At 45.1% G+C, this 119,260-nt stretch overlaps 4 protein-coding genes, 1 long non-coding RNA gene and 1 other non-coding gene across 21 annotated transcripts in view; 2 read left to right on the top strand and 4 right to left on the bottom strand.

Annotated features, from left to right (window-relative positions):
- Nucleotides 1-5,105: 5,105 nt before the first annotated feature.
- On the bottom strand, nucleotides 5,106-50,181 carry arhgap39 (Rho GTPase activating protein 39). Its single transcript, XM_040183987.2, has 11 exons — nucleotides 50,030-50,181; nucleotides 24,909-25,328; nucleotides 18,928-20,218; nucleotides 13,926-14,090; nucleotides 12,746-12,931; nucleotides 11,793-12,006; nucleotides 9,677-9,750; nucleotides 8,628-8,827; nucleotides 8,293-8,384; nucleotides 7,961-8,130; nucleotides 5,106-5,644 (listed from the first exon to the last, which is right to left on the bottom strand). The coding sequence occupies exons 1-11, from the start codon at nucleotides 50,038-50,040 to the stop codon at nucleotides 5,450-5,452; spliced, it is 3,018 nt and encodes a 1,005-aa protein (XP_040039921.1). The 5' UTR covers nucleotides 50,041-50,181; the 3' UTR covers nucleotides 5,106-5,449.
- Nucleotides 50,182-54,806: 4,625 nt separating this feature from the next.
- On the bottom strand, nucleotides 54,807-54,878 carry trnah-gug (transfer RNA histidin (anticodon GUG)). Its single transcript has one exon. It is a non-coding gene; the product is annotated as a tRNA-His (tRNA).
- A 601-nt stretch (nucleotides 54,879-55,479) lies between these two features.
- Nucleotides 55,480-72,025, top strand: LOC120823740 (uncharacterized). Its single transcript, XM_078108078.1, has 20 exons — nucleotides 55,480-55,759; nucleotides 56,442-56,543; nucleotides 57,410-57,613; nucleotides 57,750-57,844; nucleotides 57,949-58,158; nucleotides 58,697-58,810; nucleotides 58,953-59,096; nucleotides 59,198-59,290; nucleotides 59,841-60,055; nucleotides 61,563-61,638; nucleotides 61,739-61,807; nucleotides 64,621-64,702; nucleotides 65,330-65,409; nucleotides 66,499-67,076; nucleotides 67,415-67,461; nucleotides 67,991-68,118; nucleotides 68,233-68,350; nucleotides 68,639-68,823; nucleotides 69,436-69,585; nucleotides 69,924-72,025. The coding sequence occupies exons 1-20, from the start codon at nucleotides 55,666-55,668 to the stop codon at nucleotides 70,038-70,040; spliced, it is 2,901 nt and encodes a 966-aa protein (XP_077964204.1). The 5' UTR covers nucleotides 55,480-55,665; the 3' UTR covers nucleotides 70,041-72,025.
- Nucleotides 72,026-72,427: 402 nt separating this feature from the next.
- LOC120823689 (epidermal growth factor receptor substrate 15-like 1) lies at nucleotides 72,428-101,329 on the top strand. Of its 16 annotated transcripts, none has more exons than XM_040183895.2 (27): nucleotides 72,428-72,526; nucleotides 73,308-73,349; nucleotides 73,432-73,521; nucleotides 74,226-74,273; nucleotides 74,551-74,646; nucleotides 74,745-74,813; nucleotides 75,216-75,341; nucleotides 75,532-75,591; nucleotides 75,708-75,950; nucleotides 76,167-76,324; nucleotides 77,105-77,261; nucleotides 77,537-77,599; nucleotides 78,574-78,659; nucleotides 79,690-79,722; nucleotides 80,359-80,431; nucleotides 80,518-80,679; nucleotides 81,012-81,209; nucleotides 81,649-81,813; nucleotides 83,391-83,496; nucleotides 83,625-83,675; nucleotides 84,703-84,842; nucleotides 86,600-86,663; nucleotides 88,356-88,513; nucleotides 88,635-88,728; nucleotides 93,108-93,260; nucleotides 95,062-95,078; nucleotides 96,404-101,329. In XM_040183895.2, the coding sequence occupies exons 1-27, from the start codon at nucleotides 72,500-72,502 to the stop codon at nucleotides 96,548-96,550; spliced, it is 2,826 nt and encodes a 941-aa protein (XP_040039829.1). In that variant the 5' UTR covers nucleotides 72,428-72,499; the 3' UTR covers nucleotides 96,551-101,329. The 16 variants fall into 16 exon arrangements, with proteins under 16 accessions (XP_040039829.1, XP_077964116.1, XP_040039824.1 ...); XM_078107990.1 differs by having other exon boundaries at nucleotides 93,108-93,307; XM_040183890.2 differs by having other exon boundaries at nucleotides 86,597-86,663.
- Nucleotides 101,330-111,792: 10,463 nt separating this feature from the next.
- LOC120824094 (Krueppel-like factor 2) lies at nucleotides 111,793-114,765 on the bottom strand. The gene is made up of 3 exons (XM_040184676.2): nucleotides 114,293-114,765; nucleotides 112,974-113,982; nucleotides 111,793-112,821 (listed from the first exon to the last, which is right to left on the bottom strand). The coding sequence occupies exons 1-3, from the start codon at nucleotides 114,368-114,370 to the stop codon at nucleotides 112,646-112,648; spliced, it is 1,263 nt and encodes a 420-aa protein (XP_040040610.2). The 5' UTR covers nucleotides 114,371-114,765; the 3' UTR covers nucleotides 111,793-112,645.
- A 3,473-nt stretch (nucleotides 114,766-118,238) lies between these two features.
- Nucleotides 118,239-119,260, bottom strand: part of LOC144411411 (uncharacterized) — a 1,767-nt gene continuing 745 nt past the window's right edge. Inside the window, exon 2 of the long non-coding RNA XR_013468569.1 lies at nucleotides 118,239-119,260. This exon is cut by the window's right edge and continues 255 nt beyond it. This is a non-coding gene — a long non-coding RNA (uncharacterized LOC144411411).

Raw genomic sequence — 119,260 nt, 5'->3', positions numbered from 1 at the left:
TAGTGGCTCAGTTGGAAAATACAAACACAGCGTTAGTTTTGTAGACATTTGAATCATTTATTAAACCAACGGCCGTTACACTTCCAGAGTCTTCCCTCGCGCAGTGTGAGTGACAGGGGACATTAAGATACAACTGAAAAAACCTAGAAGGTCGACGTCGAGGTGAAGAGCGGTTTCACAGCAGCTCTCTCGCCCCTCTTCTTCATTGTCATTTTCTTTACATTAGACGAACAGCATCGACAGCGACTACCAAATCATCATTAGTAAGAACCAAGTAGAAAAAACAATCAGAAAAATGGATTAAAAGAGCTCAATCTTTTTTTCTTAGTGGATTTTTAAAGCTTAACACTGTAACACTTATTTTCTGTAAATTCAGTATGTTTTTTCTTGTATATTCTCATATTTTAGTAAATTCAAGTTGAAGAGAGTGAAGACCCTATGTCTGCATGCTAATCTGTTGATTTGCTGGGTCTATCTACAACCATCTCTTACATAAAACAAAGACAATCTCACAAACACACAACACTTGCACACGCATACATACTTAGGGCTTATCATTCACTGTGATTCAACAAAAAATCAATTAAAACATTTGGCCATATTCAAACCTCATTAAGAAGGCAGTTGTCAAATGAGGGATGGGTTTGTTCCCTTCGTTTTCCGAACAGATAAGTTCACCCTCATGTAAAAAACAGGCCGTACTTTAAATACTTTTAAAAATGTAATAGGATGGCACAGGATAGCCTGTTCCCTGTCTGTTAGAGGCAGGGAAGATAACCGGTAACCCACTTTACCTGTGTGGTTTCTTTTTAGTGAGTAAGCTAGTCACCAAGTCACATAAGGGTCATTTTGTGTAGAGCTAGGACAGTGTTTAAACCTGGCAACCCCACTATGAGGACAGGACAGCTAGTCAGTTTAATTAGAAGAAAATGGTGGTTGACCTCTACCCAAAGGGGCCAGGCCAAAAGTAATTCACTGACTGTTATAATCAGCCACAAAGGGGAGCTCACCGTCAAGCTTCTGGTGGCCGGCCATTGACACACATTGGGTTTGGACACAGTCTTTATGGAGCCGCCCCCACGTCGGCCCACCACTCACAGGGGTAGGCTTTGTGGTTGGGCGCATTGGGAACCGTGCAGCAGGCAAAAACGTGGGCCTAAGTGTGCTGACCCCTGGACCCTGGACCCTGGCATGTTAGCTCTCTGGCTGGGAAGGGACAACAGCTGGGAGAGAAGTACCAACTGAATCTAGTTGGTACTTGGACCCAAGCTCCTGGAGAAGGTTGTAGTCGTCCATAACAGACGGGTGATGCCGAGTGCGAAAAGTGGTCGGTGGAAGGTTCCTCTTTCAGAACGGCAGGTTCCGGTGGCATTTACAGCAAACCCATGGTCATGAAGATACTCATTTAAGGTTGCTGCCGTTCTGAAAAGGGAACCTTCCACAGACCACTTTTCACACTCGGCGCTACTGTAACAAATATCATGAGCACTGGCCGGTTCATGCATGTAACAGGAAACAGAAAGTCTTTGCCGAATGTAAGTGACTTCATGGTTCACCATAAGACCATTTGTGTCGTGCCGTTGAGTTGTCTCACATGGCGGCAGCCAGAAGCACTTGTTGAACCCAGTACAGTAATGAGGGTGAACTGGGAACGACTGGCTGAGGATCTATCCCTGCAAAAGAACTTCCCGTGAATTTCAGGGGAGGAGGGAGACATGGAATCGAAACATGTCCAAAGCGTCCATCGTCAGTCGATAATGGTTTTCACGGTGAAGAAGGAGGCTTTTCAGCTTGGCTGGCCCTGGGGTCTCTGCCCACAACAGACAGGTACCGGGTGGCCAGAAGGGTTGCAGCTGTCGCATAAGCCAAACCCCCGGTATGAGAGGAATTCAAGGAACTAGGTTGGGGGCAAAGGACGTCTGATGAATGTATCGGACAACCCGACGGGGAAAGGAGGGTATAAGATGTGCTGGGGACAATGTTGGGCAGTGAAAGAGCATTTTGAGGAACTCCGAGGAGGCAGAGTATAAAACTCAGGGAAAGACCTATCAATATTTATGGCAGAGCTTGCTAAGGTAGTCAAAAAGTTCCTCTCCTCTGGAGAAATGGCAGCGGGTGGGTGAAATTGGACTCACCTCGGGGTCACATGGAGGTCGGGGACAGTGCTTGTGATATTGGGGTGTCACACTGCTCAGGTTACCCAGTAAAGTTTATTCTAGGGGGCTGGAAATGACACGTCAAGGCATCTTCCTCTGCAATTTCCGGTGTGTCCTGACCTTGAAATAGTCCTGTAGATTCCTCAATACAAATCACTTCTTTTGGAGTATTAATCATTAATACAGTCGGAAATATGGGGGCATAAAACACTTTGTGGCAGTTGCATTGATTATGTGTGGAAACCTGTGTTTCCAGACAGACTGAAGATGGTTGTAAATTTCCACTTTTAAACTTCTTTAATTGTGATGAAAATGTATACTGACAAGACTTGGCAGTTGGGAGGGGAGGGGGTATGTTACAATAACTTCCATGTCAATTTCAACTGTTATATATGGTACTTTTTCTTCTCTTGCTTCTCTATATACCTATTTTACATAGTTTGTACAGTATCAATGTACATGTTATCTATTTGGAGTCGTGTATTTTAGAGTGAGTGAGATGCACATTCACACACACACACACACACACACACACACACACACACACACACACACACACACACACACACACACACACACACACACACACACACACACACACACACACGACACTCTTCACAAAGACAGAAAAAAAGCCTCTGTGCGCCTGAGTCAAATCTCTTGATCTTGACGTTGATCTTCAGATGACTGAGTCATCTGAAGATCAACGGTGGAAGTCAGTTCCAACAGTTCAAACAGTTCCTGTTTGTGTGTTTGTGTGTTTGTGTGTTTGTGTGCGTCTCCATGGTGCATTTCCCAACTGTCCAACGCAAATGAATCAAACTGCTAGATTCACACATCAAGACGCATGTGCCCTCCCAAATTGAAAATCACAGTTGGTCGCACATCCACGCAATCATGCAATCTTACGTGTACACACACTCGTACTTTGACAAAAACACACACAAACACACTAGAGCCTATGATACAATATCTTGAGAAGGCATTAAGGAAATCTCCTCAAATAAATACAAATAAATTAAATCATATAAAAAAGAAGAATGGGTTAAAAAAAACTGAATTTCTGTTAAATACAGCAAACATCTCAAATGAATACATTAAACAACAGTACCTGCTTGTAGACGGAGACTAAATGGCTGCAAAGAGACAGGTACGTTTTGCCGGCGATGACAGGCGGACAAGCGGGTAGACACATTCACAAACCATTAGTGAGTAGAAAGGCCTGTTAGGACTCGCTGGGGGTGCTGGACGCTGTGGGGTCAGGTGGGGTGGCAGGATGGCCCCTGGGTTTCTTTTCTGGCACTTCTCAAATCCCTCTCAGGAAGTATGAGCATGCTGTGTCGCGTGTGAACGTTAAGCTTGGGGCCTCAGTGATTTTTCTTTGCTTCATGGAGGCAGGACCAGATTTCCTTAAGATTACTCAATGCTGAAGATTACATGGCTGTAGATAACAAAAGCAGTTACTATTCAGCACAGTATTCAACACTGAAATAACTGATGTTCACTGAGGGGATAAATCAGGAGAGAAGTACAAATGTTTTCTCATAGACTTCTATAGGACCAGAGGAGTCGCCCCCTGGTGGTCAGTAGAGAGAAAGACGTTTGTAAGTTTTAATCTCAGCATTGGCTTCACTCTGCGGAAGTGTTGTGTAAGCGTTGTTTTATACGGAAATTAGAAGCTTTCACACATTTAAACAAGGCTGGCCAGATTCCTTGTAACGCTTTAATCTACAAGTAAGCAAGTATTAAATTAGCGATGCGTAGTCATTTCAATTTGAACTATCTGTACTCATTGAGGATATTTGGATGCCACAGACGGCTTTGATGATACTTTTCTTTTACCAGGGATGAGGTATCGACTCAAATCTAGTAGCAGTTTTAGTATTTTTAGACTATTTTCTCACTTGCTGCTCATAATCATTCTTTATATGATGAGAGGTAGTTTATAGTCTTATTCGCTAGTATTGTGGAGAATATGTCTATGAACTCCTCCTGTTGGGAGCCAATGAGCTTCGTGGCTTTACTGCAGCTGGGTGTTATTACAGGTGTGAAACAATCCCACTTAAAGTCTGTGGGTATAAAGAAAATCAATTTGGTTATTATTAATTGAACTCAAAACTCTCAGCATTAAAGTGTCCAACTAGTGTGGTTTTTCCTCTTTGTGGGGACTTTTGCTCACCTGATGGGCTTCAAAAAGTACCGCAGTACAGGTAAATCGTGTACTATTGACATTTCATAGTGTTAAGCTACTGAACGTTTGCACTCAGCAAAAACAAAGATCAGGGCCATAGAATATAAATTAGACTTTTATATTAGACTATGATGGACTTTTCTGAATTGAACACAACCTACTTAATATCTTGAATTAAACTTTCACCGCAGTTCATGCTAAAGTCTCTAACAACTCAACATGGAGGAAGAGTTGGAGCCTTGAAGTTGAAACCCAACTGCAGAGATTTGGATTCCCCCTTTCCGATGACTGAGTTGCCCACAGAGCTTTATCCCCTTAAACATGGAGGCGGCTTCCCCCTCGCGCCTGGTATCTGACACGCTCAGACCGCACGGTGCAACAAGGTTTTACATCTTGTGGAAATCTGGTGCCCAACCCTCTGAATGCATCGCTTGGCCCGTGTACAGTACGTGTACACCTGTGGTCGGAACATGTGTGTAATATATGTTTGAATGAACAGATCATACGTCTCGCTGACATCGTGATGGCGTGTTAGGTGGAATCCCGGAAAGGCAAGACCTCCAATGTACACGTGTGCATGAGCTGATGTTCTTTGTGCCAATGCGTGTGTGTTAAAGCCCGGGAAGACCAAAAGCACAAGCAGTACATAGAAAACAAAGAAGCGGGATTTCAAATGACCCTTCAGGTCCTGAGCTCTGAGTGTGCCGGTGACAACAAACACAGTGAAATGATGAGATCCCTGCTAAGTCCTTCATTCTGTACGTGTATACTGTATTGATGCATGTGAAGGCACACACAGTACTGGAAACCTTGGAACTCCAATACTGTGTGTATGTAAATGTCAATTAAAGGACTACATTGACAGCAATAGAAAAGGAAAACAGCTGGTTCGACTCTAAATGTCCTGTGGTGAAACTCCAAACAAGGCAGTTTTGTTCCTGAAAAGTAAACATGTTGGAGAGGCAAAGGTGTTCACCGAGCGGCAACCTGTGTGTACGTATTCCTGTGCTGGGGGAGTGTCATGGAGGGGGTTAAAGGGAGCGTAGGGGAGGCTAAAGTATGGACAGTGTGTGTGTGTGTGTGTGTGTGAGGGTGAGGGGGGCTATAGGATCCCGTCCATGAAGCTGGTGTCCAGCCGCTGGATGAGCACGCGGATGAAGGACATCTCCTTGCGGGTGTTCTCGAAAATCACCCTGGGGTCGTCGGACTGGCAGCGCAGACAGTTGGGGGCCATGACCATGGCCAGGTTGTTGACGTCCATCTTGGTGATGGTCACGTTGGCAGATTGGGCAAACACCTGAGCACGGCAAATGCAAAACAGGAGTCGGACATTTCATTTTTCAAGGTTTGCTGCTCCGGTATTTTCAACTTTAGCCATTTTGATCTCAAACATAAACTGAAACATGATTAAAGGTCTTTTTGTGGTCCACAGTAGCTGTTTGTGAGCATTTGTTCAGTGTTGATTAGCATGACTTTTGCGGATGCAAACGTGCCAACATTGATACAAACGTTGGTTTTGCATGAAATACGGAAATACTTGATATTTAATCTGTGATTCAAACATGTGCTGGTCATGTGCTGTCCCAACAGGAGTGTGCACCTCAGTGCCTGTACACGGCTGGTCCGCCGTTCCGCTGCAGCTGACTGCGAAACATTTTGCCTGAGTGTTAAAGAAAACCTTTTTATTGTTCAATATATATTTGCACGATGCGAACAGAAAAAACAGTGCACACACACTGCTGAGTACAGGGCCACTGCCATGCAGGCACACAGCTTGGTGAGTTGAATGGTTTTGGGGAGGATCGTATGAGTTGATTTTATGGGTACAATGCCGCTTGTTTTTGAGCGCTTCTGCGTCTTTACGCGTCGTTGTGTCGACGCACTCGCTTCAATTCATGGTTCTAAAAGTCTTGCGTGTGTTGCAGAGCAATTCACCGCCAGAACAACAGGTGGAGTAACGTGTTTTGTTGAAGACGACCTAGAGAGTCACGTCTTTGTGTGTGGAAGTCGTTGGTTGGTTTATTTATTTATCACAGACTTTATTGCCCCGTGCATCCACACTGCTGCTTTTCATCGCGGACACATTTGTCCCGTATTGTCCAACTTTGTTCCCCTCGACCGGCAAACCGACGTTTGTGGAGATCTCCCTCCATGAATCAGAGGCCATGCGCGCGTCCTCATAGTCCGCCAAAGACGGCTTGTAGAAGCGGTCATATTTACGCATTTATACAAAAGCTCTTCAATCTGATCCGTTCTCTCGTAAACATTCTTGGTTTTAATAATGGCCGTATCGGGCTATGAAAACGGAAATGTGAGACTTCGTAAAGGACATAGTTAGCAGACCAATCGCAGCCTTGAGGGCTGCAGGAGGCTTGCGTAGAAAAATGGGTCGACGCACGCAAGGAGGTGTGAAAAGGCACGCAAGGGACACGCAAGCGGGTATTGCGTCTGTGTGTCCTTGTGTCTCTCTGAAAACGCAGAAGCATAAACTAGCCTTTAGTTTAGGTACATTTCATTCAATACTTAACATCCACAGCTGACTGCTGTTAAGAGGGTCACAAAAGAACAAAAGGAACTGAATCTCTTTGTCACCATCTTCTGTATGCATAGATACAGACCATGGCTACTCTGTTTCTCCTGCATGGAAACAATGGTTCATCAGGACAATGATTGGAAATTAGCATGTGCTGCTCACAGAATTAAATGATTGCGTTCAAAGAAAATAGATGAGGAGGTTTCTTAGTAGATTTAGGTTTAATGTGCCTCTGGATGATACACAAGTAGTAAAATGTTCACTGGGAACTATGTCTACTTTGGTACAAAGTAGTTGCTGCTATTGACCAACCATTAAATTCACTTAATTTTGTATTTCAAAAAATGACAGAGACAAATAATAACTGTAGTGTCCATTTGTCCTTGGGGCCAATAAAATACTATGTCAAAGGGCCACTGACGCACCTACTGTTTTGTTTCTTTCACCCAGCAAGAGAGCGGATTGTCCGGGCGATATTTTCCTTTTGTTTCGCATTCATTCCACAGAAGGCCAACAAACACATACAATATAACTTGTGCTGCTCTGGCTAAAAACTATGTGTCACCCAGGTGCATGCTGGTCCTATACCTGGCTATGCCCTTAAATAACCTCCAGGTGTCGTCCAATTAACCAAACAATTAACCAAAACTATGCATACAAAAAATGATTAAACTAAATTAACTACAAAAACAGAAAAAGCTATCTTGATATTATATCAACATAAACAATTAAACAATAATAAATAACTAAATGATAACTACAAATGAATAGCTCCCACAATAACTGATATCAGTGAGAATATGTGTTTTTCTAGTCTCCAGTCTCAAGTCATTTAGGTTAATAACAGCAGTCCTGTTCTACTTCAGCTCCACAGTTCTCCCTTTTATCATTTCTAAAAGTGAGCATTGTCAAAAGTCATGACTTCATTTTTATATTAATTGGGTTTCAAGTCACAAACACGATATACACATAAGCAGCCTTATTACTGGAGGACTGTGTCTTTGCTTTGTGATTACATTCAGTGGGCTGTGGCTTCACACTGCGTGTGTGTGTGTGTGTGTGTGTGTGTGTGTGTGTTACCTGGAGGAAGCGGATGAGGTAGCAGAGCACCAGTTTGTTGATGTGCGGCAGGCCCAGCACCACGTTGACAGCGGCCTCCGGGTTGTCATAGTGACTGATGCACTCCTCGTAGAACTCATGAGGGATCAGCGGCTCCTCCAGCTCTCTGTACCAGAGCTTCAGCAGAGACGCTGGGGACACGGGGACACAGGGGACAGCGTGAGAGCATTCAACTTATCCACCGCATGTGCATGGCAGCAAGCAGTGTGGTGCCAGAACCAGCTCAGTGTACACAGTGTGCACATCTCAGGCTGTTCAGCAGTGAGTGTGTGTGTGTGTGTGTGTGTGTTAACCTGGGATGTGTGGGTCTTCTAGTCCTGTGGGGATTTTCCATTGATCCACTTGCAGCTTCAGGGCATTAACTTCATCAATGTCCCCTGGCACCCTGGAGGTCAAAGGTTACAAGCTGGTTACATTCCTCCTCTACTCTCTATATTTCTACAAGTCCTGCAGACAGTGGAGGGAGAGAACTGGGTCACACAGGAAAGTGGATCTAATATTTCTGGTGGATGGATCATTAATCAACCCTTCAACGGCATCTCAAGTGTAGATGCTGCCTGTGAGGAACTCCGATTGTGACCACCGACATCGGATTTCCATTTAAGGACTCCCAGTCTCCTCCACTGACCTGAAGATGCCTTCCGTCTGGTCTCCATTGAGGCCTAGGACCTCCTCGGAGAGGCGGGTCTGCACCCAGGGCAGCTGGTTGTCAGGGTAGCGCTCCTTCTGGAGCGCCATCACCTCATCCAGGGAGGAGCCAAACATGGAGGGACTGAAGATGGCATTCCTGGCGTGCTTGATCTCCTCCACGCAGGGCTTCTGCAGGCCCTGAAGAGAGACAGAGGTGTGCATGTTAGCACGGCCAGGCCGGTGAAGGGCAGCCTGGGTGCGTGACAGGTGTGGGTCAGAAAGCAGCGGGATGAAAGTCACACATTCAGATGTCAGTGAAGAACACGGACCCATCCAGAGAACCCGCTGTGCTGCTAGCAGAGAGCGAGATTACTGCAGGCAAACACCTCGGGGTCCTACAAGCAACAAACAATGTCCGTCAGCGACCTGCTGGCGCTCTGGCACTAACAGGTACACGGTGCGCGGGCTGGGAGCCAAGCTGCTACCGGCTGGAGGCGGCACTTGAGATTTGAGTGATTAATCAGGGAAAAAAGCTTTTAAAAGTCCTTGATGCAAAGTATTGAGCAAAGACCGAATACTTATGTGCATGTTTCAATTTCTTTCTTTACTGTATATTTAATACATCCGCAGAAAATGACAAAAGAGAATCTTGAGGAACTGAGGAATCCATATAGGAATCAGGCAGTAACATAATAAAATGTTTAACAAGTGAACTATACATGTATATACACGGTATATAGATGCTGGAGACTGAGGGCAGGCCACTTTCCTTCTACATTGAGTGTATTACCTCCCCGTGTCAGTATTAAACATTTATTTTGCATGTTGGGACACAGGGTCAAACCTGTGACCTTCCCCCATCCCCATAAACACACACACACACACACACACACACACACACACACACACACACACACACACACACACACACACACACACACACACACTGTAGTTTATTAGAAATCAAAAGCACATGTAAAAACTCACCAATAGCCCCAAACAAATAATGAAAGAATATATTTGTGAGCTGTTGATGAAAATGCTTACCTTCTTGGCACCAGTCAGAGCAGCTTTTGTCAGTTTCCTGTAGCAGTATTTAGCATAGCTGCTAATGGCCACTCCTGGAGGAAAACGTATTCAGGCCATTACAAGATATATTTTACATTTTGCATGCATGTTCAGAAGAAACAATTTCCTACAGTGCAGAAAATTTGAATTTGTTAATAAGCACGGGGTCAAAGGTGAAGCGGCACGCAGAAAAGAACCTGTGAGTCATGCACCAGTTTACCACTTAATTAATCAATTTGAACCTAGCCGAGCACAATAAATCGAGTTACCGCTCACAGTAACACTTCTGATTGTTGCTCACACCGACATCCAGTAATTATACCAATAAAAAATATTGCGCTAAGACTGTATCCATTTAAATAACACACGTTGGTGTCTTACATGAGTAAATGAAATATATCAAAGCCCATAAATCATATTTAGAGTTTAGCCTTATTGCTAAAGGCGAGTCAAGATGTTTTTTATGGAAATAAACAAAAGTATTTTTGCGATATTTAAAAGCAATCATCTAAAGAATGGCGCAGACGTGGTCAGCACTTCAATATTTACTTCATTCTTCATTTGAAAGAAACTCCTCACAGGACCAAGACAAGCTAAACAGCACGTGTTGGGTGGCTGCTGTTCTCTCGCTGCCCCTCTAGGGGGCAGCAGAGCACCAGGCACAGAGCAGAAACAGGCCCACCTTGGACCTGCACACAGAAACCCTGATGTCTCTCTTGGCGTCTCCTGCTCGTGGAGGCCGGCTGCAGCTTCCTGTCATTGCAGAGCTTTTTACAGGAACTGATATTCTACACGGGATTCGCCTGGTTGTGTGTCTATATCGGTTTCCTTCTTTTCTGATATTTCATCCTGGAGTTCCCGACAGACTGTACTCTGAGCAGCTAAAATCAATACCCCACCCCGTCGTTTAAATGAAAAAAAAACGACGTATCTGGATGCAGAATGCGTGTAACTGCATTGATGAGCTTGTGGCGGCGGTGGCAGAACGATACGTTGAAATCTGTATCTTTGGCTGGAAGAGACCCACTGGGATGGTGGGAGACTGACATTTGTTATTGAAAAAAATAGTAGTGGACACAGAGCAGCCTCCGTCTACTAAGGAGTGCTCGAGAAATTGTCCACATGTCCCCCGTCAGCTTTAAGGGACACAGTGTCCAAGACCCTGAAATCCTGTCCGGTGTGTTTGGTCTCCTCACAACGTATGTTTCAAAAACTAGAAACCAGTTATATTTCTCTTACCAGCGAAACGAGGGAAGGTTTTGTAATACATGGATCTGCAAAAAGTGTGACAATGCATGTCACGTGTCAAAAACATATCAGTTATTTCATTTGTATCCCTACATTCAAACTTCTGCACTATTGTCGTAGATTGCAATGAGTTTTTATTCCTTTTTATAATATTTAACAAGCACCTTTTCAGGGACTTTCACTACTTTGCTGTAACAGTTGTGTTCATGACATTAAGGAATTACAGTTGCCATCAAAATGATTAAACCCCCATTGCAAATTAGGTTTATGGGCAAAATATACATATGAAGGGGGTTGAATCATTTTCAGACTGCAGTAAATTCATTAAAGTCATTAAAAGTAGCATTTTGTGTTGAATTTGGATAAAACCTTTGTAAAATTAGTTACACTAAACTACTTAAACAATTCTTGTGTAATTTGTTTATTGCAAACAGCTGAGAAATTGTATATTTTGCCAATAAACCTAATGTGCAATGGGGGGTTGAATAATTTTGATTGCAACTGTAACTTGTTTGACTGTTTCGAGTCACTCTCATAGCTCTCATAGTGTTTTTTGGCTGCTGAGTGTTTCAGGAACAAAGCTCTGATAAAAGTGAGAAATCAAATTTTGGAGCAAAAAGGAGAGTAAACATTGCGACTAAAATAGTGATTGACAATGTGTTTCTATGACACTAAATAACCACTGTGGAATATAAACCCAAACCACCATTATTTATCTTCCTCAGCCAAGGTTAAGAAGATTAAATCAACTGGTTTCAACATAATCCTGCGACACAATGTCACTGAACACTTTGGTTGGATGGGAGGACAGTGGCTGCGTGGTGTGGGTGGGGCGCCGCCCGCTCACCCTTGGTGTCGTTCAGAGGGTCCATGTGTCGGCAGATGTAGCCCTCCAGGTAGGTGTGGAAGCGGGGCGTCGGGGGGAAGAAGGCCAGGCAGATGGCCATCAGCTCCCAGCCTCGCTCCAGGCTGTCGTAGCGGAAGTTCTCCGTGGTCTGGCGACACAGCTGGATGTACAACTCGTCCCGGAGACCCTGGTTGCTCCACCCGCGCACCACCACCTGATGGGGAAACATCAGGGCACAGTGGCTGCTGAGAATATTGGACTCGAGGCGTCCGGTGGACTGAGGATCTGCTAGATGTGTCAATGAAGTTGTTCTGCTGGCTCAAAGTGGGCCTCAGTAACAGCTGGATTGGCTACATCAGTACATTACATTACATCAGTACAGCTGCTGATGTTTTCTACCAGGTCAGCATGTATCTCAATATTCATTAGGCATTTTGTACTGAACATTTCTGGGAGAGTTAGGAAGAATATTAGACGTCTTCAACACCTCTGGGATTTAGAATAGGAAATTGGACGTTTACTGTCACGTTAACTAGTCCTGCCAATTCAAACAAAGCTTTGTTGTTTGCTTTCTTATAAGTAGTATTTGGTCTTTAGGGTGCACGTAAACCTCTAGATCCTACGCACAGTTTAACAAACAAGGCCCCCGCGGTTGTAAAAGCTTTCCCTCAAAGTCCCACCGTGAACGAGGACACACAGCTCGCTAAGTCTGGTGCACATTCTGCAGTAGCGCAGTGAAGGACAGTACAGGGATCCTTCAGGCACTGCAGAGCCCGTTGTTTATGAATCCCACACTAGTCCCAAATGAAGCATGAAGCTCACACCTAGACGTCTAATAAGGCTACGCCTGAAGAAGGGTCACACCGAGGACCACTGCTGAGGCCCACCGAGGTGGGACATTAGTGAGACAATGGGTGGGAGGACAGCGGAGTGTTTGGGGCGTTTCCACAGACCTCTAGAGCCACGGCGAGGGAGTCGACCTTGGCGCGGCGGTCGCCCATGAAGGTCTGAATGAGCTTAAAGATGTCCACCGCTTCCCTCTTCACGCTGCGGTCCGAGGTCACAATCATGGGCTTCTTGATGGGCTCACTGCTCCAGGCCAGCATGTTGGCGATGGACACCTTCCGTCTGAACAGACCCTGAGGAAACCGGGCGGGGGATGGAGGGAAACTAGAGGATTAGACCAGTGGCCATTTGATCAGCTTGGATTGTTCTCGTGCAAATAAATCTAGCACTTTATTAGCTTTATTAGCACTTAGGAAGGCAATTACTTCTAGCACGATGCAGTGCGAAGGAAGGCTTTGTTATGTGGATGCATTGAAATCTGTCCCTGACTCTTGTGAGGTGGTTTGAGACACATTCTTGCCAGATGTTAAAAAGGTATAAATTATGCACCGGCCTCTCAAAGACGCATACATAACCTTTACCCCCCCCCCCCCACGTCAGTAACTAAGCGCTCCACTCTCTGTCTCATTTCCTTTATAGACCCTTTTATACAGCAGACAGCTTGACTTGCCAATGGAGGACAGAGCCCAGGGGGAATTATTAACATTCATGACAACGGCATTCCATTTCGGTTAGCCAGCTCGCTGACATCATATACACCTGTGCTTTGGCCATTTCTACACACGCCAATTGGAAGGAATCAAACTGCTGTGGTGTTCATCACGTGGTACAGTGTCCTGAATCTCACCCAAACACCCCTTCCTCCCCCTAAAAAAAGAGGTTGTTTGGTGAAATTGAAATTTTGAATTCAAAACTTGGTTCTGGATGAATTTTGGTCTGGATGGGCAAAATGTTAATACAAACCCCAATCCAAAGGTCACATCAGCTCGCATACTTTGCTCAACACAGTCCCATTGTTTCGGAGGCTGGATCTTGAGGCCAGAAACCAGATGGACCCTGTGTTAAGAGGTTTCCACTCATGTATTATGTTTTGAGCAGCTAAACCTGATTAGTGGTCAGCTGATAACTGAAACCAAGCAGTGTAACCCGGGCAGACAGTAACAGTATTGCTTTCACCTGTACAGTATGAGACATCTGAGCCAAAAGGTTAAGCAGCACACTTATGACGATAGAGATACACATCAAAAGCCCTGTCCCAAAGTCAGAAACACACATGCTCTCAACTACCTGCGTGTGTTTGTTGAAGTGCTTGGACGCCCAGTTCTCGATGTCCGTCTCCGAGGAGGGCTTTCTCAGGGTGAACTCTGGGAAGATGCCACAGCTGGCGCTCGGCATCATGTTCCTGGCATTTCGGCTGGCCTCAAACTGGGCGCAGGCTCCGAGGTCCTCCGACTGACGGGTGGAGATACGGAGGAGAGAGGAGGCAACACAAAATGTCAGTCATCTCTGCTGCCGCGGACCTTTGAGAGCGGAGAGCTTCTGTCGCGCTCCGAGGGAGCCGGCTGGGATTAATACTGACGCGTTAATACGTAAATATGCAACAAACAAAGAGGCCCTTTATACCTTGCGTCGTGATGAAAATCTAAATCAAAAGGAACAGTTGAGGACCAACAAAAGAATTACGCACCTAAAGTCACTCGAATGCATCCAATAACATGATTGCTACAAGAGCCCATATATACTGTGTAGAAGGCAATAATCACAAAGGAAGTACCATACAAGTATAGGGTTGCCATGGAGACGTGGTTTTTGAGGATTCGTTGTGTTGTATTTTGGTAAAAGGTCTTTTGTGGTGGTAGGCGGTTGCGTTTATCGAACTCTTCATGACCAGTTTGGATATTAGATGCAAAGGTCCAGTGTGTAGGACGCCGAGTGCGAAACCAGGGGTTGCTGCTAGAAAAATATGTATGTAGATATGATGGGCTCATGGCAAGATACCCAAAACATAAGGACTCCTATTACAGGGTATTATATACTAATAAAAACATAAAAACAAATATTGTAGTATTATTGCTATTTCATTGATTGAATAATTTGTTCTTTATATGTATTAAGTTCTTGGCGTACTGGTCCCAGTACGCCAAGAACTGGTGATCTACTGGGATTCTCACGCACAACCATCTCCAGGATTTATAGAGAACGGTCCAAAAACAGAAAGTATCCAGTGAGCTGCAGTTGTGTGGACGAAAATGCCTTGTTGGTGTGAGAGGTCAGAGGAGAATGGACAGACTGGAGATGATAGAAAGGCAGCAGGAACTCAAAGAACCACTCGTTACAACCAAGGAATGAAGAACACCATCTCTGAACGCACAACACGAGGAACCTTGAAGAAGAGGCTACAGCAGCAGAAGACCCCACCGAGGACACTAATGTCTGCTAAGACCAGGAAACTGGGCCTACAACTCACACAGGCTCACCACAAAGGGACAGTAGAAGATTGTAAAAACGTCGCCTGGTCTGATGAGTCTCCATTTCAGCTGAACAGCTTCCCAGAGTAAACATGAAAGCATGGATCATCCTGCCTTGTACAACGCTTCAGGCTGCTGGTATAATGGGGGGGGGGTATTTTCTTGGCACACTTTGGGCCCCTTAGTACCATTTGAGCATTATTTAAATGCTGCAGCCTACCTGCGTGTTGTTACTGACCATGTCCACCCCTTTATGACCAGTGCACCGTCTTCTGATGGCCACTTCCAGCAGGATAATGCATCACGTCACAACGGTCATTTCATCTCAAACTGGTTTCCTCAACGTGACAATGAGTTCACCGAACTCCAATGGCCTCCACAGTCACCGCATCCCAATCCAATAGAGCACATTTGGGATGTGGTGAAACGGGAGATTTGCATCATAGATGTGCAGCCGACAAACCTGCAACAACTGCGTGATGCTATCGGGTCAACATGGACCAACACCTCTGAGGACAAATTATGGCAGTTGTAAATGTAAAAGGGGGTCCAACCTTTTACTAGCAAGGGGTTCCAATAACGTATTTGCATGGAGATATATATATAATTATATATTCGGTGTGTGTTTATGTACTGGTATTTTCTATACCAGTTTCTATTTCTACTTAATACATTTACCCACTATTTGTGGTTGACGACTGCCGACAGCAGCGGTACGTCCCATGTGCTTGCTTATGCATTGTGGGAATTGAAAGTGATGCTTTTCGGAGAGCATCAAAATCCTCCTAACGAGAGCTACTTTTTATTTTAAAATGATGCTTATTCATAACACATATTAGGATAATTTGCTCTGTGATTAGCAAATGAAATGATTAAACGGTTGACCTGTCCGTTGGTTCTGTCACACTCCTGTATAATGCTGGCGGCCATTTCAACTCGTCGGGAATTAGTCTTTCTCAGTTAGTGATTAAAATGATTGTTTGTTCGAGTCCGCTCAGCAGATTCCTCGCTTCACACCCCCATCGCTAACCCCAAGCGTTGCTGAATTTGAAAAAGAAACGCAAAGCTGGTGAAATAAAATGGTGGGAGCCGACAGACAGAAACGGGAGCGACAGCCTATTTTCCTCTCGGCTAAGTGCTTCTCAGCCTTCTTGGAGGACTGGCGTGAAGCAACATGTCATCAGAGCGACCGGTGCTTGTGTGTTCATTTCATGTCCCCTTTCTTTACATCACACCTAAACAGCTGTTTCTGCGGAAATACAGATTGGTTGCATCCCAGGCAAATCCACAGTACTCTCTACTGGAACTCATCGTCACCTCCCACGCAGTGACACTTTGACAGATCTAATCAACTGTGATGGAGACATCGTGGTGTTCCTTTGGTGCGCTGCCCGGAGCCTCGTGCCATTACCATGTGTGCACTGCTTGAATTGGCTTGACCAGTTTAAAAAAACACACAGCAGCATTTGGGTATGGAGGACAGAGACTTAATCACTGATAAATAATAAAATGCTAGAATGAATGTATGAATAGAGACAAGAATAAACAAATCCATTTTGAAATAATAAAAGAATAAATAAAAGAATAAACATGAATTAAAGTTGACACCTAAATAACCATTAAATAAATCTATTACTACATTTGCCTGTATGTTAATGGGCTATTGTGTCTCAGCATCTTGAGAACTGTACGTTTCTGTTTAAACGTTTAAAGCAGCATAACAGCAGTTGTTTAGCTAAATACTGTTGTTCAAAGTGCCAACATACTAACGTTAAATGAAACTGAACTAGGCAGCTACATGGAGTTCACTACTTTCTAATTTGTTTAAACTCCACGGCCGCACAGCGTCACACCCAGTGGATGGGGGGTCCGTACAATGAAGGCAGAAGGCAAACTGATGTTGCAAATATTTTCAGTGTCATTTGAGAAAAAAATATCAGTTGAAAAGTTCACTGAAGCCTGTTTATTAACAGTTTTGTCATTAGCATTATGTTTACTTTTGTGTTATTCCTGTTAGAAATGTGAAACAGAGTTTAGGAAATAAGAATCTTCGAAGCGGTTGACTTTCCCTTGCATCATACAGTCGCTGACACAGGCATTTCTCCTATTAAACTCACACATTTATTTATGGATTTAGTTCCATATTTATTTCAGCATTTATTCATTCTTTTAGTTATTCCAGCATGTATTTCAGCATTTCAGCAATATTTCTGTATTTATTTCAGCCTTTATTTATACATTTATTTATCTATACATCTATTTTAGCATTTACCTATTTATGCCGGTATTTCTTTCATACATTTATCCAGGCCTTTATATATACTTAAGTAATTTTCTGTCTTCCCTATTGGGGGGGCACATATTGTAAAATAGTTCTTGCCACTTCCGCTTTCGCCTTATAAACCAGCAGGGGGCTTTTATTGTGAAGCCGCTAGAGCAATCACAGTGGAACTATTTATTAGCAAAGAATTGCTCAGTGCAAGCACATATGGAAAGTGACAAAAACAATCTCACCTTAATGTCAATGAAGCAGCTTCTCGGCCCTCGAATAGGGGCACGTAGACTAATAACCTTGGAAGTGGAAAGTTTATGAAAGCTTCCTGCTTTGTAACGCGTTTGCTGGTTAGGGTTGTCAGATATCGGTTTGGTCTCAAAACGTAACATTGGTGAGCCGGAGGAGAACGAGCTATCTAGTCGATTAGACGGCCATCAGTCTCTCTTCACGGCGAGCTACGACACTTTACAACGTGCTAAAGTGACAACGAACATTTCTTTTAGAAAACAGTTCCACATTTGTTTTCCCACTACTCTCCCTCTCTCTCTCTGTCAGATGAGCTCCGGTCATTAGAGCGAGTTTGCCCTGTTGCCATGGGAATATTGATGTTCATATTTCCATTTTCGCAAAGCACTTTCAGTCTGAGCATCCACTTCTCCTTATGCTTAGGGAGTTCATGTTGTATAAAAGGATCGTGGAGCCATTTAAGTGCTGGATGTATTATGTATTATGTGTCTAGCTAGGGAGGACTTTTTCTTTGTTCACCGGATAGTGGTGTATCATTCAAACATTGTGAAAACAGGTACAAAAACCACATTTGAACATCCTTTGTTTTACTATTCTCTGTGTGAGTATGTGTGTGCAGTGAAAGGGTCTCACTGGACCAGGCGGCAGTGTGACTGTTACATAAGCCCAGCTGAGGCTGAGCAGCCTTAAATGAAACACCGATGACTTTATAACAGACTGGAGATGCACTGCTGGTGTGTGTTGGTGTTTCATTGACTAGCTTGGGGTAAGGCTTCAGCTTTACGGCTGATCAGCTGCTCTCATTTATAATTCAGATTATACAATGACCACAGCAGTTCTCCAGAAAGAAATCGTTCAAAGACATCTTACAATCTGGATCCATACCCACACGTTGTCAAAAACCACAGCAGTGTTGTAGGATTTACATATGACCTACACTATGTTAATCAATAACATACGGGACCTTAGAAATTCCTTTATTCATCTTTAGGAAAGTAACATTTCTAAGTAGCCAGAGAGCAGAGACTACTTCATAATAATCTGATGGGTATTGATATCCAAAAACAATAATTGTGGTTTATCAAAAGTTGGGTCTTATTTTGGTAGTTTTATCTATTCTATTAAAATGTGATCTAATGTAATTCTCCTCATCAAAGTAATAGCGTTGCACAAAATGACCACAATAACAAATTAGAGGAAAATCATGATCAGAGGTGTGGTATGTAAAAGAAATAAGACCTAAATTGTAATTTTGCTGTAGTCCTTAATGTGGACACAGACTCCCAGCATGCAGCTGTACCTGTGAGGGGTGGAGGTAAGGCTCAGGGGAGGCCAGGCTGGTCTGGACGGAGAGGCTTTTCTCCAGGAGCGCCTGGGGGAAGCCCAGCCGATCGAAGGTGCTGCGTTTCCAGTGGTGGCCGTCGCTCTGCGCCAGCGCCTCGTCCTCGCTGAACGCCCTCACCACCGGCCCCGGCAACGGCAGAGGCAGCGCCCCGTCACTCTCGTAACCGTCTTTGCAGCTGCCGCCGTGGGCCGCCACCCCGCCGCCCTGCCCCGAGTCCCAACTGCTCCTCTGTTTCATCACCTGCTGGGCCTCCCACGCCAGCCTCGCCTGGGCCAGCATCGCCTCGGACGCCGTGCCCGCCAGCTCCCCTTCAGGCCCCACGCAGCGCGCCAGCTCCTGGGGGAGGGACGGCTTGCGGCTCTTGCGTTTGCGGTTACCTCCGGGGGAGAAAGCCCCAGGACCGCCGGTCGAGGAAGAAGAGAGTGAGTGGGTCTGACTGGACGACCAGGAGATGGAGTCCTCGTAAAGCAACCTCTGGCCTCCCTCTCCACTCTCCCCACTGTAGTCCAGCAGTAGGCGGGGGTCCCTGATCAGAGACTGGCTGTGCTGCAGAGTATATGACCCCCCGTACGAGCCACCATAGCCCCCCGTGGTGCCGTAGCGCAGCAGGCGGTCAGCGGTCTTGAAGCGGGGGCTGGAAGATGATTGCTCAACGTACACTAGCTGCTTGACGTACTCCTTCCCCACAGGACTGTACTCCAGACTCTGGGTCTTTTCTGGACACTTCTGATGGGTCAAAACCAGCTGGCCGTAGGGCGACTGCGCCTGCTTGGGGGAGTGGTAGAGGGGGGCCGAAGACTTGCGGGCAGGTGACTTGCCGGTGCCGTAGAAGGCGTCGGAGAGGTGCATGTCAGTGGGCGGTTCCTCGTAGATGGGAGGGGGCTGGTACTCTGACGGCGGCTCCTCGTACAGCGGCGGTTCATAGCCGTAGCGCGGCGAGGGGGGCTGGGAGTCGGCTGAGGAGCGGCGGTGGGTGCCTGTGCCGCCCAGCTCGGCCCGCTTCAGGAAGGGGGACTGGCGGCGGTCGGTGTAGAGGACGGGCGAGCCATCGGGTTCCGGTGGCGGATTTCCTCCCGAGGAACGGCGGGTGCGTGAGGTGGTGCCCCCTCCAGAGGGAGGACCGGGTGTGGGCGGGTCGCAGGGGGAATAACCGTTCCCCTGGTGGGCCAAGAAGCTGGGCTCTCTGTCCGTCACCTTGATTAGCATTCGCTCCTTGGTACCTGTGTTCCACCTGAAGGGAGAAGTTCTGAGAGCAGAAGACAGACAGAAGAATAAGGGTCAGGTGGGGGGGGGGCGATGAAGAGACATTCACACCACAGGACATGGCAGTTTTAATATCGTATCCTTTGTGCCAACTGGAATAATCCTCTACACTGGTTGAACTTTTCAACCAGTTATGTTATCCACATACATTCAACTGTTTACACGGATTACAACTTCAGTTTTTTAATTATATTTAACCATTTGAAATCCAGGCTGAACTTGCTTTCAGGTGTTGATGGTCTTTGTGTAGTAAAACCCCAAACCGCGCAGTTCAAAACCATTTTCTTGTCATCTTTTTATCTTGTTTGTTTGTTCACATTCATGAAGTTACTCCTCTCGCAGGCGGCTTGTTTGTCAGAGAACAGCTCGCTGGAGAAGGGGGAGTGGGAGGATGTGGGCGGGGGGGGGGGATGCTGGAACAAGAAGCAAACTGGCCGCGAGGGACGGAAGTGTGACATCGATTGCAGTATTTGGCCGCCCCTCCGTTTCCAAAGACTGATCCCCGGGGCCGGCGCTCAATTGGTGGCAGTGGGAGTGTTTGCTTGTGAGGGGTGCGTGAGTAGGGGGGGGGATTAAGCATTACTGGGCTGTGCTGGCATCTATTGATCCACTACTCTGTCTTCCTCCGTTCATCAAGTGTCCATCCATCCCCACCTGTGTGCCCTGCTCAGCCTCTACTAATCCTTAATCAGCCTTCATTATTCACGATCAATGACCTTCCAATCGATTTACTCTTCCAGACCGTCTCGACATGCGGATGCTTCCTCCTAATCTTACTTCTCCTCACCAAGAAACTCATTCAGACTGCAGTCGGTGACGTTTCACCAAAGGTGCCGTCGCATCCCAAAGTGAGTCCGTGTCGATTACGTTGCCGGTTATAGAAGTCGGCACCTCTATGCCGTACACAAACACGCTCACCTACTGCCAGGACAAGTTATGATACCTTGCAAACAGAGTTTCACTTTTTGTAGACTCAACTACAAGCTGGTATGAGAACAGGCCGAATGGCTAAACCGATCTGTTCTATTTATCCTGTTCCAGGCCTGAAGAGAAGCTGTATTCTGATTATTCAGCAAACACCGAAAGGTTCCCAAAGGTTTGCCTTTGGTCAATGTTGGTCAAACCCCTCTGGAAAACCAGCCTTCAATAATCCATTACTATCAAATGAATTATGAATCAATAAGGACGTGAAATTCATGCTTCTAGAAAGTGGTTTAGGAAAAAGTTATGTATATATATGTATAAAAATGAAATGTCAACAAATTTTATCTACTGATAAAAATGTCTGTTCTTTTAATAAAAGGGAATCCAAATAAATAATGGTTTTGCTCACAGATAATAACGGCATAAGAACAAGCATTCAGTACATTCCCCAGCATTCTGCATGAAAACAGACTACGCCAAACAACATCCCTTCCCCTGTGCACATTTATTACAGTACCTTACATAAGTATTCACCCCCCTTGGACCTTTTCCCCATTTTGTACTGTTACAAACTGGAATTCAACGTAGACATTATACATGCAGACAGGTGGCCCCTAATCACTGATTATGTGATAGCAATTGGTAACACCAGATCTTTGTGGGGGGTTTATAGTAAAGGGCATTAACACATATGCGCTCAACACTTTTCAGATTTCTATTTGTAAATTATTTTGAAATCCATGTAAACTTTCCCAGACTTCCAGAAGATGGACTATTTTGTGTGAAATACATCTCAATCTGTGGCTATACCATGACAAAATGTGGAAAGGTCGAAAGGGGGTTGAATACTAATGGAACTTGCATGACTCATGAGCTCTGAATGTAGCCACATTATCAGAAAGGGGAACATAATACTGTCCCATACTGGGTGGGTCACCAGAGGTTGTCCCGATGTGGTCGCTCGGAGCCTTCTGAGCCTCATGGAATCACAGATCAGAAGAAGCATAATGTCTTCTCCCCACCTTTACACAAAGAACATGCTTATGTGCTCATACATAGAGTTTAATACACAGAGGTTGCGACCTGTCGGCTTCTGCATGCCAGAGCTCAGTTGAAGCTAACGCGGGGCTTCAGCAGTGTCTATTAGAGATTCATCCATCAGAAAATGATTATGTTTGCACAAATGGTATCCGTGTTTAAAATTGATGCATTTATCAATGGAAACTGTTTCTCAATGTGGATAAGAGTGATACAGAGATGCACAATACTCCAGCGAGACAGAATACAGAACATCATTTGCACTCGTTGCAACATGAAAAGGCTTCATGTGTATCAGGATTATACACGTCCAGACCACATGGTATCTGTGACTCTGCTGGCTGAATGCCCACTGCTGCTCCTGTCTGTGTGCATGTGTGTGTGTGTGTGAGACTGAAAGACTTGGTAGACACTTCACACACAACCAGATCCAATAAGGCATGCGTGAGAGCAGATCTCTAGAGCCATCTGGACTGACAGTCTGCAGCTGTGCCACCAGGCCTCTCCCCACAAACGCAAACACACACAAGTGCAGCATCAAAGAGTGTCTTGGACCTTCCATGAATAATTCCCTTTCCAGAGAATTAAGGTAAAGACTGGATGCAGGAAGCAGAGCTGAGAATGACAACTCGGAATCTTTTGTGCATTTTCACATCAAGCAAAAGTACTTTTCAGCCTCATTGTTAAAAGGTGGACTAACCAAGCCAACGAGGGAGTCACCTCACACACCTCTTTCATTCTTGTGTTGCTCAATATGCTTAGAAATCGGGGACCACCGTCAAGTGTATTACGCTCCACAAGCCAGAGGCCTGACGAGTCTGGGACTTGTTGACCCGAAACATTACAGCCCCTCGCCCGCCATGTTCCTGACCAAAAGAGACGTCTTCTGCCGTCGAGACAAACGTCCTGACAGGGCATCCACTCCTTCTTTTTCTGCTAGGAATTATGGCGGCAGCCATGAGGGCTGCATTGCTGCCATCTGCCCGGCCGCCCCTTTTGTCCCTTCTATTGCGGCATTGCAAAGGAGCGTGTGAAGAAGGAACTATTCCTGAACGTAGTGCATGTGTGAACAGTGCAAATCACTTGCAGTGAATTGCAGCTTTGTACCACAGAGCCATTTCTTTTCATGCCAAAAGGTCTTTGAGGGCTGTTGCCTTCGGCTAGCGGCACAGTGCCTATTCAAGATTCAGTTCTTTAGTCATGCCTGAGTTCATCTGATGAACTGCTTCATCTTAGTCAAACTCGACTTCCTGTATTGTGTCGCATTGTCTCACTCCACACATGGCAGCTTTAAGGGACGTTTTGAGGTTAAATTTGATTGTGCTTGCTAATTTAGGAGATTTAATTGATCTATTTTCTTTCATATTTAATTGTGAAACGTTTATTGTATGAATGAGTTTATTCCAAAGACCACATTGTCGGATCAAATCTTCCACATCAGCATGTATTCATCATACTGTGCATCTCGGTGCTGACGGATTCAGCCGCTGCATTTTAGAGGAGGACAAACACACTCTCTCTCTCTCTCTCTCTCTCTCTCTCTCTCTCTCTCTCTCTCTCTCTCTCTCTCTTTTAATGGGATCCTTGGTAGAGCTGTGTGGAGGTCAAATGCTCCCATCTGTCACAGAGGAGGGCAGTGTGCTCTATAACAGACTGCTCTCCTTAACACCCTTCACTCTCTCCAGAGACCGTCTTCAGCCTGACACTCCACTTCCACAGCAAACGGACGCTTGCTCGGCTCAGCGCTGGCTCTCGATGACACGAGAGAAGGTTGTGCACTGTGCACGTTCAGATGCGTGGCCGGTGTAATAGAGACATGAGTGATTGGACATCCTCATCGTTTTCATATCAGAACCTCCCATGAAAAAAGTAAATCAGGCTCCGCCTTCTACTACTGTGGGTGGAGAGTGAACAGCGTGCGCACTGCTTCACTACTGTTTCTTCTTCTTTATGAAAAGTGACCTGAGCAATTCATCTTTTTGGTTCTTATGGCTTCTTTCACAATTAAAGCCTCTGAAATATTGATCAACATGAAGCTTTTATTATGAAGCAGCAGAAGAAAATGCTTGATTACATTATTGGTCTAACAAGCTCCTTTGCCACTATCTGCTCATACTGTGAGACATCCATATTTCGGATTCCATCACAATGAATTCAGCGGCCCAGAAAGGCTTTAGTGTGTAATCGCTGCACCCAGTCTGTAGGTGGGAAGCCTTCATATATTTGTTTGTGATGAGTACACGAAAATCCTGTTGGAAAAAACTAATTTGGAGATGCTCGAACAGAAGGTGTGTGTAAGGCTAGAAAATGTCAATAATTGTCCCAAGTCACTAAGACAGAAGTACTAGCTAGTGAGTAAGTGCGTTAGTGTGTGTACGTGTGTGTCCTCTCACTGGACTAAAGAAGACATTTACAGGACACTGTGACCCGAGCCAATCACTGTAGAATGCAGCAGATTAAAACAGGGTTGTGGGAGGTGACAGGCTATGAAGGTGAGAGAGGACAGAAGTTAATGGACTGAGACTGTGAGGACAGAGGACTGATGAGAGAGAAATAAAGGAAAAAGAAGATTATAGATTGTGGTCGTTATATACAGTATATCTCCCATGAGGGATCGATATATAAATACATCCGTCGTCAGTGCGACAACACGAGGATGTGCAGACAAACAGAACCCCTCTCCTGCCTCGAGGCAGCGTATCAGAGCTCACCTGTCCGCCTCGTCCCTGCCTCCCTGTTTCTCAGAGAGCTCCTGGTCCAGGGAGGAGGAGGTGCTCCCCTCGCGGCTCACCCCGCTGTTGCGTCCCGGGCTGTTCTCCGCCGACGCCCTCCCGCCCCCTCCTCCGCCCGCGGGACGGGGGTCGGTGGTGTCCGTGTGCTGCTTCAGCGTCTGCAGCTTGGCCAGTGGGATGATGTCGCAGGCCTGGGGCCGGTGCCACACGGTGCGCTGGGTGGAGGCGTTGTAGTAGTAGAAGCGCGAGGTGTTGGGGTCAAACAGCTCCCACCACTGGTTGTCGCCGGTCCTCTTGATGCAGACGCCCTGCGGGGGGTCCCACACGCACTCGCCCGTCAGCAGGTTGGCGTACATGCGCTCCCGCGTGCGCGGCTCGATGATCTCCACCCACTCCAACCTGCAAGAAAAAGGCCATGGCTCTCAGTTCAGAAACATTCTGGGCATTATTGTTCTACACTAGTCAACAACACACATTGCTACGTTCGTATGACAGGTACTTAATCATATATACACTTTAACATCCTGTGGAATGGTCAGAATTTGCATATGAACACAGCACTAAACAAGTGCAGGTCCATTGAGCATCCATTCAGCCATAGATGCCTTAATCCGCCTGTTAGCAGACTGTAACACCACCAGGGGAGTCCATGCTAGCAGCTGCTCTTCTAATCGGCCTTGGAAAAATCAAACGCATCACTTCTTCCCTGGGAGAGACGCTCAGCTGCTCGCTCTACCTTCACCTGTCAGAGCCGAGTAGCTGAATGTCCCAGTGATCCGGGCTGTGCTCAGTCAAAGCAGCACCAGAGGATACAAGTGGTAGTAAATGAGCTGCATCACAAAACTGCCTGAGGATTCCACACATGCAGCATTATGAGTAAGGAAATAGAAGTGTAGCTGCATAGATCTGCACCCCGCGGCCTGCTCCTACACATGCACAAACAACACTGGAGGAATGGCCAAGAGGCAAACTGAGCTTCATCCTCAGCAAAGAGCCGAATGGTGAAATGATAATGGCAGAAACCAGAAGTTTCTTTCTTCTACTGAACTACGAATGTGATGCGTCTTCTTCAATGGGAACCAACGGTCTGAGAGCCACAGCAGGATGTTGTTTTGGTCTTTACTAATAGTTAGACATTTATTATTATCATTATTATTATTATTATTATTATCTCCTGCTGAACCCACTAATGAACACACCATTTAAAAAAAAAGAATCTCACAAAGTGGAGAACTGCAACTATGCAGAGGATTAATTTGAGTAAGGAATAGAAGATATTAGTTGCTTTTGGATGTGTAAAAAACGTCCAAATGTACTCTCTATGAGGAGTATCAATGCTCAGGGGGGCAGACGGCGAGGAGAGAGTGAGGTCAGTCAGGAGGGGCTCAGGTTTCCTCCTCTGGAGGTCTGTGCAGTTAAATGATCTCATGCACACAATCAATCCGTGTACTGTGGTCTTTGTGTTCAACAAAAAATGTACAGATAAACGGTTTGCAGGTGTAGCGGTTTCTGATGTGACCTCTAGACTTCACACTAGCAGCTGGGATTCCGAGATTGGCGTTCACTGGATATTTGTGAGAAGCTGAGTGAGCGTTTGCTTGCCACACGGGTCCGAGTAGACCTTTACAAATGGTTGGGTAACGTGTTTTCTAAAGTTAGCTTTGGCTTTCGCTCATCACATCCATGAAACAATAGCCACAGTAATATGGGCATAGTGGGAATAAATCCCATAGTACCACATATGAACCAATTGAGTGCACACACAATTTCAGCTAAAAAGCCAGAAGCAGACAGCTGCACAGTGCAACAACCGTAGCACCATCAAAACAGGGTGTGCGTCCGTTTGTGCTGGTACTCGGGGGAGATGGGGGGCACAAAAGAGCAAGACCACCTCATATTTAAAGAACCAATAAAAGTTGGCTAAACATGGCTAAGACTCATTTGATAAAACCGGTCCCTGGAGATGAGTACAGTCCCTGGAGCCCCTCAGAGCCCCTCAGAGCCCCCCTGGAGACCTTCCTGAAGCTGAGCTTGAGCCGGTTTGAACGTGGCCTCACTCCAGATATCTACAAAAGCTGGTGCCTAATCTGACAGACGCAGGCTTCATTGAGATCCACCGCCCATGACGAGACCTACTGAACACACACACACACACACACACACACACACACTACAGCTGCTGAGCGCATCTGAAGGGCGTCTGAACCATGTGATCCACTGGGGCCTGAGCCGCTCTGACAGCACAGCTTATCGGCTGCATCCTCTCCTGTTCTGACCGCAGTCCTGACAACTGATGGACCACAGGGGGAGACTTAAGTGCGACCGCTGCCGGACAAGTCGATACCCATGATGCACCTCATCCTGTAAGACTAAATGCTTTCAATTGTTGCCTGTTGATGGTGACGATAGGAGAGAAGTACCCAAAGGCCTGAGGATGAACTCACGACCCCAGAGTTTCTTGTTGTTTTCACCGGCGCCTTCTTGCTGATTCCGGACTTTTCCATCAACCCAAAGTGAGCCGCGTCAATGCTCTTAAAGCCTCGCCGAGCATCGGGGCAGCCACGGTTAGCGCTGGCTGCTGTGTGCGCTTGTGTGTGAGGAGGGGTGGAGAAAGACCAGAGAAAGAAATGGCACATCGGCTGTCGCTGAGAGTGCTCGTCAAGTGGAGCAGAACGGGCCGGTTTAAATAGAGAGATCCAGAGCGGAGATAGCAGGATTAATTGCCCATAATTGCTCAACGTGTTGCTGTTCCAAGTGACCCACTTTAGCTGGTGACCGTCCTCCCTCAGCCAGCGGAGACGGGGCTCTGTGCCCCGTTAGCATCGCCCTCGGAGACATTCGGATGGGGGTGGGAAATCTCTGAAGGAGGGGCTTACAAGCCCAAAGCAGGGCTTTTGGAAGACAAGAGTTGCCCTTATTACAGATATTTTAGCATGTTGAAAATGCGTTTGTGAAACTTTACAGGTTTGTTGTTCCCTTAAAAGTGAAGGACGAGTTGAAAGGGGGGAGGGGGGTAAATTTGTAAACATGAGTTTATGGTCTCAATCTCAAGTCTCCTTCAGTACAGCACGTTTTTTTGGAGTAAATGGTAGTCCGTTTGGTTAAATAGCATTTCTGCGTCACTACTCAGCAATCTCCTCCATATAACAAAATGGCGACGGCCAAATTGGCGAACCTCAGTGGATAAACCACCGGGGAGGTCAAGACGACTTTGTCCGTCGTTGTACACCTGCTGCTAATCACTGACAACAGCTTGTTGTTCTCCGCGGTCTGACGCCAACGCTCATTTCTACGTGTACGTAGCGAACGCAACTGTTGTCTCTTAACGTCCATGAGGTTACCAGCAATATGCGCCAGTGTGCCTTCCTGTGTTTTCACCCGTTTTTGCCCCCCCCCTCCCTGTGACTCTTTGCCTGCTGATTCGGATTCCTCTGCTTGAAGTGAAAACCTGACTACCTCACCTCAAGTCTGCTTTTGAGTCCGGGCGTCCAGCTAATATGTCAAACTGGCCCGGAACAGGTAGACACACACAGGGGAACGAGACACCCGTGGAACCAATGAGGGCGGGGCTTGCAATCAAACAGGAAGGGTGGTGTCTGAAACGAGAGGCAAGGTGGATGTTCATTCATCCCGCCTTCCATTTCAGAAGAACGTATCATGGCACCACTTTGCCCACACAGCTCTGTGTATCCTTTGGATTTTGGATTAGTGTAGAAAATCATCTCAGTGGCAAACAAACGGTAATGAATCTTTAGTGTTTTGTCCATCAAGATTATCTTCACAAATGAAGCAACAGGAAAAGGACCATATTAGGTTTTAAAGGAACCGCAGCACGGTCACATGACCTCATATCTCCATCATCCAGCTAAAGGAGGACCCAGTGAGGACACGCAGACTTTAAAGACATTGAGATGTCTTCAGTTTGTGGTTAACACAGACATCTGACCACACAACACATTGACACGGGGACGGACTTCCCTCTCCACAGGAAGTTGGCAGGAAGTGGAGACAACAAACGCTTTAGTTATTGGTTAAAGTGACTTATTGAAGCACAGGCCAAGGAGCCTTAATGCACGAGTAGTGTTGCTCGTCATAATAGGATGATGACAAGAACAGACGAGGAGAGGAAGTGGTGGGAATAGAGGTAGACGGAAAGGTCGGTGTAATTAACCTTCCATTAAAAAAAGTCCTTCATAATAAAAGCAGTAATGATGCTTTGAACAGTGATTCAAGTTCATTTATAGTGAGAATATATTTTTTTAATTTAAAACAGGGTCCTCACAGATGATAAGACACCTTCTGTAGTGTTTTTATATTCTGTTTTTCTGAGCTTTTACCGTGCAGTGAACGCAAACTTACTTCATGTGTACTTGATGTTGAGTATAGTTTAAATTTATCAGTGCACACTTATCTATAGCATCCTTCGACTGACATGTACATTGCTGCCATGGCAATATCCCTGTGACTCTTATATATCCCTGTGTTTCTGGGTGCGTGATGTCTCCATGATAAGGAAGGTTTTCTGTGGGCGACTCCTGATCCGGAGCCCTGTGACGTCATGGGACCACACAGCTGGACGCTGCCTCACCACTTCTACAGGAGCGCTTAGCTACTGAAAGGCGCCAGGCAACGCCGCGTCTGCCACGCTTCTGAGAAACGCGGGTCGACCAGTACTGCTGCCTGTCGCTGCATGTTACCATTTAAATATCCCCATGAGATACGTAGTCTCATATCACAAGATCGTGTGCAGTTAACTGAACTTGAATGAAGTCAAATAAAAAGCCCTTTGACAATCTCAGGAGTTGAATGTTTAATCCTCTGCCTCCATCATCAAAGCCTGGGGCACAGGCTAGCACACGCACACACACACACACACACACACACACACACACACACACACACACACACACACACACACACACACACACACACACACTTCAACTGCAGCTCAGCGGGTCTTTGATAGTGAGGATGTGAGCTCATTCAGCATGGATACATCTGCAGTGAAAACACACACACACACATACACACGTTAATTTATCTGCTTCTTCTGTCACCTTTCACTGAAGAGTGGTCATTGAGATGTATTTTTACCATCTGATTTCTGATTTGAGCGAGAGTCGACAGTGATGTCCTTTGGAGTTATGACACCATAGAAGCGTTGGGGGTTCTAGCTACAACCCTTCATGTTAGGTTGTGTGTAGAAGCCTCTGAAAGGGTTCTTTTAGAACCTTTAATAAATGGTCTAAGTTGTCACTTTTACTTTACGAGTGTGCGTCCCATGGTTGGAGCAGCAGGTCTGTTGCATGTAGAACACTGATGTACGGTAACCAGGCATCAAACATGGCTGAGCACTCGTACACACACTGGATATATATTGACCCGAAGCACATGGTGGCTATAATCAATCACTTCGTCCCCAATGCGCTGACCCGCTCCGGTGTTCATCCAACGAGATTGTGGCAGTGATGGGAGGCCCACGCGGTGACGGAGATACTTCCATCTTTGAATTACAGGAGGTACTGCTTAGAACCCTTCTACTTCGTCTTATTTGGTCCCAGGTAAATAATCTTGCCAGAAATGAAAGAATGTCATTTTGTACTTCACTGTCAGGAGAGTTTCATTTGCCGAATGTACGATTTGTGACACGGTGACGTTGAGTCCCTCAGCCTTTCGTTATTGTCACAGGAACAGTCAGCAGCTTTCACAACAACACACAATGAGATTCTTCTCGCTCCCTTTGCACACACGCTGTGGATTCTGTGCCGGCACCGCAGTCTACAGCGCTACGACGGGGAGCGTCTGCCTCGTCCGCCGTGTGCTTATTTGTTTTATGTCTCACTTTCAAACCCATCGGAGAACCTCCCGCATCCTGGACGAGCTGCGAGGGAAGGTGTCCTCTGTGGTTTTCACACATCAACCTGTCCCGAGTTGTAATGACATCACTACTGGTTTCTGATTAACTACAACCGTTTTCAACAACTACGTGGACTATTGCTCGGCCGACAGACTCTCGCAATGTCACATGATCAGGCCCGTATAATGGCAGGGAAACTCTGTAGTATATCAACCCCCCCTCACACCTCCCTTTGTGGCTAAGTGTATGTAGAGGAGTTATGCGCAAACTAAAACAATTAGATTTCTCTTCCAACCTTATTACTTTTATTCTGAGGGAATTTAAAGATGACAATGAACAAGATGCATCTGTTAAAATCATGAAAATATTGGATTACAACAGAAGGAAACTCCCTGTGTGTTTATACCCATCGCTCCACGCCAGTCCACCTGTCTCTTTAGATAGTGTCCTGCAGCCCCACATTACACAGACAACCCTCACCTTCTATTCAGATTCCAGGTCGAGACTGGCACCGCGAGAAATGAACAACAATATATTATGGAAATGAAAAGGAACAAGCGGCCTTCCTTTCTATGCAAACTAAGCCCTCTGGGGAAGTACAGCAAATGCACAAGGACTCACTACCCTATAATGTATGTGTGGTGTAGCACATTAACATTCCTCGCTGTGGCAGACTGCATTTGTAAGGTAGCTCCTTCCTGCCGGGGAGAGCGCGGGGTCCGTCACCATGTGCTGGGCCATGGCTCTCCATCGAAGCCGCCGTCTCTGACTCGACGGGAATTTATCGGTCACTAGTTTGTCTGCTCCAATTGGCGGTTCGGGTACAGAATGTTTAAACTGAAAACACGCCAAACACTGTGCAAGTGATACAATAAAAATCATCATACAGGAGTTATCAGAGAATATATCGCGATAGAATACAAAATCATCAGTCCTCATACAGGCTCCCAGACCACATAAGGGCAACAATGGACTTTTTAGACTGGTCTAAATACCTTTTTATTCAGGAAGGCCCTTTTGACTTTGTGTTAATCACTGTCAGAAAGTTCATCATTATTTTTGTTTAATTCTAGTTTGTTTTAACTATTTGTATTACAATATACTCAGGGCTGTAATGGTAAAATTAAAGGTGAGTGTGAATTTTGTGATCCGACACACCTTGACGCGACTCAACACACCATCACAACACCACATAACACAACACAAAACAACTCAAAGCATCCCGATTCTCTGAGGCTGTGCTGGCTGTCATCCGGAATGTTTTGTTCTTGTATCTTGTTATCTTGGCCATGGGAGTATTCATTTATCTACTGTGTTCCTGCAGTACTTCTCCTGTCAATGTACTCCTTCCCCCCTCTCTTTTCTGCTCTGCCCAGACTTGGATTCCAATCCAGATGTGTGATGTGTTTGTTGCTCTGTTCAGACGGATTTGTTCTCTGAGCAATCACTTTTATTTCACACTTAAAGCTGCGATTATTACTTATATTTGATAAATATATAGAAATAGTGCAGCATTTAGTGGCTGAATTTCCTCCTTATGGATTGATGGAGACCGAATCTGAGGTAAAGTGAGAGGATGTTTTAGACTGACAGCAATCACATGGACAGAAGCTTTGAAATCAAGGAGGAAGGAACAGTCACCTGCTGTATTCTGGCTACATCGGTTTCTTTTTAACTCCATGTAGTAAACTTTCCACAGTAGTAAGATGTTACATGTGTCCTCTCTGTAATGAGATTTCTCCATACCATGTGTCCAAATGGCTTCAAGACAAAGAGAGGCAAATATAAACTTAAATAGCCCATAATGCTTCTGACAAAGCCTCCACTGTAAAGGATGCCTCAGTGGACTCACTATAAAAAAAGCTATGTGCACATCTCTGGTGCGCATATTTCATTTTACATCTTACCACACGTTACGTTGTGTTTAAGCGGTCAAACCCCAGTTTTAGTTTTGCTTGTACTTGTTATGAGTCATAACTAGATTCACATTTCAATTGGAAAAGCAGTCCGATCACGTTTGGCTTAATGTCTCACTCGTCAGCTGTGAAGCAGTTGTTATCTTCTGTTAGACAACGTCAACGCTGATTAGATTAGATCTTATAGATCTTGGTTTACCTTCAGTTTTATGTGAGATAAATTGCTGCAGTGAACACGACTTTATTATTTATGGTTTATTCCGTAGGGACAGAGACAGCCCACTGCGCACAAACCAAAAGCAGCTATCAGAGTAGAGTATCAAAAGGGGTAACCATGGTAACTGTCGCGCACCTTCTCAAGGATCGTCTAAATTAGCATAGTGGAGAAAAAGCACAATGTCCTTATCAGCCTCGGTCCAAATCACAGTCAATGAATAACGAATAAATAAATAGTGTTCACCACTGATTGCCGTAAACATTCCGTATAAATGCTGCGGCCACACTGGTGGTGTGTACTGCAGTACAGTGAGAGATGACAGAATTACCCAGCAGCTCCTGTCCATGCCGTCAGGTGTCCCCTCTCTCCCCCTCTCTGCATCCACCAGGTTCTCAGTCAAGGGTGCTCTTCTCTGCTGCCTTGCCATTAATCTGCTCTTTTCTTCCAAACACACATCTGCAACCGGCTGCAGCAGCTGGCCTTTGACCCTGGTGGTAATGTCGGGAGGAGGGGGGAGGGCAGGCGGCAGAGAGTCTCATTCCTCCCGTGGAAAGTGGGCAGGACGGTGTCCATGATCTCTGACCCCAAAGAGGCTCCTCCCCCGCCGCCTCCTCCTCTGTCACAGTGCGATGTGTGTGCACGGTTCTTGAGTGAGAAGGAAGCATCGATCACTCCTAAAGCACTACGAGAAGGAACCGAAGGAATCGTCCAACATGTGAGAAAAGCCCTCATTCTGTTTCTTACAGTGAGATGCTCAGAGTCATGTTATCAACATCTATCTTTATATATAGAAGTACACAGTTTAAGTCGAGAAGCAGTTAGCCTTCCGACCACTCAGAGCTCTGTTAACAGTAGTGTTGTGATTCAGCCATTCACACACTGATAAAAGGACCTGGCCACCTGACACACGCGGACCGGTGGACCCGGAGATCAAACTGCCGATCCCCACGCTCCACTGAGCCACAGTGGATTGGTGTTAATTATCTGGTCAGATGATGGCCTAACACAACTAAAGGAGAACTTTTCCACATTTCCACCTTTGCTCTGACTTTTTGGGATAAAACATTTAAGGCACTTCTTCATTCCACTTGTCTCAGCGGCCCGTATTGTGAAGCAGCACAGACAAATGAACAGTGGTTATCTATCCCCATAGGTTAGACCCGCACTGACATACAAAATACACACTAAACTGATCTGGCTGCTGATTTTATCCAAAAAAGAACTGTCTGTACCAACAGAAAATTGACAAATTATTGAATAGATATAGGAAAATGGCCGATTTGTTTATTTGAATAAGGGCCAGGCCCTCAGCCCCGTTCTGCTCTCCTTCCCATTTACAGCGTTTCAGTCTTGGCAGAAAGGCAGAAGGCCTGATGGGGGTCCGCTGTCAGATCGGATCCCCCGACTGTCTCTGGGACGGACACAGCTCCGGCTTAACAAACACCGTTTAGACCCGTCAGCCGGAAGCAACTATTGCTATTGACCCACATGTGGCCAGAGCCCTCATCGGCTTACCGAGAGCAGCCTTCTGTTCAGAGAGGGAGACCGAGAGACAGAGAAGGAACGCAGTGGTCACAGTGGAGCTGTACAACAGGGCTGATGTGACGCAGATGTTCAATATAACCACAAGCAACAAGCATTTAGAATGCTATTGCTAACTTTGTCCTGTCCTTATTTTTTGTGTTTTCAATAATTAAATATATTTTAAAACCTCAGCAAAATGAGTTAGCAAACATCTTATTCTCATCATTAGCAGCAAAAGTGTTTACTTTTGCCACATGTTTGAAGAAGACATGTTTTTTCATTCCTGCCAGTAGGGTTTCTGAGCTCAAACATCCTCCACGTATGTGTTTTACACATTTGTCGTAAAAGCAATCCAATATAATGCTCTGATGAAGTCATTAAAATGGTTACTTTACTTCTTACAATCTTAACAAGCCATCTAGTAATTTGTTACCTACTTCTTCCCAAGTGGGCAGAAGGAAGCAGGATGCAGAGGCAGTGATGAGGAGGACGGCGGGGGAGAGTTATTGAAAGGTAGAGAGACAGTTGCTGGAGAAGAATGGGGGTGGAGGGGGAGGGAGCTGCTATTTGCAGATGAATGAGGCAGCCGGCAGGATAATGGACAGAAAGGCAGGAGTGAAATGAAAGACAATGGAGGACGGACATTCTCTGGCCTCACGCATCTGCAGCAGAGGGTCCAATTTACATTTATGTAGATGTGTGTGTGTGTGTGCGTTCAGAAGGCATACACCACCAATATGACCAGCAGTGGGTATTGTGACCACATCCATGGGGCTTTGCATAGGAGACTTCCCAGTGCGTCGATTGGCTAGAAAAACTGCAACTGCTACACAGAAGAATCTCCTCAAGGGATTCTTGGAATTCCTCCCTGAACGTCAGCTGTGATTCGGAGTCAGCTGGGAGCCTGCACAGAACTCATTTTGAGGAACAAATACTATCTAACAATATTAGCCTTATATATTTTATACCCACTGTAAGTGATCAAGCAGATAGAAAAGCAACATTTGGAAATGATAAATACATATATACATTGTTAAAGATAATCTTTTCATTCCAGGACTGCTTGAATCAAATACATTTAACAATATAAACATGCTATTTTTAATACTTTGCATTGGTTTGGTTTCCTTTCTTAAACAGACCGAAAAACTGCAGCGTTTTTTTTACAGCGAGAAGCTACGTAGAGCCATAGAGAGAGATGTTCATCATTCCGATAGTCCTCCAAGACATCATGTTTAAATTCGTGATATGTCATCAAAAACTGTACAGCAATTATTTAAAATCTGGCCCTAAATAAAGCAGATGAAGTAAACAGATTGTGTCAAAAGTTCGAGAAACCTTTGACCGAACTTCTGCTGAACACAGAGGAAAAGAGAGGATATTTAAATAGCATTAAAAGCCTTGATTTCTCCCCCACACTTAGTCATTTGGGAAAATGTTGTATGTATGGCTTCCAGTGTTTTCAACTTCAACAGAGTTTTTAACTTCTGCCATTTATTTTGTTTTTTTAAGATTTACGGCCTTGTAACTGCAACTTCTTCTAGCCATGATTGTTTCCAAAGAGGTGCAGATCTTTGATATTGCAGTGAGGCCACACAGTCCAATGTGATGGGTGTTCTGAGGGTTAAATATGGTACAGACAGTTACAAACGTCTGCCTCAAATGTGAAGGTCGGTCGCATTCAGCCTCCAGATGTGATGGTTGGGAACAGAGAGGGACTTAATTTACCTGATGGCTGAAATAAATGCTTCACTTTAGCCAGCAAACTAAAACTTTACTGTTCATTTAGTATTTGATTTTCTTCTCTGCTCCAATCCGCCCTCCACAGACCCAAACACTTTTTCTAGTCTCCAGGATTCAATCAAATGTTATATACTATAAATAGACTACTCTCAAAAGCTTTTTTCTCAAAGTGCTTTTCAAGGCCAGCCAGCAGTCAGCCATTCACATGCTGGTGGCAGAAGTTGCCATGGAAGGTGCCACCTGCTCACCAGGAGCGATAAACACGCCAAACAACTCAGGGCTCAGGACGCTTGACCGGAAGAGCGAGGGGGTCAAATCCACCAATAAGGGGCCCCCTTATTGGTGGACACCCGTTCTGCCTCCTTGCTCGACCAAAGCTAGGCGGTCAAAGAGGTCTGCCAGCAGAGAAAGCAGGCCTGCATGGATATACATCAGGCCTTCAAGGCATTCAAACATTCAGTCAAACTGTCAAAAGCATCAACAACGGTTGATCAGGCTGCCATTTACCAAAGTGATGGATGCCATTGTAATTGTACCATAATAACTTAACAAGTTGGCAAGTCCTTATTGACTCTTAAAACCAAACTGTAACAAGTGGTCCTCCTTTAGATGCGTATGTCTAAGGAGGTCTCATGAATAGGAGAGGCTTTATTTTGAAAGGGAGCTCAGCAGACGGAGCTTTGCTCCACGTGGATCAGGACCTCCTCCACACTCCACCAAGCATGAGTCCCACCTGAGGGCCTCTCCTTTCACTCACACCATTGTTTCACTTCATCCGCCCTCACTTGGCTTAATCGTGTCCCACTGAGGGCCCACCAGGCCTGATGCTGGAGGGCCGGGACCCGGCGTGAGCAGAGGAGGCGGAGACTGGAGGAATTGTTAGGTGCTACAGGACACCACGCAAATGGCCTCGGAATCCCCCAGAATGAGCTGGGAAATGTTGTGGGTAAGAGGTCGTAGTGCGACGGATCCGGACCGGAGTTTTTTTTTTTAATAGTGTAATCATATTACACTGAAATCCCCCTGAACCCCCCACCTGAGAAAGTCTAGAATTTAAAGAAAGAAAGAAAAACGAACACTGAATACAACATGAAAAAAAGCGTGACATTGTCCTTTGCTGTGAGGAGCCACCACCTCCTCAGCTGCCACCAACACATGAGTGTGCACATACCAAACCGCCTGTTGGCACTTCCTCCAGGGCTCTGAAGGTGTGACCCCCCCTAAGACCACCTGCTCCCCGACTCAACCAGAGCAGCTACACAGGGCCACTTACTTTCCCTCAGGACATTGATTCTGAAGAGAAGTCCTAGGTTCTACCGACACATGAATACTGTACTATTAATACAGCAATACAAAATGAAACGTTTTGCCAACAACAGCTTTTACCCTCGTTTCTGGTACAAACATGACTCAGTTACTGACAAGCTGCATCATTTACACTTACAGAAAAAATAATACATTATTGCAACGCTCTACTGATATACTAATGCTATTCCAAAATATTTAGAACACCAAACAGATTGGATGGAGACTGAAGAAAGGGTGGTTCCATGATTGATGCTTCGTGTCTTGGCTGATGTGAGAAGGATCATCCTTTTGGGGACGGCCTTTTCAAAATAAACGTCCAACTTCACAGGAAACTAAACTAACTTCAGACATCAACGATACTTCTTACGTACTAATGTGAAGGCAACCAAATCAGGAGAAGATTATTATTGATGTTAAAACCTCTACAGCAGGGGTGTCAAAATCGTGGCCCTCGGGCCAATTGCGGCCCTCGGGACGATATTTTGTGGCCCCCACCTTAATATGAAAGTTTAATGTTAGTGCGGCGCGCAAGTTTTATATTGTAGCAACCCCGCTGTTAGCAGCTACTTTCAACCTCCACCCCTCGTCGACCGTGCAGTTTTTGCTGGTCGGACCGTCAGCGCCACCCCCCCTGTCTGTTGTAATGGTCTGGCCCGCGTTCAGTCGAGGTGGGCTGCATCTGGCCCGTACCTGATTTGAGTTTGAGACCCCTGCTCTCCAGCATCTGCCTTTTACTGAAGTACGCAATTTTGTTGAATAAATCCACAAAGTCTTCTGGCTCATTGCTTGGATCAACAACAGTATGAGCAACTCCTTCCAATTATTTCTTATTTTGACGTTTTTGGTCTGAACGGCCAGTAAAAGCGTTCAGTCTGGTAGCGTGCGGTACCACAGCAGTGTGAAATCTGAAATGTCAAGGCTACTGCACAGCACTGCAGATTACAGCATCTGTGTTACGCACACATACACACACAGGCCCCAGTGGGATATCTGCTTGGCTGCAGGACTGAACCACCAAAAACGGCCCAGCGTGATTATCCACTGCTCTCTGCACATTGGGCAATGGGCACACGCAGACACGTCCGTGCACATACAGGTGAGCACGTGTCCACCAGCGGACAGAGTGCGTCGGTGTAGGAGAAACACTGATTATAATTCTACAGGAAGAAACATTTTTCACGGATCTGGGAACAAATGACTTCCTCTCTTACTTTAGTCTCAAATAAAAATAATAAAACTCCTCACAATTTTGATTTAATGACGTGTAATAAGTTCTTGGTGAATGTTATATTTTGCCAGTATTATTATAATAAAAATAATATGCTCGCAGGCTACACAAACTCCAGCCTGTACTGACGTGGTGGCAATTCATTTTCAGGAAAAGGACCGGCACTAACTTTGATGCGTGGTTGCGTTTGTGCAGGTGAAGGGATGGAAGATGTGTTCGGCCTGGATGTGATATTCAGCATTAGACAAATCGGAAATTTGATCCGGAGCCATTTGTGGGAACCTGGAGTCATAGCGGGACACGCTGTCATATCTGAGGTCTATGTGCGTCGGGTTGGAGAGACACGGCAGTATGCGGTGCAGTTCTGTAGTGTAGTTGGTGGGTTGTGCGAGTTGCCTTATACCTGTTGTTAATGGTTTGTAAAGCCTAGTTGAAACCTTGTATGTTGCATATTGAGTTCGCGTAAGACATCAACATAATACCGGGGTGCATTAAGGAAGGGCCGCAGAGAAAAAAAAAGCGTTTTTTTCCTGAAAAATCGGATTGTCTCCCAATTACATGCGCCTGTCTGTTAAGAACACAGACTGAGGGTTCCCGTACAGTGACTCACACAGGCAACAATATCCAAATCGGCAGGCAAAACTCACAGGTACACAGAAACTGGTCGAGATACGGCAAAAACCCATTAGTAATTGCTGGTAAGCTCACTGGAAAAAACAAACTACATAGAAGGACTGGGTGTGACATTGTCCCTCGATTCCCAAGAGCCACCCGAGTGTTTCTCTTGCCGTGTGCAGAGTCTACCTCCCCTTCCCGCCGCGCCTTCTAAATATTCTCTAACCTGAAACCGGCCTGTGGGGCAAAAATCGTTAGGGACCGCTGCACTATGGTATTCTGCACACTGGATGTGACCATAAAGCAAGTTATGCCAACACTAAAGTGCCTAATCCTTGAATTCTCTCTACTGGTCATCAGGGGGCGACTCCTCTGGTGGTATAAAAAAACCTCTCTCCCTCCCTCTCACCCTCTCCCCCTCAGACCCTCTGATCTGGACCTCTCAACCCACACACTAAAAATAACAGCTGACACTTTCATTTGTCCAACACGCACTCTCTGTCTCTGTCCCCTGTGCGCAGAGATTCGTCTTTCTTTGTGGGGGTGCTGGTTGGGGGGCGAGCACCCCCCTATTGAATGGTTGGGGAAACACGGAAATAAATCAGCACTTACAGACGTAACAAGGCCAGAAACATCCCTGTCCCGGTCTTCATTCACACACTGTGTGCGTGTGCGTGTGTGTGTGTGTGTGTGTGTGTGTGTGTGTGTGTGTGTGTGTGTGTGTGTGTGTAGGCGTAACGCTGTACTTTGTTCTGGAGGCTCTTGAACACAAAAGAACGTTGGGAAGTGGTCTCCTAGCAACATTCCCCCCAAAACTCACTGGTGGTTTGTCTGGAAACGGAGTACCTGCTACCAAACGTTCTGTAAAGACACCGTTGGTGACCGCGTCGCTTGCTAGCTCAGCAGCTTAGCATCACATGGTCTTGTGACAGCGTGGAAAAGCAGTCAGGTGACATCTCTGCTCGGTCACTGGTGTAGCGTTGAAGCGTGGTGGAATCAGCAAGCTCGTTGGCGAGCCGCCATGCTTCAACGCTACTAATGCTAATTGTGTGTTTGACACAACCTATGCTTACACGTATACGTCTATTTTTTTCTTTATTACTAGAAATGTTTATAATTAATTTAAGTTATTAACCATACAACAAGTGGGACTAAATTAGAACTGTTGGGGGACGGCCCAAAAGTAGAACATGGGTTTGTGGTTGTGGATCAAGTGGATGTAGGAAGTTCTTCCGGACTGCTGCTTTAATTGAACACAGCTGAACAAATAGAATACATCGCAGACGATCAATAGTCGGTATGGAGGTATAAGTTCTCTCTAACAGGCGAACAAGCCGCACAGCCACTGCAGGTATTAAACGTGAGCTACCTCGTCTTCACTCGATCGATCTGGAGTGGCTTTGTACTTCCTGAATCCTGAGCAGAACACTTGAGTGTGTGTGTGACCCCCGTGAACCCCCTCAGTCTGCACCGTGTGAACCATCAGCGGGAGGAAAGCGGGCCACGACCTGGACGGGCTCCATTGAGAGGCCCGGCAGGAGGACAGCTGGGTGGATAAGAGGACATTTCACTGGAGGCCTTCTTCATCGAGCCTTTAAAGTTTGGGCTTTGGAGGGGACAAAACCGTTAATGTCCCACACAGCCTCATTCAGACACACACAACCCGGCTGTGTGTAAGCACAGGGTCCCTTTGTAGCATTGACTAGAATTATGATGCATTCAAGGTGTGTTCAGTAAAAATGAGACATGACCACAGGTTCTTTATATAGCTATCGGGATATATGTGGAATTGCAGTGTTCTAAATTAGGATTGTCGAGAGAAAGTTGACTAAATCCAGCTGTTTGGGGGAAATGTTTTCACAGCAATTAAAATAGATATTAGAGATGAATTATAATATTTATAAAGACAACTTTTAACCAGATCATTCACAGCAAATTTCAGAGAGTTAAATTGACTCTGTGAGATTGAATTTTAACTCTAAGCTGGTTTAAAATTTGTCCCAAACTTGTCAGTGTTAAATCAACACTCAACAAAGTTAACTCTGAATAAGTGTCAAAAATCTATCTGTCCAGTGTTAAATACATTACATGTCATTTAGCTGACACCCAAAGCAACTTACATTGCATTTTTAACCCATGGTTTTTACATTTTAGCCTGGGGAGCAATTAGGGCTTAGGTGTCTTGCTCAGGGACACTTTGACATGGGACAGAGTAGAGTTCAACCGAACACCAAGAAGTGTGACACTGTACAGTTACATTTTAAACCTATTAAAAGAGTTAATTTAACTCTACTAAGTGTCGCAAATGAATCTGATCTTGACACTGGATAATGACTCCAGCTCTTTCGTACAATTGACTCTGTAGGAGTTGAATCAACTTTTTGCAGTGTGATTTCAATTCTGCACGTCAAAGCTTCTGCCGAACACCGGAGAATTTACTTAAGAATTTTGCTGTGTAATGACACATTAAAACTACTGATGCCAAGAGGGTTTTTTATAATCAATAAAATTACAATCCTTTGTATTCAATTATGTGTTGTCATGATAAAAAACCCGTAATCGGACAAGAAAAGATCCACAGGCATCTAAATGTATCTAATGTAAATGATTTTGCAGTCTGTATGTGCACACACACAGAGCCAGATTGTGTGTGTGTGTGTGTGTTTATCTTGCCCCCCACTCACACTCACACACTCACACTCACACACACACACACACACACACGCACACACAAACAAGGGCCCCTCCTAATGGGGATATTTCACTTGTGGTTCAGCAGCAGCTCGGCTAATTGATATTGCCTCCTGCATGTCAGAGTACAGGGCCGAGGCTTCGCTGAGCTGTGCTAATGCACGTTGTGTGTGTTACTCAGAGTAAAGGCTGGCGCATGCGTCTGCGTCTTTATGCAGCGTTGTGTCGACGCACTCGTTTCAATTCATGGATCAAAAAGGCTTGCGTGTGTTGCAGAGCAATTCACTGCCAGAACAACAGGTGGAGTAACGTTTTTTGTCGAGAACGACCTAGAGAGTCACGTCTTTGTGTGTGGAAGTCGTTGGTTTGTTTCTTTATTTATGATAGACTTTATTGCCCTGTGCATCGCCACTGTTGCTTTTCATCGCCTTCTTTTTACCCTCCTCCACAACTTTGTGCACCTCTCGACCGGCAAACCAACGTTTGCAGAGATCACCCTCCATTCGTCCTTATGGTCCGCCAATGACGGGTTGTATAAGTGGTCATATTTATGGATTTCTTGCCGACAAAAGCTCTTAAATCTGATCCGTTCTCTCGTAAAAAAATCTTCGTTTTAATAATGGCGGTATTATACTATGAAACCAGAAATGTGAGACTCCGGAAAGGATGTAGTTGTACGAGAGAGAGCGAGAGCCCTTTGTGTGCTTACAGCACAGCAGGGGCTCCGTATACATCATGGCTCAGATATTTTAGGGATTCAATTGAGATGATTCAGAAGAGACCAACCAGCTTGTTAGACTTCAAGAATGTCTTGGACACATCAAAACTTCGACGACCGGCAACTTCCTGATGCTAAACTCAGTAAAAACAGAAGTTATCCTGATAGGCCAGAGCGCCTTCGAAGACAGCCGTCACGTGGTACAGTTTCTATGGATGGAATTGCTCTGGTACCCAGCAGCACCGTCAGGAATCTGGGAGTTCTCTTCGACCAGGATATGACCTTCAACTCTCATATAAAGAAGACTTCAAGGACTGCCTATTTTCATCTACGTAACATATCAAAAATCAGGAACTTCCTGTCTCAAAGTGATGCAGAAAAATTAGTTCATGCGTTTGTTACTTCAAGACTGGATTACTGTAATTCTTTGTTATCAGGCTGCTTTTGTAAATCTCTTAAGCCTCTCCAGCTGATACAGAATGCTGCAGCACGTGTATTAACAAGAACTAAGAAAAGGGATCATATCACTCCTGTATTAACTTCTCTGCACCGGCTCCCTGTTAAATCAAGAACAGAATTTAAGGTACTTCTCCTCACCTACAAGGCACTTGTAAGTGACTCACTCACTTACCTCTTAAAGCCTTTGAGGGAAGTATAAATACTTTATTCTGAACCATTTCACATGTCAAGTGCGTACGTGCATCTACCCCCCCCCCCCCCCCCCTCATGTGTCAAACTCAATGGAGCTGTTAGCTGCAGCAGAGGTCACCATGCAGCCCCCACCCCCCTGCTACACATCATCGCATCACCAACACAACCAATCAATAACCATCCAATGACAGTACAGGATCCCTGTGGTGTTAATGAAGACACAGGAAGCCCCTGATCCCTGAACTGATGATATGTCTCAGCGCCCCCGTATACCCGTCCACTTTATATACATATTATTCTCCAGAAAAACCAACAGCCCAGTGCACTCTGACTCTTCTTATGCATTACCTCAAAAGAATCATTATTCATTGAGTGTCAACATGAATTGCGGTGATTTATTCTCAGAAGGACTGGTTGTTGTGTGTGAGTTAGAGCGGCGCTGTCCTCGGTGCTGAAACTCAGCGGAGGGACAGAACGTCTCAGCGGCGACAGGCTATTTATTTATTCATGTGTTTACAGGCCCACATATAGCAGCAAAGACCTTATATACATATATATACATACATATATATATACATACATATATATATATACAAACACATACATATATACCTGTAATGTGTGTGATGTGATTATGGTGCAAAGTGGAGCAGATTTTGGCATTAGACAGTACAATATGCATGAGCAGCAGTACAGGGAGCAGTACAGACAATTGTGTTTTTCCCTCCCTTGTGATTGTCTGCCTTGTCCCTAACTCTTGCCTCCTGTGTCCAATCACCTGCACCTCCTGTATTTAAACCGTGACTGTCCTTTGTCTAGTGTTGGTTTGTTTCTCATTCTTGACGGTGCTATTGTGATTTCCTCGATCTTGTGCCTCGGATATTGGTTGCAAATATCTATTAGCGATTACTAATGTCAGTCCTTTAAAAAAAGCCCATGGGTCGAACCTTAATTAGGGCCCATGTTGCTACCCAGGTCCCACACACTAACCAGTAGGGTGGGGGGGTACAGCAGTTTGCTCCACGGTAAGAACATTGACCACAGGGCACTGACAGACTCCAGCTCATCGCCATGATGTTTTCACAGTTACAGAATACAGATGTGAGAGAAGGAATTAGGGTATTTTTTACTTGCTTTTATCCCTATTAAACCAAGCGTTTACACAAAAACTGAACTTTATTTCAGCAACTGATCATAGATGACAACAATTTTGAATTTTTATACACGCAATGCTGCTTATTCTTCAATCTCACACACACACACACACACACACACACACACACAGACAGATATGGAAGCCTCTGGAGGGGCAGCCCTCCAGACACACACACACACACTATAATGCAATTAAGAAGAGACAACGCTGTCCTTCTCTCTCTTCGATGCTCCCTCTATGTCGATTACCCCCCTCCCAGTGTCACTGTCAATATGCTGCTATCTCCGCTCACTGTTTGCCGTTCTAATTCAAACGGGGCCTTGCTGATGAACTGGCCGGAGAGCTCGACGGCTTGACAGATGTGTGTGGGGGGGTCATCCTCTGGAATGGAAGAGATGCTCGCTGTACTGCCTGTCAATACCCCCTCACAGCTTGGTTTCCTCGCCATCCTCTCTCCACCCCCCCTCCCTTTCCCTCTTGGCGCTCCGCCAACACAAAGACGAGCCAACAGCGAGAAAGATTAGAGCTGCAACCACTTCAGCAAATGATTGTGCACTGTGACGGATGAAATGTGACGCGCCACTGGCATGTTTGAAGCATCTGCAGAGGCGTGCTGCAGTTTTACCGGGGAGTGAAACAGACTTTTCTTCTCTTACTGACGAGGATTGGACGGTAAAAATCAAACATCTCCAATATGATTTGATGACAAAAACCCAATTGAAAGGTTTAAATGTTAATGTTCTCTGTGATGTGTTTTATGATGCCCCCACTGGGAAGCTCCTGTGTTGCTCATCTTAAGGACAGAAGAGCTGTGGAAATGTCTCAATTCTCAGATGCTCCCCGAAGCAGACAGGGACCTCTTTGCATGGGGAACATATTTGGGGAGTTGGGTTTGAAATCTTTTTTGCGGCTGGTTTGCATGTGACGCACAGAGCTTTTCTTTAACAGGCTACGTATCGCAAAGTGCCATAAAATTCCCACATGTCTTAATGGAATGAAGCCCACATCAGAACATGCAAACAGTATAATTATATTCACATGAGCCATGTCAATGTTCCTATAATAGTAATACAGCGTGCTCACCTGCGTCTGCGTGTGCATGCAAATGTGGAAAAAACTGATTTTCTTGGTGGGGCGGGGGTGGAGTGGGGGTGGAGCGGCCCTGCTATAGAATGGTGGGGAAAGCCTCCTCCATGTCGGGCTGGAGGAAAGGTACCTGCCGGCTGGACCTGCAGCATGGAGTTGCTCTGTGTGGAGGTGCAGTTCATTTAACTCTAAGCTCTAAATGAGGGTTGATTAAAACAATGATGCAGTAACATTTAAAGGGCACATCCCTTAATCCAGCTGGAATACCTGTCATGGACATGTTTCATGCGTGTGAATGCAGAGGGTTCATGGGGGTCAGTAACTGACCCTTTCTGCATGAAACTGCATGTTTCTCTTTGCACACACATAAAATCGGACTTCTGCCTTTAACCTGTTCTCAGCATTGAGCATCAGCGTCTCGCTCGAGGACGCTTCAGCACGCCGAGCCAGAGGAACATACCGCCAACCAACTATTGGTGTGAGTAGGGACTTGAAGTCTCCAACATAGGCTCAGGTAGGCCTGACGCAATATGCGATAAGATGACATATCGCATACTCTCTGAAAAGACGTGCAACAATTTTTGGTGCTGTGATATTCATTTTATATCTAAATGAACGTCCTTCCGGGGGCGGGAGGAACGCCGTCCCCGGAATGCCGTCCTGCGTTCCTCCCGGCCGATTGTTAGCGGCACCGGGCCGCCCCGTCTCCCTGCAGCTGCGGAGCGTGTCGCCCTGCCGGCGGTCGAAGCCCTGCGTTAAACCTCGCCGGCTGCCGCGGCGCGCCTTTCCGCTGGACACATTTTCTCGATCCCGACTGAATCGCACCAAGCCCAATGCGTTTTTGTTTTATTTTTTCCCATTCCCATTCTGATGTCTAACTATTCTGACAAATAAAACATTCTTTGTACTTTTATTACTCTGCTATTATATGGTCATTATGTTATCAGTGGCATAAAATGGTCTGGAAATTGCAATAATATCCCAATAAATGCTGGTGCAATAATCGCACAACAAAAATGTGATATTGTGACAGCCTTAGTCGTAGGTTGTACTTCCTTGAGCTGGTCAAGTATTAGGTAACCCTGATGTAATGGTGGGGGAAGATGCTAACTGTATAAAGCTAAAATGGGTCAGCAGGGCATCGTATTACAGCAACTATTTCAAGTAAAAAACTACGGGGCTGAGGCAAGAACGACTGTGTGTAGCCCAAGTCCTGATGGAGGCTGCCCCCCCCCCCCCACCAGTTGTTTGACCTGGCCTCTTTAGGGCAACGTGAGTGTGTGTGATGGATGCGGCGGCGGCTTAGTGGCTTGAGAGGGCCAATGTGAATATTTCAGCCACACCACACATAAGCTGGGTGCCCCACCCTGCTGCTGGGATCAGATGTCAAGCCGGCTGCCAGACGCGCCGACACGTGCAGCACGCGGCCCTCATGCTTGGGTTGATGTACTGTTGTTCTTCTTTGTTATTTTCTTGAGGATAAAAGGTTCAAATATATCCCCACTGTAATGACAAAGAGCTTCTTTCAGAGCTGTTAATGAGGGGCTTTGTTCCAACCATCCTGCTGTGAGGAATCTCACAGAACAGGTTCACAACATTTCTCCAACAGACTGAACTCCACAACACAGCAGCTGCAGCAAGACATTCCGTATATTAACCTGCCAGGGGATTAACAGCATCTTTACAAGTATTATTGGCTTTTTTAATCTACCAATAAAATTAAATCGTTTTAAAATGGGCTACATTGGATTGGTGTGTGAATGTGTGTGTGAATGGTTGTATGTCTCTGTGTAGCCCTGTGATTGGCTGGCGACCAGGCCAGGGTGAACCCCGTCTATTGCCTGAAGTTGGTTGGGACGCCAGCCCCCCCGTGACCCCGTGTGCAGGATAAGCAGTTTGCAGCTGGATGGATGGATGGATGTGCTACATTGGCTCAACTACAGACGCCTGTCTCTGTGTGTAGTCTCACTTGCACTATGATTGGTTACACGTCCCGAGTAATAGCCAATCAACAGAGAGCAAACGTGAGGTGGCAGAAATTACTGAAGTTACACATCGCAGTTCTCTGTGGCAAATTGTTGAGTGTATCCAGGCTCCCTGGTAGACATTTTGAGCCCTTTCTGTAAATCACCATTGGATGCTGACTTGATGACTGCCCAATGGAATTACCCACAAGTCATTGCAATGTCAAAGACAGTATAACCAGTGAAAGCATGGACAAACAAAGAGGACGGCACACGTGCATTCAGACTGTCATGGTAAAATATATACATATAAAACATCTAGGATCAAAGATGGACACACACAAATCAAATCAGACAGTATTTATTCATCTATTCATGAAATATAAAATGTTGTCATTTTTGAGGGTTAGGGTTTGGGGGGGTGGGACGCAAGCTCTAAAGAAATGTGGAAGTACTTTGGCTCCATGATCCAGCCGTGTATAATCAATGCCATGATGGCACCACGTAGTTTTAATGTATATCCTGCTGTAGGCGAATACTAATATTAATGCCCCTTAAGTGTTCAAAATGCTGGGCAGGAACAAGGTGGTATAAAGGGAAACCGTACAGGTGTTTTATTTATTACTACTATAGATAAATATACCAGTACCATATCGTATTTGTGGTACTGCATCAAATTCTGGTATTTTATGCATCAGGTATTATGATATTTATGGAAGTCATAATTTTGATATCTTGACGACCCAAATACAGCAACATGTTCATTTAGTAAACTCGGGTCCATCGAGTGTCCAGCAGACCATGAAGCAGGCCGCGCTTTAGGGCGGGGCCACAGTGACTGGCAGGTTGCTGCCACTGGTGGAGCCTTATTTGCCGTTTCTACGTCACTCAAATACGGTGACTTCTGTTTATTGTTACCAAAAAAAGAAAAAACATGGCAATGGCCGTAATCCAAGATGGTGACACCAAAACGAGGTCCCCAAAGCAAACAGTGACATGACAACGACCACTTCTTGTATACACGCTTACATATGGTCATTTCTGCAATTGGAAAGATGCAAATCAGTTTGAAGTTGTGAGGTTTCGTACTAATTATTTAACTCTAGTAAAACATTGTGGCGGTCTCTCAAACAGTGTAATTTGTCGCTGCTCAATACAAAAATGTAAATACACATTATCACCTAACCTCCACCCCCATCTCTCCACCCTCCCGTGTACCATCTGCCTGCATGAGGTGGAGTCTGGTGCGGCCCACGTCCCGGAACGCATCCATGCTGGCGAGGCTTCCTCCAGAGTCATCAACCCCCCCACCCCACCCCCCCCTGCCCCCCCAGCTGAGTGGTCTACATGATGCCTGCTGACCCCCCCGCCGACATGGATTTAACAACCATCAATTATTAACTCGGGGCTCATGAGCTCTTTCGCTGCTGGGGGGGACCTGTCATTGTCTGTGTTGAAGATGCGGCCCACACCCTCACCCACTCTGGGGGAGGTTCGCGAGGGACGCTCCTCTCTGTAGCGCCGCACGCGATACAAACTCCGGAGGATTTCATTGTTTTCCCCGAGTTAAACACGCCAGGTCACGCGAGTCAACGTGGGGAAAAGGTTCGGCATCGTCGACGCGTGCGATCGGATCCAACGCACCGAGACACCGTAAACACAAGTGGAGCTGCCGGTCTTCACCTCTGGCCATCGGCGGGAGATTATGGCGACCGGCCGTTATTCCGGTAACATGTCATATCCTCCACCGATGCTGTGGTTCCCAAACATGGCTTTTCAGCTCAGGGCTGTAAAATACTTGCCAGTGCACCACTTCATACGGAATTGCCCCCCTTTAGGGCACAGCCGGGTGCTACATCTCTGCCCCCCCCCCCCGGGCTGCTGAACATGACGGTCACGAGACGGTGGCACGCTTCTTCCATGCCCGCCTCACATGGGAGGCGCCTCCATCCACCGTGGAGGAGCCCACGGATGCAGCCGTCTAGCCAAGCCGAGCCTCGCCGTAGGGACCGGGGGGGGGCTGTGCTGCTAGCTTCCAGCTGGAGGAGCAGGTCCGCTGCATTCCAGCAAAGGGGGGGGGGGGGCGATTTACACCGACAGGTGCAACAGCATCACCACCCAGCCGCGCTCAGCCTCCCTCCACCTTGACAAATACCCGCACGGGGTGTGTGTGTGTGGGGGGGGGGGGGGGGCAAACTGCCGACATGCCCGCCGGCGGCCGGAACCACAGCCGGACGCATTGACGCGCTCTCTCGTGATGGAGAATTGTTGAATCGATAGAGCGAGTAAGTCGCGAGCTAGCTAACGCTCGCCTCGGCGCGGCGACCAGAGGAGCCGCTGCTAGCGCCCTGCTCTCTGAGACGAGACGAGGTATCAAATAGAGCGGAGAAAGGGAGGATAGAAACACAGTGCGTACGTGGACTCACCTCTCTGCCATTTTCCCTTTCGGTTCTTTAAAATCCCTTTAGAATAAATCCAACAACGGCTCCCATGTTGCCGAAATTGCGGTCGCCGCAGTCAACGAGTCACTCCTCCCAGACGAGCTATCAAGCTAACGATAGTGAGGAATACCACTTCCGGTCACTGCCTTCACAACAAAGGCTGCTCGGCCGATAGTGGAACCTATTTTAGAAGTATGGAGTGGAAATATATAACTACTTGGGCTAAAACGTATCAAGAACTCAGCCTGTAGGCTGTATACAGGATACAAGGTAAAAAAGAAGACATTTACAAATACTTGTTTGCATAACCACACAAACCAGTACCTTGAAAATCTTCCGTTCCACACCAATATGGCACTTTTGTTTAATATGGTTATCCTTTTAATAGAAATAATGTCATTCTTAAAAGAGGGTATTTTTCTAATGCACAACTTCTACACCACGATGATGTCATCTCTGCTAGTGAAAACGTTTATACTAGTCTCACACATTTCCATTATAAGATGGCCGTACTAAGTTTCATCAAAACCACGCTACAAACCTGAGTATGCATGTAAATGGATGCAAAACAAATGAAACGCAAATAGAGACCTGTGTTTTCTTCTTGTAGCAGCTCAGTGGTTGTACTTACACTGTCATCTCAGAGAGAAAGGGTAGTTTGGCAGTAGTTAAATGTTAATACACTTAAAAAATGCGAAAACACAAAACGACACGTTTACATATATGTGACATTTGTCGTTTTGTTTCTTTTTTTCCAATATATATTATATTTATATATATATATATATATATATATATATATATATATATATATATATATATATATATATATATATATATATATATATATATATATATATATATACATTTTTAGATTGAAGTTAACATGCAATAACTTCCGGTTTTAGTCTTGCTGACTTTGGCAAGCTTTATACAAAGGTAAACGCGCACTGCTTGATTCAAGGGGCGACGCATTTATTTTTAAATGAAAAGGACTGTGTATGTGGCTCTCTTTTAATATATTGGTCGTCAAAGGCATCAGGCAGAGGGCTTCCTTTGTCCACCTTTATCACGGGTTCACGGGATGGCAGCCGGTCCCGGCATGCTCTGGGGATGTAGCTGGACATGTCTTCAAGTCATCGCAGGTCTACCACAGACACACAGACCCTCCCACTCAAACCACGCACGATAACCGCTTGGAGACGTCCTCCCACGTGACTGCGGGACGGCACCCATGGGACCACAGAGAAAGCATGAGCGAAACTACTTCAAAATTACAATTGCATACTACGGTGTTTTCAATCACGTGGAACTAAAGGTACTTAACTTAATCATCAATCTGTAGGGAAATCTAATTAAAATGACATAGAAAAAAATATAACATGAAACGCGTGGAGGAACAAATCGGGCTCCAATGTGTTTTCCTCCACCGTCAGCTGGTACCATCAAATAATGGATTGTGTTTGCGTTTACCATCACAGCCACTGCCTGCCAGTGTTCATCCAAATGGGATTTATTCAGAGTTACATTCCCTTAAATCACACTGGAGCCTTTAAGGGGTGCAGACTTGTCATCCCACTGCTATTCCGTTTTAAGGCCGATCTGCATTTGGTCTTAAACTGGTTTACGGTGATAAAATAACATGCCACCGTACGCCAGTTTACGTATTAAATATGGTAGTTTTTTTATGCAACCGATGTTACAGTCAGAAGCTAGCTGTCAATCACAGTAGATAAGCATACCCACTCTTTAAAGTCTATTTGACTGTAAATGGTCCATTATTTATTAAAAATAGCATTTACGCCCCCTGGTGTTCAGCAGAGATAATGCAGGTGCCACTGTTGCATGCTTTCCAATAAACGTTATTTTAATTAATCCGGCAATAGGGCCTGACCGGCTCGATCGTGCTCTGAGGACCCACAGTGGTTGAAATATCTCCACTAAAAAAAAAATGTTAAGTCATTTGCAAGTGCTGAAACATGAACATGTGACAAGCCTGATTTCATTCATCTCTGCCTCCCCATTAAATCCGGTTAGGTTGTTAAGCTCATCACACTTAGAGAAATATTGTAAAAGGAAAAATCATTCCAAATGATTGTTTATTTGCTTTTCCCCTTTGCGTAGAATTATTACGCACACCTCTGGAATCTTATTTTTCTCCATTTGTTCAGTAAGTTAGTTTGTTCTTGTTAGTCATTCATTTAGCGAGCATCAACTTATTCCTCGTAAAGCTCATGCGAATATCAAAGCTCTCTTTATTTTATATCAGCAAGCAACACTCAAACAACACACGCAACCATGTGTGCGCAGGTGTGTGTGTGTGTGTGTGTGTGTGTGTGTGTGTGTGTGTGTGTGTGTGTGTGTGTGTGTGTGTGTGTGTGTGTGTGTGCGCTCCCAAGTGGTCATTGAATAGAACTTCTGCTCAGCATTTGATTGGACATCAGACAAGAGATCGACAATGAAGCCTAAAAACCAAACATGCAAATGCATCTATGACATTATACTGCGCTTTATACTTGAAGTGGTATTTTATTTACTTCGCTTATTTTTTGTGCTCGTATTGTGCAATGCATGAGAGTTTGACGCAGTAATGATTTTTTTCTCTCCACAAAGATGTTATTACATAGAAAAAGGTTTTAGTTTCTTCCCTGCACTTTCACTTTCACAAATATATTATAGCACTAGATATTTGTGTAATTTGTCTTCTTTATGTGGGATATACTACACATATTGCGAATATTGCGTTGCTTCATGTTCATGTCGGTTTAACAACTATTCTTTTTCCCATTAATGTAGAAGAAAAGCCGGGGATAGTATCGTATTTTTTGATTTCTTAACCAAATCTTTCCACAGTGATACATTCCGTAACAACAACTACTGCTGTAATGTGTCATTAACTAAATCCAACAAAGGATTGGATGAACCCGGAGCTTCATATGACACACAGGATATATCAAGGCAAAAAAGTGAGGAAGCTGTTTTCCTCAACCTCCGAGATATAAAAGGTTCCAGCTGGTAGAACCTGTCAGGTTGCACGTGGTGACCTTCCGAATCACATAGAACTAACTGGATCTGCCTATGGTCCATAACTGAACCTCCGATGATGTGTTCCGTGGTGCATTGTTCCCTCAGAAGCCTTTCTGGCAGCTCTGTGCAGAACCTTTCTTCTTTCCAAGGCTGCTTACATCCAACTCACCTACTTTCTAAAATGTTCCAAGGGTTTCCTCTAGAACCTTTTCTGGGCATTCTATTGATAAAATCATACTCTAAGGGTTTGATGTTGAAGCATACATCTTGTTATTGCTCTCTAAGGGCCTGGAGTGATGGTGCAGCACCTCCCTCAACGATCCAGGTTCATAGAGCGGGGTTCTGCGGTGGACTGTGGACAAAGAAAACCTCTTTGCTCCAAAATTACTTCTTTGGATGAAAGTGGTTCTCAATTGAACCCCTGGTCCTGTCAAGAGAAACCTGTTCTTCAGAAGCAAGTGGTTCTGGGTCGAGCCTCCCCCCTTCAGGAGGAGCCCGTTTGGAACCCCTATCCATTCCACCCAGTCAGGTTCACTCTCTCCTCCACACGTTGTTTTTGTCTACTTCCTCCACACACCATCACACAGTATTTTCGGCGACACATTTTCTGTCCTTGAATTGAGGTGTTATGACAACGCACTGATATCCGCAGTTTCCAACCAGTCTCGTGTGACGTACATCGTTTTACTGATGTCGGTGCACATTAGCTAACGGTCCGCGTGGGAAGAGTTGGCAACTGTGCCTTTCAATTGGTGGTGTGGAAGACGTGTGTCACAGACGTCTCTTATGTCCCTAAAGCGCATTATTGTCAACATTGCTGGTAAAGTTGTGATCTGAAGGGCTTTACCTCTGGCAATATAAATAAATATAAATCTGGATGTTAAACAATAGAAGCTTTTAATCTGCAGTTTCTGACACTTTAACTGTCATAGCTCTGGCATATAAACATTACATTATATTTATATACAGATGGAGAGAATGCAACAGTACAGTAGGCTTTAAAGGATGGATTAGCAAACAGGCCTATCAGGCCTCACCTACGAAAACTAGGGACTCACAATTAACGCAAAAAAGTGCAAAGAGGAAGAAAAGACAACAAAATAACAAAATGGAGAAAACAAAAAAGTTTGCTTTTATAATGATCAAATAAAAGGTGTGCAGTAATCTGCGGTTTGGAAATGATTGCTATGAGTTGCTTTCAGAGCTTTGATTAAAGGATGGTGATCAGGAAACAATATGTCATGCTGACATCGCCAGCTGAGTCAAGTCACTTGTTTTATTAGGCACATTTTAAAACAACAGGAATAGACTTCCCCTTAGAGACATATGGGCTAGGATCTGCTTCAAACACATAAAGGCAACAATACACAAGAAAATATTTTAAAAAAGAAATTTACTGAAATAGGCAGCAAATTAACACCCAGTAAGAAGATAGAAATAAGTCAAGAGGGGGTCTTAAGACTTAATTTCAAACTGTCAATAATGACAGAGTGGGAGGAGAGGGCTTACTTAAATAAACAAATACCTTTTAAATAAACCAAGTAACGTGATTCCATTATACTATGTCAGTGGCAGGTAGATTCTACATCGGTTTTCCACGTTGTCAGAGATATTTTCTTCATGATCTGGTATTTTGCATATTGTCTCTTGGTTCTTTTAGGACTGCGTTACGTTTACAGCACAGATAAAATGCCTTGCTAGTAGTTTGGGTGTGTCTAACGACCCTCGTCAAAAGTGCCGTGACCCGGATTCGAACCGGGGTTGCTGCGGCCACAACGCAGAGTACTAACCACTATACGATCACGGCGAGTTATACCCGCGGGGTAAACACCTCGAGTTTCTCAAACTAAAGCGTAAAAGTGACAACTAAATACAAATGATTAATAAGGCAATCATAAATGATACACCTGAAAAACACAACTCAGGCGATGTTAAAGTAATTAGAAAATAATTGTTTTGGTGAAATTGGGCACCAGCAGGCTGACTCGCATTTACAGTCAACCGGTGGCCTTTAAAACACTCAGAAAACATTAACTAATGAATCCTGAATCACACTAAGCCTGGTATAATTAGATAGATAGATCAGTAAAGCACTTATCTATCTATCTATCTATCTATCTAATTATACCAGGCTTTTGAATAAAATAAATGAATAAAAAATGTCATACGATGGCAGTAAACGTCAAACACTTGTAGTATTTCGGGGCCCCATTATAAACGCGACATTATCTTTTAGGCTACCAGCGTACAGACAAGCGAGCAGCTTTTTACCGTTGTGGCCTATTCGCTGTAAAGTTGCTGCTATTTCCAGGTAGAAAGTAACCACTCTTTCCCCTCACGCTCTACTAGGCCGTCTGCTAGGTCGTCTCGTGGCTCCGCCCCTTTCCGATCCCGGCCCGACGCGAGCCGAGCCTCTCCGAAGAGTAACTCGTGGTCTCATTTTATTGGCGGAGCGCTCGTCCAATGAGCCGCGGCCATCTGTGCAGGACTTGTCACCGTTGAAATTGTCAGGTTGCACCTCGTCGAGCCTTTATTAGCTGATTTCCTCCTCCGACCCGCTCTCTTGGACCTGGGCGCCGGTGAGAAGCTCCGACATGAAGCTGCCAGTGGCCATTCTCGCCGTTATTGCATCGATATCTGCCACCGTTGATGCCACCGTGTACTTCAAGGAACAGTTTCTGGACGGAGGTGCGGTAAACTCAACTATTCGCGTCCTGTGTGTGTGTGGTCGTGTTGTAAAAGTAACGTTAGCTGGTCCGTAGTTTGTTATCAATGTCTGTACTTTCTAAACGAAAAGGTTCCTTTTGAAAAATAATTGTACTGCATTGAATTAACCCGTTACAAAAGGCCAAGCCACGTGATGTCTAATAATCAACCTAGAGGTAAAATAACTAAGGTTAACGTTCGCTAAAATAATGTAAGCCACTCCGTAACTTCTTCAAGTTAATACAGTGTGCATGCAATGGGAGTCCAACGTGAATGAAGTAGCTGACACCTTCCAATGCGAGTCCACATATTCTTTCACTTTTGATATTGCGCTTATTCGTCTCTTCTATTCGGTCGTGCTGCAGTATTTTCGCGTTTCCGTTCAAAAGGACGAAATGTACGTAATGAACGTCCTCAAAGTGTTAACCCGGGTAAAATAAAAGCAGAACTTCGATGTTTATAAAAAAAAAAAAAGGGGGGGGAAAAGAGGAGCCTGTGGCCCCTGGTACATACTGAGTTTTTGTAAACTATTCAAATCTTCACGAAAACTGTATTGGTTTTATTGTAAAGTCCCCTTCGTGCCGGGGACGAAGGGTACGATGGATGCACGCTGGAGGAAAAGTCCGTCAGTCAGTCAGTCAGTTGTTGGGTTGTTCTGTTTCAGATGGATGGACGAGCCGGTGGACCGAGTCCAAGCACAAGACCGACTACGGCCAGTGGAAACTGACTGCAGGGAAGTTCTACGGGGACGCAGAGGCTGATAAAGGTACGTCTTCTTTTTTTTTTTAATGGTGTCCAGACAAATTTCTGAACACCGTACTGACTGATGGGTGTTGTCATGCAAAACCAGGCAAACGAGGTTTGTGCATGTGACCTGTTTCAGGTACAGACGCTACAAGGTAGGAATTTGTTACGATTAAATCCAGAGCTCGTACCTGCAAACTTGTCGCTTTTAGGTGCACATCAGGATCTACCAATCCACATTGAAGTAAGACGAGGAGAAATGGTGACGTTGCAATAAAACCTCTCTGATGTGACGCGCCTTGGCCAATCCGCCTTGAGATATCTGCAGCGTCTTCATTTCCCCTCCAACTTTACATCCTTTCACTCCAGACCGGTTCAACCGGTAGCAGATTTCCTTACAGTAAATGAGTTTTTCACATGTTGCTCCTGTTGGCAGGCACCAGAAATCATTTTTACCCTAAACACAGAGCGCGCAGCGGTCCGAGTTGTGTTGCGTGTATTCAGATGTCATGGTTATAACATGTTATAACATTTTACAACAATTAATAACTCCACCCAACCCCTGTTATCACTTTTTTTTCACCTCTTATGAGTTTGCAGGTATGAGAACTAGAATAACCTGTGTGGACAGACAAGGCACCTAGCCCCAGTAACCCGCCCCCCCCAACCCTTAATGCATTGGTCCTGTTCTGTGCTGGAATGCTCCCTGTGGCCGTGTTTACTCATTCACATTTGCCGAAGTAATCCTTTAACTTACGACTACAATAAGACATTAAGTCATTAAATCCCAAACTTCTGGATTAATTTTATTCAGAAGCCAAACCTGGTCAAGGAACAACTTCCCAACCAGTGTCTCTAAGCGGCGGCCGTCCACTCCTCTTTTTCCAGGTCTGCAGACCAGCCAGGACGCCCGCTTCTACGCCCTGTCTGCTCGCTTCGAGCCCTTCAGTAACGAGGGGAAGCCCCTGGTCATCCAGTTCACCATCAAGCACGAGCAGAAGATCGACTGTGGAGGCGGCTACGTTAAGATCTTTCCCTCGGACCAGGACCAGAGCACCATGCACGGAGACTCTCAGTATTACATCATGTTCGGTCAGTAGAGCAGAAACGCAACTGTTTGAGGCGAGCGCGCGTTGAAGGAAATCTGACCCAATCGGCTGTTTTGAAATGCAGCTACGACTGTGCTAAGGTTGAAAATGAAATTAAATAAGTAACCTATTGGTTCCAGGTCCTGACATCTGTGGGTACAGCACAAAGAAGGTTCATGTCATCTTCAACTACAAGGGCCAGAACCACCTCATCAAGAAGGACATCAAGTGCAAGGTAGCTACTGCGTGAATCCTGCGTCAACATTTCTAGATTCTTGTGAAAATAAGTCAGATTCTTCCTCCGTCCTAAATTCCATCAACCCCCGTCTCTCTCTCCAGGATGACGAGATGACCCACCTGTACACCCTGATCCTGAATCCAGACCAGACCTACGAGGTGAAGATCAACAATGAGAAGGTGGAGTCCGGCACCCTGGAGGAGGACTGGGACATGCGCCCCCCGAAGAAGATCAAGGACCCAGAAGCCAAGAAACCCAGTGACTGGGACGACAGGGCCATGATCGACGACCCCAGCGACACCAAGCCCGAGGTAGTCCTCCAGATAACTTCCTAAACTGGATTCCTCGAGCAGGTCACTGGTTTTCAGACCCAGTTAACACCTCCCTGAGGCAGATGGAGTTCACGTAAACCCTGATCAGCAGGTGTTTCTGAGCTTCCACAGTATTTTTCCTTTTGCTTGCCACCTCGGCAGTTGCGTGGTACATGATTGGAGAGATGGCCCAGTGTTGTGCTCATTTGCTGTAACCATTGAATTAGACGGCAGCGATGAAGCATTAATGTAAAACTCCCCATATAGCGGTAGGCTAGTTGGCTTACAGCGAGAGAATCTGAGTAGAAATGATTGCAGAAGTGATACTTTCCTTTTGAATACAGTGCCTTTTTTGGAAGGAAAAGGAAACTTTACTAGAAGGACCATGTCTACCACCCAAATGAATGTCTGAGAGATGACAATAGTTGATCGGATCAAGCTAACTTGGCTCTTCATGAACAAGAGCCCATCCCGGATTCATGATGTGTACAGTTTATTAGGACTTCGGTGGGAACTCCTGTTTCTGCTTCCTTCCCAGGAATGGGACAAGCCAGAGACCATCCTCGACCCCGATGCCAAGAAGCCTGACGACTGGGACGTGGACATGGACGGAGAGTGGGAGCCTCCCATGATCACCAACCCAGAGTACAAGGTGAGGCGTTTATAGTAGTTTATAGCTGAACAAGGCAGGTGGCGGTGTTTTTTTCAAAACATTTTTTAGACTGGTTACATGGAGAAATCCTTGCATACCCTGCATCCTTCACTAGTCCTAACCTCTGGGGTCACCTCTGCAGGGCGAGTGGAAACCCAAGCAGATTGCCAACTCAAACTACAAAGGGGCGTGGGTCCACCCTGAGATCGACAACCCGGAGTACACCGAGGACGCCACCATATACAAGTTTGATAACATTGGAGTACTGGGCCTGGACCTGTGGCAGGTAATGATCATCCAACGAGTTGTAATAACAGCGTTACGCAACACGTGTGAAGTCTTGTCTCGTTGAGGAATTAACACTCGTGGTTGGTGCCTTTTGTTCAGGTTAAATCCGGCACCATCTTTGACAACTTTCTGATCACCGACGATGTCAAAGAGGCAGAAGAGTTCGGGAAGGAAACCTGGGGAGCTACTACGGTAGGACTGTTTATCAACGCCCTATTTAGAGCTTACTATGCTGTAAAACAAGCAATTCATCATGAATACTCAGAGCTAGTGAAGCCAGCAGCACCACTACAAGGACCCTGTGCTGCCACACTATTTAGTATGCCAGCAGAGGTTTAGTTTGTCCCATTACAGCATGTTTAATATCAGGAGGTCCAACTGCAGCCATCATGCTCTTGTTGCTATATTGCCCAAACAACCAGGCGGTTCAAGGTGCCATGCGATTATACAGTACAGATTGAACAGTGTAAAGCCTTTTTATTAAAGTGATGTACAGCAGCTACTGAAAGCATAAAGGGGCTATGATGCCATGCAGTGTGGGTTGGATTCACAGTAGCATTACTTCCTGCTTGGTTGCCCTCCCACTCCCAGTAGGGTAAGTTTATCTTTAAGTGATAGGAACACAATGGTGTCTGTGTGCGCGTGCAGAAGGATTGATGACATCAAAATGCCTCCCTGTCAGCATTGTCAACTCAAATACCGGTTTGAAACTTCGAGACCACTTTGTCGTCTTTGCCCCCAGGGACCAGAGAAGAAGATGAAGGAGGCGCAAGAGGACATGGAGAGGAAAATAAGGGAGGAGGAGGAGGAGAAGGCCAAGAGCACGAGCAAGGAAACTGAGGGTGACGAGGAGGCCGAAGGAGAGGAAGATGACGATGAGGCGGAGGAGGAGGGCGAGGAGACGGATGAGGACGCCGGGACAGAAGAGGAGGACCTCAAGAACCAGAAGACAGAGTTGTAGAAGAGAGAAGCCGGTTGACTGACTGCTGTGTGCTTCCAAACCAACGACGGGAAAATCAGAGGAAGCCCTGTGGACTCTGGCCTTTGATACAGCAGCCTTTTATTCAGGTGTAGGGGTGGGAGGGATGGAAGGTGGGGTCAGGTCATTTGTTTTTTGTTATTGATTCCCTTGGCTTTTTCTTTTTTAGCGTTCAAATGAGATGGGAGAGGGGTTCATGTGGTGTTTATTTCCCTTGGTCTGCTTTTGTTTGCTTTTGTTCTGATTTAATGCAGCCCACCGATCGGTCTTACATCCTGTGTGCATCCTGCAGTCACTAGCGCAGCCAATTCCTTGTTAATATTGTCTTTGTTGGGATATCCACTAAATCCAGGGTCTGATGTCTAGTTCATGCACTTTTATTCCTGTGATGTAGGATTTTTTTTTATTTTTAAATGACACGTTCATAATTTATTCAATCAATACATTGATTCCCTGAAAACGTCAGTTTCTAAAGCTCCTATTCAGGGCAAGCGTTCTGTGTGTGTGTGTGTGTTTCTGCATTAAACAAACTGATTCTTATAATTGGCCTTTGTCATTGTGAATGTATGTGTGCACACTGCTCACTTTCAGTGAATAAATTCCAAGCCTCTACATGCCGACACCTGTTTACGATGCTTTGAGTGTTGTTGTTTTTTTACAGGTATTTACATATTTACAGGTGCGTAGGACTTTCCTATCAAGCTCTAGTGGAGGGATGGCTACCTGAAAAGATGTCAAGTTTACTTTTATAAGATCACTTTAATATCTATTGAATGATTTTTTTTAAATGTATTTTTGATGTTTGTATGTGAGATCAAAGAATAAGCATACAAGCCTCCTAATCTGCTCAAACACTTGAGTACTGACCCAAAAAACGTATTGCAGTTACCATTTGAGGATAAAGCATCACGTTTGTTGCGGGAGAACCTAATTTAATGTGAAGCCAACAAACTGGGCACGCTGGCTGACGACACAACCTAAATGGATCCGTTAAACCTCAATGCGTGTCTACCATTTATGTCTACGTTCGTAGTCTAGTCCAAGGTGGGTAGCCTAGGTTTTATCCAAAGTATCTATTGCAAGAGAAAATGAAGTGGGAACAATACACCATCCATGTAAAAGTGAGAACTAGCTCTGTTGTGCTGGAACAACTAAATAGAAAAGTGAAGAAAAAAATACTTTATGATTAAAGCAAATAAATGCAGATCAGTTTGTCATTTTAAGAAATATACGTCTGATACAATTATGTGTAGAATCCTGTAGTTTGTTTTGGATGTCTTTTGAATTACTATGTCCACAAAATAAAAATCCATTGTCTTTAATTTCACCTACACAACGGACAAAAAGTAGGAACATTCTTGATTACTGGCAGCTCTACTTGAAAGTAGCCGAGAGATAAACACAAAACACGAGCAGATAAAAATGCAAAGAATCGATTGCCTCATTCATCCCGCTCCGTGGCGATATTTCCGGCTGCACTTGAAGGCGGCAGCGCGTCGCGCTCCACTTCCGGCAGCAGATGGCGCACGCGCCCCCACTCAGACAGCTGAGTCACACGCTCGTCTGATTCAGTCCAGTGCGAAATAAACGGCTGCAGGCGTAAAATTGCCCTCAGTCCTCTCATTCGCCTCCGCGGCCTCCTCTAAACCCTGCGTGGAAAGATGCTGACGATAACGCTGAAGACGCTCCAGCAGCAGACGTTCAGAATAGAGATAGAGCCAGACATGACGGTGAGTAACGGGAGAAGTTAACGGGGCTGAGGTAAACACGCTTACCATACTTCAGCATAATATTAGGATACAACACTGGCAGTGGCTGCTCGAAAGATGGGTGAGTTATTTGACGCTAGCTTATTTTAAACAAGTAACGTTACGTTTATGTCACTTAAATGTGTGGGGGTGACAGGAGTAAGTATCTGCAGAGTTCATGTAAGTTCAGCTAATTTAGGTTCCCTTCAAAATAAAAGCGTAAAACCTGTAATGCAACTTGATGACGGCCATCTGAAAGCACGCTACTCTGTAGAAGGGTATCGTAACCGTTATGTTTTCATCTGTCCTACAGCACAGTAAGATGTGTGGTCCTTATTCTCATTGGTGTTCCTCGGATGCTTTTACGACGCACCGCATTAGGGGTTTATTTTGAAACCACTGGCCGGAATTCTTTTCGCTTTCATTGAGGTTGTCTGTGTTTGACTTCTTTTAGTCTCAACATGAATGACGATGCAATATTTGAAACCTATTTGTAGTAAAGGTAATGCTGGTCAGTAAAGCGTTTTTTGCAGAAGAGAGCGGATACTTTGAAAGAATTGTTATATAATCTATATAATGTGTAAATATATATATATATATATATATATATATATATATATATATATATATATATATATATATATATATATATATATAACACACTCACTCACTCACCGGCCACTTTATTAGGAACCCCTTGCTAGTAAAAGGTTGGACCCCCTTTTACATTCAGAACCGCCATAATTCTTTGCGGCATACTTTCAACTAGGTGTTGGAAACATTCCTCAGAGATGTTGGTCCATGTTGACCCGATAGCATCACGCAGTTGTTGCAGGTTTGTCGGCTGCACATCTATGATGCAAATCTCCCGTTTCACCACATCCCAAATGTGCTCTATTGGATTGGGATGCGGTGACTGTGGAGGCCATTGGAGTTTGGTGAACTCATTGTCACGTTGAAGAAACCAGTTTGAGATGAAATGACCGTTGTGACATGATGCATTATCCTGCTGGAAGTGGCCATCAGAAGACGGTGCACTGGTCATAAAGGGGTGGACATGGTCAGTAACAACACGCAGGTAGGCTGCAGCATTTAAATAATGCTCAAATGGTACTAAGGGGCCCAAAGTGTGCCAAGAAAATACCCCCACCATTATATCAGCAGCCTGAAGCGTTGTACAAGGCAGGATGATCCATGCTTTCATGTTTACTCCAACTTCTGACCCGACTATCTGAATCATCAGCTGAAATGGAGACTCAACAGACCAGGCAACAGTTTTACAATCTTCTACTGTCCCATTTGAAAATAAAATAAAAATAGCTGGGCGTGTCCTGGAACGACGCTGCAGACGCTCCAGGCTCACTGTCCAAAGTCCAGTGGAGATATATCTCCTATCTCCTATCTCCTGAGGCCGCAACCATCCTTTTCAACTGAGGCTACAGAAGAGCAATGCAACCGGTTCATTGACTTTTTCAACAACATGCCCTCTCTGATGTCCAGCTCTCCACCTCTGCTTCCCTGTGACACCAACACCTTCTCTGCCAGTGTGCTGTCTCCTCTACATCTCGCTGAGGTTCAGGAGAGCCATGTTGAGGAAATCCTCAGAAAAATGACATCATGTACCTGCCCCCTCGACCCCTTTCCCACCGCTAGTCTGATCAAGTCACATCTACCCACTCTCAGTCCTTTCACCACCAGAGTTGTTAACCTTTCCCTTCATTCCGGCTGTGTCCCACCTGCTCTTAAGGTTGCTGTCATCTGTCCCATCCTCAAGAAGCCCACCCTGGACCTGGAGGTTCTAGCCAACTATAGACATATCTACAACCTTGCTTTCCTGTCCAAGGTGCTAGAGAAGGTAGTTGCTTATCAACTTCAGGACTACCTCAAGCACAACAACTTGTTTGAAAGCTTTGCTCAGGGTGACGAATGACCTGCTGATGACCGCTGATGCTGGATCACCCTCCCATCTCATCGTCCTGGACCTGACTGTTGAATTTGATACAATGGATCACAGTATCCTGCTTGAGTGTGCTGTCGGAATCTCCGATCCCCCCCAGAGTTGGTTGATGAGAAGGATCGCAACACGTTGATCAATTAAAGGAGTCTCCGAGCAGTAAAAGCGCTGAGTTTTTATACCCATGTGAAGGCCATCCTCAGTGCCAGTTACGAGAAGCTGCAAATTCGGTTGAGATAGGAACCAAGGTTAAGCTGAGGGTAACACACACTGTTTGTTTGTTCGAGCGTCTGTGTGAGAGCAAGTTAACTCTCTTCTTCAGACACAGCTGCATATGGAAACCTTAAATCTTTCTGCTTTTGCACATCAGGGTCAAATACAGACACTTGAGACACGGGTTTAGCACAAGACAAATGTTACAACATGTTTTACCATAACATGCATCTCACAGTCCCCACATCACCATTGAACTATCAGACTGCACTCAAGTGGTCCAAGAAAGATCCCACCTTTCTGGCAGAACTGAATACGTCTCACTGGGAAGATGCAAGTGCGGACTGCTCCCTGTCTCCTGTAGTGTTCTGCAAGGGTCGGTCCGTGGCCCCGTCCTCTTTATCACCTACATGCCCCCCCCCCCCCTAACCCCCCGGCCGTGTCATCAGCAAACATGGAATGTTACGGTCAGTACGGTCACTGGACTTTTTTAAAACTGGCCTGAAATCCTTTTTAGTTAAAGAAGGCGTTTTTTACGCTATCTTAAGTTTTTTTTTTTTCTTCCCCTTTGTTTTTACTGGCTTTTACTTTACTTACTTTGCATGTTAATACTAATGTTTCTTCACAGGTTGAAGCCCTGAAAGAGAAAATAGAGAAGGACCGAGGAAAAGATGCATTTCCTGCTGCAGGACAAAAACTGATCTATGCAGGTGAGCCGAAGAAATGCAACAAAAAACACGTATTCAATTATTATATTCTGTTCTATTGAGATCCAACTAAATGTATGAACTCAAAACATGATTTCTTTAAACATTTTACTCTTTAACCTTTGTAAGAATTGCTGAAGGTGTATATTTTACTGTTTCTATAACCGCAGCAGCTGAAACTAGTTTAACCGTGTGTCAAAATGACTTTAAACACAAAAATGTATGTTGCCGTGCTGAGAGCCTTAATGCATCCGAGGTGTCCACGGACTGAAATACTCACTGCAGTATTCGGTGGTTATTAATAGTACTAAGCGGTTATTAATAGTCCACCGTTTTGGGGGATGTTACACATGAGAGTGTGTGTCACATTTGTTGTTACGGTCTGTGCATTACTGCAAACACTGTTCAAGGCCTTGCACCAGTAAGCAGGGGGATTTATATTCCAAAATGGACTATGATATTCAATCAAGTATATTTTATTAGTGGAAAGTCACCTGAAACTAAAACATTTGGTGTCTTTGTTACCTTAGAGCCCTTCAGATTTACATTTTTTTTACATGTGAAGCTTCTTATTAAACAATCGTATTAGGATGATTCTTAATAACGATTTCTTTTCTTTTAATGTCACAGGCAAAATCCTAAACAATGAAACCACGCTGAAAGAGTACAAAATCGATGAGAAGAACTTTGTGGTGGTCATGGTTACCAAGGTTAGTGTCTCTGGACTGTTTCTTTCTTCTGTCACGTCGTACTCCACTCTGCTGTGATTCATGGTTTTAACAGACATACAGTCTCCATGTTCCTATTATTTCCAGTCTAATACCTTTCTGCTTATGGTTGCTATGAAGCTAACCTCAATGGTCTTCAACACTTCCTCTGTAGACTTTTCAGATTAAAAGCCACCCAGCTGCCCAAGGGGCATCCTGTTCTACTTTAAACACACGCAGCAGGTACAGGAGTTTCTACGCCGTAGTTTAACGATGGCTGCAAAAAATTAGAAGGGATTGAAAACACGTGAGCAAATTAACACATCGTGTTCAAAGAGGAAACCCAGTGGGAAGTATCGTCCCAGTACAGGTAGTATCGGTAGTACTTGTAAATTGTTTGCTAGGGGATTGGCTTACGCTTGTGCCCACACGTCATAAGTTATTGGCCAGAACTTAAACATTGTAAACTTGTCCCAGTTTATTTTATGGGACAGCTCCTCGTCAGCTGCTGTGTTAAGTACCAACAACAGGAATAAATGAGCAGTCCCTTTACAATATTTGGGTTGTATATCATACTTCTACCTTTTCGTGGCGCCGGGGTAGAGAGGGTGCATCGGGAACCTCAAGGTTGGCGGTTCAAGCCCCGACAGCCCCATGTCCCATGTCCAAGTGTCCCTGAGCAAGACACAACTCCTAATTGCTCCCCAGGCAATTACCCAAAACTGCGTGGCACTGACGCAAGGTCAACATGTAGACAGGAGCCACGTGGGTACCAAGGTGGGAAGCACCTGCACTACTTGTTTGAAATCACCCAAATGTAGCCTTACCTGGTAGCGTCATTTAACCCCCTCCCAACCAGCTCTCCCTAAGCCGTACGACGGCCGCGTCGGTACGAGAGGATGTACCACTAGTACCAGGTGATGCCAGTATCTTCACAAGCTTTGACAATGAGCCCTACGGCCTCTGACGGACACTGCTCATCACACATGGTCACAGCCTGTTAACACTGACGATGGTACGGACATGGAACTGTTTTAGGATTTTGGTCCTCACATCCACACTACAATGATCGATTCTTAACTGTCTTTACAGCCTAAACCTGCCCCTCCTCCTCAAGCAGCTTCTGCAACGGCGTCGGCCCCCCAACCGGCTGCTCCAGCACCACTACGTGCAGCTTCTGCAACGGCGTCGGCCCCCCAACCGGCTGCTCCAGCACCACTACGTGCAGCTTCTGCAACGGCGTCGGCCCCCCAACCGGCTGCTCCAGCACCACTACGTGCAGCTTCTGCAACGGCGTCGGCCCCCCAACCGGCTGCTCCAGCACCACTACGTGCAGCTTCTGCAACCGCGTCGGCCCCGCAGTCGGCCCCGCAGTCGGCCCCGCAGTCGGCCTCGCAGTCGGCCTCGCAGTCGGCCCCGCAGTCGGCCCCCTGCTCTGTGGCCCCGCGCCCAGCCACAGATGACCCCGCCCCGGCTGCTGTCAAAGTAACGGCAGGCCTCGACTCTGCAGCAACCAAACAGTCCGACTCGGCCGCAGACTCGGCCCAATCCTCTACCCAGACAGCACCGGCGTCAGACCCCTCGGCCCCTCCCACACCGCCTCCCCAACCAGACAAAAAGCCGGAGGACGAACCGTCTGCCCCCGCGGAAGTCTTTTCCACTGCTGCCAGGTGTGAGGAGAGCAGTGTTCACGCGTTTTGTCCGGTAGTCTGAGAAATGGTTGGTGAGAGAAGCTCTTATTGTGATCGCAGCATCCTGGTTTAGGTAGTTCCTTTCTTTTGAAACAAGTTCAAACGGCATGATGTGAGGATTAACAGATATTTGTATAATTATGTATTGAAAAAATTCCTATGAGCCAAAGCTCTTCTTTGTGTTTGATTCCAATATAGCCAATGTGGAACAGCTGCATGTGAAGAGTGTGTGTTAGCATTTCGTTGCCTCACTGAGCTAGCGAGGTCTGATGTTGTTTCTCTGCTCCCTGTAATTGTTTGTGTTATTTCTGTTAAAGCCTGGTTGATGATCTGGGTCTCCTAGAAGAAGCTGCGTCCATACTAGGTAATGCATCTGTGATTTCATGTCCTTCTCGTAACAGAATAAACACCATTGCACAGGTTATGTTTTAAGTGCCGGTGGATAGTGTGAATGAATGTGAATGCTTTTCAAATTGGCTTGTTTTAGATATTTTGTACACGCAAGCAGAGAGGGAAAGTATCGCTGTGACTGCAAAGCAGCGGGATGAAAGGAAAGATAATCACGCTCAGGTTTTTTGCATGCAAGCAGCACCAGCAGCTGATGCTGTCAACACAAGGCGTTGGCACAGTGCATGTAGTGTGTTTTCTAACCGCTTTTCTGTGAGCTGGTTACTTAAGTGTCTGTTTGCGCCTTTTGTATCAATTTAGATTCCTACTGCGTGTCACACTGCCGCTGGTATGGAACCTCGATCTGTTATTGAACGTCTAGCTGTTATTGAAGATCTTTGGGGATAAAAAAACAGGACCCAAGTGAACTTAGTTTGCATAACAATAGAAATGTAGGGACATATTACAGGACACCGTTACAACTAATTGGACCCCGGTTTCCACAGTGACGGATCCAGCCTATGAGAGCCTGGTGTCGGAGATCATGTCCATGGGTTACGAGCGGGAGCAGGTAGTCGCCGCACTCAGAGCCAGTTACAACAACCCGGACCGAGCAGTGGAGTACCTGCTCACGGTGAGGGTTTAACCACCCCGGGTGGGAGGGGGGGGGTCCATTCGTGCTGTATTCCAGTGTCTGTGTGTGTGTGTATGTGTGTGTGTGTCTGTAGTAAATGTTTATGAACCGCAGGGCATTCCTGCAGAGGCCAGTGATCCGCCACCTCAGGAGCCGGTTGGACCCAGTGCTCCACCCGACGCCCCCGCCCCCGCTACGCAAGAACCCCAACAGCCCCCAGTGGCATCAAACCGTAAGAACACAAGCGTGTCCTCTGTTCGTTAACTTTACTTAATATTTCATTAATATTTCTGTTGCTGCCTGAGAAACACAATTTTTTTAATATATAAAATTCTAATTAATTCAGTTTTTTTGTGTAGAAATAAAACCAATTAAGAGTTTTGGTAAGAGTGTTCGTATTGATCAAATTTGAACAATACCCATTCTCGGCCACATGGACACGGCCCGTCCTGCCACATGGCGGTCCAGGAACAGTTAGTCGGGTTTGTAGTTCTGTATAACCAGCTCGTCCTCTCTCCAGCAGAGCCAGGGTCCGTCAGCCAGCCTCCCTCCAGCGGGGGGGGCTCAGTCTCTACGGGGAACCCTTTGGAGTTCCTGAGGAACCAGCCTCCGTTCCAGCAAATGAGACAGATCATCCAGCAGAACCCGGCCCTCCTGCCGGCCCTCCTGCAGCAGCTAGGCAGAGACAACCCGCAGCTACTGCAGGTAGCACCCCCCCACTTTGACCCAGAATGACTTGAATGCAAAAATATCAAAGAATATTTTCTAACAATATATTGCACATAAGTGCACATACATTTGATGCACTTGTTTGAAAGGAAATCCTCCCATTTCTTAATCTAAAGAAAGTCTAAAAGGTTTCTCGTCCAAGCGTCTTTTTAGTGACCCGTGGTTCAGCTGAGCCAAAACATATGATGATCCTCCAGAATAAGATGCATAGCTGTAGATTAAACTAGCCAACCGGATATAAAAGGGTTAGAATGCAGATTAATGCAGAAGTAGTATGAATCAGGAAATATCACATATTAGTTATAAAACACTTACAGGTAGAATTTTACCTTGTAACACGTTTATGTACTTCCAGCTCTAGTTGAGTATTTTCTCTCTGATAATAGTACTTTTACTTCAAGCAAACTAAACAAAAAGGTAATTATCATTCTTCAGTCCTAGAAGAGTCTTAAAAAAACCCTTTACTGGAAGATAAAGGATCTTGTGAAGAAGAAGAGCAGCTGCGTTCTCTCAGCCGCTCAGGAGGAATGGTGTTTTGAACGTTTGGTACTGTGCAGTACTTACATCATCTAAATGTATGACTTACAGCAAATCACGCAGCACCAGGAGCGTTTTGTGCAGATGCTGAATGAGCCACGAGCCGGAGACCCGGCGGGGCACGAGTCCGAGGGCCAGGGGTCCCCCCCAGGGACAAACTACATCCAGGTCACCCCACAGGAGAAGGAAGCCATCGAGAGGGTCAGTTGCCTCCTTCTTTTCTGGTCAAAGTGTGAGCTGCACAGTCAGAGCGTCTTCACACACGGGTCTGCGAAGTGAACTGAGCAGAAGTGACCACCCTTGTATCCATAATTTACTAAATAAAAGTGACTTTATTACTCTTTTCAACCTTCGCAAAGGCAGTGCTGACCAGATCTACTCTTTCCTTTCGTACCTTTCCCAACTCATAATTCTCTGTTAATACATTTTGTAAAAAATGTACCGATTAGTTTAGATGTGTTTTTGATGCCTAATATTTGCAGAGCAGCATTTTGCAATTGTGTGTGTGACATTAAATGAACATATGTGTTGTTTTCCAGTTAAAAGCGCTTGGCTTCCCTGAGGGCTTAGTCATCCAGGCCTACTTTGCCTGCGAGAAGAACGAGAATCTAGCCGCCAACTTCCTGCTACAGCAGACATGGGACGACGACGAGTAGTCAAGCATCGGCCGACTGCTGCGTCGCCGTTCACCCGAAGGCCGCAAAGCAGGTGACTACACGAGGTGCACGCCGTGTGACCGTGTACAATGCTGGGTTTGAAGGACGGCGACGTGCCGCTCAAAGGCTTCCCGGCCGCCTCCCCTCCACACAGCCGGGTGTGAGCCGAGCCGCTGACATCATTACCGCCGCCGCTTGTGCCCAGAGATCCTGTCCTGAAGAGTCCAGGCAGGAATCACCTTTACATAAGAAGGCCCATTCCCGCCCGTAATTGAAAGTCAGACGGTCTACTTCTAAGAAACAACCATCAGAAGCGTCAGACAAAAGGTCACAATTATAAAAAGTCATAATTGAAGTCCAGTCCAATTTATTTTAAAAATGACATAATACAAGATGAAATAATCCAAATGTGGTTTTCCTCTGCTGGCAGAAATGGGCCTCCAGATTTACAGGCTTTAGTTTTCAAAGGGGTACACCCACACACACACACACACACACACGCACACACACACTGCCTGTAGAACGTTAAACTTAGACTGTACACAATGTGTGCGTTCTTGAATGTATCTGACGGGTATAAATACTCGATAAAAATATGCATGTTAGGTTCCCCTGAAAAAGTGATGCAAGCTGAAAGGATGTCATTTCAGTTATTCTGATTATTTTGCCATTGGTAAAAAAAAACGCTCCAAGGCTGGTGGTTGTTTTACGTCTCAGCAACCGTGCGGATGTGTATGTGTGTGCTTCCATCCGTGGTAAGGGACATCTGCAAGACCTCAATACATTGCAGAATATTTGAGTCTTTGTCGCCCACTCCTGCCATAACAAAAGGAAAAAGGAATGTTCGGAATGGAAAGATGTTGAGATAATGACCCCTAGTGTTTCTTTTGACTGACTGTCTCGTTTGTTTGGGCTTTGCTATTATTTAGATTTTAGGTGAGGGTCCCCCTGTCAAAAACATGGTCCACATTTGGACTATGGACGGAACATTTAACGTAGTTTACTACAATTTTTGAAGCAGAATTTAATCCTTTTCATTTAGTATAACAGAAAAAGTATTTTATTTTCTCACCTCAAGTATACTTTTTGGTGGTTGTTATCAACAGGTTAATTGTTGATCTTTAAAAAAAAGTAATGGCAGAAATGGGCTTTTAGACCCAAATACCTTCAGAGTTTGGTCAAAAAACCCTTTCACTCTATTTGGAACATCCAATGTCCTTGATGTGCATAAAGTGTCCTGTTGTCTACATAATGTGTGCTGTGATGTTTTGTAGGAGAAGAAGTCTCTGCATGTGAATTGTCATCTGTCTGTTTGGTTATTCTTCACATACAGGAAATTGAGGAGTGATTATAAGATGCCACATAGCGAGCTTTGTGAGGAACCTACACTTGAGAAAATAAAATGAAAGTTGTGATTTCTTAGTACATCATTAGCCCCAATGATGAACAACAGACAGTCTGTTTGTGTTCCATTCGTCTCATGTCATATCTGCACCGTGAAGTCGTCCCACTTTGAGGCATTGCTCATTTATGGCTTATGATTGTCACCAACTTGAACACTTCAAAAGGAGTTATAGTTTACAATGAAGCACAGACCGGATTGCTTATCACCATTACCGTTTTATTTATAATGGTGCTTTCAAGGTAATTTAAGTGCATATATATTTTCTAGTTTTTAGTGTGTACTTTGTCTCTTCCTTGACTTCTCTGTCTTGTGTTTGAACTGGAAGTTTTGTAAACACTTTGGGGTGAACAGGAGCACTTTGATGTTGTACGGGCTTTTCTTTAGCTGTGAGGGCGATTTGGTTGCATGCAATTGTTACACAGCTATTTATAGCATGACAGTGGGTTGTTGTGTTGCCTTATCTTACCCATTTCTTTTCTTTGGGATTTATTGAAAACCGTACATTAGGATTTTAAATACACTTTATGGTTTTGCAAAATTGTTGTGAAAAACTGAGCATTGTGTAAAAATAAATGGCTTTTACTAATTGGGTGAGAACATGTGTTTTATCATGATGAGCTGTGAAAGCGCCATATTTACTTGTGTATTAGTTTGTATCATATCCAGGATCTCTATTTTAAGGGAATTCTACATCTTCATTCGATAATTTTACAACTATTTGTATTTATTATGAATAATATTTATGGGATTTGATTCTACAGATTAAGATGATTAAATATAAAACAAATTTAGCTCTGACCGCTTGAATGTTTTCACGCAACCACGTCAGCCGAATTCAACAGCTTCCCTGAAGGAAACGCCGCACACAAATGTTTGATTGTAAAAAAAAATCCCAATTTTGCACAACAACGTAGGCGACGTAAAATGAGCAGTTATTTCGATGAGTTTGCGCATCCGTGCGTTCCCGGGGTGTGAGGCATGGGTCTGCCCGCTAAGGGGAGTGGTGCCCGGGAGAGCGCGCGAGGGAGGGTGCGTTCCCGCAGCAACCGGGAAGATGGCAGCTCTCACATCTCTTTCCCAGGTAAAGATGCAGCGATTTAAGATTGCGCACTTCTGCGAATCTGAACCACTTGTTAGCACGGTGTGGTGTGTCGCGTGCGTAAAATTGTATTTTAATATAAGTTGAAAGAAAAGCCGAGCTGGCTTTGACATGCAGCCGTCAATTTAGGCTGTCAGGCCTATTTGCAGGACCGTTAGGTAGCGGCTCGTTAGCCTCAGCTGGAGGAAAGCTAGCCGTGTAGCTGTGCAACGTTACATGCGGCGTAACACGCAATTATTAAGTATGCATTCAAACGTAACGAGCACCGTGTGCCCCGTACACACGCCGGGAGACACGCTGTCACGTGCGCGCATATTTATTTTTTTAAAAAGCACTAGAAGTTTGATCTGGCAACGGCTGAGCTAGCTTAGCCTAGCCTTGATGCCCAGCAGTGGGAGGATGGAGATAAACACGCTCATGAGCTCCTTACATGCAGGCTATGCAGAGGGCTAACCCGGGCTAACCCGGGCTTAGCCTGCATTAGTGCCTCGGTGCTCGCTAGTCTCCGTGTTAACGTCCAGGCTCAAGGCGTCGCTCGGTAGCGGTTCTTGTCGTCTGTGGTGTCGCCGCAGTCACCAGTTGGGTCGTGATGTCTTCTCGTGAGTTCTTCTTTCAGCACACCCGACATTAGCGTCAAATACATATTTGAATAAGAACTCCAACGTAAGGTTCAGCCATCTAGACGTTTGAATCAGTGCAATTCACACGGTTTATTCGAGAAGGTTTTGGTTTACAGCGCAATGACTTTCTCTCCTCTCCACAGCTGTCGAGTGGGAACCCCGTATATGAGAGCTATTACAGACAGGTTCGTTCTCTATTGTTATTGTTCGGTGCGACGTGGAAGCATGAAAACATTCTAATAAGCTCAAACATGTGCGTTTTTCCAGGTGGACCCGGGGAACACCGGCAGGGTGGGCCCGACGGAAGCCGCCTTGTTCCTAAAGAAGTCCGGACTCCCTGACGTCACGTTGGGGAAGGTCGGTAACTTAGTGGCTCAAGTCCCACGCTTTTATCTCTCTACTTAATGATTACGTCACAGACAGCGCGAGAGGTGCGCTTGTTTCGTACAGCAGTTTGTGGATCTCCACCTCGCCTGTGTGCCGGTCTGCTTTAAACTGCTCTGTATTGGATGATCAATGGGCCAATTTCTTCTCCTCCTGCTGACCCGTAAAGAGGGCCGCCTTCTGCGTCCCGTCTGTGTGGGCCCCTCCAGGTTCTCCGTCCTCCTCCCACAGTCCACAGACCTAAGCTCCTGTGGTTGTCAGTGTTGTTGGTGTAGAGGTCCTCCTCCAGCCTCTCCTCCTTGATGCCAGTTGACAAGTCTGTCCTGAATGCTCCTTTGTCCCCTGACCTAAATGCAGCGTTTTGTTAGTGTCCGGATCGCCTCCTCAACCTTCATTTATTCAAGCTTTCTGACTGCTGATGAATGTTCCCCAAGTCGAAATGGGGTTCTCTTGGGTGGCGTCGTAACCGATGGGTCCGAAGCAGCTGTAGCTTCATCACCTCCACACTTCATGAAACCTCCCCTGAGTTCACTAACTTAATGGGAAACGAAAGGGGGCAGTTTGATAGAAAAACACTCAATGATTTTTCAACCTACTTAGCAAGTAAGACTCAATAAACACAGGATCCCTTCGTTAGGTCTCATTCAGTCTTTAATGCTCTGTGTTTGTGTTTTCAGATTTGGGATTTGGCCGATCCTGATGGCAAAGGCTATCTGGACAAACAGGTAGGGACGTCTTAAATGTACTCTGTGTACTTCTATAAGAGAAGAGAAACCGACTGGATGCAATTATGCAGAAGGACTTGATGACAACATCATCTCATCAAGTTGATCTTATAAAATAACCCCAGTTGGAATTATGTTCAAATAGAAACAAGGGAACAGCAGACAGGAAACTCTTCAGATTATATATATATTTTCTTCAGTAGCTGTATTAATGTGTCATGCCTTTTAGCAGCGGCTCAGAGCGACTTGAAGGCCTGTGCTGTGTTTTCTCTCTCAGGGCTTTCACGTAGCTCTGCGGCTGGTGGCTTGTGCCCAGAGCGGTCAGGAAGTCAGTCTGTCCAGCCTCAACCTCACAATCCCTCCTCCCAAGTTTGTGAGTATGATGTTATCATGACGGCTAAAAGCCATTTAACGTTTTAGTTTCTATAGTTCTATATTCATGTTCCCTATTTATGGTTCCTCTGATTTCAGAAGGACAGCAGCAGTCCATCTCTAAGCAGCACAGCATCCGCCTCCGGCGATTTACACTGGGCTGTTAGGGTGTGTTGAGACACACACACACACACACACACACACACACACACACAGTCATTAGAGTCATTGACTCATAGAAGACAAAGGAGAACTAAATTGCATTTCCTAAGCTCTGTTTATTTTTGCGAGTCCGAAAGACCATTTTACAACAAATTATATTTATTATTAATTAAAGTACGAATACGTGTACCGTTTTCTGAAGTTTGTTGTTTACACTGTAAAATGTCCCGCTTGCCACATGAACTGTTTTTAATTGAACCATTATAGTACCTCGTATTCAATGTGGAGGAAACCAATCATTGTGTGCGTTCGCTTGAGCTCTTCCGTCAGGTCCAAAGAACGGCTCAGTCAGTCTAACGATGTTTGAATCCGTCTTTCTACACAACTCCCGCGTGTTCTCCTTTGCAGCACGAGGAGAAGAGTAAATTTGATGGGATCTTTGAGAGTTTGGCTCCAGTCAATGGCCTGCTGTCGGGGGAGAAGGTGAAACCAGTGCTCATCAACTCCAAGCTACCCCTGGATATCCTCGGGAAGGTGTGGACTAGCTTTTGTTTTAAGGTTTTGAATTAGGCTAGTTGGTTCCTCGACTAAAGATCAAACTATTCGAGCCAGAATGAGATGTGTCCTGCAGGTGAAGCGGTTTTGTGGTAACGACACCGACAATCTGTGATTGTCCCGCCTCTTCATTTCTCTGCCTGGCCTTGTGTGTGTTACTTGCTGCCAGGTTTGGGACCTGAGTGACATTGATAAAGATGGCCACCTGGACAGGGACGAGTTCGCAGTGGTGAGCTCCTTCTTCTTCCTAGTCCCCCCGTTATGATTCCCCATGGCCTGAGAATATACAACGTGTTCACACCTGGAGCAGTGAGTGTGCATTGACGGCAGCGTGCGCTTCCCCAGGCCATGCACCTGGTGTACCGGGCCCTGGAGAAGGAGCCCGTCCCCGCGCTCCTGCCCTCTGCCCTCATCCCTCTATCTAAGAGGAAGAAGAGTCTGGGCTCGGTGGCCGGCTCAATGCCTGGGCTCCCTGCAAGCCCCCCACCCCCGAAAGACTCGCTACGCTCCACACCCTCCCACGGCAGCATGAACTCCCTCAACAGCACCGGCAGCCTGTCGCCCAAACACTCCCTCAAGTCTGGACAGGTGATTACTGACACGCCCACATCAGTAAAAACACAAACTGCGCTCATGCACTCATGTGTTTTTGAACCTTTGATCTGACACATTGAAATACCACTGAGGTTTATGACTCTGAGCTGTGACAACGATCTCCGGTGAAGAACCATCTGACCGGTAACGGATCTCTGTAGAACTAACCTTTTATCAAGAGAGAAATGCATCCCTCCGTCTCTGTCTCAGCATTCGTTGAACTGGGTGGTCCCAGTGTCGGACCGCGGGCGCTATGACGATATCTTCCTGAAGACCGACGCTGATCTGGACGGTTTTGTCAGCGGGAATGAAGTGAAGGATATCTTCATGCATTCTGGACTGTCTCAGAATGCCCTGGCCCACATATGGTAAGCTCACCCATGTTCCATTCCTGACCGTTACGCAAGTGGCCATGTGTTCTCGCCGGTTAAGGGGGTTTTCACAACCTGGCAACCCGACAGTTTGCTCAAAATGGGTCATTAAACTCTATTAAATAAATAACCATTGATAGTTTGGAAAGTGGTACCATTAGAATCAAGGCTGTCAGAAATGCTTCACAAAGGAAAAGCCATTTACTGTTGGAAATCAATCCCCTGTGCTAAAATGTTCAATCCTCAACAGGTCCAAGTTCAAATCTAACACCCTCTCAGTTTATGAACCATGTCGCACTACGTGAGCACAGCTATCGGCTTTCCAAGTGCTTCGTGCAAATGTGTCTGCTGACCAGCTGCGCTGGTTCAGATGACCGAGGCCCGGCCGTCCTACGTGAAAATCTTCAAATCTTCAGTGCTTTCAGCTGTTTTCTTGCGTACAGCCTGTCTTTGTAGCTCCGGAGAACTGTGGATCTGGTGTTCTGATCATTAACAGATGTTTTTAGGAAACAGATTACTGGGAGCAAATTGAGGAAATACAGCAGGACGTCAGACCAATAAATGTGCCTTTGGTGACTATGAATAAGCAAGCAAGTGAATTGGGTTTGATTTGCTTCCAAATCATAATATATTTATTCAAAGTAAGCAAGAGTTTTGGTAAACTTGTTTGTTTTATTTGATTCCTTGCTAATGCTTTCTTGAGGTGACCTTTTTGTTGGTCCAGCTGTGCTTGTGTAATGGGTTGACCCATGTGTGTGCCCCCCCCCCCCCCTGCAGGGCTCTGGCAGACACCAGGCAGATCGGCAAGCTGACCCGGGAGCAGTTTGCCCTCGCCATGTATCTCATCCAGCAGAAAGTCAGCAAAGGCGTCGACCCCCCACAGGCCCTGACCGCCGACATGATCCCCCCCTCAGAGAGAGGCACTCCTGTACCTGTGGGTCCCGTGCACACACCCCGTGCATCGCCACTGCTGCTTTTTATCGCCTTTTTTATTATATTTGTCCCATATTTTGCTCCACAACTTGTGCACCCCTCGAACGTCAAACCACAAAATACAAAATTGGTCGACGCACACACGCAAGGGGCTCTTGCGTGTTCGTGTCCCTGCGTTTCTCTGAAAACGCATAACCACAAACTAGGCTTTAGCTACACGTCACATACAACATGCACATCATTGTTGTCTCTGAGGTCATTTCTCCATGTCTGCAGACTCTGTCAGGATACATGACCCCAGTGGGATCTGAGATGGCGGCTCTGTCTGAGATGAGAAGGGTGAGTCCATACGTCCCTTCTCCTCCTCACACTTCTGCTGCTCTTGGCATATTATCTTGAAATTATACCAATTTCCAGATATGCAAAAGACCTACCAGCGGGGTTTAAAATGTGAATGTAAAGCTGGAGGAGCGGTGAATCCATATACTGTGCGTTGTAAATGTGTTTGCCCGCTTGGTGTTTTTCTAGTTTCATTCTTAAATTCAAAGTAATCTACCGGTATATAGGATTTAAGTGCAGTTTTTATTAGTTTAATATGGGAAGAATTTCTTCAATATTTACTTTTGAGCAGTTGCCTCACATTAAATCCAAATAAATATCCATTTAGATTCTGCTTTGTAGTTGAACACAATGGGAATAACCCCAAAGGGGAGCCTGTATAGAAGATATGTAGGGTTAACTCCTGTTTGCTGCTGTCGATGTGTCTAACGGCCCTCTTCCTCCTCTCTCAGGCCATAATGTTGAAGTTGTGGGTAGGTAACATGGACCTGCAGGGTAGTAAACGGAATGCTGTCACAGTTACGGGAAAGCATTTGACTTTCCTCTCCATTCCAGTGCAGTGACATGGTCTCTCCCTGTCGACCGATCAAGGGAAGATTCGAGATCTCTTTCAGATCGCAGCGGTTTCTGTTTGATCAAGAGCACAACATATGCGCTCAAACAAAGTAGTGGAACATTGTTGGAAACCACCTTCATGAAAACCTTTGTGTTTTCTAATGAATTCTATACTTGGAACAGCAAAATCCGGAATCTTTCCTTTAGTCGGCAGTTTATCCTCCCCCCCCCCTCCCCCCTACATGTTGGTGACGACCCCGTCCCGCTCACTGACACGACCTCTGTGCTGCTCCTCTTCTCTTCCTCCTCTTTGCCTTCGGCCTGGTTCACACCATGGCTCCGTTTGTTTATCCCACTGCACTTCTCCCCCAAAATAGCCGTCACTTTGCCAACCTGTCTTTGTCTCCGTCCCTCTCCAGGACAGCTCGAGTTCGGTCGGGTCAGGGGAGTTCACTGGCATCAAAGAGCTGGATGACATCAGCCAGGAGATCGCGCAGCTGCAGAGGTAACGAACGAATGGCTGATACACAAGGAAACTACTTTTATTTTAAGTATCAGAGTAGCACTTATATATTGCCTCAATGCAGCTCACATGCACTAAAAGCAAACCAATCAAGGAGAGAAGCTCTGGTCAAACTGATTAAACACACACAGAGGAAAACCTTATATCTCGACTTGTATATTGTTTTGTATTAATGTTATAAATCTAATATTGTGCCGATATAATAATCCTACTAAGGTGGACCATAAAGGTTGCTGCACACAAAAGACCAGATGGTTAAATAGACGTTTTGCTTGCTTATTTAGTCCCCGTTCTTAAAATGTACTATCATTGTTAGGTTGTCAAATGAGAGCGTCTCATGTAATGTTACATCCCCAAAGACTAAAAGGTAAATGCCTTTTAACTACAGTGTGGTTTGTTTTACATGACGACAGGAAACAGAAGTGCTCATTTCAATCTCTCAGAATCTCTGATTTAAAATTTGGTCTTTTATAATCTCATTAATTTAAAACACAGACCCTCAGGGGTGTGAGACACGCTTGAAAATGACGGTGCCCCCCCCCCCCCCCCCCCCTCGGCTGGACCATCGCCTATGATTTTACTGGTCTGGCGGACCTGAGATCAAAGTGGCCCATTACCTAAAACGAGTTTGAATCCCCAGAGTTAAGTGATGCAGACCCGTCGTAATCCCGCCATGTGCATCCCATAATTCTCTACTTTGCTGACTTATTATTTGGTCCAAACTCGATGCAATCAAGGCAATAGCCCTCAAGTTGCCAGTAGAGTGCAAATTATTTAAAAATCACGTTTAGCAGTGTGGGAGAATCACTAATTCATTTTGTAATCCCTTCACTGCAAAGAAATCTAATACTAATTGGATGTATATTTGAAGTCCGATGAGCTTCATCGCTCATCTTTGGCTTTGTCTCATTTTATTGCTGTCTTCACCCATCCATCCAGCCAACCGACCACTTTGGATGTGTATTTTATCAACTTTTTGTTTGTCCACCACTTATTCTCCATGCTGCGTCAGCACTCTTGCCTTTACCCAGTGGAATACTCTCAGGTAAACTCCCTGGCTGCTGGGCTGCCCTTCCGTCTAACCTACTGACACACACACACACACACACACACACACAGGATCATCGTCATTTCTTGCGCTGAAAGTCTTTTACGGCCCAGGAACACCAATAATTACAGCCAGCAAATCCTCTATCGACATGTATTTAGATTCTTAACACATTTCCTTCCGAAAATTACAAAACTTTGTGTGTACTAAATAGTTGAAGGAGTCTTTGTCCTACCAAAAGAATATTGTGCTGCTCTACAGCATAAAAAAGCATTTAATAGAATGATGAATGTATCTTATTCCCATAGCATAAAATAAATCTGTGTTTTGGTACTGAGTGTGTTGGGCAGCTCATAGCCTAACAATGACAAGACACACATGCTTTCAACAGTTGAGGTTTTTTTTAAATTATTTTTTTAAGCGACCAACAGTCGATCGCAATTGAATCTCGAAGTGTGGAAATATTGTTAAAAGCCCCTTTTTGCAATTACAAATGATCAATTTCAAATACATTAAAAGGGGATTCTTATATCTATAGAATGTCTCACACAGAAACATTGTGACACTCGACATGTCCATGTGTTCACAGCAGTGGTCTGGTTCTTCGTGTGTGTGTGTGTGTGTGTGTGTCAGGGAGAAGTACACTCTGGAGCAAGACATCAGGGATACAGAGGAGGCCATCAGACACAAGAGTGCCGAGGTGCAGGTGCGTGCAGATTACTCGCTCCTTATTCTTAGCTCTGGTACGTGTTTGTCCTTCACAGGCTTCTTGTCCTTTTTTTGTCCCCTCAGGAGATGCAGAATGACCTAGACAGAGAGACGGCCAGCCTGCAGGAGCTGGAGGCTCAGAAACAAGATGCCCAGGACCGCCTGGAGGAGATGGACCAGCAGAAGCACAAGCTGGAGGACATGCTGAACGAAGTGCAGATAAAGTGCCAGGAGGAGTCTCAGATGGTGAGTGCAGAACCAAACGCACCGACTGCAATAATTCTTGGGCTCATCTTACCTTTTCTCCACTATTGTTCTTGCACATTTAAGTTTTCATTATTTATTTTATTTATGTATTAATCTTTCAGTAATGAGGTATTTATTTGACAAAGCGCCATCCTCCCCTGTAGTTCTCTTTAAACAGCCACTGCAGCTGCAGAAATGTCCGTTATGGTTCCCGGGTCCTCTTTTGAGGATTCATAATCAAAACGTAGCCCTGGGCGACACCGGCGTGCTGTACGTTCGGCCGTTCAAAAGCTTGCTTGTCACTCGTTGATTTTGCTCTCCTCCGCCTCCAGATATCGACCCTCCAGAGTCAGATACATTGTCAGGAGACGGACCTGCAGAGCCAGGAGGAGGAGCTGAGCCGGGCCAAGGCCGACCTGGGCCGGCTGCAACAGGAGGAGAACCAGCTAGAGCAGAGCCTGACCGCGGGCAAGATCCAACTGGAGACCATCATCAAGTCCCTAAAGGCAACGCAGGACGAGATCAACCAGGTAGCAAACCTGTGTGAGAAGTGTCAGCAGGGGGCATCGTTGCACTGTATAATCCAGTATTTGGGCCCCGTGTACCACAAGAGGAGTTTCATTTACCCTCAGTTTATCTGTAATGTGCTGTTGCTCCCTCCCTACAAAGGTCACAGAGAGGTGAGCAATCTTGACTTCTAGGCTGGTATCTATTGTAAGTTGTGCTTACATACATGACCAATAATTGATGGACTAAATTCACAGCACATTGTGTGTAAGTCATTGAGATTGTACTCAGACTGCACCTTTCAACAAGTATGTGCTGGTTGTCTTTTTTTTAACGTAACCTTAAAGTGTTTCAGCTAAAATGAGAAGTTTAACTCCAGCCGGCGGCCCACAACAAAGGTCCATGCAGCGTGGTATCCAAACGTTCTGCTGTCACTCACCTGTGTGTGTCCCTCCCCTTTAGGCTCGTAGCAAATTGTCCCAGATTCAGGACAGCCAACAGGAAGTGTCCAAAAGCATCGAGCAGTACAACAGCACTTTGAACGGAACCCACGGAGGCAGCATGACCAACCTGGCCGACATGAGCGAGGGCTTCAGCAGCAGAGAGAACGGGGGGTTCCCCGCCATGGTGAGAGTGGCACAGGTCAGGACCTCCAGCACAAAAGGGCCTCTCTGTCTTCTCCCTGATGAAGTGATGTGGACAGACATGGATGTAAACTGCAACTGATTCACTAACGGCTGCAGGTGCCAAACAGTAATTTGAGTCAAAATATTTATTTCAGCCAACCACGTTAGTTTACTTGTAATGCTGATAAGGGATAAATTCCCTTCTCAAAATTGCAAACAGGCTTTTGATTTCAGCTTTTTTGAGGGTTCCACTATTCCTCCCTCCTCCTCCTCGCGCAGGACCATCATCATCTAGACTGTAGCTCCGCAGCAGTCAGCATGTCCACTTCTCTTCTGCCATTTCAACCGTGTCTTCGCCCAACCTCGGCCATTATCATTTTCTCCCTCACAGTAAGGAAGCTCTCTGCATTGACGGTGCATCGGGCCCAGGGTCTCCTAATGAACCGTAACAAGGTAGAGCCCGGCACCTGAAGAAATGTACTAGAACGCACTCTGAGGAATGCTGCAGTCCAGACTTCCTCCTGGCCGCAAGAAAATCTCTGTTTTTAAAGGGAAAGTGTGTGTGTGTGCACAGGGGCTATAATCAGGGCTCTCGTTGGACATTCTTATAAAATAGCTCTTGAGGTTGATTCCAGCACTTCTTGCTCCAAGTGGGAAATAGTTTGGGGATAATTGTGTTTTATTACAACTTTTGGTGGACTTAGTGTGAACAGAAGGCCGAGGGCACGGCCTGGATCGGTAACCTGATGAGAGGTTACAGGAGAATACTGAGGTACATGCACCCAAAGCTTTACTGCCCAGACAGAAGAAAGACATTTGACTGTTAACCTCAATTCATTTCACAAATCACAACAACCCCCTTTTTACTGTAGGTCCGTGGCGAGCAGGTCCTCCAACCAGATGATTCGATTCCTGCTTCCTCTGGTTTATGCCAGTGTGCCGCTTAACCCAAATGTTTCACAGCTGTTGGTTGCTCATGGGCAGGTGGCACTGTGTCATCAGTGTATGAATGGGTGAATGATGCAAACACACTTTGACGGGTCAGAAGACTAGAAAAGACATTTCCTTAAACTCAATGGTGTGCAACACAACACGCCATTATGCAGGGCCGGGTTATGTACTGGGCCAGAGACCTGTACACGCCATAGGGCCTTCAGTATGCGTGATTCCCCCCCTGGTTCTCATCCCGTGAGCTCGTTGCTAAGGCCGGCCTGCAATGCAAAGACGCGAGTAGTATCACGTGGGATGGTTTAACTCGAATGCAATAGGTCTGTGCTTTAAGCCACTGCTGTAAAGACGACCAAAGCTGCGCCGGTCAAAAAGTCACGTCACATTTAAATCACAACAGTCTTTTTTTTTTTAGCTTTGGTCTGGATGGGACGTCTTCTGGGTCCACCAGTTAGTGACCTCTGCCTTTAGCGGGTTGAAGGTCACACACCTCGGTCTCAGACAGCCTGTGAGAAGAACTGCTCCTTGAAAGGCCAAAGCGCCTCTTAATGCTGCACACATGCGTAGTGACGGGCCGACTGGACGGGATCGTTAATGACCCATACCTTGTGTATTTCCTCCTCAACATAGGAGGATCCATTCAAAGTGAAGCCGCCCGTGTTCAACAGCCAGCCTCAGGAGCTCCACACTGACCCCTTCCACTCTGAGGACCCTTTCAAAACAGACCCCTTCAAAGGTGCTGCTCGCTTTAGTCCCTGTGATTACTCCGCCTAATCTTCAGTCTGCTTTCTGCTCCACGCGGCTTCTGTTGTTTTTTAGCTTGAGTTGCTCTCTAACTGTCCCGTGTGTTTTCCTCTCCTTCAGCGGACCCTTTCCAACATGACCCTTTTGCAAAGCAGCCACCAACTTCCACAGGTACTTTGAGTGGGAGGGGGACACGCAGCAGCATGTGTTGACTGCATTGTTCATTGTCTAATATATTTAATATTAGTATTTATCAAATCATTGTTTAGTGTCCATGGGTTTATACATAAAGTAGTTTGTCTGCTCTCAATCCACCTTTTCGTACATGGTTGCGCTGACTTTAACCTCATAATCCAATAGTGCTGCAAAACGCCAACTTATTAAAGCACCTGTGCGATATTCTCCCCTGACCTTTAAAAACACATGTAATCATGAAGTAAATGTAAGTTCTTTCTGTCGTGTTAGTAATTGTAACATGCACAAGGTAAATTCAAATGTAAAAATAGAAGTAAACTAGTGTATTCTGGTGCTCCGCTTCAGAATCTAACAAAGCAGTTATTTGATGCATTGTGTCCTAACCTTCAAAGAACCCCCCTTGACAGCCGGTGCCTTAACCAACGTCCCTCCACTTATGTGAAAAGGCAGCGTGTGCAACCATGCCTTCTGCCCCACTTCCCCCTTCAGCGATATTGTGGAGTTTCACTTCTCTTCTCAGTGGATCACACGAGATCAGCGATAGAAATCTCCCCTTTTCACACAGCAGTGAAACTACTCCAGCACACGTCCTTTTCCTAAAGGTTTTACTCTGCCCACTCAGTGTAAAAACAAAACACCTCATTTTATTGTCAAATTTCCAAACCAATCCATAACATCAGCAGATAAACAAGTCATGTTTGTGGGCAGAAGGGGAAATTGTGTGCTGGAACCTAATAACTTGAATACCCTTCAAGTTATTATGTGCTGCTGGTGGGTTTTCAATTGGCGACTTCTTAGTGGATCCACAGTGTTCGTTTAGTGCAGAGGCAAACTAACAGCTGGTACCTCATTGATTGCACTCAATGTGGAGTATTCCTCGTGCCTATCACAAGGCATTACCTGTAACCTGTCTGCAGGATGCCTTGTCTTGTTCTCTGGTTGATTGAAAGGTTTTAAGAAAGGCTTCAGTGGGAAGCTGATTCCCGCTTGTTTCCCGCTGCAGATCCTTTTGGAGGAGACCCGTTCAAAGAGACTGATCCCTTTAAGGCCACATCAGAAGACTTCTTCAAGAAGACTTCTTCAAAGATGGATCCCTTCTCCTCACCAGACCCCTTCAGTAAAAGTGCCACATTGCCTTCCAAGGTACTTTTCAGATTTTCAGTGTTCCAAAGGAGGCCGACAGTGTCAGCTGTTTAATAATACTAACAACAACAAGCACACAGTCCATCCACAAACTGTCACCAGCCAACACATCGTCTCACGCTGCCTAGAACACACCCGTAGTGTAGTGTGTAGGTAAGATACATTGTCTCAACACTTTACAAAGTTCTGAATCTGTTTGTATACAGTTTGTATCTGATGTATAGGACATTAGACCCAGGATGGCTGTATCAACAGAACTTTATCATGTAATTAACAAGGACAACAAGGTCCTGACCCTTTTCTGACGTGCTGGGTGCGGTTGGTGAGGAATGAGTGATGCCTCTTGGTAATGAGGGGGTTAACATTCATCCTCTGCAGTGTGTTCAGGGGAAGATGAGGCTGCAGGGTGTTAAAGGCTGAACTGAAATCTACAAACAATAGTCTGTCCTTTAGTCACTGTACTGACTGTTGCATCAACGGTGCCTCTCTGCTGTGTGTGTGCAAACCATTAGGGATGCCTACACCCGGGTGTAGGCATCCAGCTTGGGCCTACACCCGGATGTAGGCATCCAGCTTGGGCCTACACCAGGATGTAGGCCCAAGCTCATGGTTTTTAATTGGTGTCTTCTCATTGGCCCATTCAAACCGATCTCTCGCAATCCGTACGTAAACTCCAGACTTTGAAAAATGTACTTATGATCCTCAGTGTTAGTTGAGCTCATCACATGCTCGGGCCTAGAGCTTGGTGCAGAGGCAAAATGTTCCGTTAACATGACATAGAGAGCTATGAGCTTCTCTATACACTTCCTAACAACAGAGGTTCAAGCAATAGGTCTAAAGTCATTATTCTCCTGTGGGCAGGTTTTGGGGGGATGTGTGATGCCTTTTTCCATTGTGTTGGTACAGCGTGACAGTTTAGGGACCTCGTGAAAGGGGGGCAACGGGCTGCTGCCAATTTGTTTTTAATAAAGCAGCGATACCATTTGGACCTGTGTCCTTGTTAAAATTGATTGGATTTATGTTCAATCTCTAGCTTGTCAACATCCTTTAGCAATACCATCAAGCACCATGTGGCATTCAGCAGAGAAGCCATTGCTTGTAACATTTGCTTCAGCCAGTTCATCTACCACATGTAAGCGTTTTTCATATTTGTGGTCATAGTTATAAGAGTTCATGGACTAGAAGCTTTCCTCTGTGGCCTTCCCGAGCTTCTTTCAGCCTCCGGTTCAACTCCTTTTGTACAGTTTTACTCGTAGGTGGTCATTGTTCTTGAATGCCTGTTTTTTCCTGTTGATACAGTCCCTCACCTCCTTTGTGATGCAAGGTTGGTTGTCAGGGTCGACTTTCATTATCTTTTTTGGAATCCGTGTCAACACCAAATAGTGTGTAACTTGTAGTAACGTCTGTGGCTCTCCAGAGAAAGTATCCCAGTCTCTAAATGGGGATCAGGGTTAGACAGAGCTGGTTTGGATATGGGTGTGTGTGCACGTTTTACATTACCAAGTTCAAGTTTATATAATTTTAAATTCATGTCTACAGATTTTCAGATGACATTGGTAATGATTCAAACAAGCCAACAATGACAAACTGAGTTCAGGTTTTCTTTGTCCGAGAGTTTGGTTTTGCCTATTGTGGTCATCTGTGTATCGATGTGTGAATGAAGAGATGTAGTGTAGGAGCGCTTTGAGTGGTCTAAAGACTGTAAAATAATAATAATACAGTCCATGTTTCATTCAATCTTCTTATGCTTCCAGCAGCAAACCAGTCACTTCACAAGCAATGAACCATTCCCTTCAAGCAACCCAAAACCCAAAGGACCAGGTATGGTTTATTTCTGTATTCCCTCACATCTACAATGAATGTCGACATAGTGTTGAAATTCACAGGGATACAAACAACGCGCTTTTCGGCGCCTCCCGCTTTTTTCACATCAAAAAAGAGGAATGAAATGTTGATGATGAGCCATGAAATGTCTTGCTCGTTGATTTGCAGCATTTCCTACTTGGCTTCATGATGGATCGGTATTAAAGTCACAGTGGCCGTGGTGAATCTTGGTTCAACAGTTTCCCAGCTCTATTCTGAGGTTAGATTGGAGTCACTTCTGCGGCATCTTTCTGTCTCTGGCAGGGACTTGGTTGGTTTTGCGGTGGTGTGACTCTTGAACGAACGAATATCTGACGTCAGTCAGTGCATCAGTTGTTTGTTCACCTCAGCAGGAAAAAAAGATCTTTAATTTCCTCCAAGATATCCGTGTAGTCCGTACAAACACATGCACGTTGTGGGTCGTCTAGAATGCCTCAGTGACTGGAGGAAACTGGAGCCTGTCACCACACCGGGGCCCCTGTTTGCTCAGCCTGAGGTTACCGTGTTGGTTTGCCTGTTCAAACGGCGTCTGGAGAGGGAAGGTGTCACGTTTGCTTTCCCACTTCCCGACTCAGACTGTCCATATTACTTCAAATCCAGCCACGCAGCATCCACGCTGACTCCGGTCAGTCCAAATGAGCTGAACTTGAATGGGCTGTCATTAAGGTCAAAACGGTAACGTAGAATCTTAATCCGTAAGCAGGCCTGTTGCTGCTGAAGAACACCATCATAACGGATGCGTGGTCAGCTCTTGATTCTGCCATACATAAAATGTTCTTGTACTTGCTACAGAAAGCCATAAATGCTTGATACTAGAATGCTTACTGTGTCGATGACAACACACTGAAGTTTAGCACGATTAAAGTTGACTATTTTCACCATTCTAGTTAATGGGTTAGTTGGTTACCATGTCAACATTTGCTCGTTCATTTTATTGGCAATCGATAAAAAATGTGTGTGCACTTAATTCACAAATCTCATCCTCATTGGAAGAACAGCCAGGGAATCACTAAAGTGAGTAGTTTTAATTGATTGGGAACTTTCGATATCTGCACCAAAAGTTCATATGATTCAGTCATTGTTGAGATATTCCAGTTTGGACCGGAGAGGTGACTCAACTGACCGAAATCATCATTTCTAGAGCAAAGCCATACGTTTGGCCCAAAACAGTTTTTTATGCCGTCTGCGTTTATTTGTTTGGGTTGTCGGTCCATCCTCGGGAAAACGATAGCTCAGGAACGACGGGGGAAGACTCCTCAACTGTGTCACAAACGTCCAGCTGGACTCCAGCATAACTGGATCAGAGTCTGGGGGGGAAAGGTCACTGACCTCCCGGCCGTACAATCCATTTAAGTGCCTGGTGGGGATTTCCCTCCACGTATTTACTACAAATGTATTTCGAGTGTTGGACTGGACCCCGCAGGGGGCACCGGGCCAGCAGGTCGCCCTCTCTGGGCACCTTTGCTGCAGTTTGTGATGCATCGGATTGCGTTGGTCGCTCTCAGGCGAATGCCATGCTTTTGATCCGCCGTGTGTATGAGTCAGCTATGGTATCAAACGTGTTGAAGTAGAAGAGCGGGGGTCCCAACCATTCTGAACACTTTAAGTTAGCTGATCCCTACGTGAGGATTTTCTTGTTTTCTTCCTCAGACCTGTTCGGTACCTTGGATCCTTTCGGCAGCAGCTCGTTCAACAGCAGCAGCAGCAGCAGCAGCAACAACTCTGCTGGATTTGCAGACTTCAGCCTCATGTCAAAACCCCGAGACCCTTTTGAAGGCAGGGCCGGCTGGCTGCCTGACTACCAGAAGGTATAAAGTCTTTTTATTTATCTAAACTGATAAGTTGAAGTGTATCCTGATGCCATTATTCGTTCAGTTGTTTCGCCGATTGGGGCGTTGACAATCAACCACACGATGTTCCGCTTTGCAGGCGGCGTTTGTGGACGACCCGTTCGGCAGAAAGAACGACATGCCAGCTCTGCCACCAAAGAAAAGTGTCCCCCCGAGGCCCAAACCCCCCACTGGTGAGTGTCCCACTCCGCGGGCTCTCAGATCTGTCTTGAATGGCTTTGAATGTCTCGTATTGTTCTCTCTAGTACAGTGGAGCTGGGCTCCAGGTTATGTCTGAGGTTATTAAAATTAGATTTGCACTGGTACAACAAAAATCGTAATGACACACTTACGGGACAAAAGTCTCCTTTATTAAGAGTTTAAAAAGTCAAAATGGAGACGTTAAAATGTTTTTTTCTCTTTTTACATTTGTTTCTTTTCAGGCATTAAAAATAGATCAGATATCTCAGAAATAAAAGTTACCTTGAAACGCGTTTAAAGTGCAATGCTAAATAAAAGACAATCAATTTGATCACAGCATAAAGGACCTTTTTTGAATGGAGCCTGCAATATAGTGTATGGCGCTGATGAAAAGTACTTCTTTTTTTTCTTTTTTTTTTCTTTTTTGAAACTGCTCTGCTGTGTAAACAGGAAGGACTGAGTGTGGGCACGGAGGAGTTCAGAAGTCATTGCTGTCACACGCTGCGCTCTGACATGCCTCATTCCATCCTGTCTCACTGGCAATAGCGAGTCTTGTGGCTTTAGATGTTTGCATTTCACCAGCGCCGTTGTTCGCACCAACTTCATTCCAGCATCTTTTCAATTAATTTCCGTCTCATCTTTAGATAAATACATTGATTTTATTTATCTACCTAAATGAAACGCGTGGTGCATACGTATCAAATGATACACACCACAGAAAGACACTATATACAAAATTCAATAATGCAAGTTTGCAGGCAGCATAAATTATGTTTTATTTAGTGCTGGTCGATTACAATTTTTATCACAATTAATTGCATGAATTTTCTGCAGCTAATCACAAAATGAAATGGTTAATTTAAAAAAAAAAGTGTATTGCGCACTTTTATTTACATTTAGTTACACTTTAAATAAGGATTTTAATCACAGGATTCCCTTTACCCGGTAGCAGTTAAAATATTTATGTAAATTTTACTTTCAACATAAAACCAAAGCTTTCTGCCACTACTGGGGCACTTAACATTTTATCTAGTTGTTTATAGAAAAACAGTTAACTTGCTGTTGCTCCGAAGGTGCTGTTATAATGTTAACTTTTGTAAATCCTTTTTTATTTTTTTCTCCGAACGGAAACATTGTTCTTTCATCAAGGAGTCTCTGTTCAGGAGTATTTGTTATAAATGTATGTTGGTACATTGATGTTTATAGAAAGCGGTGCATGGAGGGACTTAAAACCCGGGGGAATTCGGGTGGGGGGAGAATGGCATGGGTGAGTTACTTATGAGCAGCTTGTTCTCACATCTATTTAAAAACACAACAAACGTGGTTCTTAATAAATTTGGTTCTATTAACTCCACCATCTGCAAGACATTAAATATTAAAATGTACACTTGACAGTCTGTACCTTACTTGGGGTTCATCCCGCCCCCTAAATGCTGTCATTGGTTAAGACGCATGATGACGCCCCTCCAGAGCCAACGCCCATTAACATCGCACCCTCACTGTGTGTGTGAGGTCACCGAGGCCCTGACTTTCAAAGTAATAATGATTAAAAGAAACTGAAGTAGCGCGCAGTAAAATAATTGTGGCGCTAATTACTGTGTTAACGATATCGTAACGCGTTGACATGCCATGCAGTTTCACTAGATATGCAGTACCAGTCAAAGGTTGGGAAGTGTATATTTATTTGTATGCATTGTGCACTGACATTAAGGAACTTCTTCAAAATCCACTTGGAACAACATGGCACGTCAGGACTGCACGCTGAGCGGCGTCTGTGGTGGTAGAAGGGGGCTAAGGAGGGCGTAGCCTGTTAAAGTCCTGCAGCTGTCACTCAGGCTCACGTTCACTTGGGTTTTCATATGGACCTTTATTTCATGATTGTTTGTGTGTTTGTGTGTAGGCACACATAAAAGTGATGTTGTAAGAGTGATAATGTGGTTTGCCTGGCCTGTTGTTTGCAGACACACCCAAACCAGCTTCCTCTCTTTTTTGTGTGTGTGTGTGTGGGACTCAGCGGTGCATAGAAGGTCAGGCTAAAAGGGTACCATTTATACCTGGTCTTAGCTTGGTATTAACATGCAAACTGTATCTTGATATGCTTTATCTTTTATTTGACTTGCCTTCTCACACGTGCACAAACATGCATGGACGGTTACTTTCTCCCATCACGCCAAGCGGAGTGAACGTGTTCAGCGATTAACTGCTACAAATAATAAGTTGAGATTGGCCCAGTAGCTGTGTTGTTTTCAGCAGCTGTAATAATTCACATAGAATCCTGTGATAGCCATTAAACTTTGATGCCACTGATGCAGTAGATTATTGTACAACAGGGTGGAGCTCGTTTGTGGTTTCTCGAGTGTGTGCGCGTGCAGTTTACCGAAAGAGGAAAAAACTGATTGCCAGGCATGCAGTTTCTCTCAGCGTGGGGTGTGAAATGAACCGCTCACCCCGGTTGGCCGAGGTATCTGGGTAAAAGAGCTAAATGTGCATGATCCTGTGGTTTTAACACCTTTACAAGCAACATGGTGTCCTCTTAACGTTCCCACGCTCCTCTGCCAGGGTCAGTTTCTAGCCTCTGTCAATAAAGGACACCGACGTACCATGACTCTATAATGTTGGGATTGAACCAGCGGCCGGATAAACTAGATGTATTTTGTTATGTTCTTGCAAATCCCAGAGTGTTCACACTTCAGGCAGATCTTTGTGGTCTCAGTAGGAGTAATGCAATAGTAGATATCTGAAAACAGACAGATGAATGTCAAGGCAGGAACATTCGCTCATCTAGAACTCCAGAGTTGGAACCCACAACAGTCATGGTTCGCCATTACTGTTTTGGCTGGGTTGTGGTCTGCATTGTGGCCGTTCTCTATTGACATCGTGCTTTCAATAACGCACGGAGAACTTAAGTGCTCTGGATCTAAAAAGTTCTTAATGGAACCCTTGAAACGAACGTTACCTCAGGCCTTTAGCAAGAAGTCCGTTTGGAACCCGTATAATCCCAACCATAAAGAATGCACTTCTATGCTTTTCCCCTTTTTGATTTGATAAACTGTTGAAGTCATTTGGAAAAAAACATTAACGCGGTTGTGTTCAGCCTCAGCCCTGGAGAACTTTCTGGTTTTCTTCTCTAATAAAATAAACTACACTAACTAAAACTAAATATTTTGGGGTTCAATTTAGATGCTATTCTAAAGTTGAGATCTTCTATCATTTTGCTGAACATATTCAACGGGTCCACATAGCATTAATAGATCAGTGTGGTCTTTTACCATGAATGTGAATTTGTGCTCTGAGAAGAGAAATCTGTCGAGTTGGTGAACCAACAGTTGGTAATGTGGGCACAAGTGTTTCACCAGGAAGCCGTTGGGCTTGTGGGTATCTTTTTTGATCGCTGTCCTCTGGCTGTGTGTTGTTTCCTACCCAGCGGAGGATGTCAGTGCCGCACGTGAAAGACGCCGTGTTGGATGTAAACAGCTTTGGTTTGCCGCGTGTGGAGGTGAAACTCGTGTGGCTTTCAAAAGCTGCTCGGTATCTTTGAGGTGACAGCGGCAGGGAAGCAGGGCGGGGGCGCAGCCACGAGAACTAGATGTGTGTGCGCGTGCGCGTGTGTGTGTGTGTGTGTGTGTGTGTGTGTGTGTGTGTGCGTGTCAGATCATGCGTTATCAGAATAGTCCACTGAGGCGAAAATTACTCGTGCATGACAAAGTGCCGAGTCATTATATCTCCCATCTATCAGTGAACACATGCACTTTCTTTTCTGCCTCCTCTTGAGATACGCGAGACCTGAAGCCTGTGATGTAACATGTTTTTGTTCTTCTCCCAGCATGTCTTCGTCACCACTAAACAGATGGTTGCTCTGCTATCCCAGAAGTACCTTTCCTGTGTCCTTCCCACTAGCGCCTTAGTTCACGTGTTGGGTGTAAGATCACGGAACACACCGGCCCTGCCCCTACCTCCTTTTGTCAAAGACGCTTGTGCACCTGCCTCAGTAGATATCGTAATGATGTAGGTATCCTTTACATATTTAGCGTAGAAGGATATTCACAGGAGAAACAAAAAGCCATCTGCGGGCTGTGATTGGTTGTTCCTCTTTACCGGACCGCGTTCTGAAACCTGAACGTTTTTCTGCGTGGATGCAGCTGTCGTGCTGTAACACAACAGCTGCCCGGGATGAAACCGGTGGCTTGTCTCTCCCACTCTGCTTCCAACGTCCACCTTGACAAGAGTGGACTTTTGGGCGCTTATTGTTCTGTCTCCTGTAAACACGTAGCTGTTTTATGCAGCAAGTATTGGTCGGTGTGGTTTGAAAAATAAACGACCCACTTAAAGTGTCTTCCTGGGACGATGCTTACCTCTTGTCTCTTGTCTTCAGGTAAAAGCACACCCGTGAGCACAGCGGACCCCTCCAAACCGTGCGACCCCTTCCAGCCGTTTGGCGGGGACGCCGTCGACCCCTTTCAGAGTAAAAAGGGCCCGGGAGACCCGTTCAGCGGCAAAGACCCCTTCGCCCCGTCCTCGGCATCAAGTAAAGACCCTAAGGAGCCTGCCTCGGGTTTTGTAGACTTCAGTTCTGTAAGTTGAGATGGGTGATACTGTTGTAGGTCCTGCTGCTCTGCACAGTCACTACACTCCCATTCCAGTGGGCTCAGCGGGCCACATGTCCCTTTTAGAGAACGCATCTCCGTCAACGCTGTATGACTTTACACATCGCGTTACCGGGTAGGAGCCCGAACACTGATTTTAAAACAATGACCTCGTCTCCCATCTTGGATCCTGTTAAGAAAGGCATGTGTGTGTATAACCACATAACTGCAGAGGAACACGGTCCGATAGAGAACCAGAAAATATTCCTAATGTTTCTACCTTTTATGCCAAATAAAACTTTATTTAAATTACATTATAACAGAATTTATCCAGATACAGTCTGCATTTTAATACTAAGCTGATAGAGTATCAATGGCTTTGTTAGTAGAACACAACACACATTTATTTACACCGCAAAGGCTGCGTAATATTGCTAAATATATAGTGTTTTTCAAATCCTCTTGTTACAATATGAATATATTATTTAATATTTTTTACAGCATGATATTTCTTGAATTAATTATAGAAAACAAACTAAAATACGGCTGAAATGGTTAAGTTAAAGTATGATATGATGTAGGCTCACACACCTACGATATGAACGTAACAATGGAATAACTTGACAGGATGAGGTTCCACCCTGCTTTAGCTTCACTAACTGTCATATATTCTCCATGCTCACCTGATTCCTAATCTCACACACACACACCCTTCAGACACAGTCTGACTGCAGCAACTCAATTCAATGATTAGGCTGATCGTATTCACCCGAGACACAGCAGTATCCCCACTCAACTGAGCGTGTTTGTGTTGTTCTGCTTTAACTCGGCTGTCTGTTCTTGTTCCGCATGTCCTATTAGGTCGCTTTGTTTATCTCAACACCACACTCTCAGGAATAAAAGTGCCCACTAGAACCCCATGGGCTGCTTTGACTTGTGCTCAACAGGTTTTTGGTTCCCCTAGAACGTACAGAGAACTTAAAACACCTGTTCATAAGGATTCCCCAAAAGCAAAACTGCACTGGCTCTGAACTTTCTAAGAGTGCACTGTGACGCTTACTCATCCTTGATCTGCTTTGTTTTTCATGGGACCTCAGATACAAAAGTAGTAATAACCCTTAGAAATGCATTTTGCATGTCATTCAAAGAGCTCTGATGAAGCATTTAAACATTCAGTCTACACCCACAAAATCATCTCATTTGAGCCGTTGCAAACATATTATTATTGATTATTTAAAGCTCAAGGCCTTTAACACTCCCACTGAGATGTGGTATTCTAGTTGCACAAGCTAACGTGAACACACACTCTGGGAGTCCTGTTTAAACCCAGTATGTCCCAGTATGAATGTTTGCTTGCTCGTTCTATCTCACTGCTAGCACGATGATAATAACGGCAATCCCACTTTTTACCATTCCTCGTGTTTGTGTTAACAATTCAGTTTGGTGCTATTGTTCAGCCGCGCTTTCCTTGAGCTCCAGCTGTTGTTGGTCAGCACGCGAAGGGATTCACCAGACCTTCTGTTTCACGCCCCCCGCCCCCCCATCTTAGAGCGTTAGCCTCATAGCTCACTTCAAATAACACAAATTGGCGCGCAGGCTGACGCCTGCAGTATGAGAAGTAGCTGAAGACGGCGTGCTGAGCCGAAGCAGAGCAGGTGTCCCCTTCACGTGTCTGATGTGGTGTCCTGTACGTACTGCAGCAGCTTTATAATACCTCTGTTCTGTGCTCCACCTCTCTGACAGGACCGGACAAAGTCAAGGTAAGCCAGCACGCAGTGAACTTCACACCAAACAAACGTTTTTTTTTAACACTCATGGCAGACGCACACATGCTTTACATGGTGGCTGCTGGGGTCCCTCTGACTCATTACTGCCACCCATTCCGTATCATTTTAAACTAAGTACACTAGCAATATCCACGTTTGATCAAAATAAACATTGCACTAAATAGATGGAATACACCGTTTTGGTTTTTTTTGTTTACATGTTGAAACTGTCTTATTAAGTCACCTGCTGGTCTCTGAGGGCCTATTCAGTCTAATTCTATCCAGCACAAAGATATTTTTACTCATGCTTGTAAACAGAGTAATGAAGTCCAGCTAAGCAGCTCCAGCAGTCGGTTTCAATCACAATTGAACCCAAGTATGTTACTAAAAGTGGATTTTGTTGCTGAGCTGCTGTATTGGATCGCATTCATATTTAACAGGTGTGCTTAATAAAGTGGCCACTGAGTCGATAGAACTCAAGGCTACAAACACACTTGTTCCTCTTTTAAAGCCGGGCCTTTTTATCAGAAACCACCTTCTAAAGGATTTCCGTCCATACTACAATAGTACGCCAGAAAACTAAAGTCACGAGTGTAAACAGATTGTTATACTACTATAATAAAAGGTTGTGCTTGATATTTAAGAGCTTTCTTCATAACCTTCCTCCGTAAACCTAAAACAGGCATATATTTTCCTACTCACTGTTGTCCTTGTAAGTAGAAAGCAGCTGAGGTCTGAAAATGCTCACTAGCTTTATCCGTCATAGTTTGCTCGCTTTAGTCTAATTCTAGCCAACAGCGATTTTAGCTTTAGTCCAGTTTTAGTTGGCACTATACTTATTCAAAAGGTTTTTGCTCTCAATGTCTTCTGCTATTCCATGATCTATTCTTAGTCCAATTTTTTATTTAATTATATTTTAATATATATATATATATATATATATAAATTATTTTTTTTTAATTGCCAAACTTATTTTACATAACATTTAATCTTCCCATGATTTGATGTGACAGTGATGTGCGGTTCAGTCCCGCCCACATGCTTGTCATGAGACTATAACTGTCCCGCCCCTCAAACCATCGACATTCATCAGCACTGCAGACTGACGTCCAAGACAGGGAGGACAGGGGATGCAGTGCTGCCACGGATGCATTTTTGTGATGTTATTCTTTTTTACCGCCAACACTTAATTGCAGATCCTTGATGATTCCTATTGGCAGATAATCTCCACTAAATTTTAGAACCTCACATGTGAACACAAAATTCCAATTTACCTTATTTATTTAGATTATTTCTCAATTGTCCGCCTCTCTCTCTAGCTTGGGAACGAGGCTCAGCAGCTGGAGTGGGCAAAACGAGAGAGCGAGCGAGCCGAGCGCGAGCGGCTGAAGAGGCTCAGGCAGCAGGAGCAGGACGACCTGGAGCTGGCCATTGCCCTCAGCAAGGCCGAGATGTCCAACGCATGACCTGGAACCCCGACCCTCCCCCTCCTCCCCCCATCCTGACAACTAAACACGCAGACACAAAGCAACTCACTGCACACAAACTCTGATCCACACACGTACACTGGACCTGCACCTTCACTACTTTAGATTCCCCCACTCGCCGTGACTCAAAGAATGGAGCAGAAAGAACTTCCTGGTGAGTCTGCATGTAGGAACGGAGGAAGAGACGAGAGGGGCTTGAAGGAAACAAGCCGTTGCCCTGCGACTGGACAGTGACGAGACGGATCCCGAGTGTACTACTGCTGACAGACAATTTTAACGTGTTTTTTTATCCTAGCTTCTCACAAAGTGGGGATATGGCTAATATCAGTAGCAACTATCAGCTGTGTAGAAAGTACCACTACAAGTCAGACTGCCAGGGGATTTTATTTCTATTATCAGTACGACGCGGTTTTACCGAGCTTCTGATGGCTTGAGCTGTGTCTGCGTTTAGGGTTGTGTTGCTGCCATGGAAACGCTATGGAATTGCAGTGATACATGAATATTTTTTTCTAGAGATAGGACTGGATTTGACGCTCTTCAATCCCTCTTTTCTCTTTTTTTTTTTTTCTCAGGAAATTCTGTCACTAAGCCAGACTGAGTTGAGACGAGAAAAGCTCCATGTTATTAGAGTGTTTTTTCTACTTCAGGTCCCCCTCTGCGTTGTGCTAACACAGGCTACGCTCTGTACTGGAGGAGCTTAAATGATGATTGATTTTGATCTCCTCTGATGCTACTCAACATTGAAGCAGGTTTCTCCAAATATCAGTTTTCCTTTGATACCACACTGGTGTCTACTATTACTAGATCATAGACGTTTACCTCAAGTCCAGACAAGGTTGGATTATCCACCCATCCCAGGTTCACTATGTGGGACACTTGGAATGTGGTAATTTATTCAATTGCCCGTTTGTTAATGAATATGCAACGCTCCACCAATACTGACGGATGTGATGAGGGCCTCCCGGCACTGCGCTCCATACATTGGAGCTGGCTTTTGGCCCTGAAGACCCCCGGTGGTAGTAGTCCAGTGTATGTTGCTTCTTATCATCCAGGAGAGGCACTCCCTTATCTGACTCCGTGGCTCCTCCTTTGTGAAAAAGGGAAAACTTTTAACCAACAATCTTGTCATAATATTGGAGGAAAGGAAGAGAAACTACTTTTCGACTGTGTGTACACATGTTGTTATATATGGATATATCTAAACCGGGTGAACATCCATTACACGGTTTCCCTCTCCACACAAATGAAAATAACTGCTTCAAATGACGACATATTCTTTTGAGTAACAAACAGATTGTACAGATCTATTTTCTTTGCTCAGTGTTGGACTGTACTGCGAGGACGCTGCAGGGTCCCCACCCTTCCACCCTCCCTCCCCTTTATCCAGTGTATTAATTATATGGACAAAGCTAACTATGCTGGACTCTCAATCCTGATGCTGTGATTTCACACTCCAATCAACTCAAGAAAGGCAAGATAAGGGATCCCTTTTTTTCCATGTTTACGGCCTTGGTTTCTTTATAGACATGGAGGATTTTTCAACCAGTTCCACCAGCTGGTTATTATTTTGACTTGTTTATGTTTTAAAAGAACATCCAAATCCGGTGATCCACAGACCAGCGAGCACCAGCTGCAAAGTCTTTGGGAAGGTTTGGAAGTGGCTGCGATCAGTTGTCGTTAAGCTGGGAATTTGAAATATTTGCTATTTCTGATGTGTCAATAGTTTGATGTTTCATCGTGGACATAACCACTAACTGTCTTGGTCCCTTTTACTTGAACCGGGGGCTCGTGTTTGAGTGAGACGGACAGTCTGCTCAAGTAAGTCACTGAAGACTTTCTGTCTCATGCAGAACACCAGTGGTGCAGTTTCAAATATGACGATGTGTTTCATAATTCTAAATGCCAGTCTGCATTCTGTCCACGACTGATCATGTGCTTCAGTCAGAGTTCGCTTCAGTCGGCAGGCGGATTCTGCTCAGGGCACATAGCTTCTCCGTAACTCTTAATTTTATGGGATGACATGAAGTTCCTCATTATTTCATTGCCATAACTTCTTATGAAATGGGGAGAAATGGGCTGTAGAGCTTGGTGCGATTGTTCGTCTTCGTTTTTGAGAGCGGTTTGAACCGTGAGCAGTACTTTGCTGTAATACAGTGCTGGAGGTCTTCCGATGGAACTTTTTAAAATCTAGGCGCCCCTCAACGACTCCTAAAGGCATAATCATTTCTTCCATTCATGTACTACTGTTTAAGTCACTTGTCTCTCTTTTAGTGTAGCACAAAAACATGAAGGGCCCTTCCAAGGGCCAGTGTAGGGTTTTTCTGTTGGGCTACTGTAAAAACAATTATCACCCCAAATGAACTACACTGCTCCTTTTTAAATGTTGCTGAATTTACTGCAATGAATTCACAACCTCAACATCCATCCCAAAATCAACTTTATGCCAGAAACGTCTACATTATGTATCTCCCCATCCAGGACTGAGTAATCCGTAGTGTCCTAGTCTTCTGGGCTCGGTCCTCTGCTGCAACAAGAGCTTAATGGATCCAGTTGGGATTAGACATAATTTCTACCTACTCTCATAGTATGTCAAATTTGTCCTGGTGTTGAAGGAGGAAGGAACTGACAGGTACAATAAGATGATGGAAGGTCATTAGCTTGACTGTAATATTGAACAACCTTATCCCCCCGAGATATTACACACATGCTCTGGAAGTAAAAAAGCTAGAAATGTGAATTCACCCAAATCAGACTGAACAGCTCTAGTTATTAATGTGCAGTCACAGATTCTGCCAGAAATGTGAATGGCCTCTCCTCTGCCATTTGTTTTCATACCATGAATATTTCATTTTTGCTGTAGCTGTTACAAAGTGTACTTTTAAGAGATCAGTGTCGCTGTATAGTGAGCATCTCTAACTTGTGCACTGCTGACACCTTCTAAGCGCTTCCTCCGAACCATAGAAACTCATTGGCTAACCTTATTCCTGTCACACTGTGGTGAAATGTTAGCTGTCAGCTAACGGCAGCTAACATGCATTCGTTTTGATAAGGAATGCCTACCCAACAAAGTCTTTGTCATTTGACCCCGAAATACTGGGCTTCCAAGTAGTTAATTTGTTTAAATGGCCTTTATGTCCTCAAACAGCTGGGCATTACATTATTGTAACGTGCCGCTAGCTGCCAGCTAACAAGCTAGCTCGTCGCCAGCAGTTAACAGTTAAATATGGATTATTATTATGGATTTTCTGCCATCAGAACAACCGTGTGAGGAAAAAAAAAGACACATTTAAAAACGTCAATTTGAAATTTGGTCTCCGTGGTCTTTTGCTTGCAGCCAATGGCTCCGTTGCATTTTTTTGGAAGCAAACACAAACGAGTAGGAAAGGATTTGAGTGTCACGGGATGCAATGGTCCCCACTGCTCTGGGAGGAGAATTTCAGGGCAAATCTATCTCAACCGTGACATTCTGTGGTCACAGCTACTTCTATGTGCATCAACAGGATATTTTCACATTGTGTAAATGGAAACCAAACAGGAAGCAGAGGTCTTTGTAGAATATGGGGCCATCTTCATGTGAAAGTGGAAGAACAGGATTTTTTAAATAATGTTTTGTCATTGAGAACTAGCGCTCAATGTCAATTGGACACCAAAACAATACTCGAGACAAGTGACTGACAAAGCTACATTTTAAATGTAGGTACAAATGTACATTTTTCTAAACTTGGTCAAATTCATTTTAGAATTCTTAAAAAAAAAAAAAGAAGAAGTAAGCAACAGTATTACAAATCTGACCAGGTATTTGAAGCCTGCTCACGGTACAATTTTTCCACACTTGCACATTTCAGCTGGTACCAGTTCGTATTGATACTGGACAGCCAGCCCAGAACCACCTGTGACCCTCCACCTGTTTCTGACCTCAGCCTGTCAGCAGCGTACTGCTTACACAATGCCGTCATTCATATTGTTGTCTGATACTTTTATTGTGCAATAGATGTTTATTTTTTTATTGTTGTTTTTGTGTATCATGTGAAACCCGTCGTTTTCTTTTTTGATACGTAGTGTGTTTTTAATATGATTATTTATGCACCATCCAACGGCCACTCCGCTGCCCTCACCTTGTGGGGGAAGTTTCTGCTTTGATTGCAATCTACAAGCCTTTCAGTTCAAAATACTCTCGCTGTTTGGGGGAATGAAAATGGTAACGCAATGTACCGTACTCAGTATATTTAAATTATCAGCAATGTTGGCAGTTAAAAGTATTAATAGAATGACGGCTAAAGAAATGTAAAATGTACAACTTAATTATCCTCAATCTTAAGAGAAAAATAAAATTATTGTTAACAGTGGATATTTTGTATGGGTTGAAAATGTGAAAACGGGTGCTGAGTAAATGTTAAGCAGCATATACACATTTTGAGATGACCTGTTTTATTCTCCATTCACTTTATTTTGGTGGAATATTATATAATATTTTTTCCTGCCTTCGACTGCCCTTCCTCCCATGTAGGCAAACTACTCTGAGCGGTCTTTATCGAGATGCATACGATGTGTATACAGTCTGTGTAGTATCATGTCCGTTATATTTGTCCTATAAAAGATAGAAGAAGAAAAAGTAAACTTGATGAGAAACCTTTTAGGAGAGTTGCTTAGAGTTACTAATGGCCGTGGAAAGAACAGCCGCTGGTCTGCTTTGAACTGCGGTCCTCTCTACATGCTGTGTGCTGTTTACTAGAATAAAACATTTCAGTTGAATGAGAATGGACTGCTGCTTGATTTGTTACAGGTGAAGACGTCTGAGAAAATGACTCTTTGGATGTACTAGTTTACGGTCTCAATCTCTACAGCGTGACGGCCATAAAGCAGGGTCGGCCTCAGGGCGGGACAATCGTGTAACAGGACGCCACAATGGAGTTGTCTGTGGTTTGGTCACACAACTTTAACCACTGATATGTCACTTTTGGTAAAAGAAAACCCCCAAAGAAGATTACGACACACCAAAGTGTGTCCTCGAGGACCTGGGGCAGGTGTGGTTGTGTCTGGTTTAAAAGCTCACCATGTTCTCCCCGATGCGGTCATCACTGAGGTAATTTTTTACTTTGTACCTGCTCTTTTTATCACTTTGAACTTGTTTCGTCTTCTAAAAATAACATTTTGTTTGATCGCGAGACCTTGTCTGCAACAGAACAAAGAACTCAAAACACAACTTGCATGAAGAACTCCATCCCTCCCCGACGGCCACAATGTGCAGTGAATTACGCTCGATTAAGTTTCCAAGGATACAGCTGTGTAGTCTGAAACGAATGCTGTGCAAACACAGTGGCCATTTCTGGAGATATTAGCTGAAACCCAAGCGATCTGCTATGTTAGCGATTGCTAACTGTCTCCGTATGGAATAACAGGAAATTCCCCGCTAGGTTTGTGTTTACCCTATGGTAATGGAGAGGAGGAAATGAAAAGCCTAGTGGCTTTTTAACTGGCAATGTAGGTCAGAGAATTAAAGGATAAATGTTGGGTTTCCCCTCACAATTCTGAAACTCTCCTGCTTCTATCTTAAGTGTGCTTTCGATTTTTGGCCTCATCAGCACCCAATCTCATCTACAATGTCTTGCTCCATTATCTTCAACTTGAAAACACATGCACTTTGTAAAAGGGGAATTCCTGAATGTATTGGGATATCCCTTACTGCCCGAGGACCATGAATGTACACACACAGCAGAAAGTAACGCTTGCCGCTGAGCAGCAGTTAGTTCAGTGTGCGTTTGTAAAGTCTCAGTATGTATGAGCGCTCCTATTTGCTGACCTCATCCCAAAAACACCTCTCGGCTAAATGTCCCACGGCCTCCAAATAAACCGATGATTTTGCCCTAAAAAGAGAATAATTAATGCTGACACTATCTGTATTGTAGTTGTATTTTTGGTTTCTGTTATTCGAGTTGCATGTACTTTGTCATTTTGTGTTGCAAGTGGTAATTGTGTATGTCCATGTGGTTGTACAGGCCTCTGTGTCCCCGTGGTGTTATTGTTTGCTGTCACTCACGTACCTGTATTAAGGAGGGCAGCAATCTAACATCCATCCATCTTCAACCACTTATCCGGGGCTGGGAAGCTCCAGCAATCTAACAGCACCTTAAAATTCAGTAAATAAATCATCTTACCCTCTCTTTTTGTGTTGCAACGGCATGTAGTATGACATTATATTCAAAGCTTAATTTGTAAACCTTTGTAAAGTTTCTAATGTAATACCAGTTACATTTGATACTGCTTCTGAGTTCGTACACAAAGTGCTTCAAAACTGGAGGGTTCTTATGTTGCTGAGGAAGAGCTCACATCGTAATGGTCGCTGTTGGATAAAAGCTAAATGACATGTAATGTAATAAAGTCACCTGCTTCTTTCTAAATTCTTAAAATAAAATGTACTGTGCTATGGGGTGCCGTTTGTAAAATGTCACACGTTCTAAAATCATGCGCAGTTTTGCCACATTTAACATATGAAAAAAAAGCATGACAATATTCATGTCACTTTTTCAAACATTTAGAGAGAAATTCATGCAATAACTTTTCCAAGGATAATGTTTGGCAGTAACACAAAGTTGAATAATATAAATGTTGTGAATGTTTTTTTTTTTTTTTCATATAATGCTGAATGTACCAAAACTGCGCAGGATTTTAGAACGTGTGACATTTTACAAACGCTGCCCCATACTGTGCTGGATGAAATGTAGTTCACTTCCAGATAATCTGTATCAAACTAGACCAATGAGGTAATTTGTGTTGTTATTGGTCCAGAAAACATTTTTACATTATCAAGAACATGTTGTACAAAAATACTCTTAATAACGGTACTCCGTCACCTTGTTCGAAAAACTAAAAGCTTTGACAAAAGCGTGGTTTTAATGAAGTGTGGTTGTGTAGTTCATGTGGATACTTCTACTCGTATACAAAGTATACGACTATAAACTATATTAACATTGTCATCACAAGAATGCTAGCATTCTGCCCCTCATAGAGATTCTTTGCATGGCAGCAGACGCATGTTCTTTCCAACACCAGCCTCTCTTTTCTCTGCAAAGTCCACACAGATCCTACCCAGCTGCTTAACAGAAATCAGCTGCCCAAATAGCCGATCTGTTTGAGATACGAGGCACGTGCAAATCTCACTTGACATATATCTGATTTCATCTGTTTGCACAGAAATGGAATGAGCAGAATCACCCTGTTTTTCGTAACAAGAGCGTGAATAAAAACCTTCCACACATGCAGGCTCCAAAAGGATTATTTTGATTATTCCACGCACACACACAATGTGTGCATGTGTGAGTGAACGTGTTACAACCTACAGTATCAACAAGAACCAGAACTGGCATGAAGCAACACGTCTGTTAGCAATTTAAATACACAGAGAAACGGTTTGTCAAGTGAGCTGAAACCAGACGAGACGGTGGGTATTCATATGATATCATGCACGCGCACACACACACACACAGAAATGCAAGAGGGGGAAATCTCTCCTGACGTGGGCTAATCAAAAGCAGGTTGGAGGGAGGGACGTCGTGAGAGGAGGATGGATATACTGACGGACGTTCAACGGATACAGATATGTAGGGTGTGTGTCTGCGTGAGAGAGGCAGAGCTGATCCCCTCATTTTTGGCATTCTTTATTCTTTCTTTACAGAGTTGTAAACCGACAAAATGAAAGCTGCACATTTTTGAAGAAGCTCCTCAAGGACTCACACGTCTACCACGTCCCCACCTATAGCTCTCGATCTGTGTGTGTGTGTGTGTGTGTGTCTTCCTGAACCCTGCTCACTCCAACCTTCAGACCTGCCGTCTTTCAGCTCGCCACCTCTTCGCTCCTCACACGGGTCAGGTCATTTTCAGCGACAGCAGTTCATAGACAACTACAACAACAACCCACCTTGTTTACATGTGGCTAATTATTAACAAGATTAATGTGAAGTTTGTAGAAAAAACATTTTGCATCAAATATTCCTGCCTAGTTCCACAAAATGTAGCAGCTGGTTTTTATACGTTTATATAGTCTGTATAAAAGACCATTTAAGTCTGTGTCACCAGCATCACTAAGAAATACCTTCATGAAGGAAGTTAGAATATAAAGTGTTTTTGGTAGGTTTAAGTTTGTGCATATATACATATGTGCATATGAATATTCATACATATACATGTGTGGTCAAAGGTTTACATACACTTGTAAAGAACATAATGTCATGGCTCTCGAGTTTCCCGTTATTTCTACAACTCTGATTGGAACGGATACTTGCCACAAAAAACAGTCATGAAGTTTGATTCTTTTATGACTTTATTATGGGTTAACAGAAAAAGTGATCAAATCTGCTGAGTCAAAAATATACATACAGCAATGCTAATATTTGGTTACATGTCCCTTGGCCATTTTCACTTCAATTGGGTGCTTTTGGTAGCCATCACCCAAGCTTCTGGCAATCTTCTCGTTAAATCTTTGACCACTCCTCATGTCAGAATTGGTGCAGTTCAGTTAAATTTGATGGCTTTCTGACATGGACTTGTTTCTTCAGCATTGTCCGCATGTTCTCAATGAGATTTAAGTCATTGTAAAACCCTAATTCTAGTCTGTTTCAGCCATTATTTTACCACTTTTGATGTGTGTTTGAGTTCATTGTCCTGTTCGAACACCCAACTGCGCCCAAGACAACCCAACCTTCGGGCTGATGATTTTAGGTGATCTTGAAGAATTTGAAGATAATCCTCCTTCTTCATTATCCCATTTACTATCTGTAAAGCACCAGTTCCATTGGCAGCAAAACAGCCCCACAGCATAATACTACCACCACCGTGCTTGACGGTAGCCATAATAATAATAATAATACATTTAATTTGTAATGCACTTTCTATTTAAGAAAATACCAAAGTTCTACATGATAAAACAGGTAAGTGCTAACAATAAAAACACATGGAGAGTTTGAAAAAAAAGAAAAAGGGGCACGAGTTCACTAAAAAGCTCTCCTAAAAAGGTGGGTTTTTAGGCCACGTTTAAAAGCATCCACAGTGTGGTGTCCTCAGGTGGTCAGGGAGAGCATTCCACAGACTGGGAGCAGCTGAGCAGAAAGCCCGATCTCCCATTTTACGGAACTTTGTCCTGGGAGGTTTTAAAAGATGTGCTGAGGCAGCTCGGAGGGTATGTGTTGAGGTCTGTGGGGTGAGGAGTTCCTTGAGGTAGGGGGGGGCTTCACCATGGATGCACTGGTGGGTAAGAAGGGAGACCTTGTACCTTGTACCCTGAGTGAGACAGGAAGCCAGTGGAGTGATTTGAGGATGGGGGTGATGTGGTCATGTTTGCGCACCCTAAACAGGATCCTAGCAGCGCTGTTCTGGATGTACTGCAATTTCTGGAGGCTTTTCTCAGGGATCCCGGTGAGGAGCGCATTGCAATAGTCCAGCCTGGAGGAGACAAAAGCGTGGACAAGCTTTTCCGCATCTGCAGGAGTGAGTGTGGGACAGAGTTTGGCGATGTTCCTGAGGTGGAAGAAGGAGGTCTTGCAGAGATGTTTGATGTGAGCCTCAAAGGTCAGATGGGAGTCCATTTTAACACCTAGGTTGGTGACTGATATTGAAAGTGGAATATTTGGGCCGGAGAAGGTGATGCTGGTAATGTCAGATGACCGAACCTGGTGTGGAGTGCCGACTAAAATGGTGTCAGGATCCGGGTCTCTCTCTCTTCCCCTCTGCCATATACATTCACTGACACACTCATTTGCCCATTAGTCTCACCTCTGCCCACACACCCACTTCTCACAGAGCCTTCCCATCCACCTGCCGCTCATTTCAATCAGTGCCCGCGCCGTTTGCTGTTACACCTGTTTCTCGTCATGTCTAATCACCCTGTCTATATCTTGCATGTGTTCCCTTTGTGTCTTGTCGGATTATTCTTGTGAGTCAACCCTTCCCCTGTCCAGCAGCCTCAAGACCTTATCTGTTTTGCGCACAGCCAAGTCCTGCTCGTCCGGTCTCCAGCGTCGTGCCGCAGGGGCTGCATCCTGCGGGCTCCTGACGAGCTTCGTTCTCCAAGGAGGAGATTCCCCTGTCCCGAGGATTATCTTTCGTTTTGCCTTTTGCCTAGCTGGTCTCCTGGAGAATACATTTTTGTTCTATGTTTTGCCATCAAGCTCGGCTCGCTGTTTCTGTTGAACATTAAAACCCTTATTTTGTGACCTCCCTCTGCACGTAGATCTTTGCCGCCCGTTACCGTGACCGAACGTGACAGATGGCTTCAGTCTTGGAGCTGTTTAGCTGCAGAAAGTTTTGCTTCATCCACGCCTTTATCTCCTCCAGGCAGGTGGTCAGAATGGATGATGGCAGGGCAGCAGAGGGGGTTGGGTTTGTCCTGAGGCAGAGTTGAGTGTCATCAGCATAGCAGTGGAATGAAATCCATGCTGGCTGATGACATGGCAAAGGGGGGACATGTAGATAATGAACAGGGTGGGGCCGAGCACTGAGCCATGAGTGACACCACAGGTGACATTGTGTGTAGGAGGAAGGAGCCGGAGCTTGTGCGGGAGGTGGAGCGTTATCAGTTGGATCTGGTGGGGCTTACCTCTACGCACAGCCTCGGCTCTGGAACCACACTGGATAGGGGATGGACTCTATTCAACTCCGGAGTGGCCCATGGTGTGAGGCGCCAGGCGTGTGTGGGGATACTCATAAGTCCCCGGTTGAGTGCTGCTACATTGGAGTTTACTCCGGTGGACAAAAGGGTCGCCTCCCTACGCCTTCGGGTGGTGGGGGGGAAAACTCTGACTGTTGTCTGTGCATATGCACAAAACAGCAGCTGAGGGTATTCTGCCTTTTCGGAGACCCTGAATGGAGTCCTGCATGGGGCTCCAGTAGGGGACTCCATAGTCCTACTGGGAGACTTCAATGCGCACGTGGGCGACGATGGAGATAACTGGAGAGGTGTGATTGGGAGGAATGGCCTCCCTGATCTGAACCCGAGCTGGTGTTTGTTACTGGACTTCTGTGCCAGTCACGGATTGTCCATAACAAACACCATGTTCGAACATAAGGATGTTCATAAGTGTACGTGGTACCAGAGCACCCTAGGCCAAAGATCAATGATCGATTTTGTAATCGTATCGTCTGATCTGAGGCCGCATGTTCTGGACACTCGGGTAAAGAGAGGGGCAGAGCTGTCAACTGATCACCATCTGATTGTGAGCTGGGTCAGAGGATGGGGGACGACTCGGGACAGACCCGGTAAACCCAAGCGTGTAGTGAGGGTGAACTGGGAACGTCTGGAGGAGGCCCCAGTCCAAAAGATTTTCAACTCACACCTCCGGCGGAGCTTCTCTCACATTCCTGTGGAGGTAGGGGACAGAGTGGTGTATGTTCAAAACCTCCATTGCTGAAGCCGCGGCAGTGAGTTGTGGCTTCAAGGTCTTAGGTGCATCAAGGGGCGGTAACCCTCGAACCACGTGGTGGACACCGGTGGTCAGGGAAGCCGTCCGACTGAAGAAGGAGGCCTTCCGGATTATGATATCCGGTGGGACTCCGGAGGCAGTTGCAGTGTACCGACAGGCTCGAAGGGCAGCAGCCTCTGCTGTGATGAAGGCAAAGCAGCAAGTATGGAAGGAGTTCGGGGTAACTATGGAGAAGGACTTTCGGTCTGCACCAAAGTGCTTCTGGAAGACCATCCGGCACCTCAGGAGGGGGAAACGGGGAACCACAGCAAGTGACTTTCCTGACTTGTTCAAGTCAGGAACAACAATCATTCGCCTTTTCAGATCCACGCTGAGCTCCTTTGACTTTCCCATTGTAGCGTTTGTGGGCGTTTGTATCCAATGAGCTCTATTTAAATGGCCTCAGAGTCACCAGCTGTAGTCACTCATAACCCCTCACAAGACGTTAAGAGGCCATGAAGCTCATTTCATTAACACAACTTTCTAAGTCACCAAAATTGCTAATTTATGGTGCTGTATGTATTTTTTTGACCCAACAGATTTAGTCACTTTTTCTGTTAACCCATAATAAAGTCATAAAAGAACCAAACTTCATGAATGTTTTTTTGTGACAAAGAAGTATCTGTTCCAATCACTCTATCAGAGAAACATCAGACTTGTAGAAGAAGTGTATGTAAACTTTTGACCACATATGCACACTTGTTTGTATATTGCCCTTTCCAACAATGACAATTCAGTCGGGTAAAAATGTTACAAATCAAGTGATTTCCTAAATACATAACACCCTTTGTTCATAGAACAGCAAAAATGAAAAACAAATGTCTTGTTTCATGTCCTTGTGTGCCTAATGAAGTGGCTTAGTTCAGATAGCCGAGACGTATTCATTCCCTCTATTTGTATTTCCTCCGTTTTCACTCAAATGCCCCAGAAACCCTCCTCCCCAAAGCCCTCAGTGAGAGAGAAATGAGCAGATGAAATGGAAAAATCCCAAATCCATCTCAACTTAACCTCCTGCTTGAGAAATTGCTGTGGCCAGAAGGGTTGTGAGGATGCGTTCCGGGACATGGAATCCAACAGGTGTGTTCCGCTTCTCCTAGTTGTGCTTTTGCCCCAGTAGATGGCATCCTATTCCCATAAATAACATTCCCGTTTTTCTTCAGTTAGTGTCGGACATCCGTGGCTCCAGGAAACCATTCAAGGAAGAATCCGACAGCTGATAAAGTACCAAGATTCACCCCATTTCATTGGGAAAAACATTTCCACTGCAATTATCAGCAGCCTTTTGACCCCACTGTCAGGAAAGAACTGTTTATCTCACATACATCTCTGGTATCAGTTCTGTCCACACACTTATGGTTTTATGAATGTGTTATGTTGGAGGTCGGGAAGAATATGCCGTTAAGGGGAGTTCCTCTGAGACGATGTGTTGCACAAGAGCTTGTGAGCTCGTTTACAGCCGCTTGCCAACTGAAAATATTAGCATTGGATAGCGAGGTGGGTGGGAGAAACAGTCATCGGGATGGGGAGGAATGCTTGAGGAATGTCACATGTTTGAGTTTTAGCCCTCAGGTTTATAGACTCGAGGCGTCACTGGAAGTGTGCGGAGAGGTTTCAGAACCAAATAAAAGCCCATCAACCTGTTTTGTGTGTCAGTCAAACAGTCAAGGAGCGTGTCCCAGAAATTCTATTAACTTTGTCATGTCTTGGACTGGATGCTGAAAAGTCAGAGACAGATGTCTCAAAACCTTTAAATTGTTGTGTTAAAAAATCTTTGATTGAAAAGTTAAAATCAAAAGTATTTAATAAAGGAAAAGGTGTTTTGCTAAAAAGAACATCTCCACTGAGTATTCGCTGGTTTCTGCAATCAACAGGCCCCAGAGTAGTTCGTGACCCTATAGTGCCCTTCCTCTTCCACAAAACCAATTCTTGAACAATGCGTGCCTGAAGGTATTTATGCAGATATGTAAAGGTGTGAAAGGTAGTGCCAACGCCCCTGGGCATGGGACTTCTCCTGGTGCGTTCAGTGTAACTCGGATTTCGATTGTCGATAATAATCCACAATTCATAAACCTTCGCTATGGATACTGACAGATGCAATTGGAGGGTCAATGAGGAAACTTGTTTTGTGTGATTTAGTTGAAACAAGCCTGCTGTTGGGCTCACCCGTGTAACTGCTAGTATGGAAGGTTAGTGGGATTAGCAGCTAGCTAACTAGCCAGCTTCTAAATGAGTGATACCTTAATGCTTTATCTACAAACATTCATCCACTCTAGTCGCAGCATAGGAAAGCACACTGAGCTCGCCATCTAACATTGTCCCTATAATTTCATGTTAGCAGGGTAGCATAAAAGCATGGCGGAGCTAGCTTGCTAATTGCCCATGATTTGATGCTACATTGGTCATAGGAATAAACACAACAGCTGACCACCTCTTCATCTCGCTAACACTTTAGCATTTTTCACATGCAGGCAGCAGCTATGAAGGTTGGAGTTCAGCAAAAAACTAAGCGAAGAAAACCAACATTTACGTCGGGGTATACAGTAGAGTTAAAGACATAAGTCTGAGACACAGTGCATAGGAGTCTCTGGGAGCCACTGCCAGCTGCCAACCTGCCACCATCTGACCCCCCGGGTCGGAGCTTCCCACGCTCTGCTGCGGTAGACGCCCTATATAACCTGCTGAAAAAGTGAAATGAAAATGCTTGATTTTTCACTTGAGTAAATGTACTAATGATAGTGGTATGGGAGGGGGGGTTCCTCTTTTTCTCAGTGCTGGCACTCGGCCACCCTTTCAGGCCTTTCGCAACCTTAATATAGACACATAACCTGTGACTTCTGTATGTGTGCAAGTGTGAAACGGTGAGGCAGGGAAGGTGTTTGTTTTTCAGTGCAAAGGTACCCAGGGTAGTTACAGGGTAGTTACCCTGGGTACTTGCATGAAAAGTTTTAGTTTATTACTATTGGATCTTTCCTAATTTTGACTGCAATTTATTTCAGTTAAATGGCTGGCCTTCAGCCTACCGATCTTTATTGTGATGTCGCCGTTGTTGTGCTTGTGAGATGCATGTGGGGGGATCGGAGATCCCGACATGCTCGAAACGGATGACAGCAAAACCATTACATCAACTTGTTGATTGACCGCATTTGAAAAGTCAGCTTTTGATCAAGCTCTGTATCCTCCCCCCTCGATTGCCTCTGTTACCCTTCGCTGGACATTCATTTCATAGAGATAATTTCCATATTGTGGCTCTCCTTATGTAACACAACAGCCCTGACATAATCATCTGAACACTTGCTTTCTAGGAGGGTGAATAAACACGCCCTATACACAGGATTCACAGGGTTTCTGCTATTTAAAAGACGCGTGCGGCATTAATCGACAAGACAGTTTGCCACCTCATATCTGCTGTTTGAGCAAAAGTAGGATACAAATTCTCCTTCTCCCAGTCAGGTCTCCTCAGTGGAGACGGGCTTTTCTCTTTTCCTTTCACCCCTCTAACCCTCCCGCTCATTGCGGTTTCGGGCTGCATTACCCCAATGCAGCCTCCATCTATATTGGGCCCCTGTAATTATGTCAATGTAATGTTTGTATTTATAGGCGACTGCCGCAGCGCTCTGGCACCCGTTCTGTCCCAGCTGGGAAGCATCGGTCTCTGGGGCCCCTGGATGGAAGCAGCTTCTAAGGTCGGCTTACCTGGTGGAAACCCTTTATGCCATCCCCTAAATTTATGGTTTCACATCATCTTTTATAATCACACTCGGGACTCAGAAATCATGTTCATTTAGTTTAATATGTACAATAAAATAAACTATTTACATTATATAAAAAATGATTAAATTTACAAGGCAGACACAAAAAAACAAATCTTTTTGGTTTTTCTTTTTTTTGCTAAAGACTGGGTAGCCCTTTGTCAACCAGGTGGCACTGAGACGGCATTGCACTTCTGTGAGACGCAACTTCCTATTTTAACCCTTCAGGGAGAACAGAATGAAAGGCAGTTTCAGAACAAAACGTTGTCTCACGCGTATACGTGTACACTCATGCTAAAAAACACAGGATCAGACTTTCATTGTCTTTTTAGCCAGTGGAGAATATGGCACTCCTAAGGATTTTTTATTATGTTTTATAAAAGGCACTATAGATGAAAGTACAAAAAGAAATGTCAATGTTCTTCAAAAATGAATGTCTGCTTCCAGTTTCTTCAGAGGCATGTGCCTGACATGTTCAGTGGAATGATCCATTAATTTGCCATCTATATAAACAGTATTCCATACAAAAAAGTAGTACCAGCTACGTAGTTGAAAAAAAAAAAAAGCGAACAGATTTCAACTGTTTCTGTCGTAAATGGCTGTTTTTTCCTCCTTGATTTGTGGTGTGTTTGTCGTTTCTCGTAAAAAATACCATTTAAATAAATCTCTCCACAAAAATATAATTTCAGAGCATCTCAACTCAATGCTTCTTTTGCCCCGATGGAATACAAATCGCTCTAATATTCCTAGGTATTACAGTTTAGTCATCATGCTGTTTATGCCGAGGCGGTATCCCTACATACAGCATCCGCCTCTAGCTCGTCATGGGTGTATTACAGTTCTTTGAATCGGTCCACAGGAGTCCTCGTCTGTCCTCACATGTGCCTCTTCATGTGCAGGGCGAGGTGGTCGGAGCGGGAGAAGGCCCGCTCACACAGGTGACACTGGAACGGCCGGTGTCCGGTGTGCTTCCGGAAGTGACGCGTGAGCTCATCGGAACGCGCAAACTTCCAGCCGCAGCCCTCCCAGCTGCAGTGGTACGGTTTCTCTCCTGCGTACAAAAACAACAACGGCCGTGAGGGAAGTCACAGTGTATAGTTTGTGTGCATGTGTTTCTGTTTCTTGTTTCAGAATTCTTTGAATATTATATGTGGTCAATAAAAAGAGAAGAATATCTTATTTAAACGTCCGTGAGATTCTTACCTGTGTGCGTCCTGTGATGAGCCTTCAGGTGGGAGCTCTTGGTGTAGGTTTTCCCACAGCCCGCGAAGGTGCAGGTGTGCGTCGCAGTCCGTTTCCTCGGCCAGGACCGGCGACCCCTTTTCGGCTTGGCGTCCATCACATCAAGCGGGGAGGACGGCGGGGTGAGTAGCACCCGCTGACCGGCCGCCGGCTGCTGCTGCTGCATGCCCATGGCTGCGTCTTCCCCGAACATGCCGGAGAACTGGTGGTGGTGGTGGTGGTGAGCCACGGGGAAAGGCATGTGCACCCCTCCGTGTGCTTGAGGGAATCCCCCGGACGCGCAGCGGTGGTGTGCGTGGTGGAAGCTTTGCTGGAACGCAAGGGAGGCTGAGTTGCACATCTGGGGCTGCTGGCACTCGGAGCTCATCAGGTCGTCGGGGCTCAGCGGCGGCGTCATGCTGCCCAGTGCGCCCTGTGGAGAGTTGGCGAGCCGCGGCTGCTGCTCGTACGACATCATGCACGAGACGCTGCCCTCGTGCTTGACTTTGGCGCAGCTCTGAGGCACCAGACCCATGGCCGGTCCGTATGTGTCCATGGAATCGGGCTCCACTTTAATGATTGGATGCTCGGGGAATAAATCCTGAGTAGTCGGGAAAGGCGTGGAGCTGATCTGGAATCTCCCGTTGATGCCGCTGCAGCTGCCGGGGAGGAAGCTGCTGTCGACGTCGGAGCGGAGGAGCTCCGCCATCAGGCTGTTGTAAGGCGGCGGTGGGCTGTTCATGTCTGGGACAGATGCGTAACTGGCCGGCTGTTGGGTCATCCCGGTGTGCTGCTGGTAAACGGACGCCCCGGACTCCTGCAGCCGATAGGACTCTGCTTCAGAGCCCGCGGCCGGCGTGCCATCGGACACGGTAGTGTTACTGAGAATAAACTCAAGATCCAAGAACTTATCCAGGTCCTCTTCGTCTTTTCTGCCGAGGCAGCTGCTGTCCATGTTGAGCGCAACGTCGCTCATGTCACACTTCCACCTCTGGAGCAAGGAGTTAAGAGTAATTAGTGTCTTTCAAAATTGAAAACGTACCCCCCCCCCCCTCTTATTATTTCAAACAAGTCATTCAACCCGATAAAATATTTCTAAAACTGCCAAACAAGTGCAGACGGAAAGAGCGATATTCTAAAAAAACCCGTTTCATTTCACTATAGCCTACTGTAACTGCATAACTCCAAAGTGTTCTAAACGTCTCAAGGACCATCAGACGCATATGTATATGTATGTATTCTGTTATAACAAACTGACATTATGTTCTGTTAAATGTAAAAGACAAAAAAACTCAACTTACATCTTCCCAACATTTCTCCTTTTGGATGGCAAATGTAGAGATTGATGGTAAAATGGTCCCACTCAAGGCCATTTCCATGCGTTCTTAAAAAAAGTTTTAAAAGTCCTTAGAAAATGCACCTTCTCTGTTGTAAAGTAAATCTCCGCTTAGTCTTGAGAAAAGAAACAATTAGATTGAGCGCGTTTTGCTTATTCTGCCGTCCGATGAGTTGCTGCTCTCTTCTCTCATGTGCGAGCTGTGCCGTCTGGAGGGAGTAGCTTTTCTTATAAATATTGTTCGCAGCACAAGTCGGACCAATGCGACGCTAGGGGAAGGAAGCGCGTCCAGGATGGAGACGCTGCGCACCGGCCAAGCCCCCTAAATTTAGCCACGGTATAAAAGCCTGAGTTTCCCTGACAGTCAGAGACAGAGAGGAGGCGAGAGAGTCGAGGAGGAAGAGGACTGATGCGGAATGCTCTCTCTGCTCCGCTGCGGGCAGCTACTTAACCTCCTCAGGGAAGAACCCGCCCTCCTCCTCCTCCGACAAACCTGGCCAACAACTGGCAGGGCAAAGGGAACGAGACCGCCCCTACAGACGATCTACCACTGAAACACTAATAAGGTGTTCTCAAAAGACGACTTGAAAGTAAAAGGATCCACTGACTAAGCCGCAAATATTATGGCACAGGGCCGTGCGTAATGCGCATAGACACGCAGCGCTGCGCTGCGACCGCTGAGGTTCCAAGGTTTGCTGATATGACAACACAGACACACGTCTATGAACACAAAAGCTTCCTAAATGTGACACTTATTTATTATCTCTTGCTGTCAGTGATGGTCTGTGTTTCTGTCAGAACATGAGCAGAGGCGAGAGAAGAGGGGAGGTGATGCCTCCTTCCGCTACGAGGCGCCAGCTTATAAACCACGGCTCTTCTCACTCAACAATAAGAGTTGTTGGTTCAAATTTGAACACTGTGCCCTCCGTGTGGAAAAGGAGCATGTGGCCCCGAAATATCCAACCATCAACGTGCTGATTAAATTGAGATGACGTTGTCTTTTTGTGACTTTGTTGGTTGGATAACAAGTGTTCACATTCAATTTTAGCTCAATGTGGTTGGCAAAGACTGACCGGTCACGTCACTCCATTACTTCAAAATTGTTGACTTTCTATTGTGTGTAAGAACAGGAACTCGGTTTGTTTTTGCTGACCCATAAGGCCCCCCAGGGAAACAAGGAGCTGAGGGACCCAACCTCCATACTTGTGATATTTTAGTCATAAGATATATCGCATAAATATTTGGAGGTGCGAGAAAAAATTCAGAGCCCAGTACAGAAAGTATTTCTCAAATGTGTGTCAATGGCTTCAGTAATTCCTTCAATGACTCATGAAGAAAAAAAAAAGCGACGTCAAACACTTTTAATAGTAGGCAGCGCTAGTTTCCGCCCATGTCAGAAGCAGACAAGAACATACTGTACTTTTATATACACGGATTGGAGATGCTAATTAAAGGCTCACTCGCATTTGATCAGCCATTTACTTTTGGAGGCTTGGCACGCTTTGGTGATTTGGTGGCCTTTCCTCCTCAGAGTGCATGCTCAGCATACCGAGCACATGCACAAAATGAATGTCGGTATTGGCCGTCCCTTTCAGAGAAAGGTGTCCTTACTAAAGCTATTTAAACAGCTCTGCAATTTGATTGAAAAGTCATCTTTAAACTCCTAAGAACCACTAAGCTCACTCCCATTTGCATCTCCCTCTCATGAGAAACAACAGTGGAAATACTCACATATGAGAATTTGGACTATTCCAATGTGATGAATTTACTTGATTTAAACACCCAATTTTCCACATATATAAACAATTTCTATGTATCTTGACTAAGCTTTGAGGGCACAAAACTTCGATTGGACTTCCACCGTGAATGGATTACAAGACGTTATTCTCCAAATGAAAATGGACAAATCCAAAAGCAATGGCCAGCGGGGGGCGACTTCTCTGGTTGCAAACCGTGACTGTGTATAACAAGTAGACGTAGTTATTATGTCTCAAATTCTTTTGAAGTCTCAAGGTCAGGGATTTCATCTGTTTCTTGCAATCAGAGAAGCATGTATGGCTCTAATTCATGTGCTCATCTGGCTGCAACCTAAATTAAAAGTTAAGCCCATGAGGAAGCGCATTAAACCTTCATTCTCTTTACTGACCAGCAAGAGTTAACTCTTGAGAGACAAAATGACTCTACTTCTCTCTTAATTTATTCCCTCAGTAGACATTGTAAACATGATTTTATGGTCTCTCTCTAGTTATAAGTATTTTTCAATACCCAATGATGTTTAGTGAACATTTAGTAAATCATGGTCTATATAAAAAAACATGTTATCGTGGCTTCGCTGCAGCTGCGTTTTCCGACCTGGCAGCTTTTTGTCTTAAAACTTTTAACTCTTTCTCCATGTTTTCAATTCATGAAATTAAATTAAATTCTTATTCAGTGCTGCAAACCAAATGGTGACATCAACTTCTTTTGTCCTTTGTATGTACACATATCCTTCCAGCTGCGCTAACAACTGTCATTTGGCTCATGCCCTCGTGGTAGGTCTGATCTATACATTACGCAAATTTGTGTAAGACAATGTAACTGTCCATTTATAACTCCGTTCTCACGTCTCCTCATTTTACCTTAATTAGATAAGCAAGTCATTTAAAGATACATGGTGGGGTTAGGGTTAGGCTTAAGGTTTTTGGTGGGCAACAGTGTCAGAAATGTAAAGTACGGCTTTTTTACAGCATAAAAGGTTTGGTTGTTCATTTTAGATTGATTACACTTTATTACACTAAAGCTGTTTACACCCGTCAGATCTGTAGCTCTCGGCTGGATTCTTGTCTCTATGTTGTCCTCCAACGACTCACCTACTTCCATCACAACCTTGTCTCTCCTGTTTCCTCCGCCTTCCCGGCACACTCGCTGGTTCAGTAATCGTTAATCATGGTGATAACTGAATCAAGATTTGAAACACACACACACACACACACACGGCACTATTTACTCCGTCGCGCCCTGTTTCTTTTGTCTCACCGTTAAGGCAATCTGATCCTTTAATTGAGACGGTAACAGCAGAGCCGTTTCTTGTTTGTCCTTCCTCAGCCAGCAGTGGCAGCTGTACTCCACATGCCAAAGCTATTAGATCTGACATGCAATTGTACGCATGTGTGAAGAGTCGGTGTGTGTGTGCCTGTTGTCACACCGTCATGGTGTGCCTTTCCATGTTGAAGTGAGTCCCGGCGGGCTGGCTGGGTGTTTCTCTGTGAGGGTTTCTCCCATGTGCTCATCTGGCTCTGCGTCATCGTTTGGGCTGAGATTTACATCGTGACAAAACAACGACTGATAGGCTGCAAACACGTGAGCTTTAGAGGAATCCAAAGCTCGCTTTAAAAGCCATTCCCAAATAAAAACATTCACTGGGCATATTCTACTAGAGACATTTGAAAGGCTGCATTGAGGGTTTCTAGTGGGAAACATTGTTTGGAGACTTACTGTAGTCAACTATATGTACAATATAGTACACTGAAGCAGCACTGAAGGAAGTGTTAATGTTGTTGCAGGTCCTCAGGTACTGTTTCTATTATAAAAGCATTTTATGAGATAACAACTGTCTGTGTTGTTAAATGCTTGTTATGTTCTGGCAATTTCACTTTAAGCGCCTGATTCCAGAGGATCCGTCACTATAATGTCACTAAAACAACAGTTCTCTGTGTTATATTGCTCTCAGAGCCTCATAATCAGTAGGTTACTGCATTTGAATAGTAATTTGCTCCTACATGATGAATACCATTACATGGTTTAATAGATCGATTGCCTCGTTTTGGAGACATCAGCCGTAGAGACGTCCTCCTTCTCTCCATTGAATATGGCACCCGGGGATCTGGTGCTCAAAGCGGCAAAAAAGTGTTTCAAAAACTCAACAGAACCACGTCATCAAGGTCTGTTTATTATCCCGAGTACCCAGGTCACACTTTCTGATAAGAGACATTGCTGTTGAATTTCTCAAATGTATGTGATTTGGAACTTTGAGGTTCACAAGCTGAGGGCCTTTTTTATTTCATCTCTAATCCAGTCCAGAGCCATTATAATATAGTACCGGTAAGCAAGTACAGTACATACTCCATGATGTCAATCTTGCTAGCCTACATATTCTGCCAACATGCTAAATGGTTTGTGCTAATAGCTATGTAATTTCAACAGGTGTTACGGGACATGCTGTACCCTGCAGCGAAGGGACGGGTAAATGCTGTGACACACACTGTGTGGTGGCAGGACACATTAAGCAGGTGTAAGCGTGTGTTGCGTTGTTCTAGTTCTCATGAATATTTTTAAAATACAGAGATCTGAAAACTGGGTTCGCCAGATGGCTCGGGGCCTTCCGTCTCCGTCGAGTCTCACATTAGGATGCTTTCCAGGAACAAGTGAAATTACCACAGCTTTTTGACAACGTGTTGAAAGTCAGGTTTTTTTGCTCTCCATATAATTTTCTAGGGTTTCTCGGGTCTGATAGAGCAGATGTTGTTAACACGGAGAGGATGCCGCGTGTGTCTGCATCGATCAGCTGTTTCAGCAAGATGGTCCGCTAGTCACCAAGAGCCAACGGCGCGTTGTCATATTCACAGATGTTCTTCATGTGGAGAGCGAAGCCGGTCCCGTGGAGGGGTTGGAAACATGCTGAAGGCAGTGATACCGAGGACGGAGGAGTTTTTCCCCTTACTCAAAGTTGTTGCAGCCTGTTCTGCGGATAAAGCGTCTCTCCTCGGCGCACATAGTTTATGTCTTTGTTAAACTTCTTGGTAACACCTGCTTTGGCTTCTCCACTTTCCTCCGCACGGCAGGAAAGCTGTGATGATCTTTTCGAGTGCGAGAGAGAACGCGGAGGCCTCTGTCCGCAGCAGAGAGAGAGTCAGAGTGGGCTCCTGCCTCAGCTTATATAGGCGGGTTATTTTTA

This window comes from Gasterosteus aculeatus, chromosome 8 (assembly GCF_964276395.1).
Source record: "Gasterosteus aculeatus chromosome 8, fGasAcu3.hap1.1, whole genome shotgun sequence".
In the NCBI taxonomy this organism is placed as follows: domain Eukaryota; kingdom Metazoa; phylum Chordata; class Actinopteri; order Perciformes; family Gasterosteidae; genus Gasterosteus; species Gasterosteus aculeatus.
The sequence above is the reverse complement of the archived record's forward strand: the minus strand, read 5'-3'. Positions and strand labels throughout refer to the sequence as shown.

What these genes read in the sequence shown, in the direction of transcription:
- arhgap39 (XM_040183987.2), bottom strand. An exon ending in CTTACCTCCACCCCTCACAG is followed by an intron (nt 14,091 to 18,927) that starts GTACAGCTGCAT and finishes TCCACCCGTCAG; the next exon opens with TCGGAGGACCTCGGAGCCTG. An exon ending in CCCTCTGAACGACACCAAGG is followed by an intron (nt 9,751 to 11,792) that starts GTGAGCGGGCGG and finishes GTTTTCCTCCAG; the next exon opens with GAGTGGCCATTAGCAGCTAT.
- LOC120823740 (XM_078108078.1), top strand. Translation starts at nt 55,666, where the DNA reads ATGAAGCTGCCAGTGGCCATTCTCGCCGTTATTGCATCGATATCTGCC. An exon ending in TGGTGGTCATGGTTACCAAG is followed by an intron (nt 65,410 to 66,498) that starts GTTAGTGTCTCT and finishes CTGTCTTTACAG; the next exon opens with CCTAAACCTGCCCCTCCTCC. An exon ending in ACAACCCGCAGCTACTGCAG is followed by an intron (nt 68,824 to 69,435) that starts GTAGCACCCCCC and finishes TATGACTTACAG; the next exon opens with CAAATCACGCAGCACCAGGA.
- LOC120823689 (XM_040183889.2), top strand. Translation starts at nt 72,500, where the DNA reads ATGGCAGCTCTCACATCTCTTTCCCAG. An exon ending in GCAGCCACCAACTTCCACAG is followed by an intron (nt 83,676 to 84,702) that starts GTACTTTGAGTG and finishes TTCCCGCTGCAG; the next exon opens with ATCCTTTTGGAGGAGACCCG. An exon ending in CCCAAAACCCAAAGGACCAG is followed by an intron (nt 86,664 to 88,355) that starts GTATGGTTTATT and finishes TTTCTTCCTCAG; the next exon opens with ACCTGTTCGGTACCTTGGAT.
- LOC120824094 (XM_040184676.2), bottom strand. Translation starts at nt 114,370, where the DNA reads ATGGAAATGGCCTTGAGTGGGACCATTTTACCATCAATCTCTACATTT. An exon ending in AGGAGAAATGTTGGGAAGAT is followed by an intron (nt 113,983 to 114,292) that starts GTAAGTTGAGTT and finishes TCCTTGCTCCAG; the next exon opens with AGGTGGAAGTGTGACATGAG. An exon ending in TCATCACAGGACGCACACAG is followed by an intron (nt 112,822 to 112,973) that starts GTAAGAATCTCA and finishes TTTTGTACGCAG; the next exon opens with GAGAGAAACCGTACCACTGC.